The sequence below is a fragment of the Xiphophorus couchianus genome, chromosome 9, assembly GCF_001444195.1.
Source record: "Xiphophorus couchianus chromosome 9, X_couchianus-1.0, whole genome shotgun sequence".
Classification (NCBI taxonomy): Eukaryota; Metazoa; Chordata; class Actinopteri; order Cyprinodontiformes; family Poeciliidae; genus Xiphophorus; species Xiphophorus couchianus.
The window spans coordinates 33,053,323-33,170,924 of NC_040236.1; the positions used below are offsets into that span (position 1 = coordinate 33,053,323).

The window sequence follows — 117,602 nt, forward strand, 5'->3', positions numbered from 1 at the left end:
GGGGTGGGAATCTACTTGGGTTGCTAGGTAACGGGCGGAACGCTGCTGGGGTTGCTAGGTAACAGAGCAGTGCCTGAAGTTGTATTCCGAAGGTTTTTGAAACAGCTCATTTTCCAGACACCAGAAAACATTAAACCATGAACTTATTGCCCAAAAAAGAGCTGAGTGTTTGTTTAAGCACTTTGTTTTTAGAAGCAGTTGAGACCCAAATGGAAGCATAAAAAACCTAATAATTGACCAAAATCAAGCTTTTATAGCTTGCTGAAAAGTTATGAAGTTAGTTTTGTCTTATGTGAAGTGTACTAAGATATTTGTAGAAACTAAACTACAAATACTTGGTAGATTTTGTGTTTTTGCAGTGTATGTGCAGACAGCATGAAGAAATCACAACTGTTCAAACCCGAGTGAAATGTGGCCCGGAATAAAAGCTTGATGTGGATTTTACTCATCAGGCTCCACTTTGTTCTCACACATCCGAACCGCGGCTTTGATGAGAGTCTCAAACGTCCCAGGAAGCCCGCTCCTTATCGGGCCTCTGGTTCCCCCCGCGGCCCGGGCCTCCGCCTGCAGCTGCTGCCGGTGAGTCAGCTGATGAAAGGCGCATTCAGGCTCCTGAGAGCCAGAGGCTCCTCAGACTGAGCGCCAAGCGCGGGCTTTTATTGTGGCGGGTTAACATCGGTAAGTAATTCCTGCCACGCGCGTCGCCGCTAAGCGCTGATGGACTCCTCTCTCACACACACACACACACACACACACACACACACACACACACACACACACGGGTCCAGTCACAGAGATCGCTGCTGACTGATGTGGCTCCGACCGAAACCACATCCATCACATCCGAACTCAAAGCGGCGCGATCTGAAGAGCAGAACCATCTGCAGCGCCTCGCCGCTGGAGGAAACACGCTGTTCTCCTCTTTAACTCGCCCAGTGATGCTGCAGGATTCTCATGCTCAGTTGGACTTTAAAAGGTCTGCCTGTAAAACAACAACATTAAAGAAAAACACAATTTGTCCTCTTTCTGTGTGTAATTAGAGTTACATCAGTTAACCGTTTGCACGTTTTTTGGTTCTTTCCCGTAGAAAGTTCTCCAGGCTCTGTCTGTCTGTCTCTCTGTCTGTCTGTCTGTCTGTCTCTCTGTCTGTCTGTCTGTCTGTCTGTTTCTCTGTCTCTCTGTCTGTCTGTCTGTCTGTCTCTCTGTCTGTCTGTCTGTCTGTCCTCAACAAACACAATGACTGTGACCTGTTGTCATTTACAGGACAATTATTGATTTTAACTTTGTGCATTTTTCTTTCCCTCACTCAGTGCTTCAAATTTAGCTAAAACTAAAGGTATAGTAGCTCTTAAAGGGACAGTGTCACATAAAAATCAACTTTTTAAAAGTATTTCTATGATGTTATAAAATTGTTCCCTGCAGTGTTGCTTTGATTAATCCTTTAATCTCCATGGCAACCATTCAGCTGTGCAAAACACCTGGGTGGACCTAGCGCCACTTTCCAGGCGAAGCTCCTCCCCCTTTCAGCTCCTTCAGACTAGCCAGCAGCAATTAGCAAACAGCTGCTGAGCTCATCATAGGAGCTGCTGCTCAGAGCAACGCTGGTAAAAATGTTAAAGGGTTAATAGAGGAGCCATGTTGGGATGACTTCATGGAGGCGGAGCTTCAGAAACAGCAGGAGCTTCTTAAAGAGACAGAGGCCCAATTTTTGGAAGTCAGCTGAATGGTTGCCATGGAGATTACAGATTTTTTGGAGATGGAGATTTTTTTTTAAAACATGGATGAGAGAGTCAAGGCAAAACTCCAGGTAACATTATGACATGATGAAAAGATTATTAAAAAGTTGATTTTGATTCTTCCCTTTTAATCACATGAAATGTTTTATGTTTCGGATCTACAATTATTTAAACTTCCCTTTCCTACAAAAAACACTGGCTTCTTTACTTATTTTATTAGAATTACTGTATGCTTTGTTTATTTATTTCTGATTTGACAAAAAGTTTGTACACCCCTGGTTTAAAACCTCGAAGCAAATCCGTTTTTCTGTGGTGGAAACTTCCTGGTCAGTTTGTGAATTCTCGCTGCAGCGTTTTCCTCGGACTCCTCCGCCGGTGACCCGTTCCGTCAGAACGTGACCCGACTTCCAGGAAAGAGGAAGAAGACGTGCTGCAGCCGCTGCGTCTGGCTTCACTTTTCTTCTCAGAAACCACACACACTTCCTCACACACTTCCTCACACCCAGAGAAACGGCGGAGTCAAGAGGAAGAGCTGATTGTGTTCATGCTAACGTCTGTTTTCTGATTAAACTCTGAGGATTTTTCATCCAGGTTTCCTTTTGATTCCTGACCTTTTCCTGCTGCAGCAGGTAAAGGTCAGGAGTAACTAGTTAATGTAACCAGTTACATTTACTCAGTTACTTGAGTAACTTTTTGGAAAAACGTACTTTTAGGAGGATTTTTACTACGCTGTATTTTTTACTTTTACTTGAGTAATTTTATTATAAAGTATTTCTGCTCTAAATTGAGTAAAATTTCTGGATTTTCTACCCATTGAATGAAAAACAAACATGTTTTAAATCAAAATTCACCAAACACACACCTGCAGTTTCTGTTAAAGTTTCATCAGTTTTTACTGATTTGGAAAAAAAAAAAGTTTTGGGGTTTTTTTTTTGTTGCTTGTATGAATTATTGTCATTTTAGTCCTTAAAATACCAAAATTTCCATTTGACTTTATATTTTGATGATGTAACTTTTAAACAGAGGTGTGACCAAGTCACTGTGTTGCAAGTCTCAAGTAAGTCTCAAGTCTTTGTCCTCAAGTCCGAGTCAAGTCTCAAGTAAATACAGGCAAAAGTCGAGTCAAGTCTCAAGTCAGGAACCTTTAATTTCAAGTCATTTCGAGTCGTTTTTATTTTATTTTTTTATAATTTGCAATTATACATAAAATTCAAATAATAGACCATTTGTTCGTTTTAAAATATGTATTTATCTCAAATGATAGAACATGTGTAGCTGAACACAAAGTATAAAAAACATTTTTAAATTGGACCACTTTATTGCCCAGTTCTGTTAAACTTGATATTCAATAAAAAAAGACGAAAATGCTGACATTTCCACAGCACAATACAAAGAACCATAACAGCAGTTTTTTCCTCTTTTCTCTGACCTGTCAAAACAATATATTGTCAATATAATTTCCCAACGTAGATGTCTTCAAATACACCAACCATCCTTAGATGATACTAGACCCGGCTCATCATCATGATGGGACAGAGAGACTCTGTTCCCTGTGTTCAGGTCCAGAATCTGCTTTCTGTTCCGGAGCCCCGCTCACTATCCACCGGCTTCCTGAGCTAACACGGTGCACATTATTTGTGGAGGCATTTGAAGGACCGGATTTATGGTAAATAATCACCAATTTAACCCGGAGTACACATGCTAACACGAAGTTAGCTAAAGTCAGCTATCTTACAGCAAAAGAAAAGCGCCACCTACCGATCTTTGTGAAGCTTCAAATGCCGGACAAAGTTGGACGTCGTGGCATCTCCATCCGATATTCTCTTCTTGCATGTTTTACAAGTTGCAGTTCGTTTTTTAGTCGAAAGTTCATAACCTACGTAGTCAAAAGAAATTACTCGCGGAAGCATATTCGAGCGGTTATTTCGTATTTCGTTCCCTGAGCTCTGTAGCTTAGCCGCGTTTTTTTAAACGTCCAAATCCTGTTAATTTGATTGGTTGTGCTGCAGCTACGTACACATACATACATAAGGAGAGAGGAAAACCATAGTGACGGTCTGCGCATATTGATACGGAATGAGTGACATTAATTAATGACGCCACTTTATAAATAATGTGTTTTAAATTTTAAGACTTTGAGTAAAAAATATCAAGTCTTTTCAAGTAAACAGCTTCAAGTCGAGTCAAGTCCCAAGTCAATGGCATGAAAGTCAAAGTCAAGTCCGAGTCTTTCAGCATTTTTTCAAGTCAAGTCTCAAGTCGTGATTTTAACGACTCGAGTCTGACTCGAGTCCAAGTCATGTGACTCGAGTCCCCACCTCTGCTTTTAAATATGAAATGATTTGATTAGCACTTGAGTCGACTTTTTACCAAATACTTTTTTACTCTTACTGAGTAATTTCCTGGACGGATACTTTTTAGTTTTGCTGGAGGAAACATGTTGAAGTCGTGGTACTTCAGTGCAGTTTCCAGCCTCTGGTCGGCTGCAGGGCCTCACCACGCATCAGAAACGGATTTACACCTCAAAGCGCTAAAGTTAAATGGTTTATTTAGATTTTATCTATCACAAACATTCAGTGTAAAGAAAATAACTCCACAACGTGTGACTGACTGACAAATAAAAAAAAATGACCAGTAACAGTTCGACTAGCTGTTAAATCAGGGGGTGTACTTACTTTCTGTTACTTTTTTATTTAACATAGCAGAAAACACTCAAAGATTTAATAAATTTTAGTTGCATTTGCAGCTCATAAGGATATTAACTCTTACCAAGTATTTTTTGTCTAGTTTTTGTTGCAAATATCTTAGTTATTGTTTCACTTCTAACATGGGAAAAATGTCTTGCTGTAAGTGAAACAGTCTACTTGTGGACCTAAAACGTTTTCATCAACATTAAGGAATTATTTATTTAAAATGAGCTGCTGGAAAAGTGTTTTTGTTTTCAGGTTTATAGTGTATAATTTTGTTATATTTAAGTTTCACAAGATGTAATAGTAAATAATAAATGATGTCATATAGTCATGAATTGAAACTGTCTATTTTTTATCTCCAAAATATCTGGAAAAGTTTGAAAACTTACCTTGAAAAGTTCTTGAATGTTCCTGCAGAAACACGGTTTGAAGTTCTGATCCATGTTTCACTCAGACTGTCTGAAAAGGCTTTGCAAGCTTGATTTCTGTAAGTGTTTATTCTGCAGTGTGTATTTGCACCTGATTGGATCACAGTTTGCGGCGTGACGCCTCGGCCTGCTGATAACGGAAACCGGCCGGACCCGGCCTCGTTTGCATCAGACACCTGGAGGATGACTGGAAGGTCCAGATCGCGGCTCCGCTGCAGGGCTTCAGCTTCTGCTCTTCACATTTGAATAATGAGAGAAACTGATACCAACAGCAGCCTGAACGAGAAATCCACCGACTGAAAGGTCGTAAAATAAAACGGTGCGTTTGACTCTTAACCAACTGACTCATCTTGTTTCTCAGTTCAAGCTGAGACTGAAAGCTAAAAATTGAAGCAGCTTTTAACTTTTCCTCTCTGAGAAAACTCAAAGCAGCTCCTCAGAAATGATTAAATTTGCTTCAAATGTCTCATTTCACATCTTTAGTTATTAGTGTTGAGTCTTAAAACATTTCATGCTCCTGATTCAGACATCAAAACAGAAAATGAAGGGCCTTTGAAATAAATACTTTAAATTAAAAAGTTGATAACCTCAGCAATCTTGATTAAAAGTGTAATTCTCGGGGAAAAAATAAATATTTTTATTTTTCTCAGCATTTTACATCTCATGCACTATCTTTAAAAATCTCAAGTCAACTGTAACTCCATGCAGATCGCACCGCTGCTTCAGACATGATTCCAGGAACATATAAGATATCCTCCAAATAAGTAAAAGTTGCAGAAGCTGCAGCCTTATCAGAGCAGGAGGTTTTCTGTGCTACCTGCTCGTTTTCACCAGCCTGGTATCACCTGTGGCCTCTGGGGCCAGAGACGCTAAAACGTGGTAAGATTATCACTTCCTGGCATGTTATGCAACATAATCATGGGAGATGAGATCAGAATCTATGCTAAACTCTACTATATGTTACCTAATAAGGAAGATGAGAAGCAACATTTACTGGCATTGCAGCAGGATAGCATAAAATATCTCCACATTTTACTTCTGCTATATTTTTATCTTACCTATTATTACTGAGAAAAAAATCCTGAATTAAAAAAGAGAAAAGAAATTCACAAGGGATCATTTGTGCTAAAAATAGACAGATAAAGACTTTATGCCCTCTGCTGCAGCCACACATCAGGGTGCAGGGAATGCTAACTCTGCTAACTGCCTGCTATATTCCCTCAAACTCTTAAACCAGGGGAATAATAAATGTACAAACTATTTTAGATCACATTTTGGTTTTCTTTTTAAAATATTATAATGAATGTTTATGGTGTTGTGTAATTTGTGTTGTTTAATGGAAGTCATTTGATAGATTATGTAACCCAAATTTCCATTTCTATGGACAATAAATATCTTTCTAATCTCTGCTAACCATATGCTAACTCTGTTACTTTAGCTAGCCACCTATAAACTATTATTACTACCTGGAAATTCTGCTTATTGTCTGCTAGTTTAGCTAACTACCTGCTAACTCTACTAACTTTCCAATAATAACTCCATTAACCATCTGCTAATTTTGCTAACAGCCCAATAATTCTGCTAACCACCTGCTAACTGCCCACTATGTTTGCTAAGTGCTAGATAACTATACTAGTTGTCTAATAAAACTGCTAACTATTTGATAACTTTGTTAACATTCTGATAGCTAAGCTAATCACCTGCTAACATTCAAAACACAATGGAAACTCACCACCAGAAGAGTGTTGGACTAGCTAACAGCTAATCCTCATCACTTTATTTTATTATTTTATTTCATTTGGTTAAAATAGTTGTTCTTGTGTCACTTTCCATCATGTTGAGAAATATGCTTATTGCTATAAATGTAATCTGTAAACATGGCCGACTAAATGGACGTTTCAGCTTCGGGGGAAGGAAATGGGGATCCAGGTTCTCCAGTCTGATCTCAGCTGGTGTTTCCAGCATTGGACTCGGATTTGCTCTGGTTTCTGGACCAGCAGCAGCAGGAGGGAGGGGAAGCTGGGTTTGACATCAAACGGTGGTTTTGGATGGGTGGGTGGGGTTGACGTGCGGGTGGGGGTTACCTCAGCACATGGCCTGTAATTGTGGGCTGTTGGACGCAGAGAAAGGAGGCTCTGTGATGGTGCTTAGATGAAGCTACTGAGGAGCTCTGACCCGTTTTTTCTCCTTTAAAGTTGAATCAGAAGCAGCTTCTGTTTGTTTGGCCACTCAGATCAACTCAAACACAGAAAATCCCTCAAGACTTAAAGCTTTTTTGTTTTCAGGCTATAATTATCTGTGATTGGACATGCAGAACACATTTATCACCCACCCAACACAATATGTTTCCTTATACAATCTGTTTCCCTTTGACCCGTTTCAAATTCAAAGCTGCGTCTTTATTTTTCAGACTCACTGACCTCAGCTCTTTGGTTTGGAAACGGGTGGGGGAGGGCCATCCTGCGGCAGAACGGCGGGGAGACGCCCGGCTCAGTAAATTTAGCCTCAGCTGGGATAAAAATAACTGTCGGCAACCAGAGCAGATATTTATAGCTCAGTCAAAGGAAAAGCCTGCTTCAGTCTGCACGTAGCAAACACGGAGCAGATCAAAAACAGCCACTGTTGAAACTTTAGACTTGGAAAATGCAAAATGCATTAGTTCTAACAGCATTGATGATTAGAGTTTTTAATTCAAATGTTAATATCTCAATATTTTCTGGAAAGTGATTAAAAATTCATTTCTGAAAATCCAGTTATTTGCTTATATTTTTCACAAATCATGTCAAAAATACACAAAAGAATTGCAGCTTGGGAAGCTGAAATTCTTAGCTGCATGCTAGCTGCATGCTAGCTCCATGCTAGCCTCATGCTACCTGCATGCTACTCGGCTAATCAGCCAATCCAGGAGCTCCGTTCTTGATGTTGATTGGCTTACCACGAAGAACAGAGACCAGGTGTGGTGCGTTCTGTTTGTCGACAGAATTCGGAAATTCAAACTTCGAAGACAGAAAAATCAGGGCAAACGTCTCATTCAGAAACCCGCAGTTAGCATTTCAAGATGGCCGCTCCTTGCATCAACAGTAAGCTGTTTATTTTGCAAGACACGCTGGTAAAAGTTACACGTAGCACCTGAAACTCTAAGCTAAACAAATAAAAGTGCTGTTTGCTTATGGAAAGTAAACTTAAAGGGAACCTTTTGTGCAAAAAACACATTTTGCAAATTTTTACATTTTCATTTGGGTTTCAACTGCTTCTAAAAAAAAACAGCCCAAATGCTTAAAAAACTCAGATAACTGATTTTATGGCAATAATTTAATGTTTTTTGGTGTCTAAAAAATGAGCCGTTTCAAAAACCTCCCTATTGTTAAGTGACATTAAACAGGCACTCCCCCGTTACTTAGCAACCCCAGTCCCGTTACCTAGTAACTCAAACTGAGCTCCAGCATGTTTGGTCAGCTTGTTTTACTGCTGCATGTTCTGTACAATGGCTGCTGGAAGATAAGTGTTTTGTTGTTGACTTATCATTCAGAAACCACTTGCTGCGATCTTGTTGGTTGTGCAGGAGGAGCCACTTCTGCTTTTCAGAGATGAATGTTTGTATAATTGTGCACCTTTTTGCAGCCATTTTCACATGCAAGTGTAAAAGTTGAGATGGGGGTGTGGCCAGCAACAAATTATTTGGATTTAAAGTGATAAAAACACCTAAAACAGACTAAAGTCTCAGTATTTAAGAATGATTTTCTGCAAAATCTGGGAGGAACGTGTTTTAATAATAAATCTAACCTAACTTGTTTAAGGAAGTATAATAGGTCACCTTTAAAATAATGTTTGTGAGTGGCTCAAACAGCGTCTACCTGGGTGTCGCTATGTTTAAATCCAACTTCTCGGACTAAAACAATATTTTATTTGTTTTTACTTATTAGCTTATTATCTAATTTGCTTTCATGAAGTTTGTTTTTATTTTTGTTCTCTGTTTGCGAGGCGCTTTCTGTTTTTGATATGTGAAAGACGCAAAATGAATAAAATCTACTTAATGTTGACTGAGGAAGAGGAATCCCAGACAGAGAGTTTAGAGACACAGTAACAGTTGGATCTCTTCGTCCTCAATGCCACGCTGTAACCGAGGTGTCGTGAGGAAGAATGGAAACAGAACAAAGTGGAAAAATCCTGAAATACTCCGGCTAAATATAACTTCTCCCGGCAGTGGAGAAAGGTCTAAAAGAAAACACCGAAGGAGGAGGGAGAGTGGGAGAAAAACAACAGGCGGAGAGCTGCGGTAGAAGAGCAAATATGAACTTTTTCCTTCCATCACGTTCCAGCCACTCGGAAAAACTGATCCAGAGTCGGAGCCGAGTGTGTGGCTGAGACACGGGACAAAAAAACCTCTGAGCTGGGTCAGAACGGGTAAACAGCATCAGAACGGCTCATATCAGAGCAGCCATGTCAACAATGTCCTGTCACCGTGGCAACATGCAAACATGGCAGATGAGGGCCATGAGCACGAGGACGGACACACCTGCAGAAACAATCTTCTGATTGCTGCTTCGACCCGCAGCTCTGAGTGTCCATGATGCTAACGAGTTTATGAAGCCAATGAGCTCATGATGCTAACGAGTTTATGAAGCTAATGAGCTCATGATGCTAACGAGTTTATGAAGCTAATGAGCTCATGATGCTAACAAGTTTATGAAGCTAATGAGGTCATGATGCTAAAAAGTTTATGAAGCTAATGAGCTCATGATGCTAACAAGTTTATGAAGCTAATGAGTTTCTGATGCTAACTAGTCCATGATGCTAACAGGTCCACAAACCTGACGAGTCCCTGAAGCTGCTCGGAGTTAAACGGTCTAAAGCGGTTCTGCTTCTGGTTTCAGGGTAAACTGGACCAGAACTCCTCCTAACAGTGTGACTGAACAACCATGTAAACAATGTGTCTGCTGCCCTGTTACCATGGCAATAGCAAACATGGCACATGAGGGGCTAAGTTTTCATTACCAGCCATTTGTGGAAAAAAAGCAGAAGGATGTACAAAAATATCAGAAAATAAAATCATAATACGACTTTATTCTCATAATTTTATACTTTTACTGTTTTTTATATATATAAATTTATTTTCTTGGAATGGCCCTAAGACTCCATCGTAGTATCCAGCCCTGGTGACGTTTCATTTCTGTTCCAGCTTTGCACATCTAGACAGCCTGGACTTTGACTAGACCATTCTAACATTGTTTGTTTTTGTGAACTTCCAACCCAGTCTGAATCTTTTCGCAGCGTTTTGATGTGTTCAAAGTTTGTGACATTATTTCCTAATCTGACCTGCTTAATCCACCGTCATGACGCTGTAATCTCCTATTGAATTCAGACCAAATCACACTCAACTGGGAATTATTTTAGTTGATATGGGAAGTGTTTATACTGGGTTTTATTTAGGAGGGTCAGACTGAAAGGGGATAGATATTTTATTTTCTCTTCTCAGTTATGTGGTGAATGGAAAGCTGTGTGTTGGTTGTTTATTCCTGTTCATTCAGTTGTAATTCAGGCATTTTGACCGAGAGTTGACTGGCTGCCTGGTTCTGCTGTGATGTCACAGTTCTGTGGAAATTAACAGCAAAACACTGAAACGGAAACTTATCAGATTGATGGAGCCTGAGACAGGAAAAACTTTGAGTGAAAATGAGCTTTTGCTTTTACTGCCAGTAATTCCCCACTAATACCCCCAGTGACACTCACACAGACACACACACACCCCACACACACACACACCCACACACACCCCGACACACACACACATGCAGCTTACACACTGCATGGCCCTGAGCTCCAGGAAAACACTTCGGACCTGCTGAAGAGAAACTGAAGCGCCGAGGATTCAGCACAGGGTCCTCATAAGGTCTGAAAACACATGAGGCTGTTCAGATGTGTGAAGAAACACACACAGGAAGTGGTTTCATTTCTGGTTTGTGTTCATGTCGCTGCCGGTCAGTAAAACATGAAGGCGTGAACTCAACTGAACTCAGTCAGAAAATATCATTTAACCATGAACAAGAAGCTGAGCAGAAACCTGGAAAGTTATTTTCTCCAAACTTTATCCAATAATCACCCAGGAAATCAATCAGCCCACTCTGACCTGCAGCTTCTCTGATTTGCTAATCATCATCATGTTTGGACATGTTGACCTTAACTGACCTGCCGGGGAACCTGAAGTTCCTGTTTTGAACTAATATTGATGCCATTCTAACAGCGGAAAGAAGAGACTAAAATTAGCTTAAACTCAATAACACCTTTAGCTTTAAAGGTCTTAAATAAATGTATCGAAAATTAAAGCCTTAAAAGGTCTTAAGTTCATCAAAAATGAAGGTTAGCATTAAATACACCAATTACAAGTCTAAAATTTTGTTGTGGAGGTCGGACTATTTTATCTCATCTACACATAATCATTGCATTCATTGCATACTGCTAGCTAGCTAACTAACCCTAGCTAACTAACTTTTTTTATAATGGGTAAGGTGTAAATTTATCGCCTGTTAGTTTGATGACGTTTGTCTTTGCTATTGGTTCACTTCTGTTGCAAATCGTACGATTTATAAAATGCTGGCTTTTCTTTCCAGATCTTAAACTTCATTGTTAACAACCTTAAAAGGGTCTTAAAAAGTTTGTGTTGGTGAAACCTGCAGAAACCCTGGTGATTATAAACTGACCTGGTTTAGTAATTGGATTGTTGCAGAGCCAAGTCACATTAAAAATGAAATCCAGATAAAACAAATGGAGTAAAGATTTTTAAAAAGCCAGACTGCATTCAGAAATCGGAGAACTGGACGTCGGTGCAGTCGGTTACTCTGTTGCCCTGCAGGAAGAAGGTTCTGCATTGACTGTGTGTGGATGGTTTTTGACTGTTAGGTCAACTGAATCCTCCCACTTTGCTATGGTTGTGTGTCTGTGTTTCACCCAATGACCTCTAGAGACTAACCGCCCTTTGACCCTAAAGGTCAAGCAGCTACAGACAACAAATAGAGAGTTTCATTTGACACTTCAGGGTGTTTTCACACCTGAAGCTCCAGTAGATTCAGTTCAATTTGGGACCAAATTGCAACATTTTTTCCATTTCCAGCTGCTGTGGTTCTCTTTCTCACTGCACTGAGTCAAACCAACAAAAGCTTTTGAAAACTTGTTCCCCTCCTGGCCTGTGGGGGCGCTGCACCAAGAACCACTGAAGGAAACAACATGAAAACCTCTGAAGACACTGAGCACAACTTCCTTCTTCACAAATTACAAACAAAACTACAGTGGGGTCAAATTTGAGCAGTTATACTATTTCTCGAGCCACTGTTTACCACTGTGCTCAGCTTGAGGTCTAGACTTTGATTAGGCCATTTCCAGCGTTATTGTTGGAAACAGAGTCATGAGTCTTGCTCCACTGTGTTTGATTCTAAGACGTTTTGGTGCTGGCATGATGAGTTTGGTTTCTACTTTGGATTCAGCTGTCAGAGTTGTGTTTTATTCAGACTCATTCAACTATATTTATATGAAAAACCGACTTTCTCCTTCAACCTAGGAAGCCGTTTTTGCTCGGTCTTCCTACGCTGTAACCCGTCCTGTTGCCTTTCTGTCTTCTCACTGCATGAACACCGAGCAACAAACGACCTCAACCTCTGCTTGTTGGCAGATGTTGACGAGTTTGGGCCGTGTTGCACAGGAATTGTGTGTCTCATGCATGGAGGCGGTTGGTCTTTGACGTCTAATTCCCAAACATATTTACTGCATGTTTTCTGAAGATCATGTGTTCCTGAATGTATTTCTGCTGCCGCTCGCAGCAGTCAGGATGTACTTCCACCCTGCCGCTCTGTGATTGGCTGGTTCCTGTGAGTAAACACGGTGTGTCACAGTATGTTCCTGAACTCCCAGGGTTCACGGTGTTGTTGTCTGGTTGTGTTTGAGCGGCTGACAGAAAGCTGGAGGTCAGAACGCCGGGATGCCGAGGCCAAAGTCTAATCTGCAGCGTCGTCCTGACAACGCGCTGACATCACGTCATGCCAGCCAATCATGGAGCAGAAGAGGGTTTTTAATCTAGGATTCACTGGCCAGAGTTGGTTTCTTATTAAAGTCCTTCAGTTGTTTGGTCAGAGCAGTAGCCGCGTTTCCATCCATCATACAAATTTGACATTTTGAATTTGAAATTTGATTAAGGGAAATACAGTAATGAAAAAAACAACTAATATATTGAAAATGGGTTTAGTTTGCAATGGAAACACATTTTGTCATATCACATGAGTCACATGATCAATAACCGGATGTTACTACTGCTGGAAACCGCAAAGAAGAAGACGACAGGAAGTAGCTGGTCATTTTTTTAACGACTTATCGCATTAACAAATTTAATCATGTGTTTAATGGAAACACAGAAATTGCAAAATTTAGTTTTTTCCTCATGAGCCAAACAACGACAAAGTTTTCTGCACATTTGTGATCGAAGAACAGCTATTAGCTTCATTTCCATTCAACTTAAAAGTGCAAATTGGAATTGCGAAAATAAATTTGCTTAATAGAAACACTTTTGTTGCACTGGACAAGTCATGTGATCAACAACAGGATGTTACTACTGGCACAAACCACAATGATGGCGAGTTTTTTCAATGACTTATCATGTGAACAAACTGATTCACGTGTGATTTTAATGGGATTTCTTGTGTTTTTTTACGCTGGTAAATTATCAACAAAGTTTTGACATTTGTAATATAAACAAAGCTTGTGAAACATTCTGAAGACCGGTTTTCTGCTTACAGAAAGAGCATAAAAACAGCTTCTATTAAAGAAAAACAAGTTTGTGTCTTCAGAGGCCAAAATGCAACCAAGAGGTTAGAAACAGGAAGCAAAGTGGAAGAATGAGCAGCGACATTCCTGGCATTCCTGACAGGGAGCAGCAGCCCCACATTCATGAGTCAAATGAAGGTTTTCATGATGAACACATCAAACGAGTTTTAATTCTTCACAAAACTCCCAAAGGGACAGGATTTACGCCAACTGTGGGAGAGGGAACAAAAAGGTGTGTTCTCAATCCAAAACACAACAAACACACCTTCCACCCACAAACCGCAGCCTGCGCTTTGTGCCCTCATCTTGAGGGCTTTTTCATGTGGAAGAAGAAAACAAGGTTCAGCAGTGATAAGTGATAAGCAGTGATCTCCCTGCTGCAATTTAACAGATTCATCAGCCGAGCAGCAGCTGCTGAAAGCTCAGATCAGGAGGGAATCAGCAACAGATGCCTCCCACGCCCACAGAAGAACTGACACACAGAGCTAAACGAGCAAATGAACAGATTAACAAGACAGAGATCCACAAGATGCAATAAAATGGTTAAAAGACAAAAGAACAGGGCAACAAACAGAGGAAAAAAATAAACAGGAAGAGATAATTAATTCCAAAATGGTCAGAAAATAGAAGAAGCAAACCAAAAAAGAGCAAAGAGGGAAACAAGAGTAATGTTGTTGGGACCACAACATCACCAAAGTTAGTAAAAACATGGTCAGAAATAGAGAGGGTGACTAAAACATGTCTACGCAAGACACAATTATTACAACTATGACTCTCCCTCCTGGCCTGTAGGGGCGCTGCACCAAGAACCACTGAAGGAAATAACATGAAAACCTCTGAGCGCAACTTCCTTCTTCACAAAATGTAAACAACAATGGGCGGGTCAGGGTTCCCAGGGGTACGATAATTATCGTATTTTTGCGATAATTCTGCCTCTGTACGATGAATCATCCCAAAAAGGCCAAATATACGATAATTTGACCATTCCGTGAATGTGTGGAAAAGAAAAAAAACACAAATGAACACATTAATTCAACTGCAGGGCTGCTGATGAATCCATTCCTACTGACGCCTCTAAGCTGTGAGTGCCTGGAGTCACTAAAACGCATCAATGCACTTCTTATTTCGGTTATGATGGGTAATTTCCCTCTGAGTGATTTTATGTCTCTGGTAACACTGGTAACACTGGTAACACTGGAGTGGGTCAGATTTTAGTGGTTGTTGGATTCCTCCAAGTCATTTCTCCTGCTAGCGCTAGGCTAATGTGCTTGCTTTGGTTTAATTTACCCAGAATGCCCTGCACGTTCACTTCAACCGAACCCAGACCTCTGAGTTCACGCCTCCCCAAACGGACCGGACTTTCTAAACAGTCGGACTGAACAGGGCTGGACTGATGAACACTAAATGTTGCACAGAATAATTCATTAAATCCCAGCAAAGATCACATTTCTGCTTATGGATCATGTTTCTGTTTCTGTGCTTTTTAATGTAGCCGATGACTTGGCTTGATAACCGTTTCAGCCTCATATTTCTGTTATGTAACCAGAGTTGGATATTTTCAGACTCCGATGGTGTAAAAATGTTGTGATTGTGCAGAAATGCGCGCCTCTTCACCGGCTGGCTGCTCATCACTTCTCCTCCTCTTCCTCCGGGTCTCTTCCTCCGTCTGACTCATCCTCTCACTGCTCCAGGTTCAGCCTTACATGGTCAGTGACGCTGCAGCAGGATCTCCCTACGTACCGGCTCCCACCGGCCCAATGGGCAGGATCCAGCCGTTTCCACGGCGACGTGACGCAGCCACAGCCTCCTCGCTGCTGAAGGACACAGCTGAACAGAAATAGCTGCAGAAGTGACACACTGAGCTCATTTTGTTCCCTTATCTCCCCAAAATAAAGCTGCTATTCTGGAACGATGAAAACGTTCTCCGTCATGGAGCCGGTACCCGGTCGGTTCTGATCATCAGCTCCCAGAATGACCCATTTTTTCTGAGCTGACTCATGCGGGAAGAAACCCAAGTAAACCGGTCCAGGAACGTGGTCACTCAGATCCAGATCTTAAATTCAGGCTCTCCTTCAGCTGCTGCTGTCCAGATGTTTCTCAGACGGACGTTTGGAGTCCAGGTTGTGACGAACGGAGTTTTTCACCGATGCAAATTGAACTGTTCAACAATTTGCATTTTCCATTCATGCTCCTGCAGAGTCAGCTCATTTCCTCCCTGCACTGCAAGCCGGCTGAAAATATGGTTCCCCGATGCAAACGACCAGATAAATGACAATACGGATGAGGATGGGGAAACACGGGACGCTCAGCCACCGCTCTGCTGGTTTGCATTTCCTGGGTTTTCATTCATTAGGTGTTTATTTTTGTTTACCTCACAAAACATAAAGGCTAGGCCTTATGGGAAGCTTTGCCGTGTTGTTCAGTGAATATTGGATCGGTTCTGGTACTGTGGGGATTTAAATCCAATGCGGTGTGAATAGAAACTAGTTTCTAATGCGTACAGCTTGGAACGCCATTTTACGGTCGGCAGTATTCAGCAGAGGCAGGCGAGTTAGTAAGTTTTTGTTCTCTCCAGGGTTTGGTTGGTTTGACTCAGCAGAGAGACAGAAGCAGAGCAGCTGGAGGTGGAGCAGATGTTTCCGTTTTTGGCCCCAAATCGAACCGATTCTCCTGGACTCTCAGGTGGGAAAACGCCCAACATGGCGTCATGCTGTGATATTTTTCTGTCTCCCAGTCGACAGACTGTGTTGTGTGACACCAGTAGCTCCTCACTAACTGAACCACACTTTTTCCCATTGACCCACAACTTTGGGTCTGTTGAATGGTTGTTTTGTTACTTATTTTAATTATTGTCATTTTGCTTCTTAAAATACCTAAACTTTATATTTTGGTCCTTCTGATGATGTAATTTTTAAATATTAAATGATGGATAATTTGATCAGTTACTCAGTACCTGAGTTGACTTTTTACTCTTACTTGAGTAAAACTTTGGCTACTTTATCTGCCTCTGAAAGTAACTAAGTAATTAAAGCTTATTTGAAGTAACTGGATTATTGGATAGTAATTAGTTATCTCTGTTTGTCTTTTGCTCCAGGAAAAAATCTTCCCATGTGAGTTTTTATCTGCATTCCAATCATTTCTACAGTATTAGTGATTTAAAGAATTAAAATGCTCCCTTTCTCACTCCCTGACACACACACACTCCCTGGCGCAGTGTGGGTGTGTAACGTGATTAGCCGGTGGTTCCTCCCATGCCATCAGAGACGGCATGTTGACCTCTGCTCTGCCGTCACTCACCTTCGTGCAGCGGACCGGCTCCGCCCGCTGCACGCTGCGTTCAGGGTGTGAGCGGCCGGGGCGGAGACGGCGTGTCCCGGCCCGGCCCAGCCCGGCTGGCGCTGGCTGCACTATTTACTCTGTTACCATGCAAAACATCCCTCTGCAAACGTTTGGACCTGCTCAGCAAATATTTACAGCTTCCACATGGCTGAAAGCAGAAAAAGTCAATACTATCAAAAAAAGCTTTGCATGCTGAAGATGTTTCTGTCAGGAAAACAATTCCTTATTTAGTTTTGAAACTTTTCTCTTTGTTTACTCCCTTTATTATAAAGAGAAGTCATAAAGAGATGAGTGGTTTATAAGAAGAGACGTTCTTAACAGAAATACTTTCCTTACAGAAAGTGAAGCCAAACACCAAGACTGAGAGATGTCTCAAGGTTTTTCATCATCTGCCAATTCCACTTTCAAAAGTGAAACTTCATAGATGAGAAGTGTGAAAATGAGAAGCATCTGTAAGCTGAGCTCTGGCGTAAACATGTCAGGGTTACAGTGTCAGAGAGGCTTCGTCACGGAGACGGAGAAAAACACGTCTGTACGGGGGCCAAGCGGCTGCGTCACAAGGCGGGAGCGTCAACCTGATGCAGCGAAACACAGCGACAAACACAGAGACGCTGAAACAGGTTCATGTTTGTCCTCACAGGAAAGTCAGGTGTGAACACAGGACTTAACGATGAACTCTGACCTGATTTGCAGCCGAAAGAGAACAAAAAGAATTTGAACAACATCTTACCAAACATTTTTTGTCTAATTTCTATTTCGAATATATCAGTGCATCTGATATAAGAAAACCTAACTTACAAGTAACTTTTATAGCAGCTTGTTTTATGTCAATAACTCCTGAATACTGATGAAAAAATATTAGTTCCACTGCAGACTATTTCACTGAAAATATGGGAAAAATGTCTTATTTCTTTATTGACGCACAAAAAATGTATAATAACACCATCATCAGCATAAAAGGACACAAAAATCTATGAAAATAAACAAGGGGAATGTAATTTCTAGTTATGTTTACTGCAAAATCACAAATGTTTAGCAAATAATTAAGTCTAGTTTCTATTTCAAAAGTCTTAGTACATTTAAAATAAGAAACACCAACTCAAACATAACTTTTCAACAAGTCAATAATTCCTTAATATTGATTTAAAAGGAACTATTTCCACTGGTAGATTATTTCACTTGTAATGTGGAAAAAAATGTCTTGTTATAAGTGATTGAATCTGCTAGTTGAACTTTTACTTTTTCATCATTATTAAGGAATTATTGTCTTAAATCAGGTTCCTATATAATGCCTGAAAGTTACTTGCAAGTTAGTTTTGTTTTATTTAAGGTGTATTAAGATATTTGAAGTAGAAATTGGATTTAGTATTTCTGCAGTGAACATGTTGGTTGGGTTCAGTCAAACTTGCCGGTAAGCAGAAAACTATAAATGATTTGGGTGCCGAGGACAGAGCTGAGGGGTCTGCCATGTGACAGCGGCCCCCAGAACCTCAGCTTCATCAACCGTCTGTCTGAATGAAAGGCAGATTTGTTATTTGGTTTAAACTGAAGGACAGAAGAGGAGTGTTTGCTCCGGTTGTGTTTGCAGAAACAGATAATTTCCTCTGAGAGTCGTTGCAGCTGATTGGCTGAGCCAAACTCCACGTCACTTCTAGGACTTTGTTGTGTTTTACAAGAGTCGTTGACCCGTTTGGCCTCAGCTGGGTCGGGCGGGCCGGCCGGCCGGCCGCCAAAACCAACAGTCCTGCAGAATTCCCGTCAGCTGCTAACAGGATGTGACATCACACTATGACATCATGGGCAGGGTTGATGCTGTTTGTTCTCACTGAGCTTCAGCTTATAGCCCAGCAGCTTTCACAAAAACACAGGAGGACGACCAGGATGGGGGGGGGGGCTGCGTTCTTCTTCTTTACTGAAATATTTTCCCCACAGAACGACTGAAGGTGACGAGATGCAGACATGTGATGACGTTCAGGTTTTGCTCCTACTTTTATCACAAAGTGGTGAAATTCAAGAGGAAAAATTAAAAGTAAGCTCATTGAGACTTTAGTTGCCACATTAACATTAGGAACCTTCATGCTAAATTTAAAGAGGCTCCAAATGGACCATAATGAAAATATAAAGATGGATGAACTGTTGGATGGATGATTGGCTGGATGGATGGATGGATAAATTAATTGATGGATGGATGGATGGATGATGGATAAACTGTTGGATGAATGGATGGATGGATTTGTGCTGCTGGTTCCACACCGCTGATAAGCTGCAGCCCGTTGCCGTGGAAACTGAGACAGTGGGCAGATGTCCGCCAACACACGCCTCCGTGTGAACGTCCAATTTTATCCTGAAGCAGAAATATTCATTCAGTGTTTCTGGTTCATGCTGAGGAGGCGGAGGACTGGATTTCTCTCTTCACCGTTTCAGTTCATAAAGATGCTTTGATGCTACATGTTTGCTAATCATTTTAGCGATGTAGCGATGCTATGTGTAGCTTGATAAGCAGGAGCAGGACAACTAAGAAAGCTTCTCATTAGTGAAATCTGACCTAGAAATGTTTGGCATGCAAATGTTTAAAAACCCTTGAACTCTATACCTTTTGATAAAGAAAACTAATTATCACCTAATAGCCACTTTTGCTCAGTTGTGTGACATTTAATCTCAGTAAAAATGCAGCTGCTCTTTGTTTTTTAATATTGTAAATAATTTTTTGTTAGTAACTCACCTGGTTAAAGAAATATTAAATGAAAAACGTTCACACAGCAGGTCGTTTTGTTCTGCTTTTTTCTGTCAACTGTTTACGTCCCGAAGCGCCCCGCATGCGCAGAAGATCGTTTACGTGACGCGGCAGTGCTTTGTTTACGGAAGTAACAATGTACCCCGCCGTCTGTGGATCGATTTGAACGTTTATTCAGCAATGGATGCCGATTGTATCATCACAAGCTAATGACAAGACGAAGGAAGATGACAAAAAGAAAAAACAACCATTAACGGCTTTTCGTGAAGCATTTACTGCAACTTACGAACTGTAGTTCTGTAGTCTGTTTGGATGTGGAGCCGGACCAGGAATTGTTAGGTTGGGATGTGATGCGTTCACTGACAAACACAAACTGCTTTCTTAATTTCATAATTAGAATTGTCAGCCATTAATATTGTTTACATCTTGATTTTACCGCGTCTGGCTTTTTCTGGTGCAGAATTATGACGTATGTCTCATGTCAGTGACGTATAAGTCGGCTAAAATGCGACATGACCGTCCAGTCTGAAGTCATGAAGACGCTTTAAAAACAGTCAGATACACATTAGGTTCCATATTTGGGGGATGAAAAGATCGAAATTAGGCCATTCAGAGCACCGTCACTTGGGTCGCATGAACGTTGGAGATCATTAGTGAACTGGGAGGTTTTCAGTAAATCATGTGAAGATGTGAAGCTACCAGTATGGTCCGGAAAAGAGATGCTGCCGAAGAACCCGACTCTGCAGGAGCTCAGGTGGGAAAATCTGTTAATTGATCACGTGGTTCTTTGATTGGCTTGATGCTCTCAGAATGTGACTGATATTGTAGTGATTCATGAACAGCCTGAAGCCTCCACAGTAAGTTTAATAACAGACGGCTGGAATCTGATGGCATTCATGTGAATGAGCAGAACTGCTGTGGATTAAAACTGTGAAATTCACATTTCATTTTTCACACTCTGACTTTAAAGAGTTTCTGTATTTGAATAACGGCAACATGTCTTTTTCTGATGTTATGTTTCTGTTGGAATGTAGTTAAATCTATCTACCCTGAGCTTTTAGCTGACGTCGTTGCACCAGCATTAATATTTGTTATATATTCTGCTCCAAACTAAATAACCAAAAGTATAGATAAATTAGATTTGAACTGATGCAATTCAGATCCCATACAACACGTATTTGTGTCTAGTTTCTAGTTAAAATATGTTGGTACACTTGAATTAAGACAAATTTAATTTACATGTAACTTTTCAGAAAGACACAGGAGCCAAGGTTTTAAGTCAATAATTCTTGAAAAGTACAGACATTGGCAGTTTTTTTCACTTATAACATTTGAAAACATCCTGTTTTCTATATTTTTTAACTTGTTTTAAGGGTATTTTTTGCAGTGTTGGTATCAGCTCCCAGTGTTACCATTCAGATTACTACAGGCTTTAATGCTGATTCTGATGGAAGAGAAATCCAGATTATTTCTGTAAGATGAAGAAAGTAAGTTTATCAAAAGTAAAGTTAACTTTGAAAAACAGAAATCCAGACTGACTGAAGAGCCCTGGGGTTTAATGAACAACTGAACCATTCTTTTTAAAACTCCAGTTTTAAGTAAAGTTATTGAAAGTTTTTAGTGCTGTCAAAGTTTTTGTTTTCATTTGAAGATAATTCTGATTTGCATCACTTCATCTTTATTTATTTTCAGCAGATTACCATCAGCAGTTTGGTGAAATGAATCTGTGGATAAGGACCGCCTGGATACGTTTTTAAAGGACCACAAATGGCCCCTGCGCCACATCTTTAGCATCCCTGAACTGGATTCATGATTTGTCCTTTTAAGGTAGAAGGCATGCACCACACACACACACCCACACACACACATTGATGAATGACTCAGGAATCGTAAATGTATTCAACAGTTTATTTGTCAGATCCAGTCAACATATTGATTAATCTGAACATATGATCTCATTGTGTCTGAAAGTTCATGATTAAGTCCGAGCATGCGCACAGGTAAGCCGAAACACCTGCAGCTCCGTTCACATCTCCACGTGCATCTCTTCTTCACTCATTCATCAGTCCAGTCACGTGCTGTCTCTTTAAAACAGCTTCCTCTTTCTCTTCTTCCTCAGCTGCTCCTCCAGCAGCTCCAACACGTCTCTGTCCGGCTTTCAGAACCGGTCGACCCATATCACGCGGCTGGAGAGCTCCCGCCGGTTCGGTCCTGGCTCACGGGAGGGTCTGGCGTCCTTCCGCCCCCCCTCTCTCTCCTCCATCGCCGCCGCCGCTCCTCCTCTTCTTGCAGGAGGTCGGGTCGCTTAAATCCAACTCCTTCTCACCGCTGCACGGCGGTTCGGTTCGGTTCAGTTCAGTTCAGTCAGCCGTCCCGCAGCTCCAGGCAGGGGACCCACTGGTTGCTGCAGCGGCTTTGCTCGCAGAAGCTGCTGACGTGCTGCAGGGCCTGGCACTGCAGCGGCTGCACTGGAGGGTTCTGCACAAGCAACACGGAACCGGCCGTTAGGACACACAAACAACCGGAAGTACGAGTCAAACTGCACCGGAAGGAAGGAAGAGGCACCGAGAGGACCGGGGAGGCGGACTTACCGTGACCAGGATGCAGTGCAGGTCCCGCGGCTCGTTGCCGTTGCTGTCTCCGGTGTCTTCCCCCAGCAGCTGCGACAGCCGCCGCACGCCGGAAACCCGCACGATGTTGATGTCGTTGTCACAGCAGAAAGCCTGGAGCAGCGTGAAGTGGATCTGCAGCGCGATGTCATCCTCATCTTCCTCATCCGTGGCGAGGAGACACAGAACCACGCTGTCCGGATCTCTGCAGCGGAACCAGGAGGAGAGGAAAGTTAGAACAACAGACCTAGAAAATACCTAAATGTTGAGTCTAAACCACAGAAAACACCAAAATGTTGAACTTTAACTCCTACTTACACATTCATGAGCTTGGCGGACTCGTACACCCCCACCGTGAGGCAGTCCTGCCGCTGCGCCGCGACCAGCAGCTCCTCCACAGCCTGACTCACCGTCTCCATCCTGCAGAGACACCGGGGCGGTTAGAACCACGCACAGCTCACAGTAACGCACCAACATGTCTAAAAGTAACGTCTAAACATCTGTGCATCCTGGTGCATAATTTCGCACAGCCAAAACCCTTACTTTTGCTCGGTGCTGTTGGTTCCGACGACCTCCTCCAGAGTCATGTTGAACTCAGAATAATATTCCACCAGCTCCAGGTTAGAAGGATAAATTAAATCCACGGCGCTCGCTGTCCGGTTAAACTCCAGAAAGAGAAAAAACAAAGTCCAAACAGAACAGTAGAATAATCCAGATCGGAACAGAAGTGCTTCTGGTTCGGATAGAAGTCCGGTTCGGTGGAGAGTAAAGTCGCTTTCTGCCTCTGACAGCCGAAACTCCCGTATTTATACCGGCAGTTTAGCGGGGGGAGTCGCGCGCAGCAGAGCGCTTTCTGATTGGTCCGTGCTGATCAAAAGAGAATTCTTAGCGCGCTGCTGATTGGCTAAGCGCGGCGCTGATACCAGCGATCCCACGTGGGTGGTTTCGGAGAATCCCCCGCATTCCCTCCTCCTCTTCCTGCCCTCTTTCTCTTTCTCTCTCTGCCTGTTTTCTGACTGACTGGAGGAATTTCCACATCTTCCTCCTTTCTGCTCCCAGAAACTCTTCTGGTGCAAAAAAAAAAAAAAAAATCCCCTCAAAGCACACACCTGGGCTAATTCATGTCACATGGCATGTGACCCGGCGGGCGCGTGCGCTGGGGGCATGCGCCCGCCGGGTTGGATAACGGATTGCTGCTGCTGCTGCTGCTGATGATGATGCAGGTTGTGCAATAGTTAAAAATAAAGAATGGAAAATGTCCGGTGATAAACACGAGTCAGTCAGCTGCATGTTTAGGATTAGAAACTACCATGAGGTCAAAGGTCAAATGATCAAAGCCTTAATAAAACATTTTCTGAATGTGTTGCAGTGAATAAAATAAATGAGTGTGTTTGAGCTGTGTTGCTTCTGTCCCGCATGCAGGCTGCATGTTTTCACGCAACACGCGGGTTCCTGCAGGCTGAACCGGGTCGCATGCTGCCCCCAGCGGCCAGGCTGGGCACGGCAGCGCTGCAGGACGTGTCTGGACCGGGGGAGTCCCGCCAGGACGGTTCTGCTTGGGGGGATTTGTGGGGAGTTTCATGGGTCATCAGGAGCCGTTTGGTGCTCTTTCATATTTTCTGAGTTTTTTTTGAGAAATGAAAGTGAAACTGAGCGCAAGTTGCATGAAAATCACATGAAATGTCAGGAAGGAAAATGACATTTTAGGAGCGTTTGTCCTGCAGAGCTTCAAAACAAATATAATCAATATATAGTTTCAGTTGGGTGGAGTAAAAGAGAATTTCTGCAAGAAGTTTGAATAAAATTCTATATTTTCCTAGGCTATATTTTAAAATAAACTAATTACTAAACTTACAAAAATAATGAATAAAATAAGAAGCTTATGATATCTAAATGATTCCATTCTTGAAATAAAGAACAATCACGTGTTTGGGTGTTTAAAACTAAAAAGACAAAAAATAAATAAATATAAATAATAAATATTTCTGAGGATTATCTAATGTTGCTCCTGATGAGTCATCATGACTCATTCATGATGCAAAACGTCATTTTACAACCTGCTCATCACATTTATTCATCACAACATGAAACATCTGCTCGTTCCAAACATGTTTTCAAAATTCAGAAATATATTTGGTTTTTCTAAACTCTTTGTTTTGAGGTGAATCTTTTTATCTGTGATGTGAAGGTTTCATAAGAAGCCTGCAGAGAGAATGGCTGTCTGCTGGGAACAGAGATGATGTTATAGCACCACCTGCTGGTTCAGTTAAAAACCTACAAATCTTCCGTATTTTTTTTTCATTATTTATAGTTTTTATTCATTTTTGTTCTAAAATTCTTGACATGTATTTATTTAATCACATACATTTAAAATACTTTTCTATTAGGCAGAATGTTTTTTTATTTGCAATAAATTAAAATTAGATCCTAAAGGAATTATTATTATTATAAAACAGAATGAAAATAAAATCCAATGCGATTTAACTTTTTAAAAAAATGATAAACACCAGAGGAAGTCATTTCCTTAACATAATGAGAATAAACAAATATAATTAGCTAAGTTAATATTATAAAGCACAAAGTTATTCAGTTATTATATTAATAGCATTGCCCCATTTCTACTGTAGATATTTTGTGCAAATATTCCATAAAACACAGAAGAACAGATACAAATCATTTTATTGATTTATTTGGTGAAAGGGAAAGAAATTCATATTTTATTCATAAAATGTGCAAAAAGTCAAACTTTCTCAAAATTCCCTCCAACTTTGATGGCAACTGTTTTTATCTGCAGATTTTTAATTCAATCAAAGAAACCTTTATTTTTTTTAAGTGATTTATTTTTGTTTTGATGCTCACAGGTGATTAATGGTCCACCATGAGTGCATCTGATGAATTCTGATGTGATCAGCGTGATGAGGCTCGTTATCAGCCAATCAGAGCTGATCAAATCACCGCTTTGATCAGTCAGTGAACGCATCGCTGGGATCTGAAGAAGCTTCACTCAAACAAAAAGTTTCACGATCAGCAGGTTTTGTTTTGAGAAGCTTTAAATAATTTTAACTCCAAAGCTTCATCTGTCAGAGCCGATGTTTATCTTGTTTTTGGCAGCTTATTAAAATATTCAGGACTTTTAAATTCAGCAATTAAAAATACTTTCTATTAAAAATAAACACTGACAGGGCTTCCAAAGAAAGAACAAGCAGTGACCCTGAGAATTATTGCTGCTGAATATCTTTCGCTTGATGAGATTATAGCAAGATATTTTCCCATAAATAAAATAATCTGGCATTTTCATCAACATTAATAAATTATTGACTTAAAACAAGCTCTTATATCTTGCTGAAAAGCCACTTTTAAGTTAGTTTTGTCTTATTTAAGATATTTTCACTACAAACTAGACTAAAAATACTTGGTAATATTTATTCCTTTAGTACAGATATGTTATTTTTAATAAGTATACAGTTTTTATGTTTGTCCTTACTGCACAGTTATTTTTATATTATTGTTGTTTTGTTTGCCTTTCCCTACTTTTACTTTTCTCCTCTGAACTTTCTGTTGTTGATGGTTCTGAACATTTTACGTGAGGGGTGTACTAACTTTTTATCATGCGGTCCAAAATCATTGAGTTAAAAGTACGGAAGACAATTAGGGCCACTAAAAAAATAAAATAATAATAATAATAAAATAATAATAATAATAAATCAGAATTAAATTTGAATATTTAATTCTGATTTTTTTCTCAGAAATCTGACTTTAATCTAAGAGATTTTCTAAGAATTCAGATAAAAAAAAGTCAGAATTATTATTTTTTTGTCAAGAAAATGTAACAAAATAAAATCAAGTAATTGCAGTATTACAATTTTTATGTTTTGTTTTTTTTTGTAGGAAAGTAATGTTATTCGTTGTAGATCCAAAACCTAAAAATGATTTTGTATGATTGTTGTATTGAAAGAAAGACAGTTCATTTGGGCTCAGTTGAATACATTTATTTACGGCATAAAACCAGGATTTGGTTCACTGTCTTTTGAAAGTCTTCCTATATTTAGCCGAGTTTAATTAATGAAGTAAATGCAGCAAAGGAGACTTTCCAGTAAAAGTCTCTGGATAAACGTGGTTCTACTTATTATAAAAGCTTGATCATAAAAAGTTAAATACTTTATGTTGTAATTAACATTTTCCAGAGTAATAAAATTATGTTACCATGATTGCAAATAAAAGTATTCAAGGTAAATTTGTATAATTCTTAAAGTGCAGTTGGGGACCACACAGAATCATTCCAAGGGCAAGAAATGGCCCCTGAACCGTACTTTGAACAGTCCCGTTTTACTGTATTGTATAAATAACTTCACAAAAAGTTTATTTTACCAAGCTAAATGAAACTAAACAGATAAATGTGTAGGGTAACTTGACATTAAAGTTTGTTCCAACCTTTTAATCATGTTTCTGTTAAAACGTTTATTCCCTCTTAGTGAGCTGTGCCACTTCTCTGGAATCCACCAACCTGCTGACGGTTCCTTTAATTGAAAGTGTGGAGCTTCCTGCTGGTTTACGCTCTGCTGTCTTCAGTCTGCTGGTTTTCCTGCAGCTCTCAGCTCTCCAAACATCTCATTAACATCCTGAACTTCCTTTGTTTATCCTCCACAGTTTGGGGTTAGCTGTCTGTTCAACTGCCTGCTGGAATACACAGGCGGCGTTACTCTCTACTACAAATATTTGATCTTTCTTTTCCTTCCTCATTTGTTTGAATCCACAACTAACAAATTAATTTGCAATTTCAGATCCAGTTGATTCAGACTTTTGCTGTTGGTTCCTTAATCAACCAAAAAGAGGAAACAAAATACCAAAAGCAAATATTTAGAAAGGTTTTAGTGGTAAAAATGGTAATTCCAGCAAACCGCTGCTATGATCTAATCAAAGTCCAGACATAGGACTTTAGTGATTCCACAGACTAGAAAATAACCTAACCAAGCTTTATACAGTGTTGGTCAAAGTATAGATGACGCTATTTACAGTGTTTGTTAGTCTATGCAAATGTACATACGTCTTATATAATTAAAAAAAACAATAAAAATGTTTCTTTAACCTTAATTTGTCTTTTTTTATGGTTTCTTTTCATTTTATTCTTTCAAAAAACAGAATTTGCACACAACTTAATATTTTTTGTTTATCAAATACTATTTGATAAGCAAAACTATTATATTATTTCTAAATTTTAACTTATTGTTTAGAATATATATATGTACATATACACATAAATCTTGTTATTTGGTTGATACTAATGGAAAAATATTGTTTTAAATCAAAAGTGAATTAATAAAAACACAGGGAAGTTTAAACTTGGACATAAACGGGTTTCCATAAACTGCGTTCTATTCACAGCAAAGTGAAGGAAGAGTCTGCTTTTATTTTGAACTGCCTGACCGGAAGTCCTCCTTCATCACTTGGCTAGTGTCTGACTTACTGGCAGCCATGAAAGAAAACTGCGTTCCTCACGAAGCCGTGGAGCCGGTTTGTGTTTTTATTACAATTTCATATTCAAAAACGAAATAAAATACAATAAAAACGGAAGTTGAAAGGCAGCGGTAAAATGTAATCCAAGTGCCTCGCGGATTAGCCAAGGAGCTAACTAGCTGCTAAACAGCTAGCAAAAACAAATATGGCGGCACTTCCTCAGATAATCCGTTTTCCACTTTCAACTTCGCAGACGTGTCGAGAAGGTGAACTGTTGACATTTTCCCGGGTTTATAGAGGTTGTTAGCGGCCGTAACAGTTGGTGTTTTCGGTCCACAGGAGGAGCTTCCTGCCCTGGTTGCGGTTAACGACACCGAAATATCTCAAGTTCATGTCTGGTTTTGCTTCTTTATAAACTAAATCTATTATTAGTGGCATATATATATATGTGTGTGTGTGTATTTTACTTCATTCAAATTGTGCAGCTCAGAGAAGTGAAGATTTGGTGGAGATGGGCAGGAGAGAAAAGCTGGACGGACAGACATACACTGAAGAAGCCTCTGTTGGTTTCATATCACCGTTTTTATGAGCTGTAGGTGATTTTATTATAATTGTTTTTATTTATGTTTTTGCTCTGCAGAGTCCTCTGTCCTTCATCCCTCCTTCTCTCCCTCCTCTTCCTCCTGCTTGGACGCTCCATGGGAAGGAAGTGGGCGACTGCCAGGACGTCAGCGCCGTCACCAACATGTTCATGCTATGTTTCAGACTCAGCAAAGATCCACACCGCCCTCCGAAGACTAAACATCTCTCTGAACACAGGAAGACCTGGTAAACACACACTAATCCTGCAGTTTTAACAAATACTGACATCTGGTGGTGAAACAGGAGATAGCAACTACTGACTTTGACTTGGCTACTCTTGTTAGCTTCTGTTGGCTCTTGTTAACTCCTGTTAGCTTCCGTTAGCTCCTGTTGGCTCCTGTTAGCTCATGCTGAGTTTGGATTAATGCAGAGCAAGAAGATAAAACTATTTGACTGGATTTGGCTCCAGTTCATTTTCTGCTTCATCAAAGCTGAATCTCTGATTTTAGGTAGATCACTTCCTCCCAAACTGGATCTACAAATCTACTCCTAATTCTGGGTGGATTCTCTCCAAAGGTTGAGCTATGATCTGTCTTATATAGAAAGGTAACTTGATTCTGCCTGTGGCTTCCTGCTCTTGTCTCTCTTGATAAGATGATTGGATCAAACCAGAACCTCTAATGGAGCAGAAGCTGCTTCAGAAATATCAACTCTGCAGGAATTTCAGAGTTTTTCCCTTTTTTTTATAGTAGAGAACAAAAAGCTACAGTTTGTTTGAGTTTTTTTCAATTATCTCTTTATTTTTTATCTGTAAAAATATATATTTTTGTTTGTTTTTGATTTGATAAAGGTAAGTTTGTTCAGAGTTATTAAAATAATATGTGGTTATTTTCTGAGTGTGTTGTAAAAACTGGATGTTGAAGCAGAAAATAAGATCATTTTGTTTGATAAATCTGAAGTATTTTGCTATTAAAGAGACACGATAACAACGTTAGTGTTGAGCTGCCCGTGTCTGAGGCGTGTTGACTGACTTTGGTTGCTTTGACGTAAACGGTGACACAGACGGACCCTGTGGAGCTGCGGCTCTTCCTGCCAGCTGCTCCGGTTAAAGAGATGCTTCAAATACCTCTACTTTTTGTTTCCATGAGCTTCATCTCTGGCTTTCACTTGGTAAAGGATTTTACAGCTCTGATCAGATCTGCTAGTTTTATCCGCGTCTCACAATCTGAAATGTTATCATCTTAGTTTTATGACGTAATCTCCAAATAATTTTCAGGTAAAATTATCCAAATTTTACACAAAAGTCTTAAATCAAAGTAACGGAGGCATTAAAATGCTTTGAGCTTTGATATCTGAGATCCACTGAGGAGAAAAGGATTCTGTCTGAGTTTTTATTAAACCTCTGAGACGTTAGTGTAGCTATGGAGAGCTGATCCTGCCAAAAGTGACAAATGTAGAGCAAAATGCCTCAATAAACACAGTAATGTGCCAAATGTTTTATCCAAATATAACAAGTAATGACTTTCCCAACTTATTTGATTAGACAATAAAAAAGTAGAACAGTAAGATAATATAATAGTGCTTCAACAAACAAAATGACAACTGCACAAAGCAAATTACTACAACAACAAATTAGGGCCATTGTGGAGACACAAAAAATTCACCAGAAGATCATAAAAAACAACTTGGAGTGTTTTTTATTTAAAAGATTTTTTGAGATTATTTTCAAAATGTAATTTTTTAACTTGGCTTATTTCTAGAAATTTTTCAACTTTTCACACTCATAAATTTCCCTGTTTGTTCAGAAATATTCTGAGATTAATTTCTAAATTTCTGACTTTTTTCTGGTGATTTTTTGACTTTTCAGACTCAAACTTTCAATTTTTTTCTCAAAAGTTTAATAATCGGGCGTGCTGTGGTGGCGTAGGGGACAGCGCGACCCACGTTTGGAGGCCTTGAGTCCTCGACGCGGCCGTCACGGGTTCAATTCCCGGACCCGACGACATTTGCCGCCTGTCTTTTTATTTTATTTTATTTTGTCTCAAAATATAGTGGAAAATTTAGTGATAATGTTAAATTAATACTACTGAATGCAACCAATATTAATTTTACACAGTATAATCAAATAAGCTGGCAAAGTTCTTATTTTTAAAATTTTTAATTCAATATTTGCACATTGAGTGCTTTATGAAACCAGTTATTTACTTTTACATGTATCACTACTTTTGGCAGCATCGATCCTCCGTATATTCTCGGTCACCCAGGACATTAAAATGTTTAAAGGAAGACAGCTGGATTGTCCAACAGGAAAAGTCCAGTTGCCTCCAGTTAAACCAGTAGCTTTTTGTTGGACAGGAAACCAGTTTGGACCGACTGACTCCAGGTTTCAAACGAATCGCAGCCGTCACAGAAAACGTCTCATGTTGGTCAAAAGGTGAAAATGGTCGCGTCACTTCCTGTTTGACGGAGCAGAGCTCTTGACCTCCGCTGACCCCTGAGGCGAGCCGTCTGATTGCCTCGTTATGGGGTAAATATTGCCGTAGTGACGGCAGAGCCGCTCCTGCTGGGTATAAATGCTGCGGATGGAACGTCAGCCTCGGCATCCAGCAGGCCGCCGCAGCTCCACCGACCTCAGAGCCTTCAGCCTCCACCGCGTCCGAGTCGGTCAGCACCATGGTCAGCGCCAGCATACTGCTGCTCAGCGCCTCCTGCTGGCTGCTGGTGGCGCTGAGCACCTGCAACGAGCGACTAGAGGAGCGATCGCCCGAGTACGACGTCATCAAGACCGAAGAGGAGAAGGAGCTGGTGAGTCCACATATCGATATCATACAGGGTTCATACGGCAACATTAAAATGCTTCAGTTTTGTATTAAAGTTCAATTTAATGTTTGATTAAGAGCCTAAATTTATAAAAGCCTTACTTACAGTTGAAACCAGATATTTTCATAGACGGGTGCGTTTTTTTCTCTCTGCTTGAAGTGAAGTGAGACTAAACTTTTATTATTTTAGATTTGTCACAATTACCAAACTTGTTTCCATCTGCTAAATGTCAGAAAACTTAATGGGAAAATTCTTTAGAGAACAGTTTTGCAACTTTCTTAATTTGAACAGGAATGTAATTTTCCTTAGCAAGATTTGTTTGGATCTTTTCAATGTTAGGAATGTTTATTATTCCTAATGGATCAATAACTTATTGATCATCTATTATTTTATATATTAAACAAAGTTATGAAAATTGGTTTATTTTGTTAAATTAGTGTTTTGGTTTTGGATCAGTCAGGTCTACAGGGTGTGTAAGAGACATTTCAAAAGAAAAAAGGTATTTTAGTTTACTTATCCCTGAATATAATCAGAAGACGTTATTAATAAGAGCTTCTGTTCCATCCTCAGATCGAAGCTCTGCAGGAAGTCCTGGAGAAGCTGAAGAACAAACAGCTGCCGTCGTCGGAGAAGAAGCTCGGCTGGCTTCCACCTGTAAGCTCCGTCTCACCTGCAGGCACGGCGGGTTCTGGGTGTCTAACACAAACACTTTTCCAGTGAGATTAAAGTCCGTCACTTTTCCTCCAGGTTGCTCAAAACTTGAATCTGAGCGTTCAGTGAGACTGTAGCTATGTAAGCAAACAATAATTTGTGATGTGAGAGTTTAAATCTCAAACATTTGCTCAGTTTGTCTTCTCACGTGTTAATCTCTGGTAAACCTTGGCTCTCCTGCTCAAGTATGGAAGTCCAGGAGAGACAAAAAACATGCAACATTTGATGCGTCTTTCCACCGCCTGCAGGGTTCATGTTTCCTCCTCAATTAGAACTTGTCAGATGTTAATAATTGCATTTATTATTGTTTCATTTGTTATGATATCTTGTAATTTTCTGGGTCGTGTTGTCATGTGTGTGTTTCTGTTTTTCTGGCTGCCAGTGCGACGCTGGTGAGCAGTGTGCGGTGCGTAAAGGAGCGAGGATCGGGAAGCTCTGTGGATGTCCCAGAGGAACGTTGTGCAACTTCAGCGTCCTGCAGTGTGCATAGAGCTCAGAACGCTGTACAAACCAAACAATAAACTTTTAAAAAACTTTCATGCTTGTTTGTTTTTACGCTAACACAGTTTTAAAGTTATCTGATATAAATTAAAGTATCAACTTTAAATCTTAACAAAGTACTTTTAAACCACAAATCCAAACTTTTGACTTGGAACTTGGTTTCATATGTTTTAAATAATAAAAATATTGCATCTTTAACTATTATGTTAGTCACTCAGTTTTACTTTAATGAGCAGATATTTACGACTGCTCAAGATTATTCATGTGTGTGACTGATTTAAATTTAAATTTTTGATATTTGGTCATATTCAACCTGATTGAAATGCTGAGAAAGAAATTGAACCAGAAATTCATTTATAACAATTAACACATAATGGCGTTATTGATGCTAAAAGTGTTTCTGCAAGATTTTGGATAAGTTTCATCTTTTAGATGCATTTCTACATCAACACACCTGAATCGCTGCTGTGCAGTGACATCGATCTGTTTACTTCATGCTGCTAGGTTTTAGTTGACAAAGGGAAAGAAAACAGACGCATGTAGAAAGTGCTCAGGTTTATTTTTGAAATGAGTACATCCCACCCTGAGCTGTAATTTAAACCAGAATTTGATAACATCTAAAAGTTGAGACAAAAGATTTTGAGCAGTAATTGTGGCATTAAAACGAAGCATATGCAGACATTTAGTGGAGACATGACTGATGGCAGTAAATCCCTTTCCTCCCTGTCAGCCTGATTGAAGCCATAACAGAAAATAAACCAAACGCTGGCGTGAATGAGTTCTGACGTTTTGATCTGGACCCAGGCGCTGCTGGGGGAAGAGGAGCGAAGCTTGGAGAGTCCAACATGAAGCGGTTCAGATCCGGAGATGAAAGCAAATGAAAAGCAAAACAGTCTATCCAAGCGTCCGTCACATGACAGCGTCTCCATGGCGACCCCGTTGTTGTGCAGACAGGAAGTTTGTACAGCAGTCATGTTGATCCAGGCTCCGCCCCATCCTGGACCGCTGTGCTTGCTGTCGGTTTGACCCGCTGCAGCTCTGGACTCCTGGACAAAACCCAAACGGTTTCAGTGAACCACAATTTAATGGCTTCAGTGATTTCTATTTTATGGAAAGAAATTAAACCTTGTCTTGAAGAACAGATCCTGGAAATCTGCATGTTCACCAGAATAATAATATTAGATTTAAACTTGAGTCCAACAGAAGAGAAGCTTAATATTTTTATATAGTTATGTAACTTTCTGTCCAAGAAAAACTGAGAATGGTTGAACGTTACTTTCTTTGATGAAGCTACTATTTGATTGTTTGGGATTTCTGGAGAAGAAAATGTGGCTGCTGCCATCAAAGAAACATCCCCACCCAACAACCACTGTCACAGAAACCTCTCCAACTGAAACGTCTTCCAATCATCTGGGAATTTGCTGACAATCTGTGGATTTTTCCAGCATGATGGAAAGTTAAAACCTAAAAGAACAAAGCCGCTTACAAATTCACGTTTTGGACATGTGGTCAAACTTTCTTCAAAAGATCTTCGGTCTACAGAAGTTGTGTTCAGTTTTCAAAAAGACGGTGGAAACAGGAGCTAACGAAGTAGAATCAACTCTGAAGACGAAGACGAGAAGGAGTCGACATCAGGAATACTGGCACAAATTTTTATGAATATACCAATAAAAGCTGTTGTCCAGTGTTAATAGAAAACAGGAAAACAGTTTAACTTTAGGTTGACCTTGCCATTCATAGGGAGGTTTCCTTTATGAGTGCAGTAGCAACATGCAGCCAGCAGATGATGCTGTGACTCTTCCACTCCTGCTTTAATCTCATGTAAATTGAACCTCTGTAATCTGACAAAAGCTGCCATGTAGCTGTTACATCAATAATTTCAAACATTAAATTCAGCTTTTACTTCCCTACTTTCTGTCAATTCCACTTTCATTTAGTTCATGATTATCTGACATCCTGAGAAGAGATAAAGGCGTCGCACATTCTGTTACAGCAGTTTGGGCCCCAGAGATGACTTGGCGTCGTGTGTGAGTGATTATCAGAGGAGCTGTTGGTACTCACAGGTTATGAGATGCAGAGCGGCACAAAGGAGTAGCGTCAGCGCGGGAATACCAGCGAGGGGCGCGGCAGCGGAGTTAGGAGACGATGAGGCAGTGGAGCCTGCTTGGTTCACCTTACGAGCTTCTGATTCAGAAGCTTTACACTTCTGACTGTTGAAACACAAACAGAAACCAAGTCAGAACAAAAACCTTGAGCTCTAGCAACACTGAGATCAGAAGGATGGACTCACAGCTGCTTCTCCAGGTACTGCTGCTTGGATTCACAGGATTTGGTCTGACTCTGAGCAGCTGACATCTGGCTCTCAGCTGCCGTCTTCAGGCTGAAGCAGGACTCGGTTTGATGGAAAGCCTGCGTCAGGTTTTGCTGCAAGGCCTCGATGTGCTCTGAGGATGCACAGAAAAGGACCAGTTAATACCAGGAACACAGACTGTATTAAAGAAGACCAGCAGGATCATGAAACAAGCTAATAAATAATCAGTTACTAAACTCCAGTTCTTTAGAGCCACTGGCATGTTGGTTTTGGATGCCAGAAAAAAGTGGCAAAGAAAAGTCAAGAAATAGCTCATTATCATACTAAAGCTCCCCTCCCGCCCCTCCATAGCTCTTGCTCTTGCCTGTCTCCCATCTTCCCAGAAATAAGCAGCTGATCTGAACTTTCTCCATAGGGGGCTGGACTCCATCTTAGTGATGGGGCAAGGAGCTCAGTCATCCAGGAGGAGCTCAAAGCAGAGATGTTGCGTCTGCGTTGAGGGAAATCTGAGCAGGATGGCTCCTGGGCTCCTCCCTTTTTTCTGGGTTTGTCCCACTGGGAGGAGACTCCTGGAAAGACCCAGAAAGACTATGTCCTGTCTGGCCCGGAAACACCTTGGGATCGCACAGAACCAGCTGGAGGATGTTGGAACCCAATCTCTGAGAAGTGGAAGACGATGGATTACCCAACCTGTAGAGACTAATGCATCCCAAGGTAGCAACACTAAAGAAGCTACTGCTACCGTTAACTCTTAAGAGTATAGGTGTAGTACTCAAAGTACTCCTGGATCACAGCTTCTTTGTTTTTGTGTGTTTGCTTGCTCTTGTCAAACCTCCAGTTGTTAGCGGCAGATGGCTGTTCACACTGAGCCAGGTTCAAAGTTTTCCTTCCCATTTTTGCCACATGTTTGTCAGTATACTTGGTTGTAAAGTTTCGCTGTGTTCCACCTACAGACCTAAATCTTGGTTCAGTTGCATTGAGCTCTTTGAATGCATATATGAAAGCCAAGTGGACTATAACGCCGGGCATTCTGGGTAAATGCAACCAAAATAAACATGCATGCTCACTGCTAGCAGGAGAAATGGCTGAAGAGAGATCCAACAACCACCAAAATCTGCCAACACTCCATTTGTTTACGTTTCATGAAGAAGGAAGTTGCGCTCAGTGTCTTCAGAAGTGTCGTTTCCTTCAGTGGTTCTTGGTGCAGATGTTGGGTAGAAACTTGGTTTTACTTGTTTTTGTTAGAATATGTCAGACAGGTTAGTATAGAGAATTAAACACGAGTTATCCACCACAGCAAGTGGGACTAACTGATCCTGGATCTGTTTTCATGCTGCAGCTCTGCTCCGTTTCAGCTTTACTTATAAAGTTTGATCTGGTGTAATCACCAGGCATGTCAGGAATGTTGCATCCTGCCAGTGTTCATGTTTTCTCTCCTTTGGCTTGTTTTGATGAGGTCATAAAGTTCCTGAGTTCTGACCGGCTGGTCTGTTCCAGAACCAGCTAGACCAGTTCATACTTTCTGTTTTTATTCTGGTTGTGAAGTTAATCAGATTTTTCAGGATGTTTTTTTGATCCACAGCAGGTGTATGTTTTAATGCATCTGACTCGTTTCTTCCACATAAAGCAGAGATTAATTTCTGTTAAATTACCAAACACAATGCTCCTTTCATATCTCCACTATGCAGGAATTTATCGCTTCCTCCAAACACTGCAGGCCGGAGGCCCCATTTATTAACAATTGTTCACACTTCCCAAAAAATCCTTTGCTGCTGCTGCTGCAGGACTTTGGTCAGACAAGGAAAAAAATCATCTAACAGAAGACAAACATTTATTTTTTCCATTTAGGCTGAAAATGAACTGATAAATGTTCTGCATCCACCATAAATTCAAGGAAGAAACCAGCTGCAAAACTGAAAATGTCACACATTTCATCAATAACACAAAAAAGAAACAAAGTTGCCCTTTTCCACCTATTAGTGTAAAATTACTGTTCTGTCAGTGACCACCAAGGCCTGAACTAAAACCGGTCAGGCAGCCTAAAGAAGCCCGATTTCTAAACCATAGCTCCACCAATGAGACAGAAGTGAGAAAGTTTACTTATTTATTTGTAGTTCAGATTATAAATAAAAAGGGAATCCTGCTTCTTGTTGGTGTAAATCAGCATCTCCAAGGCAGTGGCTCCCAGTATTCCACAAATACTTGAGGCCACCATTAAAACCACTTCTGACTGAATAATTTAATAATTGAAACATTAAATATGCATTAACACACGCAGTGGAAACCGTCTTGAACTTGGTTTATGTTTGATGCATGTACATTCTGCACAGGGAATAGGGTGTGAACACATTTAGGAGCAACATTGTCCCAGCCTTGAGCAATATGGTCTTTAAGGGAAAAATCACAAAGTCTGTCTGTCTTTGCAAATCTCCACCAGCAGGAGCTCTAGCTCATCCACCATGCTTTTAAACATGAAACTGTCCGTGTGCGGTGCCAAACATTTGGTCTGCCAAGCATAAATCAGGCTTTAGCAACACAGTGGAGGCTAACATCCTCAGTCTTCCTTATCTTGGAGGTTCAGACAATCAGCAACAAGGAAAAGGAAATATGTTCCTGGATTGGCTAGAATTGCTTTGCAAACGCCAGCCAATAGCGTGCTAAATTAGGATTGCTGCTAGATATTTCAGCTTCCAAACTACATTTTCTATTGAATATTTTGCTGTTAGATCCTCATTGATCTTGGGGGTTTGTCAGAACTTGTTGCTTCCCTGAACCAACCCACAGGTATGAAAGCCTGATTCAAAATGCAAGGTGTGGAAAAAACCGATCTTCTGGACATAAAAATGCGTGATCTGAACTCATACTCATATTATCGTCCTGGCCACTACAATCAGTGTAGCTGACCATCAAGAGGCCACGAGCGCATTTTCACAGCCATCACTAAATGTAGATAAGACGACAATTTCAGGAAAACAGAGTCAGGTTTGGTTGGTTAAGCCGGATTGTTTTCTTTGGACGTTCCCTTTGAAGGAAGAGGAGAAGATGAAGGGAGCACGGAAAGATGGGCGGGTCAGCTACATGAAGGCCCACTTTGGATTCTGTGACATGTGGCACCGCGGTGTTGGGCCGCTCCCTCCGAGCCCTTGGCAGGTTTCTGTGATGCTGACTTCATCCCAGGGAAACCCACATTCCACAGTTCTGGCCGGGTTCAGCTGACCGAGCCGGGAACCGCTTCCATAGCTGCTGCTGGTTTAACCCAGACACCTGCAGCGACATCCAGACACTGTATTCACACATATGGTGGTAGGTTTTGACTGGGCCACTTCAGAACCTCCACCATGTTGCCTTCAAAGCATTTCTAACTTAGCTGGACGCTTCCAGTTGCTTCGAGAGAGTAAATGCTCTCTGAAGCTCTAATTCTCTTGTACATGGAAACAAATGGTCCTCTAGGATTTCTTTATATTGTGCAGCATTTATTTTACAGTGTTTGACTCTTGCATTACAGTTTGGCTAAATAACTTTTTAGTTAGTGGTTGTAGCAGCTTTTCTTTGGTACGTATTTTGTGAAAGAAGAGGCTCGGTTCCTAACCGTGCTGAACTGTTCCACCCTCTTCCAAACCAGAACCTCAGCTTAGAGAAGCTGAGTATCATCCTGGCAGTGAAGCGCTCCAGTGTTTGCCGAAGGTCATGGTGTGAAGACACCAACAGAACCACAACATCTTCTTAAAATAAACATTTAACTCTGAGGTTCCCAACACAAACTGCTCTGCTTTGGTTTCCTCACTTGGGCAACTCCAAACATGCAGAGAAATATATCATATTTCTCTGAATAATAAGGCTTATTAAAAGTAGTTAACTGTCATTGGGGGTTAAATTGCTGGAGTTGGACAAGTATTGACAGGTAAAAGATGAGTGGCTTTCCCTCTTGCTTTAAACAATTTTTCTTTTCTTTCATGTAAAACTCAGAAAACATGAACCATCAGAGCCTCTGGTTTATATTTTTAGCAGACCGATTCATTTTATGTTTTGATTACATGACTCAAGAAGAGCCTCGCCGCTAAGCATGCTCCTCTTTAAGCCTTTCCATCGGGTCGTATTTATTTACTCTGACTCACCGGTCGTTATGGTAACGGGGGGCGGGAAACGCAGCTAAGAATACCAGTGGAGAAAGTCTCCTTTCATGGCAGCGATGGAGTTTTTCCGACAGCGTTTTACCTTTCTGCAGGCCGAGCTGCTCCGTGAGGTTGGCCTCCCTCTGCTGCAGCAGCCTGACGTCGTCCTGCAGAGCCGTGACGTTCTCGACCAGGACGACCTGCAGGACGAAACAAACACACCCCAGAGAGGGGGAAAAAACACGTTACAGGGAGCGTGGAGGGGAAAAAGCAGTCTTTGTTGTCCTGCGTTTTCCTACATTTTTACAGCAGAAGAATTAACATTGATGTGGTTTGGGAGTGGGAACTTAAATGGGTTCAGTGGGTTTGCAACGAGGACAGAAAACTGCCAAACATTTGGGAAGCTCAGTGCAGAAAGAAAACAGGAATACTAATAAAAATAAAAAATTCACCATGTCAAGGTAGCCTAGAGGTCAACAGCAACTTGGGCCTCTGCCTGTTTTCGGTTCCAATTTCTCAGTGAAACGTAACTCCAAACTATTCCACAGAAAATTTGAGAAAATCTGAAATATTTGGCAGAAAAAGCAGATTGGGAAGCTGACATAGACTCAGTGCTACTTGACAATCTAGGAGCGCCATTCATTTTCCTTTGGATGTTAGCTTCTGTGTTAGCGCTCAGACGGTTTGCAATGCGTGCATCGATGCATATTAACTTACATTTGGTGTTTGAACTTTTAAAAATAGGCAGTTATAGGTGTTTTTAAAGAGGATCTAAAGCATTCACAGTCCCTAACCTGAACTGGTGAAGCAGTAAAATTAAAACCAATTTTTTGTTTTGGTGTTTCCTGAAGGTAACACTAGTTATAGACTGGGACCAGTTTCTCCCAGTGTGTAACTTTGACTAGCTGCATTCCCATTACAAATGTGTGAAATTGTGTGCAAAAAACACAATTTTGCGATTGTGTTTTCTCCTTAAATGTGAAACACATTGTAAATAAGTTTGTTCACGCGATAAGTTATTAAAAGTCATGCCATGCCAAGAAGCTCCAACTACTTCCTGTCTTCTTCGTGGTTCCCGCCAGTAGTAATATCCGGTTGTTGATCATGTGACTCTTGTGATGCAAAATGTTTCCAATGGAGTTTTGCAAAATAAACCAATTTTGATGTTGCCAAAAAAAACACCCACCTCATCCTAGCGCCAAAACTTTTAATCAAAAAACGAGTTTTTAAAAAATGTGTTTCCATTGAGCATGTTTATTGTCAAAATGTCAAATTGCACAATTATATGGCGAAATCTAACACAGTTACTGTTTCTTACTGCAGGTAAGATACTGGCTGCTTAGAACTGCTCCACATAACCACATTTTTAAACATTCTGAACTGTTTCTCTAAAGTCTAATGAACGTTCTCCATCAAATGCACAGATTGTGTATGAAACAAAAACTGGCTGAATTGCTCTTTAAAAGTTTCTTAATTTGCTATAAAAGCTTCAGGTTTGCGCAATTTGACCTAAAAATCAACCCGATTGCATGCAGAGAAAAAAATACTTCATATCCTTCATGCATCTGGTTCTTGGAGAAGCTGAGCAGGAAGTGAAGCAGAGGAAGCTCCACTTCGTTCTCAGTAGCTGTTAACAAACTGCTGGTGGGGTTTTTCCTGCCGACTCGCACACGCTGTGGTTTCTGCTCAGCTCTAATAAATGCACTGACCCAAATCAAAACGAGTAATATTCAATAATTAAGACATAGTTTTAGAGACGTTGGGGCAGAGATGACCTTTTGGAGCACAGTGACCTGACTGGACAGGAAAAACATCCAGCGCAAAGCAGCAGCTGCTGATTATTATAAAGACGGATTCCTCTTTCTCTGCAGATCACACCGCCGCTCCAAGTATCTCACTCAGTCTAAATATTTCGCAGCCGAGAGGAAGAGGAAGAACTGATAGCACCGGCGGTGGGTCACATGTCTCCTCAGGGCCGAGAAGGCAGCAAAGCGTTTAGTAAAGCCGATAAAACGACGAGCTGAAGCGGCTTGATCGTGATGACAGGAAGGAGAAAACTGACTCGCTGTTTTTGGGACTTTCCCGATGTGAGCGAATGTTAAAGAAAAAACAGAAAATAAATCAATTTCAAATCAGATTCACATTAATGAGGCGTCTACATTTCCTGCTGCATGTTAATGCTAATTCATGCTTCTGAATCTGAGTCACAGACTACAGTGCAAACACAACAACCACCAACGTCTTTACTGTTTGGTTACAAGCTGAGGGTCGCAGTTTCAGCCACAGAAAGCAGCGTAGAAAAACTTTTCAGACGAGACACCGTAACTCCTGTCCCACCAGCTGCTGCAGGAATCACCAAGAAAACTCAACATGTAGCTCTGATGTTTCATAAAAGCTTTGAAACCTCAGCCTCTATGGAAGGCCATTTCTGCCATAATAGAAAAATAAAATCCCAACAGGATGTCATAGTTATGCAACTTAATTTCATAATTATGATTTAATGTCATAATTTTGAGATCCAAAGTCATAATTTTAAGATAGTTAGAATTTCAAATTTCACAATTATGATATTTTGAAGTAAGCCTGCATAGAGAAACATCTTGACTTTGTATCTCATAATTATGACTGAATGTCCAAATTAGGACTTTTTGCTATTATGACATTAAAACTCATAATTATGAATTTCTGTTGGACTTTTATTTTCCTTCTCATGGCAGAAATTGGTTTCAAGCTTCTGCATGAAAATCGAACACTAACCTTTTTCTTTCACTCCCAACCCTTTATGTTATGGTGCCCAACCCTTTATTTTATTTACTGATGCAGAGAGAAAGACTGAGGAGAAAGACTGGGTAATACGGCTTAAAAATCAAATCTACGTTTTTTTTTTTTACTTTTAAAAAAAGGTAAGCGAGTATGGGGGCCATGCTAAGGAAAATAAAAAATGGAAAAATTAAATTACTGGAATAAAATAATGTTACTAGAATAAAGTTGAAATAATTTGAAAATAAAGTCATAATATTACGAGAACATAGTCATAAGATTTGGCAACTCTTTAATCTTTTAATATTAATATTTTCATTCTATCGCAACTTTATTCCTGCATTATTTTGACTGTATCTTAATATTTTTTATTTTATTTTCTTGCGTAGCCCTAATATTTTGTCGCAAAAAAGAACTGATAAATTACAAAAAATATTTTCAAAATGCGTTTTTTGTATTAATCATTAGGGCCAGGCTACCAGCTTTTGTTTGTTTGATTACAAGAATAAAGTCATAATATTAGAATAATAAAGACAATTTTGTTTTGTTCCACAAAATTTACTTTGTATGTTCACATATAAACCAATCAAGTTTTGACTTTTAGGTTGTGAAATCCAAATTAAAGATATGACAAAACTTTAGCATTTTCAGCGCTAACAAAATCTTTCCTTTTATTTATTCTTTCTTCCTCAAGATCTGTCAAACAAATAGTTAAAAGTGATTAATTACATTTCATTAAATATAGTGTTTTACTCCTTAAATATATCCATATGCAGAATGTTTTCCTTCTTGTCCAAAATAAATAATCAGCTTCTACATTCTGTTGATTTTTAATAACAGTGCTTGAGTTTCTCCTGATAGTTTTGAATGATTTAGCCTAATAGAAATGCTCATATTGATAATTTCCTCAGTTTAAGGTCACGGCCTAAAAAGGTGGGACCAAACACACGACCCTGAGGCGCTCCTGTCAAGATTTAACTCCTAAAACAGTAAAAATAACTCTAGAATTTCACTGAAACAATCAAAGCTGAGAGCATTTGGGCTACACAGAGTTTCTCAGACATTTAAAATAACAACAGGAAGAAATCTGACGTATCCCTTGATATAAAAATGACTTCCTGTCTACTCAGCATTATCTTTAATATATACAAATCATGTTGCAACTGGCTTCACGGTTGGTCACTGATGGTCATCAGTGTGAGTCCTCTATAAAAGGAAAGACATCATAGAAGCAATTGTTGCTGCCCATAAATCTGGGAAGGGTCATAAAATTGTCTCCAAACTATTTGACGCTGATCATCCTACAGAGAGAACCATGGAAACATTTCAAACAGCAACGAGACTCTCCTCTCTAATAACAATATGGCAGCATGACTTACATTTGTTAAGCTAACAAAGTAACGACGTTTGGTCAGAAAACCAATCGCAGCAATCTGACCTGAAACTTTGCAGTTTGGAGTTAACCAGGAAATCCTCTGTATACGAGAGTATGAATATGAATCCATATGAGACCAGCATAAGCTAACGCCAAACTGGGTCATCAACTGCAGAATTGCTACGTTTCTATCCAACTGTCAAAGTGGGAAATTTTGAGAGAACTTTTTAAATGTCGCAATAAAGGAAAAAGGAATGGAGTGTTTCTTTCCATCGACTGGTTTGGAGAAAATCAACACAAAGCCAGATGTTGACGCTGAAGGTTTGGGGTTTTAGAGTTTATTCTGTAAATATGTTTCCATTTCCCCTTTAGTTCATTAACTTTTCCCCCCCGGAAAAACCACCTCAAGTGGATCAGAAAACATATTTTCCAAAATTGAGAACATTATTTTGAATTTTGCCGTTTCCATCAACCTTTTCTAAAGCAACACGACAATATTGGCATAAAAAATACATTGATGGAAACACAGCTAATAACACACAAACACAGCAGCAAATACCAATGGCCTAGACAAAGTCCAGACCTCCACTTGTTGAGGTGGGACCTTGAGAGACTTGTTCATGCAGAAATGTCAGCAAATCTCAACAAACCGAATCATTGAAGAGACCAGAGGGCCTAACCTTTGACCTTTGGAGCAAAATGTGTTTCTGCCCAACATTTCACAAACAGGGTTTGTATTTTGGCTTCGTTCCTGAAATAGGGTGTACTTTCTTTTCAGCATAGCTGTTTACTGTTTCTGTGGCTCTAAAGTGATCTGTTGTTGAGCTGCGACATTTCCGTCTGCTGCAGTGGAGTCCCACAGGGCACCCTGTTCGAAACATTTCATTTGGAGGCAGATGTTTCTTCTTAGTTCAGATTTCAGAACAAAAAATTGACAAAGGAGAAACTATTCAGTTCTGGTTTGGATGGGAAGAGATTTCTCTCAAAGCTTGTGCCTGAACGGTAATGAAATGTCTTAGTGCTGATTTATAACGCCGCAAGAGACAAACTAATGTTGAAATGAAGCCATCGGCTGAATATGCAACCAGTGGTTTGAATTAAACAACCGATTTGCTGCCAGTTCATCTCTTTTCTGAGCCTGACTCCTGAAATGGAAACCATTCTCGTCTTGAAGCAGATGAGCATAAATCAGGTAATTCAGAAACAGAAAGTGGGTTCAGCAGCTCTCTACACGTTTCAGAAACCTCCTTCCTCCATCTTCCTTCGCGTCCTGGGACTTTGAAAAGGTTTCCCCTCCCAGCAGTCCCACTGTTTCGCTACTTCCAGCTTCATTTTCCCTGAAGAGCTGGCTGGAAAAAGTGACTGTTGCCTCCTGCTTTTGTGGTTGGTCGTGACTCACTCCTCCTCTTCCTCCTTTTCTTCACCTCTGCTCCACTGCTTCCTTACTTTTTCCCCTCTCAAACTTCTCCCGACTTACTCATCTAGTAAAATATTTCAGGATTTAGAAACCTCAGGCTCTGCTGCCAGCATTGCTGCGGATTCTGGCTGAACATGAATGTTTTCGAAGCAGAATACATTGGATTAATTAAAACACGTTACAGAAAAACGCGATTGAGTAATGATTAGTTCTTCTGCACTTCAGTACAAAATATTCTGGATGTTTGTGCGGTTCAGAGTTCGCTGACGTTCCTGGAGGAATTGGCATCTGAAGAACCTAAAAATGCTTTACTAGTGTTTTCAAAACATCCTTTTTTGGATCGGACTGTCGAAAAGTATTTGCCTCTTGCAGATTTGTCTCGCCTTGCCAAATTGTCACTCATTTTAAACGCAAAGCCGAAACAAAAATGCTTTGGAGGCTGTGCATCCTGTAACGTCTGGGGTAAAACTAACAATAACATTTCAGAAAAAGAACAGTACAGTAGTGGTAGTATGATGATCTGGAGATGCTTTGCAGCTGAATGAAAATCAGTGTTTAGTGTTGAAGAAAAATGATTATTTTTTGTGCTTAATACAGTTAATCATGCGGCATAGGTAAATGTTATATTCAATACTCTTATTTGAAACAGGTTTTGTGTGACCTTTCGGGATGGGCCCGAATGAGACAAGCAGGCGCTTTCCGCTGTCTGGCTAGATCACACAAGAGTCATAAAATTAGCATTCCGATGGGGCAGAAGTGTTGGAGTTTGGGGGAAGAGACTTCAGAGGTATCTGCGAAATCTCATCTCAGGACCTCTCTGAGCCCGGGATCGCCCGTACCTGGCACGGCCCAAGGATAAGCAGTCCGCCCTTTTGTCTCGACAGAAACCAGACGCCCTTCGAGCTTTGTTGTAAATTAGAGACTTCTTATGTTTCTCTGAGTCATTACGGGAGTTTCTAATTGGTCGAAGAACGGAACGCCTTGGTTGAATATATTAAATAAAAGGAAACACCCACTCAGTATAAAATTTCGTGTCAGCGCTAAAAATGCAGAGAGCTTTCACTATTTTTTGGCTCTTTCCAAAGACGCGTCTTTGCCTTTTTTGTCTGTCTTTGTCTTCGTTCTGTTGATCTGTCTTCTCTGTCTTTGTCTGTATGGGGAAATCAATGCATATCTCTGTACCTCTGCAGCTTTGTTAATTGATTCATGCGTCGCTTTGTATGGAATTAAACTCTGTGATCTGTGACGTCAACGTGATTCGTTGTTTGTTTCACTACAGCTGCAGCGCCGCCCGCTGAGAGGACCCGGGAATTAAGGAAGAAGGAGCCAAACGTTTTGTCCAAAGTTAATATTAAATTATTCTTCCTTAACATTAGTCATCAGGCAGTGGCTTTTCAGTGCAACTAAAACCCCAAATGAACATTTTTGTGGTAGATAAACTATATAAATTAGTCCTCAAGTGTGCAGTGACATTTTTAAATGAATTTGTGTAAATGTTCTTGTCATGTTTAACTGGTGCAGGTACAAAAACGCAGCAATGAATAATGCAAACTCCAAAATATACAAACTCACAAAAAAATGCAAGAAAAGAACGTGGCAAACAAAATATAGAAATAGAAACCTGCGATCGACAAAACAAATGCAAACAAAAATTGCTGCAATCATAGGAAATAGAAGCAAAAGCGAAAATTACGCAAATAAAAACAGCAAGTCTAAAACGATGCAAGTCACTAATGAGACCAGACCTCCTCCAGACCACTAGGGGGAGTCACTCAGCAAATGTTATTGGATCAAACCCTCAGTAAAAACAGGATGTCCAGAAAAAAGTTGGAGGAAGAGAGACAAGGCGCGTTATAATGACTGTCTTTTTTAAACATGCAGTTTAAAAATATATATATTGTAGAACAGTAGCACATTTATGTAGCAGGACTTCAAATTTGGCGCATTTTCATGTTTGCAGCATTTCCCCTTTTGCTTCTCTGGTTGCAGATTTGTGTCTGTGGTTGCAGCATTTTTCACTTACGTTTCTTTTGTTTATTGTCATTTTTTGTTGCTATTTTCTCTGCCTGCAGCAATTTCCTGTTCCATTTATTTTTGCTGTTTGCTGCATATTTTTACCGGTCGGCCATCGTACTTTTAACCACATCGTCCACAAAACCAAGACATTCTGCAACATGCAAAAAGAAAATATCTGCCGATGCTCTGTGGATTCTTCCTGTCTACGTTTTCTGATTATTATGAAGGATGTTGCAACAAAAAGGACAGAGACACATCAGTCATTGTTTGTCGCATTTAAAAATCCTATTATTCTGTTTCCATCACAAGTTTTGGCTCCCTGCACAAGTGAGCCAAAAAACTCAACAATACGCGCACCAACATGTTCAGCTCCACAAAGAATGGCGTCCTGAAGCTGGATGTGATTTATTTTTATTAATCACATTATTTGACAATAATAAAAACACTGTCAACATAATTACTGGAAAATCACTCATTATTAAAACATGCAGGCCTAATTTACAGTGGAAAAGCTTAGAGTAACTTTAATTCATTCCCATGCAAGTTTTCAGTCTTCTATGTAAAAGACTGACTTTAAATCTTATATTGAGTTTTTGTTGAGTTTTCTCATGCAGAGAGAGAAAACTCCAACATGGCTGCCAAATGGCGAAATAATTGATACATCACAACTTTGATTAATATATTACATTTCTGGCCCCAAGGAATATAAGAAACAAACAGGAAGAGATTTCAAACTGGATATTTGAAATAAAGCTCCTGTCGAATTATAAAATTAAAATAAAATAAATAATCCCCAAATGATGAATGATGAGACTGAAAAATGTTGACTGTTTTTTAGCATAAAGAAAGTAAAGCCAGAGTTTGAGCTGCAGTTTCAGATGAATCCCTGCCGGCATCAGAAGCAGACTCACGTTTTTCAGCCGGCACTCGTCCAGCGTGAAGTTGGTGGCGTTGAGGCGTCCCAGCAGCAGCAGGATGTCGGCCTTCAGCCGGTCCTGCTCCTTCCACGCCTCCACCGCCTTCTCCTCCAGCGCCTGCCTGTCCTTGTCGAACACCACCTTGGCGCCTTCCAGCTTCTCCGTCGCTTCCCGCAGCTCGGCGCGGCACTTTGCCGAGCCCTTCATGTCCGGAGATGTGGACCACACCACGATGACGATGATGGAGATGATGGACCAGAGCGCCAGCAGACCCATCACCACCTTCTGCACCGTGTTGGAGTTTTTGGAGGCCATAATGCTCAGCAGAGAGGATGGAGAACAGCTGCTGCTCTCTGAGACTCGTCAGGTTGAAGTGAGCTGGAGTTTCCCTACAGAGCGAGCCGGACCGGAGGAAAACGCCTCCCCTTCCTCTGCCCACCCTCCACCACACCCCAAACCTCACCCTCTTCCTCTGCCTGCATGTTATCAAGCCCACAGAGGATGCAGAAACCTTCACACACACACAGTGTGAGAGACTGTAGCTTTCTGTTTCTGTTTCCCAGCTTTCTGGCCGTGAACCTGCCTGAACTCTGCAACTGAAAACACATTCCAGAAGCAGAAATGAAACTCAGAGACGAGACGCTGCAGCGCTCAGTCTTTCCGGAACTGCAGCTGGCACACACACACACGCCCCCACACACACTCTGCCACCAAGTTGAGCTCCTGCTCTGGAGGCGGAGCTTGTTTCTGCATCCCTGAAAACATGCCTCATTTGTTCCAGGCTAACCCCTCTGACTGCCACACCCAGCAGGACGGAGACCCAGCAGGACAAACCCAGACTCTCCAAAGGTTTTATTTGTTCATTCATTTCAAACAGACAAGCAAAAACAGAACAAAATAATCATAAAGGAGCATGTAGAAGATACAAGATGTTATGATTTTCTCTGTCATTCACCTGAAAAACACAAAATCTCACCAAGTTATTTTGCTTTACATTCAAGTGCAAATATCTCGCTACTCTTGAAATAACACAAAACTAACTTATAAACACTTTTCAGCAAGATATAGGAGTTTGTTTTAAGTAAATAATTCCTTAATATTGATGAAAATGTTCTAGTCCCATTAGCAGATTGTCATTTATAACCTGGTAAAATGTTATCAGTGAAATAATCTGCTAATGGAGCATTTTCATCAATATTTTGAACATTTTTAATCTGGTTTATATCTGAACTTTGAGCTCATCATTTAATCCGTTCCATAAATCTACTGCACACACTGATAAACAAAGACTCAGTTTCCTCTCCGAGTTAAAAACGTCATTCAGCTTCTACAACAAATCTGGAACAAATTTCCAGAAAACTGCAAAACAGCTGAAACCCTGAGTTCCTTTAAATCTCGACTGAAAATCCACCTGGTTAGATTTGCTTTTTAGCTACTGGAGCATTTCTGATGTGTATCAATGATTTTGTTGATGTGACTCATCAAAATGTAAGGTTTGTTGCTGGTTTCTCAACTGGTGGCTGTATGATGTTTTTTATGACTTTATTTTTGTGTTTTTATGACATAAAGCTTTTTGAACTGCCTTGTTTCAGTTCATAATAACGGCTGCAGCAATCAGCAGGAAACTTTGTTTCCAGCCCCTAACAGGGAATTTAAAACAAATAAAAATGATGATGTCTGATGTTTTCAGAGCCATTTCCTCTGTCCAAACAGGAAGTTCTGTGAGGTCAAAGGTGAACTATAGAGTTTTACTGTTTGGGAAAGAAAATAATAAGAATCTCAAGGTTCAGAAGATTCAACAGTCTTTCTTCAAAATCCAAATAATGCTGCTTTCTAACAGGACAACATGATTTAATGTTCATTTTTAATATTGATCATTTCCAGATCAGAGAAGCAAGTAAACATGGAAGGCGTTTTTTTTCTTTTATCTGATTTTTCTTGTTTTTGTTTTTCAGATAATTAACATCCATCGTTTGAGGAGTGAACAGTTTCTCTGTTGCTCTGACAGCTCAGATGGTTTGTTTTTCTGAAGAATGTTAAATCTTCAGTTGGATGATTTATCTCTGCTGGGACAGTCTGTGTCTTCAACAAATCTACCAGAACCTGTGGATGTTCAGGAGGAACAACAGGAAGACTCTGGATGGAGCCATGAAGAGGTGAGAGATTCAAAACCTAAAACTTGTCGAGGCAAACTGCTCTCCTGTGATGTGTGGGAAGAGTTTCAGAAAGTCTACGGACTTAAATCACATGAGAACTCATACAGGAGGGAAACCCTACAGTTGTAACCTGTATAAAAAATCCTTCAGATGCAGCGACAGTTTAACCCGTCACAACAACACACACAGGCAGAATGTGTATTCCTGTAGAGTGTAACAGGACTTTCATAGACGTGAGCCGTCTGACGGTTCACACCAGGACTCACACAGGAGAGAAACCGTACTCCTGCAAGGTATGTTCTTCAGACAGGCAAGTCACCCGAGAACACACACATGGGAAATACCATACCAGTGTCGCATAAGTAGGAAAACTATAGTGACCACAGTAGTTACGTCAAATTATATGTCAGTATTATCATACGATGGGATATTAGGGCCAGAATAGGAACACAAAAGTTGTATATAAGAAATAAAGTCCTTCTAATCCAGGAATAAATTTGGAATAATAGAATAAACTTGTACTAATGCATTTTTATTCTTGTACTAATACAAGAATAAAGTCATAAGATGAAAATAAAGTCAAAATGCTACCAATACATACTAATAAATATTACTCATGTTGTAACAAAGTTGTAATATTGATAGAATAAACACAATGATCCAGTGTTTTTTTTGTGCATTTTATTGAGTTACATCCATAATCTTAAATTCATGTAATGTGATAGACCAATATAAAAGTAAAGCATAACTGAAGAGTTCAAGTAAACTAATTTCCTCACTTAATATGGAGGAAAGGATATTTCTGTTGCATTTTATTCTATTTTCCATATTTATGAAGATAAAAAGGTTTCAGTATGAACAGATTATGCCTCCAGCCTCCTTTACTCTGATTCAGTCTGAACATGTATGATACTCTGAGAACAAAATATAATTATTTATTTCAAAAGCAAAGAGCAAACAAACTGTTATGAAGGCATTCTGCCCTCTGCTGGACAAATACAGGAAGGACAAACAAAAGTTCGAATTCTTTTACCACCAAGTGTTTTATACGTTCAACAACGTTCTGGTTTCACTGAAGCTGTGATGCAACTTCCTGTTTACAGAGTCTAAAACATGAAGACGGACTGTTAGGGGGAAAAAAGCTAAAATTTCTAAATTAATTTAATATATTTAAAGGGAAAAACTTCTATATTCTTTTATGTTGTAAATTTGCAAAGAAAAAACTATTTTTATGCTTGTTTGTAAATCTTCAATATTAAAACTAAGATGTTCTCAGATTATAAAGTTATACATTTTTATTGGAAAAAAGCTTTTCAGGTATTTGTGATTAAACATGCCAGAAGTCCTTTAAGGTTTAAATGTTACATTTCCAGGTTCAGGATGTTTGAAATCCTTGAAAATGCTTGAATTTTAATTAGTTGGCTTTTTTTTCAAGGTTTGAAAAGTCTTGAAAGTATCAGTGGTCAAACTGCACAGTTTTGTAATAAAGTGAAATGTAATGATGATTAAAAGTCCAAATTTAGAAAATGTTATATGCAGTTGGAACCAAATATTTTCACTCGGTTATTAAAAACACATTTTTCTCACTGTTTGAAGTTAAATTAGACTAAACATTTATTTTTGTTAGAATCACCAGAATAATTTTTATTTGCTAAATGCCAGAAGCAAAAACATTTTTATAATTCTCTTCAAATTAACGGCGAATCAGTGGGACGAGAGCCACAAATTTCAGACTTTAATCATTAAACTTTTTTATTTTCTCATAAATTTAAGACTTTTTCACAACCTGTTCTTTTCTTTTAAATATAAATATGTGCAATTAGCATAGACGTTTCAGGTTTTGGAGACCAGATAATTGTTTTCTTTGATACTAAAATAAACTAAATTTAAATGAAGTTTTCAGTGATATATTGATTTATCTTAATCTACTGGAGGGTCACACTGCCCCCTGCTGACCAGTCACACACTCTACATCTGATCAAAAATGTAAAGGATTTGTTTCTTGGATTTTAATAAATATTTCAGTTATTTCCACCGAGTTCAGATAATTCGGTGGATTAATCCTCGTCTTTGGGTTTAGTTGATCACTTTTCCCCGTTGGGTGATTAAATTAACTTCAGTTAAAACAGGTGTTTCAGTAAAACAACAGGAAATCCTGAGCAAAGTTTGTGTCTGAAAAACAGCAGCTGGATAAAAATGGTCAGCAGTTAGGAAGTAAACATCTGCTGTTTATAACGAAACGCATCAGCTTCCTCACTCAGTCCGATGAAGATGAGGCGTCTGCAGGTCGTCGTCTTCCTCCTCGCTCTCAGCGGTGAGTCCCACTTTAATTCACTAAGATGATTTATTATTGTTATTTCAGTAAAGAAGGTTTCCATAGGAAACTCTTTAAACTGATTGTGAGTGGAAAATATTGAAGTTTCTCACACAGAATCTGCATGGATCAATAAAACAAAAAGAAAAAAATGTTTTTTGAATATCTGACAGTTTGTAGCACAAGTTACTTAGAAAAAATATTATTTTCAGTTTTAATAATTAGTAGGTTAATTCAGCAGGACTGCAATGTAAAGACGAGTCAATCAAAAATAACGGGATAATATAGAACATCTGTTATTTCGGACAAACAGAAATGATCTTTTTTATTTTCTTTCCTTTTGTTTTAAATTTTGTTCAACTTATTTGCTGCCATTGGTGAAGTTACATAGTAAAAAACTAAGAATATTTCTGATTTATTTAGCCTTTCATAAAGAAAAAATTTCTCTAAAGTAATTTATTCTTTTTTTTACCTTAATTCTTTTGATAGTCATTCATTTTATATAATTTTTATTAATTTTTTCTTATTTCTTTGTATTTTGGCATTTTGTTAGAAACTTTAATTCATTCACTTTTGTAACTCGATCTTTTCTATTTTTTCTCTGACGTACTTTTTTACGTTTTTTATCTTGATTATTTCTCATATGTTCTGTTTTCTGTTTTGATTTTCGGTCAGTTTGTTCCTCATTCGTCGGCGCCCAGCAGCAGTAAATCAGCCTCAGTGTTTCTGTTCTGCAGGTTTCCGGGCCGCCACCCTGCCGACCGTCCTGGTGGGAGTCGGGGAGGACGCCACGCTGCACTGCCCCCTGCTGGACGGATCCAACGGTACCAGCAACTCGGCGGACCCAGCCACCCTAAGCTGGTACCGGAAGGCGGCGGGCGGCGGGCCGACGCTGCTGCTGAGCCTCAGCCCTGCTAACGGCTCCGTCGTCAGGTACGGCGACGGCGTCGGCCCGCAGAAAGTATCCGCCGCCGCTAACGGGTCGCTGGTGCTGCACGGGTCCGAACCGAGCGACTCGGCTGTTTATTACTGCGGTATCAGTCACGGCTCCGAGCAGAACAAGAACTCGACGCTGTAGAACCGCAGAGAGAACCGAAGCTGTGGGCTCATCGGTTCTGAAACGGATGATTTGAGTTCAGGAGAAACAAATATGGCGGGCAGACAACCTACTGGACCAATATGGCGACCTCAACTGAAGAAAAATAACATCAGTAAATATAAAATGAGTAGTTTTAGTAACTGATGTTAAAGTAACAAAGTTTGTATTTTGTTTTCACTTGTCCTTTTATATTTGGAACAAAGCAGGAATTATTTCCTTCCACATATTGGGGAAAGTTTGTTCTGTTCACAGAAATGGATCAAGAAGTTTCTAAATACAGAAATTTATGAAAATCAATCAGTTCACATGAAATTGGACTAATTTGCAAGAAGTAAATATGGTAGGCTAACTGCAACCAGGGACAACGAGGAATGCTAACATTAATCAGACATGCTAACATTAACCAGATATTTACCAGACATGCTAACATTAAGCAGAGATGCTAACATTATCCAGACATGCTAACATTAACCAGATATTTACCAGACATGCTAACATTAACCAGTCATGCTAACATTAACCAGACATGCCAACATTAACCAGAGATGCTAACATTAACCAGACATGCTAACATTAACCAGAGATGCTAACATTAACCGGACATGCTAACATTATCCAGACATGCTAACATTAACCAGACAGGCTAACATTAACCAGACATGCTAACATTAACCAGAGATGCTAACATTATCCAGAGATGCTAACATTATCCAGACATGCTAACATTAACCGGACATGCTAATTCTAACCAGGAACACAAACGCTAAATAAAACAACGTGGGGAACAATCAGTCAGAATATCTTTCAACACAGGAATCGTCCACAGATCACAAATGTTTTCTAAATGCTTTTTATAGGTGAAGGATGATTTTTTTTTCTCACTCCTTGTTTTATTTAACAAAATTATGGGATGTATTTGGTGAAGGAAGCTGTATGTTTGATCTGTTAAGTTATTCCTTAATCCTGAAATAAAAATGTCTTCACTGTTTATGACCCTGATTCATAACATGTTAATAAATGTATTAAACACTTTTTTGTTTTCATAATTTCTTCTTAAAGTCTCATGGTAAAAATAATGTCCAAATAAAATAAAATACATTTGTTAGCTTTTCCACTAGTAGAACAGATTAAATTAATGTTTTGATGTATTATTTAAACTTCATCACTTTTTATTAATCTTTCATTATCAACACATCATGAACGTATATAAAATGATATAAATAGTAAACTAAGGCAACAAAATTTTAAATCAGGTCAAGTCAAAATTAATTTTTTTTTACACTGGATAAAACAAAGAATAGAAAGAAAGTACACCCTCTAGGGTTTACTTATTAGGCCATAATGGAAATTATTTCATCGTTCTAAAATAATTCACCACAACACAAAAAACACTGTAAAATGCAAAAACTGTGAAAAACTAAATACATTCTTAATTTTTATCCCAGGATTTTGCTGTTAATCCAATACATTGATTAAATTATTATTAATCGTTAATCTGATCAGCTCTATATGAGCCGTTTATGGTCAGTTTGCTAACTTGAAGCACAGATGGAAAGACATGAGCTCCAGTTAAATATGTTGTTTATTTTACTAAAATGCTCATGAAGGAGTTCAGATGAAATCTTTGAGAAATCGACGCATCTGGAGGGAAATTTGAAGGTTTTCAGCAGCAGATTGTGGACATTAAACTATTTGAGTTCATTAATCTGGATGTGAAAAGTTGGATATTAATTTACATTTATGAGTGATTTGACAAAAGGAGATGTCTACATTTATGATTGTATTCTTGATTTGCACACATAGTTGGAATCTCAAGAATCTTAACTTTCCAATGATGTGAGAAACGTAAATATATATGGAAATGTCACAAAATATAGTATAACATTAGTTTACATTATGAAGGCTAAAGGGTTAAACATTGTTACAGCTCATTAATCTTGAAAGTTTTAAGACAATGTATTCAAAAACTGGAACGAAGATGTTCTGTGTAGAAGAAAATAAAACGGTGGAAAAAGTTAAAGTATTTTTCTTTTGTTCACCATCATAAATCTCCACTTTTGTCACAAAAACGCCAAAATCAGATAAACGGGGAAGCAGAACTAATACAACAAAAAAGTTTTAAATGTATTTTTATATTTAAATTTTATATTTATAGAAAAAGGTTTGAATTTTCTAAATGGTTTTTGACAGTTTGAAAGAAAACCAATTTTATTTTTGTTTCCTTCGGTTCAATCGACAACATGAGTGAGAAAATTTCCTGTTTTTCTTCCTGCAGCAACCGACAGAACCAACAGAACCAACAGAACCAACGGTCCATCTGATCCCAGAGCGGGCCGTCTCCTCTGGAGACCGCCCAGGTTCTGCTCCAACGCTTTCTGACGGTTCTGTTTCCCAGAACCAAACCGCTTCCCGACCTCACTGAGGAGCGGCGGCGGCAGGTAGCGTATCCACGGCAACCGGCTTCTCAGGTAAAAATGTCAATATTTAACAACACAGTCAGCAGAATGTACAGAAAACTAGAATAGTTTCTATTGTTAGATAAAAACATTCTCTTTATGTCCTTTAATATTTTAAATGAATCTTTAATGAGTTTTATTAGTAAACTCAGGTTAAAACATTAAACTGTTTAGTCACAATAATTTAAAACAATAACTTGGTTTAATGCAAAAAGACAGTTATTGAAAGGAAAATTATGTTTAATTTATTCTAGATGGAGCCTGTATTTTTGTTTTCTTCAACTTTAGTAAAAATATTCATGATGTTCCAAATTACTATTGTCTGGTTTAATTGTTTTTAAATACTTTTGAAAGATGTTCTTAAGTAATTTTATATGATTAGATATTATTTACACTTTTACCTACCAGAGTCCAGTCCCAGTAACCTAAATGGGAGTTTTAAAAATCTGACTGGAAAATGTTTTATTTTTATTTAACATATTCGTTAATGTTTTCAGAAAACACTGGGCTGCTTCTCATCCTTACAGGTGAAATATATCAAATACATGAAACTCCTGGCTTTTAATCTACAGTCAAATCTTTTTTCTGTTGAGCTTTAACTGATAAATGTCTCCCAAATGACCAAAATAACTTTTGAAGTATTTATGGATTAGGAACACTGAAAAAACACAAAATCTTACCAAGTAATTTTGGTCAAGTTTCTAATGAAAATATCTTAGTACACCTGAAATAAGACAAAACTTTTCAGCAAGAAATAGAAAAATGTTTTAAGTAAATAATTTCTTAATATTGATGAAAAATATCCATTTGCAGATAATTTCACTTATAAAATGGGAAAAAAGTTTTTACAGGGGAAATAATTTACTTAAAACAAGTTTATAAATTTAACTAAAATATCACTTATAAGTCATTTTTGTCTTCAAGTATAATAAGATATTTACACTAGAAACTAGACCAAAAATACTTGGGAAATGTTTGTTTTTCAGTGAACAAGCCTGGAAATTACTATTTGTCAGACTTTGGCGTCCTTCTATACTGATGATGGTGTTATTATACATTTTTGTCCGTCGTTAAAAATAAGACATTTTTCCCATGTTATAAGTTACTTGTAAGTTATTTTGTCTAAGGTATTTTCACTAAAAACTAGACCAAAATTACTTGGTGAAGTTTTGTGTTTTTGCAGTGAATGAGGTTTGAACATGAATAATTTCACTCTGAGTGAAACTAAACCGTTTTATGATCATATCTGGATCTGAAATCCTCATTTGTCTCGTCTGACAGGAGGAAGGTCATCAGGATGAAGGTCGTCTTCGTCTTTCTTCTCTGGTGAGGCTCCACAGGTTGATGAAGTTCTGCTGTGGTCAACCTGTGGAATAATCCTTTACCTCCTGGTTCTGAAGGTGCTGGACGGTTCAGTCAGAGCCCGACCGACGGTCGGTCCGTTTCTCCATGGTGTTCAGCGATGGAACTCACCTGCTGGTCGACGTCACGAGAGAAACGACGAATTTCCTTCCTCTGAGAAACACGACAGCAGGTACGGAAACCAATAACAATTCAAAAACACTAAAATATTAGCTAGTATTTTAATTAATTCATGTATCTTAGTTCACTTGAAATAAGACAAAATTCACAAGTAACTTTTCAGCAAGACATAGGAGAATGCTTTAAGTCAATCATTTCTTAATATTGATGAAAAAGCAAAAGATCGACTAGCAGACATTTATATTTTACAAAATATTTATCCACTTTAATAGGGAAATAATCTGTCAATTGAACTAGAACTGAACTTAATGCTAATTAGGAAAATATTATCTATAAATACATAACCTAGAATCGGCTCTAGGCGTTCCTCAGGGTTCAGCACTTGGCCCACTGTTATTTTAAACAACATTAATCATTACTGTGAGGATTTTATTGGACTATAGTAATTTTGTTACTATGGTTATAAACTGTTGTTAACTAACGGTGAAATGAACCATTTCATTTACAGTGAAATGCACTGTAAAAGAAAATCTAATCTAAACTAACTCAAAAGTAACTTTTAGAAAAGACATAAAAGGTTGTTTTAAGTCAATAATTCCTTGATATATTAAATAGTTTTAGTTCCACTGGCAGATTATTTCACTTATTAAAAAATATTTTACCCACTTTAATAGTGAAATAATCTGCCAGTGGATCTAGAATCATTGACTTAAAACAAGATTCTGTTTCTTGCTGAAAACTTTCATTTTGTCTTATTTCAAGTGTACAAAGTAATTTTCACTAGAAACTAGACAAAAATACATGGTAAGATTTTTTTACAGTGCAACTCCTTTGTCCATGTCGGTTTATCTTTACTTAGCAGCAGTTTATAACCACAGTAACAAATTAATTATTTCTTTGTGTATATAGTCCAAATATTGTCCAATAAAATCCTCACAGTAATGATTGTTAATTAAAAATTATTGAACCTTGAGGAACACCTGCAGCAGATTTTAGTTTGTTTGGTTGATGTTTCTCCATTTTCTCAGACTATTTTGTTGAAAACGGTTTAAAAAGAACTCCCCCCACGTCTTCAGGTCCGTCCATTCAGATTTTAACGTCCAAACGTTCCTCAGAGGATCCAGAGTCGCCTCGCCTGCTGGTCTGCCTCCTGAAGGGACTGACCTCGCCCTGGCAGCAGGTCCTCTGGTGGATCGATGACACGCCGGTGACATCAGCAGGTGCTAAGGGGCCTTGGATGAAGTCAGACTGGGGCTACAGCGCCACCTCAGTGTGGGAGGTGTCAGCTGCAGCCTGGAAGTCCTGGTCTTCCTACTGGTGTGGAACGATCCAAAATGGAGGAGTTTATAGACAGAGAGTCTGCTCAGAGGACTGACTGCTACTGGATTTCACTGCTAGCTGCTATCTTCTTAAATCTGAAATTATTAACTGTGTGGATTAGACGATAGATTCAACATAAAGTGGAGTTTTAAATTTTTACTTATCAGGAAATAATAAAAATGATCTGGTTTTTACTAAGTTCTGAACTAATTTCAGCAGCAAAAACACAAAAGATTACAGAGAAACCCCAAGGTTCCCAAATCCAGGGGCTGAAAAACAATCCCCAATCACCATACTTCCACCACCGAGCATAACGGCTGGTATGTGTCCTGAAATGTTGTGTTTGGGTTTCTATAAACATGCCACTAACTTATCTGAAACTGAGACATTGTTTTGCTCTGACTGTATATGATGTCATGGGAAAGAACAGCAATAATATTTTTTTTTGGATGTGAATAAACTGAACTGATGGTGTTTGACTGGAGAAAGAACCCGAGAAGCAAAGAGGTGATTTCTATCAGCTAATCTTTACTTTTACACCTGAAACATCCTGCAGGATTCAAACCTTCTGCTCCTATTATTTCATCTGATATGACCAACAGAAGGTAAATAATACATGCAGAGATACACATGTAACAGCTGACACTGTTACACTGCCACTTATATGCGTGTCATTCTTCAGATTTGAAAAGAAATGTACATTTTACTCATCAAACACAAAACAAACAGTGTTTACAGTTTAGCCCCGTTTGGTCGATAGAAGCAAAAATATTCATGTTTTTACAGAAGAGTATAGATGTTGGTCTAATATACAGTAACATGCTTTGACTGGGTTTGGTTTACACACACAGACGTACCTGTTCAGGTTCATGCAGCGGTGACACAAACAGGTTCTGTTCTCACCGGGAGTTTTAAAGAGGAACCGAACCGAAAACATCCAACTTTATGACCTAAAGCTGTTCAGGAGGTTAAACTGCGACTGAAACATGAAATAAAAACATCTTCATCAGAGCGAAGAGCAACCAGAGAACACTGATCCCTTTCAGATGATTTAGTTCAGACATTTTTAGACTTTAATTTACTTTCTGGTCATAAGATTCTGCAGCCAACAGAGTCCTGATTCTGTAGCTGTTGCCTTTTACAGAAACTTTCTGGTTTTTTTTTTTCTCATATGGTGACGACTGTTTGGTCATTTTTATTTTTTAAACCAAAGCTTAAAAGAAAACATTTTTAACGCCTTTGGGGAAATGTGAGTGTGGAGGTTTGGTTCCTCTTTAAATAAAAAGTTTGTCCTTTCATGGCAGGTTTATATACGGTAGCTGAGACAGAATCAAACAGAATAATATGAATAAAAAATAAAACAGAGATATTTTCCATTTGGAGTCGTCTTTCAGTAGGTTAACGGCTGTGGTTTCATAAAGAGGGAACTGATGCTGCTGAGCGAAAAACTGCATGAAATTAAAATGACAGTGATATCTTTTAACAGATCACCCAATTAGAGGACAGCTTGTCCTCCTGACCAATCAGATTGCAGCAGCTGTATCATGATGTGCCAAACAAACATGTCCGCCGGATGCAGAACAAACGAAAAACATTCCTCACATTCACACAAGCAGCGCTGATTAATACTGTCAATAATATATAATCAAAATCAAAGAGATTATTGGGTGATAAGCAGTTGCTCCCAGTTAGCTGAAGCTAAGGTTGAGGTGGTGAAATCAATGAAAAGGCCTGCCGGTTCTCTGCATTGCTGCATCTTCTCATATTGTTTTGCCTTTTCAGGTGGGGCTGCATTACAGACACCTACAGAAGAGGAGGAAGCACAAATCATGACCGCTTGTCTGTTTGCATCCTTGTGAGTAAAAATTTTATTAAAAATAAAGTTGGCTTTAAATATTTTGCTTTTGGTGAAGAATAATCAGGTCCAAGTTTGAAGAGTCAAAGTGTTGATGTTTTTATACTAGAGCAAATTTAAGATGGTCAAGGAAGTGAAAGCTTAGGTGGAATCAGCCAATCAGAAACTGCAATTAAAAGCCAAGTTCAGTAAAATTTTATGTTTATACAGTATTTTTATGCTTGGTGTTGCATTGGATTACAGTAAATCCATTCAAAAGAACATGTGAATGCATCTAATGTCTGACACTTACAGATATTGTATCTCAACCATCCTAGGCATGTTAGATGTTAGCCTATCTGAGGCTAATGCTAGCCTATCAGTGCTAACAGCCAGCAGAGGAAGCAGGTCATCCAGTCTGTGACCAGACGAGGCCTGATGGTCCCCAGAACCTCCAAAGCTAAACAAGTAAATACTCGCTCTTATTAGCCAGCACTGGCCGCTCAGTTACCATCGTTAATCAGATCAGTAGCTAGCTTCACAATGAATATAGCCAACTTCGACACCATGTAGCCACTGCTGGGTGTGCAATATTCTTCATTTTTTAGACCTCAGTTATGGTTGCCACTGAAGTAAAGACCTGCATGTACTCCACATGAACAGAGGAATGTGTTCCCTCTCAGCCTGACCTGCTACCCTAAATATTCAACCAGGACTTTGATTTGCTGCCACCACAATGGTAAACCTCCAGCAATGCACCATGGGAGTTTTATCAAGGCTCAAAACAATCGGGAAACTCCCACTTTCAATTATGTGCAGCAACACTGTTCTCCAGGAAACCATTCATGTTCTCATTTTGTTTTTTAATGTAGTTTTAATCTGATGTGTAGGTGACCTAAGAAATATGATTGGATTGGATATTTTGTCATGTTCAACATAACCTTCAACATATAATTTTTTAAAATATAACTTTGTCCATGATATGATAGCTAAAATAGTAATTTAACTTTCCTCCAGTCAGAGAATACTACAACTTTTTAAAGTCATATTTAATGAAGCCTTCATCATATAATATTTTTTCATAACTGTTTAGGTTGTCCATGATATGCTAGCTAAAAACCATTTTAGCTATAATGCTAATTTTAGCCTTCCTCCAGTCAGTGAATACTACAGCTTTTTAAAGTCCTGTTCAATATAGAACTTTTTTATAAAACTGTTTAGCTTGTAGCTAAAAAAAAACACTTTAACTAGAATACACATTTTAGCTAAAGTCAAGTTAAGCAGAGCCTTCACACCGCCAATGTTGACGCCAGTGTTAGCTAAACACAGGCGCTAAAATACTAGTTTTAGCATAATGCTAACTTTAGATAAATTTGCTTGATAAAGCTCAACTGCCGTGATCTACTCTGCTGTAACCCCACTGAAAGATGCTCAAATGATATGGTGATATTTGGACTGTCTTAGCCACCGTACATAACAAAGTGCAGGTTCAGGTTAGTCTGTTTGCCTTTCTAATCATTTTCTTTCTGGAGCATTCTGCATCACTGGTTTTACTCTGGAAGCCCCTGTACAAAAACGAGGTAGAGCGTGTGGTCTCAGATCCGATGAAAGGGTTTGATTTTCAGCAAACATTACATTTTTGTCTTTTCTGGGGAAAGTTTTGAATACTGAACATTTCTGTGCTCACGTTGAGCATAAAGATGTCAGTAATAACTGGTCTAAAACCAAACTACAGTATGTACAGTGCAAACAGGAGCATCGATATCGCTGATAAAGTGTAAACAACACGTTTTACGAAGCTCACAAACACGATTTACCTACCAGGACGCTACAAACTGGAGCTACACGATCAAGTCATGCAGCTGCAGAGTTGAGTCTGCAGGCGTCTTCAGTAGAGTAGAAACGATTAGAAAAAAAGTCCCGCTTCTTTTTTCAACATAAGTCTGAATGCGCATGCTCCGACGCTGGAAATCTCCAGAAATCCAGCAGCTCTCCTTGTTCCTCCATTTTAATGAGATACAATCAGTCCACCATGTTCAGGCAGGAGAGGAAGAGGAGCGAAAATAACTCTGTATGTAGAGTTAAACATTTTAAGGAAATGTTTTTTAGATTAACCGTTTATCTGAGATGTTTGTGTTCAGTTAAGAGCGCAGGAGAAAGTTATTCCTGTTTTTTAGTTTAGTTTTCTTTACTCCGATATTATAGTTTGGTCGCTTTTTCTAAGCTAAACACTTAAATGAAAACCGTAAAGCTTCAACCGTCAAGCCGTCACCATGGTGACAGCCCGGCGTCTTCTTCTTATGTTTAATGGCGGTGGAGAAGGAGCTTTACCGCCACCTACTGAACTGGAGTGTGAACAGGAGGTAAAGGGGAAAGAAAAACTAATACTGTAAAATCAGCTTAATAATTCAACTAAATTCTCTTTAGTAAAAACAGCTCGGCTTTAAAAAGCAATTTAGCTTCCAATTGATATATTTTTATTTCCTTGGCAACCATTCCTGTTTGTCAAGCAAACGGAAAAGACTGTTTCCGTTTGCTTCCACTCGTCAAAGGCAGGAAAGTTGACAAACTCTGGCTTTTAATGATTTAAAAATTTGGAGCAGAAATTTTAATTAATTTATTTTTTCAAATGAACAAAGGCCTAAAGGTAAAAATACACGTCCATTATGACTTTACTGGTTTTTCTGGCAAAAAAAGAAGGTCTTTTTAAGCATTTAATGGACGCTTGTACCAATTCTAACATGTTTTAGGGATTATTAACTTAAATGTGTTTCTGTGTCTCATTTTCAGCCTTATTTTTGCTGAAACAAGGTGAGACTCAGTAACTTCTATATTATAAATGAGCATGCTTTATAAAATCTACTGTGTAGTCGTTTCATTCAAAATTAAATAAAATATACTGTTATTATTAACACACCATCAAATATGTACATTTATCCATGAAATAAAGCTAAATAAATATAGATTTACATTTATTTTGTTAATCTCAGATTAATTTATTTAACAAAATAAAACCCCATCAATAAATAAGTAACCTATGATTAACAAAATAAGTTTTTTCTTATTTTTTCATTTCATGGGGACATTCATCTATTTGATACAGTATTTATGAATTTTTACTAATTTTAACATTTTAGTTCATTAAATTGTAAATGAAGCATTCATTAATATACTTTCTAACATGAGTGTATGCAAATGTTTTAATTAAAAACAAAATTAGTTTTCACCATAATTTCAGTAACTGGTTTGAATTCAGTTTTTTTGGACTTATTTATTCATAATTTTGTTTTGTAGCTCAAACCTGACCTGACCGATGGTTTAATGCATTAGTAGAGTTAAACCAGATATAATTGTGTATTTTTGCCTCCAGCTCTCAACTGAACACATTCACGAGAGTAAACATCTAAATCAGTCTGTGTTTGCCTATAAATGCTGAACGTCTCCTGTAAAGTAGTCAGAAACTAAAGATCGTTGAGTTTGTTAGCGTTTCCAAACACGCGGTCCTGCAGCCGGAGAACGGTACAATCAGATAAGCAAAGTGGAAGTTTTTCTTAAATGAGATCCAAACTCTCTGGACATTAACAGGAAGAGCCAGAAAACTGAAGTCCAGAGGCCTGCTGTCTTTTACATTAATGTTTTTACAGGAAAATATACTCTGAAACCCTTTTTTTATCACCCAGATCTTCAATCTGAGCCGGAAAGTGTGAAAAATAGCTCAACCTCCATTTTCTCCTTATCTCCAGGTTTACATTCATTCCAGGAATCCGCCACAAAAATCCTTATTTATGCTTAAATATGCCTCCAGTCATGTCTGATATTAGCTCTTTTGGCTTCTTTCAGTCCTCCACACCAACCACCTGCTTTAGCTTCGCTGTTAGCTAACTAGCCAAACAGTCCAGTGAACCTTCAGCAGAGGCGTTTTTAAATTTACACAAACATTCAGTTTGTTCCCAGATCACCAACTGGGATGTTAGTAAAAAACGACTGGAAGGCGCAACTGTTGGGTTTGTTGTTGTGAAGCGTTCACTGGCAGGGGGCGGCCTTGGTGCCAGGCTCCGCCCCCGGCGTGAAGCCGTTGCTGAGGTTGTTGGGACTGGAAGGCGAGCCCAGCGGCGGCGTGGCCTCGCCTCTGTGGACCGACTCGATGACGGAGCAGCTCTTCTGCGGCGGCCGGGGTTGGACCAGCATCGACCTGGGGATGACCGACGATTGTCGGAGGCCGTCGGCGCGCAGTGGCGGTCTGACAAGGGCGGGGCCTGTGGGTGGAGCTTCAGAGCTGGGGGGGTTAGGGCTACAGGGAGGGGAGGGACTGGCTGCGCTCTGATTGGCCAGCGTGGACTCGTCGTTTTGGGGAACCTGCTGGTCTGGGGGCGGGGCCTCATTTTCATCGGGGGCGGAGCCTGCTGACTCGGGAGGTGGGTCTTGTTGCATGCTGCTCTGCCTGGAAGTCCCTGAGCCAGGCATCTCGCAGCTGTCGGTGCGGCGTCGGGATCCTTCGTGCATCCTGCTGGTGGCTACAACAGCCTTCATGGCAGCCTGCGGACGGAAACGCAGCAAGACGGACTATTAAACGCAGCATGTAGCACGATTTCCCCAGAAAACATGCTAACCCTGGAGACAGGAGCGCTAAGGCAGCAGCCCACCAGGTTTTTAGCTAAAAAATATGTAAAGTTACATTAAGTCAGAGGAGCAGAAGCAGGCAGCATAATTAGCGTGTGAAGCCAGTATAAAACCTGCATAAAAACTATTTACAATGAGATAAGTCTGGTGGCCCACCAATAGCATCAATATTCGTTTCTCTTGCTTTCATTTCACATTTTCAGTTCATGTATTGCCTGTTCTTTAGAAAATATATTGTATATTTGTTTATCTCTCTTTAAAAATAAGTTCCTAGGCCCCAATGAGATTTAACTTGGTAAATATATAAAGTGTTTTAAAACACTTAAAGGTTTTTAAAGCCATTATACCACAGAATTAATTTGTTTACCTTAAGTTTGCGCCTAGCGTTGAACTCCTGCAGTTTCCTCTGAGTCGTGTCCATGTGGGAGAAGCGGGCGGCCTTGCCCAGAACCCAGGGGTGCTGCAGGGCCTCCCGGACGCTGAGGCGCTTGTGAGGGTCCAGAACAATCAGCTTACTGACCTGCAGGGAAAACAACAACAGATTCTCAAAGGAAAAGCTCAAACTTTTCCATCCATTTAGTAAAGAACAGGTGAAAGGTAGCAAAACCCAGCAAAACGTTTCATCCCTTCATCTGGATAGCCAAGGCCTTCACACACCGAGGAGGAGGAACATTTATCCTAGAGTTGTTGTTAAACTATGGTGCCCCCTAGTGGACACGGGGGGATTTGTTTTTGTTTTATTCAGTTCATGCAGCATCTTTAGTACTGAACGTTTTCTGCTCTAATATAAGATTTTTCCACGTATGCTAATATCTTGTTAGATAAATAATAAAGTCACCTGACAGTTTTGATTTTTTAATTTTCAGTTTTGTTAGTCTGAATGCTTAAAGAGCCGTTTTCACGTTCAGGCGCATCCATCTTAAACAAACAGTTAATAGATGGATTTTAGATCAGTTTCTGCGGCGAGTCAAAAGTGTAGAAACATGTTTCTGTTTCAGTTTTGTTGGAAAATGTGAGGAACTTACCAGGTCCTTGGCGTTGAGGGAGACTTCGTCCCACCAGGGAGACACAAACTCGTAGTCGCAGTTCAGGATACGGCTGTACATGTACTGGTCGCCTCGCGGGTCAAAGAACGGCTCAAAGCCGCAGAGCCTGGAGGACAGGAAGCAGAACTTTAAAGCTGGCTGGACGCCTCCACCTGCCGTCACACAGAGTGAAAACTCCCTGGATTATGGAGCTGTTTGTTAGGTTACCAGGGGCGTCAAACTCCAGGCCTCCAGTCTCTGTCCTGCAGGTTTTAGATGAGCCACAGGTACAAAACACTGGAATGAAATGGTTTAATTACTTCCTCCTTGTGTGGATCAGTTCTCCAGAACCTTAATGATCTAATTATTCTGTTCAGGTTGGTCCAGCAGAGGCACATCTAAAGGTTTCAGGGCAGCGGGCCCCCAGGGCCCCCAGGACTGGAGTTTGACACCTGTGTGTTATACTGTCAAAAGTTAACTGCAATAATTTGGGTTATTAGGGGATTAATTTTTTTTAAGTAATATTTTCACCATTCATTTATAGATATGAGTGTTTCAGACTTAATATTTAATTACCAAGCTTCATGAAGTTTGCTTTAACTATTTAACCTGGAGCTAAATGTACATTAAATATTTAGTGAGTAAGCTAAGCATTTAGTTCTTACGCGAGTTTTTAAAAGGGTTTGCAAACCCAGCTTTTATTTTGATAGTCCACTATAGGTAAGGGAATTTGCATATTAGCTAAATATTTAGCTTAGAGTTAAATATGTAGTGTCAAACTACAGATTTAGCTCACTATATAAATATTAGTTTGATAACCTAATATTTAGCTTGTTAATTAAATATGTAGTTTCAAATGATGATATTTAAAAATGTGTAAATAACAAAGTGAAAATATGATTTTAAAAAATAATCCTCTAAATGTTTTCCTGGCTATATAAACCAGGTTATTGCTTGATTTTTGACAGTGTAACTTTACAAACGGTTTATTCTGTGGATTATAACCACAATTTATTCATGAAAAATTCAACCGCTCATATATTTTTGTTGAGCTCATATGGACTAAACTATTAATTTATTCCATGGTCCAAACTTCTTGTCACATCGGGCAAAAATCATTCAGTCAAAAGTACATAAAGAAAAATAATAACACACTTGTAAGAAAGGGAAGTTACCAACTTAAAAAGGATTTTTGATTCAGTTTTATTTTTACTGACTCCCGTTCTAACGAGTCAGAAAAGTCTGTAAGTAAATTTTGACCGACGGTCCCTGAATGCATCGTCAGGCTCTATTAGAACCGACTTAATGTCTCTGAACAGACATGGAGGCGATGTTCCAGCTGATGATGAATCAGTGTGTGTGTGGGTGTGTGTGTGTGTGTGTGTGTGTGTGTGTGGACTCACAGGATGTACAGGATGACGCCCACTGACCACATGTCCACCTCGGGGCCGTAGGCATTTCCCCGCAGGATCTCTGGAGCTGCAGGCAGAGGAGGCGGTTAGCGGTTAACGGTTAGCGGTTAGCAGTTAGCAGTTAGCGTCCAGATGGCCGACAGACGCTCCGGCTGAGAGGGCTGAGAAATCCCACTGAGCAGCGGCTGCAGCAAACGCATCGCCGCCCACCTCCACATGTCAGCCACACAGGTGAACGCAGCTACACACAGACTGATGGAAACACTAATTCACCTCAGAAAGTGTTTTATTTCTGATTAAGGATCAATAAATGTGGGATTTTAATGCAGAATATTACGATCTACACCAGGGTGTCCAAACCTTTTCTAACAAATAGTCAAATCCACAGTAAAAAAAACAAAACATTTTTTACAAACTAATATTTTTTCCTGCACAACAATAAACTGAGCATGAAATATTTTTAAAATAGTCAGATTTTATTTTACAATAATCAAAAGTGTTTCCAAAGATTATACTCAATAGTAACGTTACTTCAACATAGTTTTATGTTGAAGTAGTAAAAATATGTTGACTTTACTTTCCAAATAAAAGTAAAAAGTGTCCGTCCAAGAAATGATTCAACATGATTAAAAAAGTATTTGATAATTTGATCAGTTACTCAGTACTTCAATAGACTTTTAACCAATCATTTAATGTTCAAAAATTACATCATCAGACGGACCAAAATATAAACTAACGTGGAAATGTTTGTATTTCAAGGACTAAAACGACAATAATTCATATAAGTAACAAAAAATAACAAAATCAGAAAAATAAAATGTTTCCAAATCAGTTTCTTTCATTAAAAAACGTCTAAAGCTTTAACAGAAACTGCAGGTTTGTGTCTGGTGGATTTCTGGTTAAAACATGTTTGTTTTTCATTCAGTGGGCAGAAAATCCAGAAATTTTACTCAAATAAGAGCAGAAATACTTCATAATAAAATTACTAAACTAAACGTAAAAAGTGCAGTGTAGTAAAAATACTCCTAAAAGTACACTTTAAAAAAATGTTACTAAAGTAAATGTAACTGAGTAAATGTAACCAGTTATATAAAGCTGGAAAAGAGGATTTTACGTTACTGTCCCTTTAAGAGCCATCTTGACAATGGAAAAAATTTAAAATCTGAACAAAAGTCAGCATGAAGGTTTTGTGAATGAGGAAGTGATTCAGAGTTGGGACTCGTCTCATCCTGGATCCAACATGGCTTCCTGCGAACCTTCCCAGGTTTCAGACTCTGACAACATTTATCCCGTCAACGACTCGACGTGTCAGCTTTTACTCACCGCAGTAACCCGGAGTCCCGCAGACCGTCTTCATGGTGACCTGGTCGTCGATGATTTTGGAAAGGCCGAAGTCGGCTGTGAGAAAGGAAAACGTTTGGACCGAGCTGAGTCACATGAACACGTTCTTTAAAAGTTGAATCCAGTTTCTATTTTGGGCCGTGGCTGTGAGGAGAATGTGTTTCTCTGCAGGAGGCAGTGTGAGCTGGCGGAGCGGCGTTTGGCGGAGCGGCGTTTGGCGGAGCGGCGCTCCTCCGTCTGTTCGCCAGCGGCTCGGCGGCCATCTGGACAGGCTTCTCCACCAGCCAGCCTCCGCTCCTCAGGCTGAAGCACGGCGAGATGTTAATTATTTAACAGTTTTACTGAGAGCTGTGTTTATTTTTAGAGAGTGAAGGTAAGCCCTGCCGCTACATAATAAGCTGCTAGTTTGTGGATTTTACCGCATTATGATTTAATTTTATCTCCACAGCAGCAGGATTTCTGCAGCCACTGCACAGCGTTAAAATATGTTTTAGATTTTTTTTATCTACAAAACACAGCATTACTGACCAACCCTCACTTTTACTACAGTTTCCGTTTGTTAGAGTTGATAAAACGGCTGGTGTTCTCCAGGGCTCTGTCCTTGGATCACTTCTTTCTCTTAAATAAATATCGGATCATTTCACAGTTTTAACATCCATCTTTACGCTGATGACACAGTTCTGTACGTACATGTTGACTGGACCTGTCACAATAACAACATTTGCTGGACAATAAATTGTAGTCATTGTAATAAACGATAATATTGCTGTTTTAAGATTGTTTTCAGGTACGACATTGATAATGGAATAATAATAAAAGCTTGTTTTCTCAAAGATGAAGAAACTCCACACTGGAACTGGAAGACATTTTAAATAAAACACAACAATCAAAAGATAAAAGCCACACGCAACCGGAGCCACAAAAAACCAAAATTACTTTTCAGCTAATATTAATCATCGGAACGGAAATTGTGAATTGCGGACCGATCGGCGCTGAACATTTGTTTTCCCACAAGCACTGACACACACAAATACAAAGTTTTCTCTAATTCCCCCATCTTGGTTTTATAAGTAATTGTTTTTAGTTTTATAAAATGATGAAAAACCAAGATGAATAAAAATGTATCAGTTTTCCCAGATATCCAGCTACTAAACCTAAACAAATCTAAAGTTAAGGTTTAGATTCTGTTTCCTAATAAAGTGCCGGGATGTGACAATTAAAGAGTATTTTCTTTAAAACTGAACAGAAAACAATAAACATCTCTGTAATTACACCAATAAATCAGTGACGGTCGTCAGGCTGCTTCGTTTGCTTTATAATTTATTTGGTTTGTTTGTTCACTTTGATTTATAATCTTTTTTAACCTTTTAGCTGCTGGTTTTCTTTTACTTCTAGACATGTAGAAGTGTTTCCCAGCTGATGCTCGGTGTGTGTGTTGTTACCGATCTTGAGCGGCGCGTCCAGCGACAGGTCGGCGTACAGCAGGTTCTCCGGCTTCAGGTCACGATGGACGACCCCGTTACCGTGCAAATACTGAAACACACAGAGAAACATCTTCAGAGGCCACAGGAACACCATGTCTGGGCTGCTGGAGGTTTCTGGGAGGATTTGTCCGGACGGAGAGGAAGGAGCCGACGTGGAGACGGTTTTAGACGCGTTCAGGTAAACGGCTGCCACACCTGGGCCTCTTTCTGTGTCTGAGAACTAAAGACAGCAGCTGCTAACATCCAAAACACAAACAGTTTCTCTGAGATTTTACCTGCTCAGGTATCCGGCTGATTGTTTTTATTCTAAATGACGCCTACAAATCTTTATTTTAGTAATTATTTCTAACCTGGGTCACGTTTATGGGCTTTCAGCTGTTTTAGGTTTCTGGTCGTCATTTTATGTTTTATTTCAAAGGGGTTTATTTATTATGCTAAATTTACATTTAGCATAATAATACATTTTTATACTTCTATTTGGGTTTCTGCTGCTTCTAAAATCAGCTGAAGCATTAAAAGCCCAGCCTGTTACCTAGCAACCCAAGCTGAGCTCCAGCACGTTTGGTCAGCTGTATTCACTATACAATGGCTGCAGGAAAAGACATGAGTTTTGTTGTTGACTTGTCATCCAGAAACCTCTTTCTGCGTTCTTGTTGGTTGTGCAGGAGGCTCTGCTTTTGCTTTTCAAAGATGTGCTGTTTTATAATTTTGTTTAAATTTTGTTCTTGGACATGTTTGTTTTATTTTGGAAAGCTCAGCTGCTCATCATTTATTTTAAATGATTTTTTTCTAGTAATTATTTTTCCACTCAGAAGCTGCTGAACATTTTCTGGACTTTTTCTCTTCTATCTGGTTTGAGTTTCTCGCCTGCCGCCGCTGTGCTGGCTCTGGAACCAGACCAGGATTACGTTCTGACTGGTTTCTGGGTCTCTCTCATCCCGACTGCTTCCAATTGTTTCAGTTTTTTACTTTAGATTAGACTTCATCATGTTTTATCCTCTGTTGTGTTTCTCAGGATTTGCAGATATTTTCACCTGAAAATGATGTTTGTTTTTATTGTGATCCTCCCTAAGAATCAGTTTTGCTTTTCGTCTGACATTTCTGGGTTTTTCTAAGCTTTAAAGCAGAAACATGTTTTATTTTTCTGTACATGCAGTTCAAAATGTCTTAAAACTCCTAAAGAAATTGAGCCCGATTCATCGGGTAAAACCAGAACTCTATGGGAACGTGAATTGGGCGTTAAACTGTCTGATTCATGGTGGGATAAAGTTATTCTCAGTATACGTCAAAGCACACCATGTGCCAGATTACAGCTTGTACAGTTTAAAGTGATAAACAGAGTCCATTTCTCAAAATCCCGTCTATCTACAATTTTTCCTTCGATTTTAGACCAGTGTGACAGATGCCAGACCTCTCCCTGCAACTTAAGTCATATGTTTTTCTTTTGCCCGAGCTTACAAAAATTTTGGAACTATGTCTTTTCCATACTCTCAGGGGTTTTTGGAATCCAGATCCGAAGCGATCCACTAATTGCCATTTTTGGAGTTCCAGGGACCTCACTTAATCTGTCGCCCCTGCAGGGGGAGGTCTTGGCTTTCTGTTCTCTCCTTGCCAGACGCTGCATTTTACTCTGCTGGAAATCTCCTATATCTCCATCTACTTCACAATGGCTTAATACTGTAAGATCATGCTTAAGGATAGAAAAGATTTTATTAACAGTGAAAGGTAGTTCAGCAAAATTTACTCACAAGTGGGCACCTTTTGTGACATACTTAAAATCTCTGCCTTTATAATGCATATCTTGATGTGACTGACCCATCATGTCATGGTACTAAAATTTACAGAACAATTGAGTAAGGTGCTGTTGCCTTTTAGGCTCTCAATGCCGTCCAACCCCCTCATCCCCCCGCCCCCCCCCTTTTTTTATTTTATTTTTAATTTTTATGTAATTTTACTTATTTGGTCTCGTTTTTGTTATGTCAGTACGGGGATTTATGTTCGTTGTGTGTTAAAAAAAAAAAATCGGAGAAGTCATGTAAGCTGTGCAAAATGTATGTAATATCAATGTATGTTCTCCTGATAAACAAATAAACAAAAAAAAAAAAAAAACTCCTAAAGACTAAACTCCACAGAATCCTCCTTTTTTATATCTAATTATGTTTCTGACCAGCTAACAATTAACCTAATTAGATGTGGGAGGTTTATTTTGTTAATATTCTCTTGCTTCTGTCCTCATTTTTAAAAATATGCTGCAGGCATCAAATGCGAGGCGACATCAAAAGAAAATTTCCATGAATCTAATTAATTTTTCTCGTCCCAGATGGATAAAAGTCATCGCCTCCATGTTGGGAAGCGGCTATAAAAAGATGCTGTTGTGTTTTTTTCACTGCAGATTAGCGCCACACTCACAACAAACATAATGGCAGAGTAATCCCAACACACACACACACACACACACACACACATCAACACAACAAGCATGCACACGCAGAAACACACATACATAAAGAGGCGTATGTTTGGTAAATGTAGGTCAGCTGTGGTCGGAGTGTGTGTGGGGTGTGTGTGTGTGTGTGTGTGTGTGTGTTAATCCACTCTGGTTTTAATCTGTTGAGCAGCAGGATGGAAGCTGCTGTTACATAAGACGCCGCAGCTGCAGCTACCAGAACTCTGCGGCGGCGGTGGCTGGTTTAGGCTCCGCCCACATTTACAAGCTGTTTATTTCGCTTTGTTTGGCCTTTTAAATCTCATTGAGAAATTAATTAGTGACCTGTCGCAACATGACTGCTTAGCTAGAGTTGTTTGGAGTTAACAATAGGGCTGAAACGATTAATTGATTATTGAAATAATTGTCAACCAATTTTGTAATCGGTTAATCGTTAATTAGAGCAGACAGACTCACAGAAATGCTGTTTACTGTAAGAACATCACACTCTGAGCAGCAATTAAAACAAAACGGTGCAAAAAATTTACATTTTGCATTTAAGATAAAAATAAACATTTTAGCTTCACCTGTAAAATTCTGTAGAAATAAATCAAGCTCTTTTCTCTACGCCGTTATTACGTAGTTAATCAATAACTGATCAATAGAGCTCAGCTTTTCTCATGTTGATTTTATTTGTATTTTTTAGCTGCAGATGCAATCTTTGCTGCAATCAAATGTTCACTAAGTAAAATATTTACTTTTACATATAAAAAGGATTTAATTATTTGTTTACTTGCATCTTTTGAAAAAACTTTACATGAAAAATATGCAAAATTTGCCAAATTTTTTGTCCGATTAATTGTCAGAATAATCAATTAGAGGTTAGTAGCAGCTCTATTAGCCCCATTAAGTGGATCAGGTAGGATTTTAGCCTGACTGTGTTGGATTCATTATTAACTGAGCGTTTTCGCCTCTTCCCTTTTCACCGCAGAACCAACCCGGCCGATTCGGGCCGTGAACTCCTCCGACCCTCGGCCAGCAGACACTCGAAGAAACTCAGACGTCCCAGAGGATTTTTAAACCTTCATCAACCGTTTCTACAGTCTGGAGAGAAGAACATTCAGCCTGTAACAGCAGCCTCCATACTGAGGACGTTTAACAAACATTAAATGATAGTAAACTTAATTCAGCCGCAAAAACCTTTTTTTTAAAAATCGTGACTTTCAATTTGAAAACACGACCGCAGGAAACTGGCTTCAATAAAAATGTAACACATCTACAGTCAGAGATTAACACATTTATAATAACTGGACGAGGATTTCAGCTGATAAAAAAAATCTCTCATTGATTAGAAGCTTCCTGCACAGAGCCGGCCCAAAGCACAAGCAAACTAAGGGATGGAAGGATGGAGGGTTGGGTGGGTGGAGGGAGCGAGGGATGGATTCTCTCTCTCTTTCTGTTTCCTGATCGTCCTTCGTTAGCCGCAACATGCTAACCTTTAGCTAGCATTTAGTTGATTCTGTTTAGAAATATTTAGTGACTAACCAGCCAATCAGAGCAGACTTCCTGTGTCTGACTTCCTGAATCAGATTTCAGCTATGTTTCTGTTTCTGCTGCTTCTCTCAGCTTCCAGCAGCACCAGCGTTCTGGCTCCACGGCAGGAACCGCAGCCTCCCGCTAACGCCTCCCAAAGTGTTGACAACGTGTTTCATTCACACCGGCGCCGCCGTGTTGACGACCCGATGGAGCGTCGGCGCCTCACGTCTAAAAGCAGCCAGTTTAAAGGTGGAGCTTGGCGTGAAACTGCGGAGGCGCCGCCCTGCTGGTGGGTGTGAGAAGGCAGTGAGCCGATGATCAGGATGGGAGGAAATGAAGCTGCCAAAGCAGCAGCAGTCATGGAAACTAAACTCTGAAACAATCAGTCGGCTCATGAAATCACAGACAGTGGAGCCGATCAGAGGAAATCAGTTGCTATGGATCTTATTTAGGGGGATCAGAGTAAATGGGGATAATTACTATGGGATGCCATTTATAAAGTTACACAGTAAAAAAGCAACATGAATAATTTGGGTTATTTATCCAGTTTTGATGGTATAAAATGGGGCTTCACTGTGATATTCATTTAGAAATCTGTTTCATGCTTAGCAAGCTAAATATTTATGTTTTGTTTCTAAACTAAATATTTTTAGCAAGCTACATGTGTAGTTAGCAAGTTAAACATTTAGTTAGCAAGCTAAATATTTAGCTTTTAAACTAAATATTTAATGAGCTAAATATTTAGTTAGAAAGCCAAGTATTGAATTTCTAAACAAAATATTTAGCTCAACATCTAAATATTTAGTTTTAAGCTAAATGTTTGTTTCCTAACTAAATATTTAGTTTCCTTATTAAATATTTAGTTTGAAGCTAAATAATAGATTTAGTTAAATACTGACTTTGTAAACTCAATAAGTAGCTCCAAACCAAATATTTAATTTCTAAACTAAGTTAGTTTTTTTTTAGTTTTGAGATTTATAAACGAATATAAATGAATGATGATGACAATTTTTTCTGCTACAGGTTAAATAATCCAAATTATTTCTGTTCATCTTTCACTGTAACTTTACAAACAACATGCCACACTTTTCAGAATTTTTTTTTTTTTTAATGCGACAACATTGCATAATTTTTCTCCCACTTTACATTATGTGGGACTTTCATATGAAATCTCTGTTATAATGTCATAATTCTGCTATAATAATGTGGAACAGTTAAAGGGTTTCGTGTTTCTCTGCCATGTTTTTCTGAATGATTTCTTTAATGAAATTTATCTTACGGCCACGGCTTCCAGGATCTGCTTGATGACATGCGCCGCGTCTCTCTCGCTGTAGTATCCCCGCTCCACAATCCTGCAAACCACCAAACAGAAAAATAAATACGGCTTCAGGACGCAGAGACACGCTAATCCTGAGCAACCAGATTCTGAAGAACCAAACCTGCACAACATGGCAGCTTTCATACCTAAATTGGCCCCATAACTGCGAGAATCTTGTAAATGAATAAAACCAGTAAAACCAATAATTTTTCATCTAACCGGGTAACTAAGACTAAAGACGCAACTTCTGCAGTAAACTAACCATGGCAACAGAAACGGCGCCTGCAGCTGCAGGTGGAAATGAAAGCAAATAAATCCGCCAACATAAAAGCGGCTTCAGCTCTTCAAGCCAAATTTAACTCATGACTCAGATCCAAACCCAAAAGTATTCATACCCCTTCCAGGTTTAAACTATTAATTTTTACCAGCAAGTTTCTTCAACAGGAAACTGTACGTAGAAAATAAAGGAGCAAACTTCCACCAAAATATCTCACATTTTTTTAGAAGAAATTGTCTCATGAGAAGTCAAAAAGTTGCTAGAAAAAAAAATAAAAAAACAATTTAACTTAATCTCAGAAAAAAATCTTGAAATTTTCTGAGTTTCTGAAATGTCCGAGTCATTTCTAATAACTTCAGAATCTGGATCTTTTTTTAGTAAAATATCTGCAACATTATCTGGCAAACATCAACAGTTACAGCTGAGCTGCATGGCTTCATCTGCAGCTTAAACCATATCAACAGGTTAGGATATGGCCTATACAAAACATCTTCATTACATTTCTTTGCACAACATTATTCTTAGATAATCAGGCTTCTGTCTGTTTTAGGGCCTTTGTCACTTTAAATCCAAATTAGCTGCTGTTGGCCACGCCCCCAACTCAATGTTTACCTCGCATGTCAGAATGGAGGCAAACAGATGCACAATTATACAAACGTACAACTTTGAAAAGCATTAGGAGAGCCTCCTGCACAACCAACAACAAAGCAGTAAGTGGTTTCTGGATGGTAAGTCGACAACAAAACATTTGTCTTTTCCAGCAGCCATTGTACAGCGTATACAATGCTAAAACCAGCTGGAGCACAGCTTGGGTTGCTAGGTAACGGGCAGAACTCTGCCGTGGTTGCTAGGTAACAGTGCAGTCAAATGTGATTTAGTGTACTGGAGGTTTTTGAAACGGCTCATTTTCCAGACACCAAAGAACATTAAATTATTGCCAAAAACAGCAGAGTGTTTTTTTAGTGCTTGGCTTGTTTTTAGAAGGAGTTGAGACTCAAATGGAACAAAGAAAAGGTACAAAATGTGAATTTTGCATATGACCTATACAAAAATAGTTTGCCTTTAAGCAACAAACCAGTGTGTCGGCCGGTTTTGGACCTTACCGGTCAAACAGCTCTCCGCCGGTCACCAGCTCCAGAACCAGGGCGATGTCGGTGTCTGTCTCAAAGATCTCCTTCAGCTGGATCTGAAACACAGAAACAAAGGCGCAGCACCAGTTAAACCAGTTAAAACCAGATAAAGCACCAGTTTCTTTAAAACTGTTGAAAATCTTTCAGCTCAGTTGGATTAATACGCAACCAGCATTCAACTAATCACATCCAAATGTTTTTAAATCTGGATGAATTTGGAAAACAAATATGGAAATCTGTCCGTCCATCCATCCATCCGTCCATCCATACATCCGTCCATCCATCCATCCGTCCATCCATACATCCGTCCGTCCATCCATCCGTCCATCCATACATCCGTCCATCCATACATCCGTCCATCCATACATCCGTCCATCCATACATCCGTCCATCCATCCAAACAAACTTCTTTTTTTTAAATACTTGGAACTGTAGAAAATTTCAGTCTGAAATATTTTTGGCTTTCTGACCTAAAACTTCAGTGCAACCTTTAATTTACTTATAAATTGGAATAAAAAGAACTGAGTTCATGCTGGGAGAACTGTTCCTTTATCCAGAACTTCGATCAGATTATTGAGAACTTCTCACAGTGAAGAACCTTCACAGCCAGAGATGGAGGAACTTCAAACTCTTATTAATGATTATTTTTATCACCAGGATAGATTTTTGTTGTCAGAGGAACTCCAACGTGTCCTCAGATAAAAGCCGTTCTGCCTTTGGAAACATTTTAACACCGTCTTCAATCTTTGTCCAACTGTGACTCAGTAACGTTGGCTCTGATAGAAACAAACTGTTACCGCGGTAACCAGAAATAACCGCTCACACTTCACGTCTCGGCAGCAACCACAAAACAACACCTCAGAGACGATCCAGAGAAACCTCAGCGACTCTTTAGCAGAACCATATGCTGCTATTTTTATCTCTGCGTTTAAATCATCCAAACATAAAATCAGTTCAGTCTGGTTCTTTACTGAAATGTTGGTGTCGATTTTTACACTGATCAAACATGGAGTGCGTGTTTGACTGAAAGGTGTGGGCGGCTATTTCTAAAAGTTACACTGTAAAAATTAACAGCAGTAATTTGGGTAATTTAGTCAGTGATAAGAAAAAATCAGTTATTCATTCATTTATAAATTTGACAGTTTCAAAGTAACTAATTATTAAACTAAATATTTAGCTAGCAAGTCAAATATTTAGCTTGGTGATAAATATTTTGTTGACAAACCTTCTGATGGTCATGGAAACAGAAACAGACTGAAAGATTTTCACTCGTTACGAAAACATGGAAATGAATCTTTTATTAACATGATCATGGATTCTTACGATGTTTGGGTGGGAAAGACGCAGCAGGACTCCGATCTCAGTGCGTACGATTTTCTTATCAATCTGAAACACAAACAAACATCAGCAGTTATTAGTCCTGCAATAATAACAGTAACGGTAGAAAAAGAGGCTGAATCTCCTGCAGCAGTTTGATCCATGTTCTTACATTCTCAATGTAGATTACACTGCAGGTAGAAGAATAATTCACCTTAAAGAAACCAAATATCCTCCTGAGATTGCTCTGAACTTTAAAGTGCCATCTTTGAGATGCCTCTGTTCTTACCTTTATGCTGGTATTTTTAAAAACCGTTAATCTGGGTCTAAACATTAAAGTTAAGGAGATTCTGTGGAACATCGAGTCCTGACGTCTCTGAAGGAAGTTGGTCGTTTCTCCTGGAGTCTTTAGGAATGACATTCACAGAGTCCAGCTGCGTCACCACCCGGGTGCGTTACTTTTAGTTTTTTCATACTAAAATACAAAACTACCTGGGAATTAAAGTTTAATAATTACAACCAGCAGCATTAATCAGGCAGCAGAGGAAGGCTTGGCGACACTTTTATTTTCAAATATTTCACAGTTCAAGGTGAGTAAAGCGTCCGATCAGGTGAGATCATGTGACGTCATCACAGACATTTGATCACTACATCATCTTCCAGACTCTTTGGAGTTCTGAGTCATTTTTCCATAACCTGACCGTGGTCATAATGCTTCGCCTCATTTGTGCTGCATGCTGTTAGCTTTGGTAGCTCACCGTTTTCTTCAGGACTTTGACTGCGAAGGGTTTCTGCGTCTGCTTCTCCTCACAGCGGTACACGATGGATGTCGCTCCTCTGAAAACACAAGAAACACTGAATTCATCGGAATCCTGCAAAACCAGGTGAGAGAAACTCGACTTTACCCAAACTGTTGGCCGATGACATGAGAAAAAAATCTGTGTTTATTCCACTTGAATCAGTTGCTTTCAAATAACATTCATTCATAATCAGGAGTACTCCAATTTATAGCACAATTAAGTAAATATGTTCTCTTCACTTTCTACAAAAATGCTGCATATTTATCATATATGACGTAAAAGAAATTTGATTTCCTGATTTAAAGCCTTGAAATTGGGCCTCTGTCTCTTTAAAAACTCCTGCTCCTTCAGAAGCTCCGCCTCCAGGAAGCTTCCCAACATGGCTCCTCTGTTAACCCTTTAACAACATTTAATTAAGCAGCGTTGCTCTGAGCAGCAGCTCCTATAAAGAGCTCATCAGCTGTTTGCTAATTTCTGCTGGCTAGTCTGAAGGAGCTGAGGTGGGGGAGGAGCTGCGCCTTGGAGGCGGGGCTAGGTCCAGCCAGGCATTTTGTACAGCTGAGTGGTTGCCATGGAGATTAAAGGATTTCTGAAACATGAATGAATCAAAGCATTGTTTTTGATGAGGGAAAACTATTATAAAAAGTCGACTTAACGTGATGCTGCCCCTTTAATAACTCCCTTTTTGCAAGACTTTCTGATACAAAGCTAAAATATAGTTTTCCTTAAATTTTTCCTCTTACCAAAACTGTAAACTCAGAAAAGTTCACTCAGCAGAATTAGGACAACAGAAAGACTTTGAACTCTTGATACGATGTCTGAGAGTCGGGAGTCTCTCTGCTCCGTTCTGATCGGGAGAAAATAACTTCTTCACTTGAATTTGAGTTCGACTTTAATGATCGCAACATAATAAAAGAATAAACAAAGTTATACACAAAGAAAATAAACTTAAAACAAAAGAATAGCTAGTAAAACTGTTTTACTTCAGATTAACATCTTTGTCACTTATCAGGCTCGGACAAAATTTACATATTTTTTTTCTTTTTGCATAAAATTACTCAAACATTGATTAGATTATCACCTGAGAGAATCGATGCATGTCGAGGGTTAAAATGCTGATTTTCAGTCATTAGGAATATAACTGTGTTGTAATGCAGTAATAATTACAACCCATATAAATATGGGAGACATGTTTATATTTATGCAGCTAATATGAAAGCTAACAACAAGCTGCTATGATGCTCAACTCAGATTTTTTGCTGAAATCTGATTTTTTGTGTGTGTGATTTTTCGCTTATTCTACTAATTAAATGCGACCGCAATCTTCTGTGTGAACGGTTTACGTCCCAAAGCGACCCGCATGCGCAGAAGAAGCAGCAGCAGCGCATCGTTTACGGATTGATTTTATCGTTATTCAGCAATGAGAGCCAAGAAAACTATAGCAAGACGAAGGCAGCTGATAAAAACAAAGCACAGCGAATTATACAACGGTACATCTCTGAAAAGCAGAAGTGGAGCCTCCTGCACAACCAGCAAGAATCCAGAAAGTGGTTTCTGGACGGTAAGTCAACAACAAATCTGTAATGTTTATCATCAGCCATTGTACAGCGCATACAGCGGTAAAACCAGCTGACCAACCGGGCTGGAGATCTGCTTGGGTTGCTAGGTTACAGGTAGAACTCTGCTTTGGTTGCTAAGTAACGGGTAGAACTCTGCTTTGGTTGGTAGGTAACGGCGCTGTGCGACTCAACAATCGGGAGGTTTTTGAAACGGCTCGTTTTCCAGGCACAAAAAAATATTAACATGATGCCAAAAACGATTTTTTAGTGTTTGGGCTGTTTTTAGCAGCAGTAGGTCTCCTTTAAAGTCAAATAAAATCAAATAAACTGTGCATAGAAAACAAAGACTATGAATGTTATTTACAGCCGGAAAGACTTGATGGAGAAGCAAAACACTGGTTTATTTATTTATTTATTTATTTGCATTTTAGAGAGAAAAAAGTTCCAAAAAAAATTCTCAAGTTAAGAGAAAAGAAAATTTGTTCAGAGTTTGAGAATTGGTCTTCTGCTCATATAGAGGCATGTGTGTGGGTGTGTGTGTGTTCAGGGAGGTTGGTTCTGGTTTTCTGTGGGGAAAACAGATCCGTCTGAGCAGCAATCACACACCGCCATGCAGGGACTCGATCTCCATGGCAACGGGACACCATGAAGCAGAGCGTGTTAGACGCGGCGGCGTTAGCGCTGCATGTTCACAGAGACGCCATCAAACACAGACATGATGTGTCACACAGCGGCCAATCAGAGCCAGGAAACACCGAGGCATTAAAACGGAGCAGGTCTGCGGTCCAGAGACACAACACACACACACACACACACACACACACACACAGGGCCGTAAACATCAGGCCACACACAGGGGGCGCTGCGTTCAGCCACAACATTATCTTTAGTTTTAATTCTTCGCTTGAATGTTTTGTGTTTTATCTGTCACTACAACACATTTCTCTGGATAAATCATACCTTATTGATCCAGTAATGATTGCGATAAACAATAATCAGGGCCGGTCCAAACCTTTTTGGGGCCCTAAGCAAATTTTCACCTGGCCCCCATATCAACAAGTCACCACCAGATGCTTCAGCATTCCTGAGCTTCTCTCCTGCTAACATTAGCATCATCTGTACTTAGCTTACATCATGTCAGTGTTACTATAGCTGCTGATATTTAACCTCACGTTATTAACAAACTGAAAGAAATATTTGGATTTTGAAATGCAGAGTTAAGTGCATTTTTATTTTAACTACTTAAAAGAAACATCAGCTGAAAAACATTCAGTAAACAAGTTAATAAGTTTAATATCTTGTATTTTTCTGGATGATATTAGTCTGTTCTTTATGGAGGAGTTAAATTTAATCTGTTTGTAGTGTCTGATGTTTTCTGCATATTCCAAGTTCTGACTGTTGTTCTGCTGTCTTTATATTTCAGCTTTGAAAAGTGGACTAAAGCAGCCCACAGAATGATGCTGCCTCCACCGTGCTGGGCAGCTGCAGCTCGCCTCCTACAAACATCAAGGTCAAAATCTGAATCGTTCTCATTCAGTAACTCCTGCTTTCAGAAAATAGGTTGAACCGATTCCTTTTCAATCTAAGACGCTTTCAGTCGCCGTTCCCACCGCGCAGAAATCTACGATTCTCCTCCTTAGTTTCCAAGCCGCCGATAAAAACTAATTATAGCTGCAGCCACAATCATTCCACCCTGAACACAGATCAATTATTAAAGACCCAGGATTAATATAAGATTCATGCCGACGATGAGTGGATAGAAACTTCTGACTGGAATATTTATAAAATAAAACACAAGCTGACATGTTTTAATCTGAAATTCACCTGAAGTTTTTAATGATCTGTTTTTTTCCAACATGAGGAGAAAAGTATAATTCCCTCAGAACTCAAGATGTTTTGCTTATGTTTGTAATTTTTAGTGTTTAATTTCTGATGTTTCTCAGCTGTGAAAACATCTCCAGCGGTTTATAAGAGAACATGAGCAGTGCTGAAATCAGCAAACTGTTTTTGAAACATGACTAAACAACATGTGTGAAATATTGTGGAGGCAGTTAAAACAGTAGATTCATTTATTTCTTATTTTGTTTGTGATGTCAGCGAAACTAAAGTTGAGAAAACAACAGCATATTAACCAAATATTTCCTTAATGTTTTTAAAAAGGTTTGAAAAGAGATTAAAATTAGATTTTTAGCATTTAAATGAAAAATTATCAAAATGAAAATATAAAATGTTTTAAAATGTCAACAAAGAGCTGAACATAAGCAAAAAGTAATAGAGAAACAAAAACAATATAACACAAAATTAATGTTTTCTTAAATATCTATACAGAATATAAAAGTATGAAAAACATCCATCAGCAGGCGCAGCTTTCTTAGAGCTATGCAGACGCATCAGTGCCTCTGTTATTAATCATATTTTTTACATATGCACAAATATCTTAAATACAGAAAATTCTGAGTTGAAATATTTGTGCCTGTTCTGGCGCCCCCTCCCCTGCGGCGCCCCTCCGGTGAACACCCACTTTCTGCGACCAATCGTGTTTTTGGACCGTGGGAGGGAAAATATTATCACTAAAACATGAAGAAGCTAAACTATTGTATGAAGAAGCATTAAAATGCTAATAATAGTTTCCTGTTGGAGCTAAGCTGATTATTACCCGGCCGGTTCCGCCTGCAGCCCCCCGCCGGCCGTAGAACCGCTCCTGCGTGTTTACACGTTAAACCCTCATTAATTCATTAACAGCCTGTTTTCCGTCTCTGCTGCGAGCAGGAAGCGGCTCTGATGTTATTGGTTCCGGCTGGACTCGGATACCCAGTAACATCTCAGGCTGGATTATGAAGTTAATCCTGAAGCGTCACATGGACCCACATGTGGCCAACTTTGGCCCACTCAAAGGAGCAGAACAACCCGCCACTTCCCCTCCGGAACCGCCCTGAGAAACGGAGCCCAGACCTGCCCAGCTCGGAGCCCAGGCCGTAGAAGTCCTCCACCGTCCCGTCCCGCCTCGACCCGTCCACCCAGAACTCCACCGGCTCCGAACCAGGCCGGGAGGTCGGCATGATGCCAGCAGGGCTCCCCGAATCCAGCGCCAGCAGGACCAGGTCCAATAATAATTCACCAGAACCGGGTGCGGCGTAATCTGTGATTTAAATCCAGTTCGGTGAAACCCAGATTAGAGCCTCAAAGGGGGGGTGATTCATGATCCGGACGGGTTCTAATCCAGACCAGCAGGGGGATCCGCCTGCGCCCTCCAACTCGGAACCGGGTCCGTTTAGTCCGTCTGTGACGAGACAAACTGAAGAGGAAAAACAGAACCGAACCACCCGGTGATGGAACCGCGTCTTTACGCCGAACCGAAACCAGGACCGGGATGTTCCAGGTCCAGATGTGTCGCAGCTTCCATCGGGCCTCCGACCCGTCAGATGTCGGATCAGCTCAGTCCATCACCATCCTCCTCCTCCTCCGGGAATATTTCCGCCTTTCCGCCGGCTGGTCAGTCTGTCCGGAGCGCCGCGGCTCCCCGGCGGAGATCCAGCCGAACAGAGCGACGTCAGCCCCGGGGAGAGGCCGGGTTCACACCGGCAGACGAGCAGCGAACCCCGGGCTGGCTCGGCGCGGGGAGTCGGTGTTCGGATGCTGGAGGGTCTGCTGGTGAGGCAGGCAGGACGGCTCCAGATGTCCGCTGGATCTGAGGGAAGAGAGGATGCTGCTGCAGTCTGCATCCGAGCCGACCAATCACAGCGCTGCACGAGCGCTGGGCCGCGCTCCCATTGGTCCGCGGCTCCGTCAGGCACGAGGCGCTCTGTCAGCAGCCTAAATAAGGAAATAACCCAAATACATAAATGTACATTAGCGTGACATCTGGAGGCTTTGATCCTCTGGGAATCAAACCAGAAACCCTCACATGGTCACGTGTTCCCTGGACTCCATCCTGCATCAGCTGCTTCCCATCAGACACGCATTAAAAAATTACATATTAATGCTAAAGGTTAAACTGGTGTCAAGAAAACCCGAGATCATCCCACTTCCCCATGCTGGAGATTTTAGTTTAACAGTAATAATAAATAAAGTTATCTTTAAAATGAATCACTCAAGTGACATCAAGGCCCAGCAGTAGACTTAAGTGTCAATAAAATAAATCTGGTTGTGTGTGTTGTTTTTGTCACATGCAAACTTTGCTTTAATTCTACTTTTTTCTATCTAATCATAAGAAATCATAGTCAGTCAGAGAGAGTCATTAAACAAGAAAAGCAGGTTTCCTGGAAAAAGAGGAAGTTTCCAGCCTGCAGATTTATAAAAATAGCTGAGACTATTTTAAAGCATGAAAGTTTTAAAAAATTAAATCTAAACATTTTGAGTAATTTGATAAGATTCAAAGTAAAATACTTATATTAATATTGATTTACTTGTAATAATACTTACACTTATATTTGTGGGAACACTTATAAGAAAAACAAGCAAATGTAACTTTGGTATCAAATAATTAGAATAATAGATTATTCTTGGTTTCTTTTCAGAAAACATATGTAATAACTCACATTAAGATTATAATAAGAATAATTAATAAGTTATGGTTATAAAATTATAAATGAATGCTAAATCAGAGAAGCTAAAGAAAATAAATGTGATATAAATGTGATTTTGACATTGAACTTGAAATGGTGTAAAAAGGTGTAACTGCAATTAAACGTCACTGATATGTTGGAGGTAGATGGTAGGTGAAAGGTGAAAGGTTAAGGGAAAAAGGGGAACTAACAGGAGAACAGAGATGATCAACGCCTTATTTAGAAACAGATTGAACAACGTAAACGTTTCAGAGAAAAGGTTGTGCAGGCAAGGGACATAGGAGGTTGATCAACCCTGAGACATTAGCTCAGACATCAGGACATAATGTCTGTAAGACAGTGATGGATATGAGATCATCTGTCTGAGCAGTCAGCCAATGAAACAAGCACAGCATCAGTGCTGGCCAATGCTAACGCACCAAAAGGTGGATAAACCCTATAAAAGGTGGGAGCAAAAGAGGAACCTTTCATTGGATCCTCCGGGCAGCTTCGAGCCAAGATCGAGATGGACAAAGAACTCTGCAGCTGAAGAAGAGCCGGGGCCACGGAGCCGAAGACTGTCCTGCTCATGGAGACCAACCCGTCTGGCCCACAATCTGTGGCTTCGAATCGCACTTCTCTCATCGGCTGGGTTCAGACCCCAAAGATGAAGATGAAGACAAAGACGAAGAACAAAGACAAAGAAGAAGAACTGGTGCCTTCCTTCCTGCCAGCACCAAGTCCTGTGTGACCTCACCATCCATGCGGAGAAGAAGTTCATCGGACCTACAGAGATCCCTGCCTTCGCTGATCAACTTCCTCCTCCTGCTGCAGCACCTTCTTCATCATCAGGCCAGGTCTGGGGTTCAAAACGCCAAAGTCCGTCCGTCTCGCTCTAAGGTTCCTTTTTTAGTTCTCAGTATCAGCAGTAGGGAAAGATAGACTAGATGATTGATTTTACTTATTTGATTATTTCTGCTACTGAATTAACCTGTACTGACCCTTGCAAAAATGCCTTACTAATAAAATATTTAGCATAAAGAAAATCTAAAAGATGTTGTGGACATTCAGTTAATGAGTCACCTTAAAGTTCTTTGATGGTTGTAAAATAGCTGTGATGTTTGAATAAGTGGAAAATGTTTTTAGGTTGCTGGTAGCCCAAATGTAAAACATCATCCTTGGGACTCGCCCGAGTTACTAAAACCTACCTGGTTCAATAACAAATGCAAGTTGCAAAATAGAGAACGAGCGACCGTTAACAGGTGTGCTCTGTGAAACTAGTTGGCTGTAGGCTGCTCAGTCTGGCTAATTCACAGGGGGAAGAAGGGTGGGACACCTGGATGTAGGCCGTCAGATAACCAGGCGAATCGTTTCTGGTTTAAACAGAGTTTACTTCAGTTCTGGATTAATCCCAGCAGATTTAGGAAACTCAATTAACTCGTTAGAAGGAGAGCTGGTAGCACATCTCCTCTCTCAGAAGAGGAAGGAGAGAGAGGAGGGGGGGGGGGGGGGGGATGTTGCGCAACAACACTGGCTAACTTTCTTAAGACACATAAATTAAGAAAAAAGTTAACATTTATATTTATTTATGGAATTAAATGTGTACTTTGTAATTATAACAGATGTAAGATGAAACTAATTTAACATTTAATAATGTAGAATTGACTTTTCATACAGAATGCGGATTTTTATTTTTTTTAGAATTTGGTCTTTTTTCTAAGAATTCTGACTTTAATTTGATAATTAAGTTTTTTTGCTTGTTTATTATTTTATATATACTGTATATGAATGCATGTATCTGAGTATATAGTATTAGGTTGTATACACACGGCCAGCTTTAATCCAACTCCAGTCCGTTTGCCTAGAAAGTCCAGTTTGTTTGAGGTGTGAATGCTAAGCTAACTCTGATCCGCCTTCAAACGTCGGTCTGGGTTCGGTTGAAGCGAACTCTGGTGCGGTTTGAATGGATTTATGAACACCAAGCGGACCAGAAACCGTTCTAAAAGCAAGAAGTGGACTACAGCGCAGGGCATTCTGGGTAAATACAACCAAAACAAACATGCTAAGTTAGCGCTAGCGGGCGAAATGGGTCATGGCCTTCAGCCAAGGATAAGAGAAATCCTACAACCACTAAAATCTCCATTTTTGTTCACATTTTGTGAAGGAAGTTGTGCCCAGCGTTTCCTTCAGTGGTTTCCATGATGTTTCCTTCAGCGGTTCTTGTTGAAGCGCCCCCACAGGCGAGGAGGGGAACAGGTTGTTGAAAGGTTTACAGTGTGAAAATAAACCGCAGCAGCTGAAATGTAATTAATTAATGTTTAAATTTTGGTCCCCAATCAAACAGAGTCTACTTGGTGTCAAAACATACTTATAATCTGACCAAACAATTGGACTTTACTGAAATGAACCGGACTGGTTTCACTGGACTGTGGAACAAATTGGGTTGTGTTTAACTGGGTAGAAACCAGACATCTTTGTCTTGTGAAAAAACAAAGGTCTGAACTGAAAAATGTTCTGAGATCCGGAACCTGTGAAGCAGAAGGTGTGAACGGTCCGGCGGGAGGTCCGGGCGTTTCGCCGCCGGTGCCGCTGGGTGATGACAGCTGTCCAGATGTGAGCGCGCTCAGTGCCTGTCAGGTAAACAGCTGCTGCACACAGGCAGGATTAAAGCAGGCACTGAAATCGTTCAGACTTTGAAGTTTATTTCAGTCGATCACAGCAGCCCAAGCGTCTCCATGGCAACCAATGGAGAACTGTAAAGCTGCTGCTCGTTGTGATTTAAGTGTTTTCCAGATCAATTGTTCCTACACTAACATTGCTCTATTTATTATTAGTTAAAAAGTTTCTTTTTCATTTTTGGATGTTTTGTTCTTACAAAATGTCTTAATGTTCATTTTTTATTTGCTGTTTCTGGTAATAAAAGTAACAACAGCTCAGGTGAAATTTGTTGCATGTAGAACTGAAACGATTAATCATGATTAATCGATTATAGTCAATTAATCATTAACTGGAATATGCTGACTCAAAAAGGGCCATTTGCTGAAAGAACAAAAATATTCAGATTTTAAATTGAATTGTACAAAAATATATAGATTTTGCTTTATGGAAAAAACATCTTTTGGTTTCACAGCATGACAATATTATTATGAAGTATTGCTACTCGTACTTGTGTATACTGTGAGTAACTTCAGTGAATGAAGAACAAACCTGCTTTAACCCTAAAGACACAGGCAGCTAACTGCAGTTTGTTAAAATTAGGCTTCTTGTTTCTGGACCAGTTCTGTTCTGATTTTATTTTGCTGAGCCTGTCGTCCCATTCGGGTGTCAATAAGATTCAATAAACACTGTACCACAGAAAGTACCTTACCATGTTCTAACATATTTACACATGACCTATTATATGTATTATTTTAATGTTAAGCTTGTGTTGAAAAATAATTTATTTGGAAAAGTGTTTCTTGTGCCAAAATAGGTTAATTTGTATTTATTTGTAGTAATTTTGTATATTTTACTCCTCAAAATGCCAGAATTTGAACAGAACTTTATACTTTTGTTTGTCTGAAATTTTTTTTTATTTTATTTTTTTGTGTTGTTTTTCAGTACTTTAGATGTTTTCTTTTTACCAAATACTTTTTACTCAAACTTGAGTCATTTCTTTTTACTTTAGTAAAAATATCTTAAAGTTGATGTATATACTTGGGCAGAGCTACTCTGTCCAACTCTGTTTATTCATTTATCCGGTCAATTATTCATTGTTTTAGCTGTTTGGTGTTTTTTTTTTTTTTTTTTTTTTTTTTTGTATTTTCCGGTATTTGTTTTGACGGTCAAATATTAAACTTCCGAGCTGCCCTGAACGCAGCATCCTCCACGTTGTCTCTGACGTCAGCCGTGTGGGGGCGTCTACTTCCTGGTTGGGCTTTTACTTTTCTTGTCAACAAAAGCTGTGACGGAGTTTCGGCCGTTAAAGCGACGTGTATATGAGGAAAACTTCAGCTCTGTTCCGGTACCGGTTCCAGGATCCGAACCGTTTTTTTCCTCCGGTGTCGAACTCCTCTCAGATGTGAAGATGAGTTTCTGGAGAGTTTTCTCGGTAGTGATCGTGTCCACATGTTGGCTGCTGGTTCTGTCCACAGACGTGGCCGCCCCCGCCGCCGGCGCCACGACGGTCAAGCCCACCGCGACGAACTCCAGCCGGCCGAACAGCACGCTGAGCGGCGGCGGAAGCACCAAGAACGTCGGGATGTACTTCGGGGCTAGCAGCTCCATGATCCAGCGGGCCTTGTACGTCCTCATCGGCATCACCATCATCGGAGTCCTGTACTTCCTGATCCGAGCCGTGCGGTGAGAACCACACAAATCTGCGAAACCCGGATTTATAACAAAGTTTGGTTTATGACAAAAACTTATTTGAGTTTTAAAAAAAAAAGCTTGTGCATGTGCATACATAGAAGCAAAAATAATTGGCTAACTTTCCTGTTTAAATGGAGAAGGAAGAAGTGAACACGTGTTTATCTCAATGTAATAAAATATGTCACTTAGTAACTCAGTAATTATCAGAAATTGGTCATTAAAACACATATTACATAAAACATTACAAACTTACTCATAGCAACAGAATAATTGTCAGCTCCTTTCCAACATTACGTCATGCACAGGAGCGAAAGTAGTTTGAAATTCTTGGGCTACTATGACAAAAGTATATTCTTCTTTGTGTGCTTTGGAGTTTCTGTGCTGATGAATTTTTTTGCGAAGCGATAAAAACTGGGCAGCTTTTGAATTTCTTCAAAACGGAGCTGTGGTCCCTCAGCCCACTGGCTGCCATGTTGACACAGCGAGACCCAAATGATGAACATCATGGAGTTCAGATCAGGAATGAATCCCAGTTTTCCATGTCTGGCATATAACCAGTCATTTTAGCTTTTAAACTGGTTATACTGGCTGTGGGAGAAAACCCACCATGCATCCGTGCAGAAAGACCCCGGGCCGGGAATCGAACCCAGGACCTTCTTGCTGCAAGGCAACAGCTCTACCAACCCTGTTAAACACTTCATGAAACATATTTATGTTTGATGTTTGTTGTGACTCACAGACGAACGAGGTCATTAGTCCAAGTTTGTGGTTTATTGAACGTTCAGAAACTGCAGCGATGCACAAAGGTAAAACAACCGGAACAGGTGATCAACTCAAAACCACTCTTACCTTTTTATTATCTCTCTCTTTGTCATTTAAGCACACCCGTTACCGTGGCAACCGCCTGCGCTCAGCACGAGCATAGATTACGTAAAAAGCATAACACTCAGTTCGTTACGATATCAGGATTTCAGGATTGATATTTATTCTGTGATTATTCATAAGCTGAACACATCAATGATTGATTAATTTAATTAAATTAATTTAATTTTAAACTCCTGCTCTGCTGGTTATTTTGGTAATGGAACCAAAATGCACAGAATTGCACAAAATCTTGTTGAAACAGTAATTAGAGAGATTATTATTTTTGTTTGGTCATTAATTTGAGCATGTTATGTTGATTTTGTTTTTTGTTGTTGTTCTTTCATAAAGTTACAAACGTTTTGATAAGCGGGTCAGATGACCTGCTGGTCTCGCCCTCCTGGCGCCGTTCAGTTTGGCACCTAAAGCCCAGATCCACTCAAAACCTTCTGCCATCGACGTTTCGCACCAACAGTTCAGAAACAATCTGAGATGGGAAAAAAAAGCTATTTATGAACTGATGAAGTCGTGTTTTAGATTGTTCTTGAAAAACGAATCATCATGGCTGCACGGTGACGTGGTGTTTTACAGCAGACTGCCGCTCATAATTTGTGTTATATGTCCAACAAATTAAACAAACTAATTATGATAATAATGACAGTAAAGTAACAACAATAATCTGCTAATAATAGTAACAAAACAACAGAAGGAAGGAAGAAACTCATTATAATACATATTATACAGTTAATTTCCTTCTTCCCTGTATAATGTGAGTAAAATAGTTTAGTGTTATAGTGGTTGATGTTTTGACATGGTTTTAGCTCCATATTCAGTCTGTCCCATTGTTTGACTCCAGTGGGGTTTTTGTTCACGTTTTTTCTCAGAAAGAGAATTGAAATCACAGAAAATATTTTCAAATGTTACAGGACAAAATATGCAACAAGAACTTTTATTTAATGAGAATATAGACATAACAGAAAAAGGTGCAATTTTAGCAGAAGAAATTTGTTAAAACTGCTAGAAGAAATTAATTTAATCAGGAACAAACTTGGTTATCAGGACCTGATATTCATAGACAAAGAAGGTAAATGTAAATATTTTTGTGCCATTTTGATTTAATTACTGCTCTGTTATATTTCAGTAAATGACCTTTTTAGAGTCTGTATAGTCCAGTTAACTATTAATCAATAACTAAATTAGTTTGCAATTAATTTAACAATTAATAAATCATGATTAATCACTGTTAAACACAATTAATCGCTTCAGCCAAAAAAGAACAATGCAAGTTCCCAACACTCAATATAGCGTCTTTATCGACATAAATAGTAATAATAAAAGCACAAACTGATATTACAACCACAATATTTTTGCGATTTATTGTGCGAAGAATTTCCGAGTCAAACTTGAGATGATTTATCTGACAGCTGATGTTTGAGACGTTTAATAAACAGACAATCAACCAGATTTTCTCCTTAATAATATGAAATACTGACACTATATATGGAGAGCTGTTGGTGCTAAAAGTCTTCCTGCAGGCTGCTGAATGGTGGGGTGTACTTAGTTTTTCACACAGTGTTTCTATGTCGACCTAATCTTTCTTTAGAAAATAACATGGAGATAAAAACCAGGTGTAAAAACTTTTCACTAAGATAAAAAGTGAATATTTATATAAAATAACGTAAAAAACTGAACATAGAACAGCTGAACAACGTTTTAAATCGACCGTCTGGTGTGGAGTCACAAACACGTCACAAACGCTGACCTGATGAAGGACTGGGTTTGTGATCATCTGAACCCGTCCTCATCGCCGGTTGCTCATGGCAACCAGCCGACAGTCGTCATGCCGTCCGAGTCCCGAGTTGCTTCCTGCTCCGTGTCGATTTGCTCATTAGGCTCGATTTTCCTGACTGGGAATCAACGTTGATCCAGTTCAGAACCTCCAGGAAGTCGGGTCACTGCAGAACTTCCCAGGTTGACTTCTCTGAGGCATTGCTGCATCACTGCACAGGACAGAGTCACTAGAGACCGCAATGTTGGAAACTTTCTTATTTTAACGCTGATTTTGATTCAGTAAATTGTGCAACTTTTTTTGAAACTAGAGCTGCAACTACAGATTATTTTAGTAATCAATTATTCAGTCGATTAACTGATTAATTGCACTATTAATCAATTAATCGTACAAAGTAATTGTCACCATCTGCAGTTTTTTCATTTAGCAACATAAGCCTTTTTATATAAAGCCTTTATATAATAAATACTAATAAGAACATTATCTAAAATGTTATATTTTAGTGTACGCTTGTTGAATAATTGAATAATTTTTTGCATTAACTGATCAGTAATTTGATAGCAAATATTCTGTTGTTGTTTTTACAGAATTTGAACCAAATGAAGATAAAACATCCAACCTGAACTCACCGTAGAACATGTTTACAAACCACATCTTATCTTAACGTTTTTCTCAGCAATCGATTTATCACAATTAATCTTCTCAGTTGAAACATTTCTGTAGATTATTTAGGATGTGAGGGAGAGTGAAACTTTCACCAGAGAACAGGAAGGCTGAATGTATCGTCTGTTTTTTCCGTTTTGAACTTTCAGTCTCGTTCGGATCAGAACCCAGAACTCCGACGTCCCACAAACATTTCTGACCTTTTTTCCATTTTGGTCTCATCAGAATTTTCTTCCCACAAGTTTTTGGCAAAATCTAGTCCAGCCTTGATTTGAGTTTTCATCCATTGTTGATATTTCTGTCAGTTTGTCGGCTTCAGAAAATCTGGTCACCTTTAGTTTTTGTTCCAAATATTATTTATGCGGCACAGAAAGAAAGATGGACGTTTAATCACAAAATAACCTGATCAGAACGATCAGATCAATCAAACAGATGGAATAAATAATTATTAGCAGTAAAATGAAGAGGAGATGTGATGGACATGTTGTCATGTAGATCAGATTAGTGAGGAAATTAAGACGGTGCATCGTTTAGATAGAAATAAGAAAAGAGAAACATTTCAGAGTTTCAAATATCGAACAGTTTTCACTTTCCAAGCTCAGAAATTATTTTTAAAATTTCTGACTTTTTACGACCAACTTTTCAAATTGAGAAATTTCCAGGTGTTTTCTAGAAAATTAATGTCAAAGTTTCTGAAATTTACTCTTTATTTTCTAAAGGCGTCACAAACACTGGAGATTAAAAAAAGTTGAGATCAAACCTGAGCTTAAATCTAAAATCTGTTAATAGTTTATTGTCCGTTGCGTTAGCAGGAATCTGGTCTTTATTTTTCTCCAGGTTCTGGTTCTGTCCCGGTTCCGGTCCGAATGATCTGGACCCGGACTCAATGTTTCTCTGAAGGTTTTGGACCCCGGCCCGGTTCTTTAAACGCTAACCTGTCCTCTGGACGGCGTCCGTGGAGACGTGTCCTTCTGTCCAGCTGTTGCCTTGGTGACCAATCGTTAGCATTTACTGTGTTGCGTTCACTGATCAGGAAAAAGGCTGGGTTTTTGAGTTTCTGAACAAAGGTTTGCAAAAATGTGGAAAAATAAAGATCGACTTTCACGTTTATAAAATGTTAGTCTGGTTTTACAGCAGAGACTCAGTATTAAATATCGCAATATTAAAAATAATTTTAAAAAGCCAGATACTTTTTACGCTAAAACAACGTCCCATAACTTCTGTTCCCAAGATCAGATTGCTAATCCCAAATTAGCTTCAGTTCTTTTATTTTTTATTCAACAGCTCTGCAAAGGGAGAAATCAGGCATCAGAACTTCATGCAATATTTCTACAGTAATTATATATCAGAATCAAAATAATCAGAATTCCTTTACTGTGCAAGAAAACACAACAAAATAAAAAAGTAGCAACTCTCAAATCAATTAGATGGCGGTTCTTGTAATAATCGATTAATCTGATTAGTCGCCTCAGCCGATGTGCAGCATCACATCCTAAGTTTCTGACCTTTGACCCTGGCAGCCTGAAGAAGCCGGTCCAGAAGAAGAAGTACGGCCTGCTGTCCAACTACGACGACTCCGTGGAGATGGAGGCGGTGGACAGCGACGGGGACGACACCCTGTACGAAGCTCGCAGCCTGCGCAGGTCAGAGGTCAACACAAGGCTTCAGACAGCAGGGGAACAAATGGAGAGTGGTCACTGTCAGTGCTTTTATTCTGACAGTCAGTGGAGTTAGCGCTTTTAGCAGCAGCTCAGACTTCAGCTTTTAAAATAACAGCTGCCAGATTTAACATAAAGATGATTTATGTTTTATTTCAAAAAACAAAACTACAGCAAGAGAAAAAGTCAAAACACATTTTTTATACTAATTTGGTTGATTATGTGTCACAAGATGTTATTTATCTATGTTTCATGTTTTTCCCTCTACATTCTTTAATAGAGATGGAAAAATAAATATAATGTTATTTGATGATCTTGCGACATGTTTTAAATATTTCCCTATCGACCGAGAGACACTCAGGAGGATCAGAGCCACTGAGAAACATTTTGGACTTTTTTCTCAGAACTTAGATTTTATTTTATTTTTTGGATCTTTGATCTCAGAAGATTAAAGTCGATTCTTTTTTATTTTCTCTATTATGTGTCACTGATTTGTCTTCAAAGAAATAATGGATTAAATGAATATATTTTTGTTCTTTTCTGAAGATTTAAAGCTGTTAGTGTTTCCAGCTGACTGATGAGAAAACGTGGAGGAGTTGTATCAGTGGAGCTGCTGACCTTTGCCCTCAGCTTGATCAGGTCTTATCTGTTGTCCAGATGAGTTCTGCTGCGCCGGGTCGGACGGATCGGAGCCGCCGCCGCCTGACCGTATTGATCCAGGACGAACTGGAAGAGGACGGGAACGGACCAAAAACTCCCAGCTGCTTGGAGAAGCAGAGCAGGATAATCAATATTTTATCAATATGTTCGGAGCGCCGCTTCCTGGAGCGAGCGGACGCTTTTCCTCCTGAGGCCAAATGTTTTTCTTCTTCTCTGGATTTTCATTTAGATTATTCCAGATTCCCTGTGTTTGTATGTTTTGGTTTGATTTTGTGCTTTAACTACTGGGAGCTGCCTGCAGGGAGGCGGAGGGCCAGCAGGGGGCAGCAGCGATCTGCCCTCCTGGTAGACTTTAACCCTCCTTCCTGCTCAGATCACACACAGTGTTTGGAAACCTGCTTGCATTGATGCTGATTCTAACGATCTAATTTGGAATAAAATAATAACAATCACTTCTTTGATTTGACATATTTCTACTTTTACTTTTGTTTCCATGGTGATTGTAATAAAATTTTGTTCTTGTTTTTTATCTTCTAATTTTTAATTTTACGTTTGTTACTAATAAACATGTTAAAACAAAAAGGAAAACTTTACAGGAATGGAGGAAAAAACACACAAACTCTGGTGAGTTTTAAACTTGGAAGTAACTTTAATAACTATAAATCTAAACTGTTGCTCTTAAAATGTAAATTAAAATTACATGTGAAAACACTAAAATATTTTTAAAATGAGGAATTCATTTTTTTTATATCACCAAAAGTTTTAAGGAACTTTAATAATAGTTATTGGATCTCCATATCGTCATTATTAAAAACAAATTAGACAAATATTTCAAAAAATATCTATAAAAAATGTTTGTATCTTTTAATGTTTGTAAAAGCAGCTGTTGGTTGTTTGGAAACATTTTTAATAAAAATATTTCAACCTTTGAGTATTAAAAACACAAAAAGTCTGTTTTATCTTTCTTTGTTTTATTTATTTTTGGAGATTTTGAAATATTATCCTAAAATCTGCTGACATCATTAATGGAGTTTATGGTCTGTGATGTAATTGCGCCGCATTTCCAGCAGGCGTCACCAGTCGCCCAACTGAAACTGCAGCAAAATAAAACGGCTGATAACAACAAGGCCGATATTATTTAAAAAACTGCAAGTACAAAATATTTAAACATTAATAAATGCAGTTATAGCTTTTTGTGTTTTTCTCATTTTCAGTTTTTTTATTTTGTAAACTCATATTTTTTCTGTAAAGTGCAACTAGTTAAAGAATTCACAAATAAAAATGTATGGTAAAATATATGGTAGTGTTGTAAAAGTTTTTTAAAAAATAAAAAAATCAGGAAACCATAAGCATTTTATTTTGTATTTCAAATTTCAATTATTAGATTTTTTTTTTTTTTTTTATAATATTTTAAAATCTGACCAGATATATATTTTATTTAGTTTTTTCTGAAAGTGCAAGTAAAAAAAAATCTAATTTTTTACTTTTTTATTATCAATAAATAAACCTGCAGTGCTCTGTGATAATTACCATCTTTTCTCTGTTTTTGTCCAGGAACAGCCGCCATGTTGTTGGCGTTGGCGGCCATGTTGCTGAGGTCAGACAGTGTTGTAGTTGGCAGATCCGCAAACCTGAGGAGGTTTGATGATCATTTCCACATGAATGCATCCATTTGTCACCATGACTGGATGCTGCGGTGTGAGAGGCAGCAAAGTGTTTTCCCACAGTGAGGAACACACACACACACACACACACACACACACACACACACACCGGGCCTGGTAACTAGCTGGTGATGAGTGGGCGTGATGATGGTGGCTGATAAACATCTGAGGCGACGCAGAGAGACGATACGGAGACGAAGATCCCAGAGGAGCTGAGGGGCGTCTCAGTCACTGTGACAGAAAAAGTAAGTACACCCCATGATCCAGCAGCTGGATTAAGTTATAACTTATTGTTTATCATTTATTGTGATAAATTTTTATTTATATTTGTTACGATAAATTCTGATTAAAACTCTCCTTACTATCTGGATTGATAGTTTTACCATTTTCACCCGTTTGTTTAATGAAAACGTCAATAAATTTCAAAATAATGTAGCTAATTATTTTTAGTTTTTCTTACTTTTGGGAAATCGTTTACTTTTAGGAGTATTTGTAATATACTTTATGTTTTACTTTTACTTAAGTAACTTTATTATTACATATTTCTTACTTGATACTTGACCCCAGGGGTGTTCAAAGTGTGGCCCGAGGGCCATTTGTGGCTCGTGAAATGATTTTGATTGGCCCCCGACTTCAAACCAATGAAAACAACTGATGAGCCCAAACACTTTGAATTTGTCTCTTCTTCTTTTAATGACGAAACAACTCAGAGCCGTTTTTATGTTTGTATTTTTAAGAATTTATAGAATTCATAAAAATTGTGTTCATTATTACGCAGGTAAAATAAAACAAAGCAAAAGAAATCACAATGAACTCATTTTGCATTTTTAATTTAATGAAATTTGTGATTTGCAGTTTAAATTTGCCTTTTTTGGTTTCATAAACAAACAGTTGCAGTTATAATTAAAGTTTCATAAGTCTTACATTGAAAGAAATAAGTAGGAAAAATGTTTCTATTACCTGATTTTATTATTTTGAAATTGTTATTTATGTCAATTAAAAATGCTAAATAATTGTCAGAACTTTGTGTTTTGGTCCCTCTCATGATGTAATTCTATAATATTAAATGATTATTGTTTTGATCAGTTACTCAGAACTTTGTACTAAATACTTTTCCACTCTTACTTGACTAATTGTACTTTTATTTGAGTAAAAGTTTGAAGGAGTACTACTTTTACTTGCGTACTGATTTCGACCCGTTTTGCGTTTAAAAACAGAACCCTGCGGTCCATAACGCAGCACAAACAGTAGATCTGGTCAGTCAGGACTTTAGTTAAAGGATAATGACGTCATTCTGGTCAGCAGGTCAGAAGCTGGAGCCTTTTCTCCGGAGGAGAGGCGGAGGTGGGAACCGCGGAGCAGCTAGCATCACACCGTCTCTCGCTGCCCTCCGCTAATTGGAACACGCCCCTCCGCTCCTCTGGGGCCTGTTAGCGACCTCCCACTGTCCGGCTCTCTGATTGGCTGAGATGCTTATCAGTCGTTAGCGCCAGTCCATCTATTCATTTCCCAACTCTTCCACTTCCCCCCGTCCTCCTTGACCTCTTCCTCTTTATTACAGATTAACGGGAAGAAAAACGGAGGAAAATCAAAGTTTTACTTTCAGACTGTTTTAAAATGATTAAAAACTTTCCTGATTCCTAAAGCTTTCCAAAACCTGTTTTGTTTTGTTTTTTGGGGATTTTTTGTTGCCTCTCAGAAGTGGACACACTGCATAACATGGACGCTTAAATTAAAATGAAAATATATATATATAAAATTCAGCTTTTCAATAGCACATTATTCTTTTTATGCACCAATACATGAATACACATCTTGTAATTTTTTTATTATCCCATTCTGCTGCAGGATTATTTTAATCTGAGTATATTTTTGGTAACTATATTATTTCTCTAATTTTGTAAATATGCCTTTACAGTTTTTGATTGTTATTTTTTTTCAGAAATTGTTTTTCTGTGAGTATTCTTGCTCCTTTTTACTTTAACTTGCTGCTTTAACTCCAGAAAAATTTCTCCTGTTGAACAGTGACGGATATTTCTATTCTATTCTATTCATCATAGGCATTGTTCCTTTGAAATAAGCAAAATAAAATCAAAATTCTTTATTTTTGTTACATTAAAAGCAGATTAAACAGTTACTGTGATGTTTTACATTGGAAACCATCACTTATTTAATCTCAGTAATCTTATTTAATTTGTGTTCATATCAAAAGATTAAAAGCATCAAATCTTAACAACATTTTTCTAACTAACAATAAAAAGAAAAAAAACATGTTTTATACAGAAATTAAAAGTTTAAAAGCAGAAAAAGTTCCTTTAAAATGAAACTGGACCTGAGCAGAACTTCACATCCTGAACGTGAAAACAAATTTTCTACTGAAACAACAAAGACACTGTAAAAACACAAAATCCCACAGAGTATTTCTGTTCTGGTTTCTGATGAAAATATCTCAGTAACTGAAAATGAACTTACAAGTCATTTTTCAGCCAGATGTTATTGGTGGTTTTAAGTAAATAAATCCTTATTGTTGACAAAACAGTTCAAGTTACATTGACATAATTTCACTTTAAAAATTTCCAATGTTATAAATGAAATAATCTGCTTATAGAAATTGACTAACTTTTTAAAATCAATATAAGGAATTATTTACTTAAAAAAGCTTTTATATCTTCTTTAAGTTACTTCTAAATCAGTTTTCTGTCTTAGTTTAAGTGACTGAAATATTTGGACCAGAAACTAGATTAAAAATACTTGGTTATACTTTGTGTTTTTGCAGTGTGGATGTGAATATCACATGGAGTCACTTCTTAAGGAATGTTTCTCTGAAACAAAACGTTGATGGTGCTGATGATGATGTTCATCATCTTCATCATTTTTAGCGTAACTGTAATATTCAGGAACAATCTGCAAACCTCGCTGCGTTTCCATTGACAACGCTGTTACGCAATTTCATGTTTCCTAAATAAATTCGCTTAAATCAAATACATCTAGAAAAAAACTCACATTTTTTAGTTTTCTTTTTTTGTCCGTATCAAAATTGTTTCATTTCACAAAACAACGGCAGAAACACTTTTTTCTGCATCAGATGAGTCACGTGACCAACAACAGGAAGTTACTACTGGAGGAAACAACAAAGACGGCAGGAAGTGGATGATGGCGCAGCTTCCTGTGAGAACTGACTTATCCACATGTGATTTTAATTGTGTTCCTTATTTCCACTGGAATTGTAAAATCTTGTTATTTCGACATTAGCGAAATGTTGCTAATGTTGAAATTTTATTTTTGCTACGTTAGCAGAATATCAACAAAGTTTTACGTACATTTCAAATGGAAACGCAGCTTTTGACATTAATATTCGCACCGAGACAGAAGTCTTTAATATAAAAGCCAAACACCAGAACTGGTTTCCAGTTCAGCTTCCAGTCTGGGAAGGGTCTGGCCGTCGGTGGGTTCTGATTGGCTGCTCAGCTGCACCTGGTAGCGGTGCAGGTAGCGCTGCTGCTCCAACACGCCGTTAGAGTCTCCGTCCTCTGAGCTCTGGGCCCAGCGGGGCGAAGGCGCCCCCTGCAGGCCGCCGTCCTCCTGGTCCACCAGCAGCCGGTCCAGGAAGTGGATGTAGCGCAGCGCGTGGCGCAGGATGTCGTTCTTGCTCAGCTTCCTGTCGGGGGGGTGAGTGGGGATGAGGCGCCGCAGCTCGGCGAACGCCCCGTTGACGTTCTGCTGGCGCCGGCGCTCCCGACTGTTGGTGAAGACCCGATGGACGCCCAGGGGTCGCGACCCTGAGGGATAAAAGAGGAAAACCTTCATACACAGAGCAGGGCAGTAAAACAGGTGGCCATAAAAACGAAACATATTCATTTTATCAAGCTGATCAGTTGATCAGTTAATCAATAACTGGAGTAAACTGACTCAAAAAAGCAAAATTAAACTTTTATGTTTCAAAGTTTTATGAAACATGAAAGTTCATAATTTTTTGCACTGTAAACCGATCCCACATCTCGCTACTGTGAAAAGATCCAAAAGACATTTCAGGACCATATGGGGAAAAAACAATGAAAATTAACATCAATAAATTACATAAATTTAAGCTTTTAATGGATAAAAATACTTTTCTACTAAAATATAAGAAACAAGAAAACCTTCAAATAGCCAAAATAAGGAGAGCAGGAGGCTATAATTGTCAATAATAACAATAAAATATGAAGGAGATTGTACATGTTTCTGATGAACAGTTTCGCTTTCAAGCTGAATTTGATCTTAGAGGACAGATTAAAATAAACGGATGTCCGTGAACTCACCATCACTGGTGCTCATCTCATACGGACTTCCTGTCTGCTTCACCGGGACGCAGGAATCTGGATCTCTGCAAAATAATAAAAATATTTATCAATCTGAATCATCATAAAACAAATGTTACAATAACCAAAAATTACACTGAAGGTCACAGATTGCTTTAAATCATATTATTTCTAGAGAAGAAGTTGTTTTTCACGTGTTTTTTATTTTTTTGTTGTTGTTTTTTTTTCTCACCTGGTCTCGCGCAGCATTTCTGTCTCGTGGAGGATCCGCAGAAAGTCCGGAATCATCTGAAGCTCCCGGTTCGTCTCTGCGTGTTTTTATGGACACCCACGGACCCCCCTGCGTGTCCCCTGGGGGGGCTGGCGTCGTTTCCACGCCGGTAATGGCGGCTTCATTAGGGGTAAGGTCTCCGCCGGCCGGAAGCAGCACCCCTGGGACCTGCAGACCCCCCCAGCCTTACTCCGTCACGACCTCCTGCACGTCGTGTCCCACTCCTCCCCTCCTCCCTCTGCTCGGGTCAAAGGTCACAAGAGTTTACCTGCTCAGTGAGAGCAGATCAGCACTGCACTCATTGCTGCAAGGATTCATATTTTACATTAAATTATCGGTTTGTTTACAAGAAGAAATGATATTATAGTCAGAGGAGGGCAAAGTTCCTGAAAGTTAAACAGTAGATCTATATATATATTTACATAAATACATATATATATATATATATATATATATATATATATATATATATATATATATATATATACATGTATTGAGAGAAGGAAAGATGTACAGTATATATATATAGATATCTATATATAGATTTATATATATTTATAGAGAGAGAGACATATATATATAGATATCTTTGTCTATATATATAATTAAATTTAGATATAGATGTATATATCTTTCCCAGAAAGATAGTTTTCAAAATGTTTTCCAATTTGTATAGTTTAGATTTCTAAAAGCCTCTTTTTGTTCCATGTTGTTTACATTTTCTTTTTCCAAATCTCCCTTTAATTAATAAATGTAGTTGTCTTATTTTCTGTTTAGCATTAGAAATAAAAATCTTAGAATGGATGAACATGAGTCCTGATGCTGCTGAACGTGGGGGAAGCCGGAGCACCCGGAGTGAACCCACACCTGCACGGAGAGACGCTTCCCACCGTGCAGTCCTGGCTTTTTAATATTCAAATGTCCAATTAACAACAACAGTGGCTCTTTTTCTAATTACCACCAATCACCCAACCCACACATGGCCCCGCCCCCTTTAAATCTAATGTACATAAAGTCATGTCTACGCTGGATGGCCGTTATTTCTGTCTTTGAACTGGCGCAGACATGTTGGAGTTAAAGCCTTTTTCAAACGCCTCCACAGAGAAATCTTCTTCATGGGTCTCTCTTCCTGCTCAGCTGATCCTTCAGCTGCTGGAGTCTCTGATTCCTCAGGTGTTGTTTTGATTACACCTTCATTTAATGTAACCTTTACCTGTGGAGGTGATGTTCTCTGTTCTTCTATCAGACGACTCTCCTCCCCTTCAGGAACCCAACCTGTTACATCCTCTGAAACTTTGCCAGGTTTTGTCTCTGTTTGTCCAGAAGCTGCCTGTGGGATCTCTGGTATTATTTCTAAATCAGTTTTTGGCATCTTAGTGTTTTGGATCCAGTTTTGTTCTGTCTCTATCGGGTTTACACCAGTTTCCAGTTTAGCTTTCTTTGCCATCTTTCTCTTTTTTTTGCGTTGATATTTCTTTGATGGTTTTCTCACATCTTGCTGGTTTCCATTTTGTTGTGTTGTAGAAACAGTTTCTTCTTCAGTCGCCTGCTGTAGTTTATCAATCCCTGTTTCGTTTCTATGAACCTCAATTATGATGGTCGCTGTCGGATCCCCGACTGTTTCTGGTATAGAAACATCTTGTTGGTCACTGTTTTCTCCAGAAATGTTTTCATTGCTGACAGCTTTCAATTCACAGGCAGCTTTTATTGCTGCCTTTCTCCTGAGCTTGCGTTTATATTTCTTCGATGGTTTTCTCTCATCTTGCTGGTTCCCATTTTGTTGGGTTTCAGAAACCGTTTCTTCTTTGGTGATCTGCTGTACTTTAGCGATCTCTGTTTCAATCATATGAATGTCATTTTTAATGGAGGCTATCTGATCCCCAAGTGTTCCCAGTGTAGGAACTTCTTGTAGTTCACTGTTTTCATTATGGAGGCTCTCCAGCTCACAGGCAGCTTTCATTGCTGCCTTTCTCCTGATCTTACGTTTATATTTCTTCGATGGTTTTCTCTTATCTTGCTGGTCCTCATGTTGTTGTGTTGTGGAGACAGTTTCTTCATCCTGTGGTTTACTGATGACTGTTTCATTTGCGTGAATCTCATTTTTTATGGTAGCTGTTGGATCCCCGACTGTTTCTGGTGTTGAAATGTCTTTTTCACTCTTTGCTCCAGAAACCTTTTCATTACTGAAGGTTTCTAATTCAGAGGCAGTTTTCACTGCCGACTCTGTCCTGTTCTTACCTGTAGATCTCTGAAGCAGCTCGGTCTGCCGATCCTGATGCCCGTTCAGCTGTTTTTCAGAGGGCTGTTGTTTTAGCAGTAAAGAGAGTTCAGTTTGTGTGGAAATGGTTTGACGGACTGGTTTTAACTGAAAGCTGGTTTCCTGAACATCCATCTCCGTTTGTATTGAAGCCGATTGATAATTGGCTGTTTTCTGCTCTGGCCGGTTTTGTGAATCTGTCTGAATTTGAACAGAAACCATTGACTTTTTGCCTTGCCTTCTCTCTGAGAGTAGTTTCCTGATCCGAGCGCTCTGCTGTCTAAGTTTAGTATTTAGTTTATTATTCGTATCAAACATCTCATCGAGTTGTTTCATTAAGTACTTCTGTACTTCAATATATTCCAGTTCAGTCTCCTTAAATTTGGCGAGACACGTACACTTTGCTCGACTTGTTGCCTTTTCAGAAGAGTTTGGCAGATTCTGAATTTCAGTTAAATTCTCTCCTTGAACATTTTCTGCAGTCTGACTATCAGGAACCTCAGTTAAATTCTCGGTTTGGATGTTGTCCTTGGCCTTACCCATAGATGGACCTTTCTCCCCTTTCTGATCCAGTGTCTGCTGTGGTTTGAAGACGGATTCCTGGTTGGTGACCAGCTGTGTTGAAGGAATCACAGGGTTCTTGGAATAACTTCCCTTTTTCAAGGAAGCTGCCTCATCACGTTCTTGTGCTGCCATTGAAACATTTTGGGTGTCAATATTCTCAGCAATAAAATTTACATCTACGCGAGGTTCTGATTTGGGGAGCATTTTCCAAAACGTCTTCTTTCTACTGCTGGGCAAAGCTGCCCGATAACTTTGGTTTTCCATCAGAGGACCGTTATTGATGTCACTGTCTTCAGTAAAAAATGTTAGATCTATAAAAGTATCAGGCTCTGGGAAAGATTTCCATAACAGCGGCGTCTTCTTGATGCGCTTCGCCTCTGATTTTTGTTTTTTCTCTTTCTGATCCACTTTCCTCTGTGATTGTGAGATCTTTGTCTTTTCAGTGACCAGTTGAGTTGCAGAAATCACAGGTTCTTCTTTGCAAATCTTCTTTAAGGAATCTTCCTGACCACCTTTTTCTTCAGGCAGAAAAGTGTCCTGCTTTTTAACATTTTCAGTGCCAGACGTAGAAGGCTGCTCCTTATCTGGTGTCTCCTGCAGTACGGAGATCGATTCCTGTTTGGTAACCAGTGAATCGTTTTCCATTCCAGTACTTTCAGCAGAAATCTCTTGGTCAACAGGGGCATGTTTCTCCAACCAGATTTGAAATGGTATCATTTTCTTTTTGTTGGCTCTGATTGTTGGTCGCTGTTCCTTAGACACAGAGGGCTGTTCCTTCTCTTCTATGTCGATCGTCTCCTGCACTCCAGCGGTGGACTCTTCTTCACTGGCCAGTGAATCGTTCTGGTTTTCAGTATTTCCTGCAGAAATCTCTTGTTCAGTGGGGACGTGTTCCTCCGACAAGGTTTTAAATGGTACCTGGTTCTTCTGATTGGACTCACTCTCAGGTGTCGGTTTGTCCCCTTTTTGATCCACCGTCTCCGGTGCCTTGGCGATCGATTCATTATCAGTCCCCAGTGAAGCGTCCTGCTGTTCGATGGTTTCAGCAGAAATCTTAAGCTCCTGCTGCCCCAACCAGACTGCAAACGACACCTTCTTCTTCTTGCGTTTGGGTGGGTTGGGTGGCTGTGATTTCCTTTCGACAATGTTGTCGGATTCAATCTCTTCAACTCTAAGTTGGTTGGACTCCATTGTATCCTTTGCTTGTTTCCGGTTCTAAGATAAATCACTTCTCTAGAAACTTAGTAAAGATTTCAAGTTAAGTTTGTTGTCAATCTCCAAAAGAAAAGTTCACCAAACAAAGTTGAAAATCCTACTATGAACTGCTAAATAAATTCTCAAGAGAAAGTATCAACAAGGCGGCTAAACGGCTGTGATGAAAGTAGATGATGTGAGGAGCTTATATCATCGCTGGTGATGTCAGAATTCTGCCTATGGAGTTATATTGTGATGTCACATTGTGATGTCACATTGTGATGTCACAGTTTCGTTTGATATTCAGAGCGGGCTTGTATGATGGATTTTTCATTAACATGACGGAAGCGCGCAACCTGACCGCCGAAAGAGTCAGTGGACTTTTAAACTGGTTGCCATAGTTACCAGTGACGTGCGGTGAACTAAGGCCTTACCTGTCATTATGGAAATGTATAATGATAAAATAATTTATAGCTATTTTCACCCTGTGGTTTGTACTGGAAAGTAAATATTTTTTATTTAGCTTAACCAATTTTTATTATTTTTTTCTTCATAATTGCAGAATTTTCATATTTTCCCATTCAAAAGCTCGGAAGCGCAGCAGGTGAGGCAGCAGCAAGGTGAGACTCACCTGAGGCTGATCAACCTCCTGCTAACTGCTATTCAATGAGACCAAGTTCCTCCTGTCTGAACGTCGCCAATAAAATGGTTAAAAAAACATTTCATATATGAACTGCTTTTCCATCATTTAGCTTATGTATATAATGTTCAGTGTTTGTTGTCACCAACTGTGTGTGACGTGTTTCATGTACAGAGAAGCGATCAGAAACCAGAGGCCAGATTTGAGGCGAGGCAGGCAGTTCTCTGGCCTCATGGCAGGGGGCGCTCATGGTCCCAGACATTGTGACTCCGCAACTGCAGAGTAAGTGACACAAACAGCGAGCTAGCCGTGGAGCTAGCCGTGGAGCTAGCCGTGGAGCTAGCCGTGGAGCTAGCCGTGGAGCTAGCCGTGGAGCTAGCCATACAGTAAAGTGCAGCGATATATTTATAGTTTTCTCCTCTTACCACAACAATCGCTTATTAATAATGGCAAAATAACATTAAGCCTAAAACCGAACTACTGCAACAGACTGAATGTTCTGCTCTTTGTGTGGGAAATACGTAGTTCAGTGTTTTTTTAGGGACGTTGTTGTCAGTTGCTATGGAAACGAGTCTGCAGTTAAACTGGTTTTCCCTTTGCTGTGGAGCACGAAATTCAAAATGCCTAAATTTCCATGTTTCATTGAATTAACGAAATTATTATACAGCGGCAGCGCGACTATGGATGGCATGTAAACGATTTGTTTTGCCTATACGGATATACAGTATATATACATTATATATATACAGTATATATGTACAGTATATATATATGTAATCCTGTTTAGAGCTCACTGAGCTCAGCACAGCGCCCCCTCTGGCATTTATCAGAACTTTGATCAGGTGTTTAAATTTAATTTAGCCTTTAGGCAGAAAATAATCATCAAGACCTACGGAGCAACATTAGGGCCACTTAAAAAAATCAATGCATTAAGACTTTTTCACAGGATTATGAAAATCATAATAATTATGAATTTCACAATTATGAAATTATGTTTTAATCTTGTAACCAGGTTGCTATGTATTGCAATTTTTTTTGCCCAGGTCCCTCTTGAAAATGGGATCTAGATCTCAACGGGGTTTACCTGGTTAAATAAAGGAAATATATATATATATGACTTTAATCTCATAATTTTGACCCCTTTTCACCAGAATTCGTCATTTTTTCCCAGTGGCTCTAATCCTCTTCCGTAGTAATCAGAGGAGGGTAAAGTACCCACAAACTGTACTCACATTAGAATAACGATAGTTCAATATATTTTTAGTCTAGTAAAACTTTGGCACAAAGTTTACTCAAGTACTGTGCAAATTATCAGTCATTAAGTCATCGGTGGACCAACATATAAAATTAACTGGAAATGTTGGTATTTTAAATTCACATAAATAACGTAATTACAAAATTTAAAAAAATCAGGCAAAATATATTTTTTTCCAAATCAATTTTTTTCAGTGTAAAACCTGTGAAGCTGATCTTCATGTTCGCCTTCATCATTTCTTTCAGATCATCTGAGTTTTAAAGATTCACTTAATCAGAAACATCTTTGAGAAACTGCAGCCTGCAAACCAGCCTCTGTTCAGGTGGCGCCACCTGCTGGCCGCGCATCCACATGGCGACATGGAGGAGAGCTACGGAGCTCAATTAGGGACAAAATGGTTGCTAAAAGGAGGAAAAAAGAAAGACAATGACACTTAAAACATTTTGAAGCTGAAAACAAAATTTTTAACTAACAAAACAGATTTAAAACTGAAAAATTGATGTGAAAAAGGAAAAAATGCTCAAAGCTACTTTGTCAGATTCAATGTTGTTTTTCAGCCTAAATTTTTTAATTCAGTTTCAAACTTTTTATCATTTTCAAAAATATTTTTTCAAATTTTTCTTTTAGTTTCACATTTTCTTTAAATTTTAAGTCACTTTTGATTCAAATATTTTTATTCAGTAATTTATTCAGTGTCTCTAGTCAAGAATTATTGACTTCATCCAAACTTTTCAATCTTACTGAAATATTACTTGTAAGTTATTTTTGTCTGATTTAACTGAACTAAGACATTTTCACTAGAAACTAAACAAGAATATTTTTTTTGTTAGTTTTGCAGTAAAAAGCTGGAAACTTTCTCAAAGAGGTGACACAAAATATAATGTTTTTTTATGATTTTCTCATTTTTGGAGCCGTTTCTACGTTTTCCGTCACGCTGCAGTGTTGAGTTGTAGTGATCCACTCCAACCAGCAGGTGGCAGCATAACTTTAAGAATCGACCTGGAAGCGTCTGACCAGCAGACCGGAATCTGTTCGCTGCTCAGTTTATTGAAGGAGTTTAAACTTCTGCTCAGCCGTTATAGAGACGGTTTGAATCAAATCAGTTTAATTTTCTGTTTTCTTCAGAGGCTGACTCAGCATTAATCTAAACATGACGGGTCATAAAACAAACAGGAAGGTGAGAAGATCAACTTCCTGCTGCTTCCAAGACTTGTGAGTAAACTGCTGTTGTTGAAAGATTCAATGAATGATGGAAAATCAGGATAAACGATTAAAATGTTAAATGTTTACATGCTGAAGACAAACAGCTTAAAACAAGAAAATGGAAAAATATTTAGCTAATATTCTACCACGACTGATAATAAGGCTAAAATAGTCAATTATTGAAATAGTCAAATAATTTGGTAATCGATAATCGCTAGCTGGTGTATACACTCAAAAAAGGCAATTTGCTGAAAGAATAACACAGAGCATAAATTAAGACAAAAATATAAATATTTTGCATTTGAGATAAAAAAAACCCAACTTATTGTCTGTAATTATGTTTTCACAAAAACCTGGTTCAAATTCACTAAATGAATGTTATGTTATTGTATTTTAGGCAAAAATATATATATAATTTTCTTATTTAAACAGAAAATTAATTGTTTGCATTTTTTAATGTATTTTTGATATGTATTTGATAATGTATTTTGCTTAAATGAAAAATATGCCTACTTTTTTATCCGATTAATTGATTAATCACAAGACCAATCGATTACTAACATAATCATTTAGTGGGAAAATCTTCAGACATTTAAAGTGAAAGTTCCTTTCCAGGAAAATGAAACCAGAATAATTGGACTGGAGGCGACTAACCTTCAGCTGAGTGATGGTTTTATTTTTGTTTAGATCCAGATGAATTCATTAGCCTGAATACCTTTAACAGTCTTATTTTGAAAGTCTTCATAATGTTTTCTGTACATTACAGTATCAATATTTTCTGCTTTTTCATTAAAAACAGATTACACTGCAAAAACAAAATCTAAGCAGTAAATTTTTGTCTACTTTTAGTTCTGTGGTTTTTTAGTGCAAATACTTTTACACTTGAAATAAGACAAAATTAACTTATAATTAACTTTTCTGTGTCAACAATTCCTTAATATTGATGACAAACTACAACTGATTATTTCACTTATAACAATATATTTTTTCCATGTTATAAATGAAATAATCTGTTAAACCTTTTCATCAATATTAACAAATTATTAACTTAAAACAAGCTCCTATATCTTTGTGAAAATTTACTTGTAGGTTAGTTTTGTCTTATTTAAGGTTCAATAAAGAATTTGCACTAAAAAGCAGATACAAATTTATTGGTTAGAGTTAGGTTTTGCAGTGCAGTCTATGAAAAAATCCTTATTTATGTAATTTAATTATAATTTTTATGTTTTTTTGAGTCATTTCTGAAGCTTTTTGCTGAATCTGAGCCTGAAAATCTTAACAATCTGCAGAATAAAATCAATTAGAGTTTTTTTTAAAAAACATATCTGAATACTTTGTGTTGGAGTTGCAAGTAAAAGTACTTGATTACTTCCAGTGTGAGTGTTCTGTGCTCTGATTGGCTGACGGCGGCGTGTTTCCTGGGCGGTGTGCCAAGCTCGGCTGGCCTCCAAGCGCTCCAGCCGACCTCATAATGAGATAATGATGACAATATGGCTGAACTGCGGCGCGCGCTGGAACGCTGCCACCTTCCCGCCTCTCGCTCAGTGTTCGGGTCTCTCTGTGTCTGACTGATTCGCAGCAGCAGCGCGGGAAACTCTGGAGGAAGATCTGCAGATGTGAAACGTCTCCACATTTCAGCGGTGAGTTCAGAGGAAAAAACTTCCTGTTCCTTTAAGTCAAGATTCATTTAGTTTCTCTCTGAACTTCAGATTTACAGCAGCTGCTTTTTGTTATTTTGGTCTAAATGTTACATTTAATGTTCAAACTGAGCTTCTCTCTGTTAATTTGTGTTCAGTTTGTCATAACAGTAGCTAATTATCCTAGAAAATTTAAAATTAATCCAGGCAATGTTCATAATTTGAAAGATACATTTAAAATAGTTTTTTAATTTTTTTTTATTTTACTTTGAAAATTTTGTAAAACAAAAATAATAATAATAATTTCAATATTTACACAGTAAAAGTTGTCTCACAGTTTCAGGTGTTTTAATGAGGAAATATTTAATGTTGTAATAACCAGAAACATTTAAAAGGACAGTTTGGACTTTTTTAAAATTAACATAAGTCATTCATCTGTTATGTTTAACATTTTTAAAAATTTCCCATCAGTGTTAAAAATTATTAAAATATTTTCATACTTTGCTCTAATTTCTATATGTCAATTTATTAATTATAAATCAGTTTCTGCCCAATTTTTTCTATTTCAGCTTAAATATGAAATAATTCAGACAAAGCTTATTGAGTGGAACTTAAATCTTCTTTTTATTAGCAGTAAGTTTTTATCAAACACAGGTTCATATCGTAACATTTTCTCTCTGAAATATAATTTATTTCTCCTGCTCATGCAGCGCAGGCTAACAAAAGGAGGCCTGTGATCTCTGACCTCTCTGGAGCCAATCAGATAAATGCTTTGTTTAACTTTACAACAGGACTTTATAAGCATCCAATAAGAAAATATAAAAAAAACAGATTTTTTTTTTGTCTTTGAAAGAATAGAATATGGAGACATTTTGATGTAGAAAAACATTTCCTTCTTGAATGCACTTAGCTTTATTTTCTGTAACTATTCCTCTTCTTTTACATTTAGTGCCACAAAAAAACTAAATTCATTCACACATAAGTCAACATTAACATGGCAAAGAACCCACTGAACCAGAACCAGCAACAGAACCAGAACTCACAGGACTACAGCGACCAGAATGCATCGTGATTCAGGCAGGAACCAAACAGGAACTAAAACAACAATAAACATCAGACTTTACATCATATATGAGTAATCTCCTGGGTTTCAAAACAAAATGGCAGAAAGGAAACGTTCGTTTTGAAAACGTTTTCGCCCGTCCTCCGTCACAGTGCCGCCGTTTGAGATACTGCATTTCCCAGCATGCCCCTGGCTCCTCCGCTCACAAGGACACACCTCCCTCCATCGGGGATGGAAGGACGTCATGAGGTGATGAAGACAACACAAAGTTTGGGGTTTTTCTGATGAAAAGCGTCACCACAAGGTGGCGCTGTTTCGGAGTCATTAAAAATTCAGCACCAGTGGGGAAGGGGGACCGGGGGGGGGGGGGGGGGGGGGGAGGAGAAAAAGGCCATTTATATATTTGTACATTTGTATTTTTCGCAGGACATTCGGTTTTACTTTTTATTTACAACAAAACGACAAAATTTAGAAAATAAGAAGGAAGCTCCGCCCCTTTAAATCATCCGCCAGCTGCTGGTGGCGCAGCCCAAACCCGACTCCAAAGAAGCATCCAATAAAAAAGTTTAGCAAGTCTTTGGCAGGTTATCAGGAAGGAAAGGCCGTCGACTGGGAAGGGCGTTCGCTGCTGCAGGGCTGGGCGGTTTATACTCCGGTTATTAACGATGAAGATCAATCAGAGCTGAGCCACAAACAGTTTACTAAGTCTGAGCATCTCAACCAGAAAACTGCATCTTTTGTCTCTACTTTTATCGCATCATAAGAATCACATGATGAACAACTGGATGTTGCTACTGGAGGAAACGACAAAGAAGACAACAGGAAGTGTCCATTTAATGGAATTGAAGTAGGGTTTGTCAATGTTAGAATATCAACATTTTACTGACATTTGTAGTGGAAACGCAGCTAAACTGGAAACTGGCCTTAAAATTGTGCAAATTGAAATTAAGAAAATTTATTTGCTTAATTGGAAACATCAATTTCTAGAAAACTTCAGTTTTTTGCGCCAAGGTGAGGTTGTTTTTCTACTGTATCGAAATTAATGTATTTCGCAAAACTGCAATGGAAACACTTTCTTCGCATCATTTGAGCCACATGATAATCAGCCAGATGTTACTACTGGCGGAAACGACAAAGAAGACGACAGGAAGTGTCCATTTAATAAAATTTAGAAATTGTATTTTTTCAACATTAGCAGAATATTGACGTTTTGCTGACATTTGTAATGAAAACAGTTACTGAGAGCAACACACCTTTCAGCCCGTTATGGCTGACTGATGTGACTCGTGAATATTTGAGTAACTTTGTGGTTTTGCATTGATTTTGTTGCCGGTGGAAACTGTGTCTCGCTGCGACTGCAACCATCAGTGATTGAAACATGGCCGTCTCTGGGTCGAACCGTTCCCAGTGATGAAAGCAGGAGACGTCTCAGTCTCTGATGGGTTCCTCAGGCTGAAGCTGGACTCCACTGACCACCAAGCTGCACAGGTAGAACTGAACCCCAGATCCAAAAATAACACATTTATCTAAATTACTACTCATTATTTATTTAAACATTGCTTCAATTTATCGCTCTTATTGCTGTAATTTTTAATTATTGCAGGTTAAAACAAAAAGACTTGATGTATCAGGGAGAAACGTCCGTATTTTGGTAACGTTTTCCAGACCTAGATCCAGTTTGTTAAAGCTGCAGTGTCTAATGTGGCCACCAGATGGCACTGCTCATCTCTAGTGAAACCTTTAAACTGTTTTTAGCTGTTAGATGTTTAAGGAAATTAACATGCATAGTTTAAAAAATTCTAATTTTTATTACTTCATAAATGTATTAAAATCAAACAAATTATTTTTAAGCATAATTAATCACTAAGTCTTATTTGTGTAACAAAAGTATTATTTTGGGAGAGATTTCAGCATAGAAAGTGTAAATTTGGTTAAATTTCCCTTAAGGTTCAGGTAAATAAATGAAGTTTCCAGTTAAAAAAAACAGACTAGTTGGACAAAGTTTGACTTTCTCATTACAGGTGACCTAGTACGCGTCCTTGAACAGATTAGGACAAATCTATGGATAAAATAAAATATGTTCTTTACATTTTCTGCACAAAATCATTCTTAGATGATAAGATTTTAGCTGTCTTGTCTCTTTAAATCCAAATAAGCTGCTGCTGGCCACGCCCCCAACTCAACGCACCCGCATGTGAAAATGACTGCAAAATTATACAACCGTACATCTTTGAAAAGCAGAAGTGGAGCCTCTGCACAACCAACTAGAATGCATCAAGTGGTTTCTGGATGGAAAGTCAACAAAAAACACTTTGTCTTTTCCAGCAGCCATTGTACAGCACTAAAACAGCTGGAGCTCCCTTTGGGTTGCTAGGTAACGGGCGTAACTCAGCTGGGGTTGCTAGGTAACAGCGAAATGCCCATCAATCGTAACTCAAAGTTCCAGAGGTTTTTGAAACGGCTCATTTTCTAGACACCAAAAAACATAAACTTATTGCCACAAAACTCCTGGCTGATTTTTTTTAAGCGCTTAAAACTGTTTCTAGAAATTGTTGAGACTCAAATGGAAGCATTAAAACATGCAAAATGTGAATTTTACATAATAGATGCCCTTTAAGGTTTTTGTAAGATTTAGTCAGTCAATGGAAAAGAGTGAAACATATCAACGTTTTAAAATGTATTGTATTTTAGGAGAGTAACGACTTGTATGTCCTTAGCGGGGCTTATAGAACGGATGTACAAAACTTTGGCATCAACTTGAAAATGAACAAAATGATATTTTAAAAAATGAATGGATTTTTTTAAAGAGTTTCCTGAAATGCATAAAATCCAGCCAGCTGTGAACATGGAGGTCAGTGGAGCCTCAGCGTTCAGATCTGAAACAGAGTTTTTGCTTTTTTAAAAGAAAAGTTTTTAAAAACTCCAGATGCAGTTCCTCCCGCTGCCGGTCTCCGACTCCTCATCCACGTCCAGAAAAAGGTCAGAGGTCAGGGAGCGGGAGCTGCGCTCGCTTCCCAAATCTGTCCCGGCAGCAGCAGGAGGGAGAGGAGGAGGTGCTACGAGGAGGCGAGGAGCAGGATGAGGAGGAGGGAGAGCAATATGGCGGACGGCAGAGCCAGGCTGCTGCCGCCGGTGGTGTCGTCCGTCAGGAAGGGCTCTGGAGATTCATAGATGGAGTCGTCTGAAAGAGAGGCCAGAAAAACATTTTATTTAAATTAACGACGCACCGACTGCACCTCTGATAGCGATATCTGAGGGTTAGTATCGGCTGACACAGAAAATCAGAGCTGAAGTGACTCAAAACGCTTCTTTTTTTAAATAAAGTTTTCCATTTAGTCATAACTCTACACCAGTACAGTACAGCTAAATACAACAAATAGCTTCACCAGCTTGGTAAAACACGTAAAAACAACTTTAATCTGTTCAGTCGGTGCAGATAGGAGTAAATGTAAAAACAAAAAAGAAATTCAAACTGACAAAAACCATAAATTGATTATCTTGGTCAAACATGTAAATATAAACGACAACAAACCTTTTAAACGGTTCATAAACTGCAAATAGGAATTTGAAATAAAGCACAAATCATAGAATTAGAGTGAATAGATCTGCCCTTATGGATCGGAAACACAGTCACAGATAACTAATATAGAATCTTGTTCAATATAATGAATATAAAGATTCAGGCATTAATATTTAATTTAAATCAGGTCCTGAACCATCAGCTGCAGCCTTCCAGACGATTCTGTTGAAGTCATTTTATTATTTCAAGTTATTCTTTCTTCCAATTCTACAATTTTCATATCAGAATGATAAAAAATAGACAATTAATTTGATCAAACCAAGTGTAGAAAAACAGATTAAATAGTTTTACAAGCAACAAGTGAGCTAGCATCAGCACAGCTGTAAGGGTTATAACTATAAACTATACTCTTATTAAGCTACGTTCACAATGTGCAATTATTACAAACAAATCATTCATTATGGATGTCCATGTTTATGAATGATGTCTGTCTAGATCTGCTTCCCTGCTTAGCTTTGTTGAGTCTTAAAGGTACAGCATCCAACTTTCTGTTAAACTTCTATTGTGCTAATTTTGTAAACTTTCAGTTGAACAAAGTTCGATGTCTGGTGAAGTTTTGGTTAACTGTTAAAAATTCTTCAGGTTGTTTAACATTTATGTTCATGCTCATGCTCTTATTTTGAAGTCTGTTTATGCAGCAGTTCCATTTCCTCTCCTCTTGTTCTCCACTGTTGCTAACTTAGTGACTTTTTAGACCAGTGCAGCAACAAATGTGGCGACTTTTCTGTGTTGTTTTCGACCAGTGAACAGCAGCTATACTGGCCGATGTTTATGTCGAGTCCTTCACACATGGTGGGCGTCAACATGGATGAATTTAGCGCTTTAGCAGGAGCTAAATGCTATTTTGATGCAGCGTTCTAGCATTAGTGGACCTACTGTTTATAATTGGTGCTATTGGGTTAGCGCAGCTAGCTTCTTAGCTAATGGTGCTGACCGCTTCATATAATTAACTTCTCAGTGTTTTCTATCATATCTGCTTCCTGTTTTCACTGAACATTCATGTTTTCTAGTCGCAGGTTCGGGTTCTGATTTGTTATATAAAACTGACCCGAGTGAGGCAGAACCGAGCCTTGGTACCGTCAGGTAGCCGATGTGAGCTGTTTTATTCCTCGCTGTGTCTGCATAGCTGTGTATTTCCTGAACTGCAGAGATGTTGGGTATGTTAAGTAGCTGAGTGACTGACAGGCCCAGCCGGCGCTCTTGTGTAAGTCACAGTAATGAGTCTTAAAGCCGTCATCTGCTCCCACAAAGTGGAGATGTGAAAAATACACATGAATAAGATTAGCATCGTCCAGCGGAGGAGAGGGAACGTTTCTTTACAGCAGGAGAAGCAAGTATTTAACACAAACACGCTTCTAACGGCTAAATTCACACCAGATGTTGGTAACAACCCAAGTAATCCTCTTCACGTGTAAATAAGTGAAAACGATACGGGGTAAGTACTGATATTTTAGTCAATACTTTGAAAAGCCTCGGCTGGTAGAAACAGGTTCAAGATGTCTCCAGTGTGGAGAAACCAGTTTAAATCTTTGTTGGGTTTGATTTTATCTTCATTTAGCCACAATTAAAGGTTCTGGAAACCTTTAATTGTGGCAACTGTTTTCAAATCTTTTTTTCAGTTTTAACTTTTTGGCCACAGTTTTGCTCCATAGATATTTGCTGAAGCATGAAAATGAATGAAGTTGGTCAAGTTTAGGTTAAAATTTCTTATGAAATTATTGTTTTATCATAAATTATGTGAATAATAAAAGCATGTTGGGCATAAAGTGCTAAATGAATCGTTTTTAATGAGTGAGTTTTGTTTCTGACTCGTTGTTTTTAGCCTTTTAGCTCCTGCAGAATCAGATCTGGACCTTTTGAACATGAAGTCGAAGGTTTAAAACGAGACTCACTGCTCGGTTTGACGTAGATTTTCAGCTTCAGGCACGGCTTCCCAGCCAGGTTGGGATGTGGAGACGCTGCAGAGGAAACACAAAGGAAACCAGTTTAAAGCCTTCACATCACAATGGAAACCAGTTTAAAGCCTTCACATCATAATGGAAACCAGTTTAAAGCCTTCACATCACAATGGAAACCAGTTTAAAGCCTTCACATCACAATGGAAACCAGTTTAAAGCCTTCACATCACAATGGAAACCAGTTTAAAGCCTTTACATCATAATGGAAACCAGTTTAAAGCCTTCACATCACAATGGAAACCAGTTCAAAACAGGAAAACAACACAAGCGCCATATATGGGCATTCCTCAGCTTCAGTCGTTTTTATTTTAAAACAAAAACAAAACAAACATTAAAATTCACCATAAATTCATGGTGGATTTTTAAAGTGCACAGAATTTAAATGTGAGAAAACAAAATGGAGGGAGGGAGGGAAGGAGGGAGGAAAGGAGGAAGGAAGGAAGGGCACTAGAAAGGAAGGAGGGAATAACATAAGGAAAGAATAAAAGGAAAAGAAGAAAGACAAAGAAAAATGAAAACATAAGGATATAGAAGGAAAGAAGGAAGGAAACAAGGAAGCATCTCAGCTCATCACCCCTCCACCGCCGTGCTTCAGCCTCAGTGTGTTTCAGCCCACATCTCCCTGTGCTTTTCCCCCCACAGCAACAGTTTCTGATCTTGGAATAATTTGGTTTTCCAGTCGCTGAGCCGAATTTAATCCAGCTGAATAAATGAATTTATAAAAAGGTTTGGAATTAAACCTGCAGTTTCAGATTCTTTGTTCTGCTGTTTGACAGAGAGAGACAGAAAGAAAGAGAGAGAGAGAAAGAGAGACAGAGAGAGAGAGAGACAGAAAGAGAGAGAGAGAACAGAGAAAGAGAGAGACAGAAAGAAAGAGAGAGGGAGAAAGAGAGACAGAAAGAAAGAGAGAGACAGAAAGAAAGAGAGAGAGAGAAAGAGAGACAGAAAGAGAGAGAAGATAGACCGAAAGAAGATCGAGGGAGAAGAGAGACGAAGAGAGAGAGAGAGACAGAAGAAAGAGAGAGTGATAAAGAGAGACAGAAAGAGAAGAGGAGACAAAGTAGAGAGAGACGAAGAAAGAGAGAGGGAAAATAGACAGAAAAGAGAGATGGAGAACAGAAAGAGAGAGAGAGAAAGAAAGAAGATAGGAGAAGAGAGACAAAGAGAGAGAGAGACGAAAGAGAGAGACAGAAAGAGAGAGGGAGAAAGAGAGACAGAAAGATAGAGAGAGGAGAAGAGAGAGAGACAGAAAAAAGAGAGAGACAGAA

At 39.0% G+C, this 117,602-nt stretch overlaps 7 protein-coding genes and 7 long non-coding RNA genes across 16 annotated transcripts; 7 read left to right on the plus strand and 7 right to left on the minus strand.

Annotated features, from left to right (window-relative positions):
* Nucleotides 1-295: 295 nt before the first annotated feature.
* On the minus strand, nt 296-4,922 carry LOC114150509 (uncharacterized). Its single transcript, XR_003596767.1, has 2 exons — nt 4,816-4,922; nt 296-982 (listed from the first exon to the last, which is right to left on the minus strand). It is a non-coding gene; the product is annotated as an uncharacterized LOC114150509 (long non-coding RNA).
* Nucleotides 4,923-21,629: 16,707 nt separating this feature from the next.
* LOC114151556 (growth arrest and DNA damage-inducible protein GADD45 beta) lies at nt 21,630-23,136 on the minus strand. The gene is made up of 4 exons (XM_028028834.1): nt 22,888-23,136; nt 22,663-22,764; nt 22,327-22,549; nt 21,630-22,213 (listed from the first exon to the last, which is right to left on the minus strand). Exons 1-4 carry the CDS (start codon nt 22,929-22,931, stop codon nt 22,100-22,102), a joined length of 483 nt encoding a protein of 160 aa, XP_027884635.1. The 5' UTR covers nt 22,932-23,136; the 3' UTR covers nt 21,630-22,099.
* Nucleotides 23,137-29,684: 6,548 nt separating this feature from the next.
* LOC114150799 (uncharacterized) lies at nt 29,685-45,766 on the plus strand. Its single transcript, XR_003596838.1, has 3 exons — nt 29,685-29,696; nt 30,017-30,023; nt 44,947-45,766. It is a non-coding gene; the product is annotated as an uncharacterized LOC114150799 (long non-coding RNA).
* On the plus strand, nt 30,354-32,450 carry LOC114150796 (cocaine- and amphetamine-regulated transcript protein-like). The gene is made up of 3 exons (XM_028027496.1): nt 30,354-31,185; nt 31,771-31,854; nt 32,294-32,450. The coding sequence occupies exons 1-3, from the start codon at nt 31,054-31,056 to the stop codon at nt 32,399-32,401; spliced, it is 324 nt and encodes a 107-aa protein (XP_027883297.1). The 5' UTR covers nt 30,354-31,053; the 3' UTR covers nt 32,402-32,450.
* LOC114150794 (uncharacterized) lies at nt 32,950-47,734 on the minus strand. The gene is made up of 5 exons (XM_028027495.1): nt 47,315-47,734; nt 38,939-39,035; nt 34,703-34,856; nt 34,474-34,622; nt 32,950-33,458 (listed from the first exon to the last, which is right to left on the minus strand). Coding segments are annotated over exons 1-5 (723 nt in total). The 5' UTR covers nt 47,636-47,734; the 3' UTR covers nt 32,950-33,456.
* Nucleotides 47,735-51,474: 3,740 nt separating this feature from the next.
* On the plus strand, nt 51,475-58,984 carry LOC114150795 (immunoglobulin lambda variable 9-49). 2 transcript variants are annotated; one of them, XM_075410498.1, is made up of 5 exons: nt 52,372-53,001; nt 55,165-55,357; nt 56,627-56,671; nt 56,746-56,879; nt 57,904-58,984. In XM_075410498.1, the coding sequence occupies exons 3-5, from the start codon at nt 56,643-56,645 to the stop codon at nt 58,200-58,202; spliced, it is 462 nt and encodes a 153-aa protein (XP_075266613.1). In that variant the 5' UTR covers nt 52,372-53,001; nt 55,165-55,357; nt 56,627-56,642; the 3' UTR covers nt 58,203-58,984. The 2 variants fall into 2 exon arrangements, with proteins under 2 accessions (XP_075266614.1, XP_075266613.1); XM_075410499.1 differs by lacking the exons at nt 56,627-56,671; nt 56,746-56,879; nt 57,904-58,984 and adding an exon at nt 51,475-51,790 and having other exon boundaries at nt 52,528-53,001; nt 55,165-55,182.
* Nucleotides 58,656-84,328, minus strand: LOC114150793 (calcium/calmodulin-dependent protein kinase type IV). The gene is made up of 11 exons (XM_028027494.1): nt 83,178-84,328; nt 78,625-78,703; nt 77,873-77,935; nt 76,523-76,605; nt 75,104-75,176; nt 69,822-69,912; nt 68,362-68,436; nt 67,030-67,105; nt 65,627-65,753; nt 64,969-65,121; nt 58,656-64,517 (listed from the first exon to the last, which is right to left on the minus strand). Exons 1-11 carry the CDS (start codon nt 83,282-83,284, stop codon nt 64,005-64,007), a joined length of 1,440 nt encoding a protein of 479 aa, XP_027883295.1. The 5' UTR covers nt 83,285-84,328; the 3' UTR covers nt 58,656-64,004.
* Nucleotides 68,433-73,569, plus strand: LOC114150797 (uncharacterized). The gene is made up of 3 exons (XR_003596836.1): nt 68,433-68,752; nt 69,775-70,041; nt 73,280-73,569. It is a non-coding gene; the product is annotated as an uncharacterized LOC114150797 (long non-coding RNA).
* On the plus strand, nt 78,648-83,147 carry LOC114150798 (uncharacterized). Its single transcript, XR_003596837.1, has 2 exons — nt 78,648-78,750; nt 80,773-83,147. It is a non-coding gene; the product is annotated as an uncharacterized LOC114150798 (long non-coding RNA).
* A 4,328-nt stretch (nt 84,329-88,656) lies between the features above and the next one.
* fam174c (family with sequence similarity 174 member C) lies at nt 88,657-95,208 on the plus strand. The gene is given in 4 exon segments (XM_028028536.1): nt 88,657-88,807; nt 88,810-89,110; nt 93,953-94,075; nt 94,748-95,208. Coding segments are annotated over 4 exon segments (489 nt in total). The 5' UTR covers nt 88,657-88,746; the 3' UTR covers nt 94,752-95,208.
* LOC114151373 (uncharacterized) lies at nt 90,190-92,188 on the minus strand. The gene is made up of 2 exons (XR_003596926.1): nt 90,534-92,188; nt 90,190-90,486 (listed from the first exon to the last, which is right to left on the minus strand). It is a non-coding gene; the product is annotated as an uncharacterized LOC114151373 (long non-coding RNA).
* Nucleotides 95,209-98,081: 2,873 nt separating the features above from the next.
* On the minus strand, nt 98,082-101,344 carry LOC114150458 (T-cell acute lymphocytic leukemia protein 1 homolog). Its single transcript, XM_028026858.1, has 3 exons — nt 100,945-101,344; nt 100,713-100,777; nt 98,082-100,193 (listed from the first exon to the last, which is right to left on the minus strand). Exons 1-3 carry the CDS (start codon nt 100,998-101,000, stop codon nt 99,790-99,792), a joined length of 525 nt encoding a protein of 174 aa, XP_027882659.1. The 5' UTR covers nt 101,001-101,344; the 3' UTR covers nt 98,082-99,789.
* A 4,302-nt stretch (nt 101,345-105,646) lies between these two features.
* LOC114151591 (uncharacterized) lies at nt 105,647-111,161 on the plus strand. Of its 2 annotated transcripts, none has more exons than XR_003596964.1 (4): nt 105,647-105,920; nt 108,019-108,105; nt 109,676-109,736; nt 110,683-111,161. It is a non-coding gene; the product is annotated as an uncharacterized LOC114151591 (long non-coding RNA). The 2 variants fall into 2 exon arrangements; XR_003596965.1 differs by having other exon boundaries at nt 109,679-109,736.
* On the minus strand, nt 110,334-116,615 carry LOC114151590 (uncharacterized). The gene is made up of 2 exons (XR_003596963.1): nt 116,269-116,615; nt 110,334-113,977 (listed from the first exon to the last, which is right to left on the minus strand). It is a non-coding gene; the product is annotated as an uncharacterized LOC114151590 (long non-coding RNA).
* Nucleotides 116,616-117,602: the final 987 nt, after the last annotated feature.

Coding starts and splice junctions, on each gene's coding strand:
- LOC114150794 (XM_028027495.1), bottom strand. CDS start 47,635: ATGGCCTCCAAAAACTCCAACACGGTGCAGAAGGTGGTGATGGGTCTG. Junction 39,036..47,314: donor ACGAGTGCCGGCTGAAAAAC/GTGAGTCTGCTT, acceptor TTCGTCCTGCAG/GTCGTCCTGGTCGAGAACGT. Junction 34,623..34,702: donor CAGTACCTGGAGAAGCAGCT/GTGAGTCCATCC, acceptor GTGTTTCAACAG/TCAGAAGTGTAAAGCTTCTG.
- LOC114150458 (XM_028026858.1), bottom strand. CDS start 101,000: ATGATTCCGGACTTTCTGCGGATCCTCCACGAGACAGAAATGCTGCGC. Junction 100,778..100,944: donor GAAATGCTGCGCGAGACCAG/GTGAGAAAAAAA, acceptor ATTATTTTGCAG/AGATCCAGATTCCTGCGTCC. Junction 100,194..100,712: donor TGAGATGAGCACCAGTGATG/GTGAGTTCACGG, acceptor TTTATCCCTCAG/GGTCGCGACCCCTGGGCGTC.
- LOC114150795 (XM_075410498.1), top strand. CDS start 56,643: ATGAAGGTCGTCTTCGTCTTTCTTCTCTG. Junction 56,672..56,745: donor GTCTTCGTCTTTCTTCTCTG/GTGAGGCTCCAC, acceptor CTGGTTCTGAAG/GTGCTGGACGGTTCAGTCAG. Junction 56,880..57,903: donor TCTGAGAAACACGACAGCAG/GTACGGAAACCA, acceptor CCACGTCTTCAG/GTCCGTCCATTCAGATTTTA.
- LOC114151556 (XM_028028834.1), bottom strand. CDS start 22,931: ATGACTCTGGAGGAGGTCGTCGGAACCAACAGCACCGAGCAAAA. Junction 22,550..22,662: donor TCCGCCAAGCTCATGAATGT/GTAAGTAGGAGT, acceptor GTTCCGCTGCAG/AGATCCGGACAGCGTGGTTC. Junction 22,214..22,326: donor TGCACTGCATCCTGGTCACG/GTAAGTCCGCCT, acceptor TTGCTTGTGCAG/AACCCTCCAGTGCAGCCGCT.
- LOC114150796 (XM_028027496.1), top strand. CDS start 31,054: ATGGTCAGCGCCAGCATACTGCTGCTCAGCGCCTCCTGCTGGCTGCTG. Junction 31,186..31,770: donor CCGAAGAGGAGAAGGAGCTG/GTGAGTCCACAT, acceptor TTCCATCCTCAG/ATCGAAGCTCTGCAGGAAGT. Junction 31,855..32,293: donor AGCTCGGCTGGCTTCCACCT/GTAAGCTCCGTC, acceptor TCTGGCTGCCAG/TGCGACGCTGGTGAGCAGTG.
- LOC114150793 (XM_028027494.1), bottom strand. CDS start 83,284: ATGCCGACCTCCCGGCCTGGTTCGGAGCCGGTGGAGTTCTGGGTGGAC. Junction 78,704..83,177: donor CTGGGCTCCGAGCTGGGCAG/GTCTGGGCTCCG, acceptor TTGTGTTTTCAG/AGGAGCGACATCCATCGTGT. Junction 65,122..65,626: donor CCCTCAACGCCAAGGACCTG/GTAAGTTCCTCA, acceptor TTTTCCCTGCAG/GTCAGTAAGCTGATTGTTCT.